At 37.3% G+C, this 121,896-nt stretch overlaps 16 protein-coding genes across 23 annotated transcripts; 7 read left to right on the top strand and 9 right to left on the bottom strand.

Annotated features, from left to right (window-relative positions):
* Positions 1 to 2,409: 2,409 nt before the first annotated feature.
* LOC117782337 (vacuolar protein sorting-associated protein 33A) lies at positions 2,410 to 4,760 on the bottom strand. The gene is made up of 2 exons (XM_034619438.1): positions 3,064 to 4,760; positions 2,410 to 2,988 (listed from the first exon to the last, which is right to left on the bottom strand). Exons 1-2 carry the CDS (start codon positions 4,489 to 4,491, stop codon positions 2,575 to 2,577), a joined length of 1,842 nt encoding a protein of 613 aa, XP_034475329.1. The 5' UTR covers positions 4,492 to 4,760; the 3' UTR covers positions 2,410 to 2,574.
* A 1,135-nt stretch (positions 4,761 to 5,895) lies between these two features.
* Positions 5,896 to 11,064, top strand: LOC117782363 (DNA-binding protein K10). The gene is made up of 2 exons (XM_034619467.1): positions 5,896 to 7,185; positions 9,531 to 11,064. The coding sequence occupies exons 1-2, from the start codon at positions 6,001 to 6,003 to the stop codon at positions 9,726 to 9,728; spliced, it is 1,383 nt and encodes a 460-aa protein (XP_034475358.1). The 5' UTR covers positions 5,896 to 6,000; the 3' UTR covers positions 9,729 to 11,064.
* Positions 11,065 to 12,783: 1,719 nt separating this feature from the next.
* LOC117786678 (odorant receptor 2a) lies at positions 12,784 to 14,542 on the top strand. The gene is made up of 3 exons (XM_034625029.1): positions 12,784 to 12,802; positions 13,143 to 14,293; positions 14,452 to 14,542. Exons 1-3 carry the CDS (start codon positions 12,784 to 12,786, stop codon positions 14,500 to 14,502), a joined length of 1,221 nt encoding a protein of 406 aa, XP_034480920.1. The 3' UTR covers positions 14,503 to 14,542.
* Positions 14,543 to 15,456: 914 nt separating this feature from the next.
* On the bottom strand, positions 15,457 to 17,901 carry LOC117782328 (protein crooked neck). Its single transcript, XM_034619425.1, has 2 exons — positions 17,759 to 17,901; positions 15,457 to 17,683 (listed from the first exon to the last, which is right to left on the bottom strand). Exons 1-2 carry the CDS (start codon positions 17,792 to 17,794, stop codon positions 15,608 to 15,610), a joined length of 2,112 nt encoding a protein of 703 aa, XP_034475316.1. The 5' UTR covers positions 17,795 to 17,901; the 3' UTR covers positions 15,457 to 15,607.
* Positions 17,902 to 18,747: 846 nt separating this feature from the next.
* Positions 18,748 to 21,080, bottom strand: LOC117793689 (alpha-tocopherol transfer protein-like). Its single transcript, XM_034634073.1, has 6 exons — positions 20,870 to 21,080; positions 20,203 to 20,362; positions 19,664 to 19,745; positions 19,307 to 19,609; positions 19,109 to 19,245; positions 18,748 to 19,044 (listed from the first exon to the last, which is right to left on the bottom strand). The coding sequence occupies exons 1-6, from the start codon at positions 20,970 to 20,972 to the stop codon at positions 18,963 to 18,965; spliced, it is 867 nt and encodes a 288-aa protein (XP_034489964.1). The 5' UTR covers positions 20,973 to 21,080; the 3' UTR covers positions 18,748 to 18,962.
* A 1,607-nt stretch (positions 21,081 to 22,687) lies between these two features.
* On the bottom strand, positions 22,688 to 25,011 carry LOC117793688 (alpha-tocopherol transfer protein-like). Its single transcript, XM_034634071.1, has 6 exons — positions 24,854 to 25,011; positions 24,138 to 24,297; positions 23,991 to 24,072; positions 23,123 to 23,458; positions 22,922 to 23,058; positions 22,688 to 22,853 (listed from the first exon to the last, which is right to left on the bottom strand). Exons 1-6 carry the CDS (start codon positions 24,942 to 24,944, stop codon positions 22,784 to 22,786), a joined length of 876 nt encoding a protein of 291 aa, XP_034489962.1. The 5' UTR covers positions 24,945 to 25,011; the 3' UTR covers positions 22,688 to 22,783.
* Positions 25,012 to 26,779: 1,768 nt separating this feature from the next.
* LOC117794087 (UNC93-like protein) lies at positions 26,780 to 37,067 on the bottom strand. The gene is made up of 5 exons (XM_034634564.1): positions 36,717 to 37,067; positions 34,445 to 35,149; positions 31,848 to 32,324; positions 28,658 to 30,008; positions 26,780 to 27,554 (listed from the first exon to the last, which is right to left on the bottom strand). The coding sequence occupies exons 2-5, from the start codon at positions 34,589 to 34,591 to the stop codon at positions 27,187 to 27,189; spliced, it is 2,343 nt and encodes a 780-aa protein (XP_034490455.1). The 5' UTR covers positions 34,592 to 35,149; positions 36,717 to 37,067; the 3' UTR covers positions 26,780 to 27,186.
* A 952-nt stretch (positions 37,068 to 38,019) lies between these two features.
* On the bottom strand, positions 38,020 to 41,405 carry LOC117794089 (protein prenyltransferase alpha subunit repeat-containing protein 1). The gene is made up of 3 exons (XM_034634566.1): positions 40,695 to 41,405; positions 40,245 to 40,633; positions 38,020 to 39,426 (listed from the first exon to the last, which is right to left on the bottom strand). Exons 1-3 carry the CDS (start codon positions 40,793 to 40,795, stop codon positions 38,663 to 38,665), a joined length of 1,254 nt encoding a protein of 417 aa, XP_034490457.1. The 5' UTR covers positions 40,796 to 41,405; the 3' UTR covers positions 38,020 to 38,662.
* A 508-nt stretch (positions 41,406 to 41,913) lies between these two features.
* LOC117794088 (U3 small nucleolar RNA-associated protein 15 homolog) lies at positions 41,914 to 43,842 on the top strand. The gene is made up of 2 exons (XM_034634565.1): positions 41,914 to 42,088; positions 42,160 to 43,842. Exons 1-2 carry the CDS (start codon positions 41,999 to 42,001, stop codon positions 43,675 to 43,677), a joined length of 1,608 nt encoding a protein of 535 aa, XP_034490456.1. The 5' UTR covers positions 41,914 to 41,998; the 3' UTR covers positions 43,678 to 43,842.
* Positions 43,843 to 44,930: 1,088 nt separating this feature from the next.
* LOC117794090 (ubiquitin-conjugating enzyme E2 Q2) lies at positions 44,931 to 53,225 on the bottom strand. 4 transcript variants are annotated; one of them, XM_034634568.1, is made up of 9 exons: positions 52,844 to 53,225; positions 49,726 to 50,782; positions 48,653 to 48,769; positions 47,657 to 47,941; positions 47,507 to 47,581; positions 46,217 to 46,508; positions 45,975 to 46,123; positions 45,809 to 45,890; positions 44,931 to 45,454 (listed from the first exon to the last, which is right to left on the bottom strand). In XM_034634568.1, exons 2-9 carry the CDS (start codon positions 49,885 to 49,887, stop codon positions 45,423 to 45,425), a joined length of 1,194 nt encoding a protein of 397 aa, XP_034490459.1. In that variant the 5' UTR covers positions 49,888 to 50,782; positions 52,844 to 53,225; the 3' UTR covers positions 44,931 to 45,422. The 4 variants fall into 4 exon arrangements, with proteins under 4 accessions (XP_034490459.1, XP_034490460.1, XP_034490458.1 ...); XM_034634569.1 differs by having other exon boundaries at positions 52,978 to 53,225; XM_034634567.1 differs by lacking the exon at positions 52,844 to 53,225 and adding an exon at positions 52,089 to 52,210.
* A 2,703-nt stretch (positions 53,226 to 55,928) lies between these two features.
* LOC117793950 (hypoxia up-regulated protein 1) lies at positions 55,929 to 60,392 on the bottom strand. Of its 2 annotated transcripts, XM_034634425.1 has the most exons (4): positions 60,220 to 60,392; positions 59,618 to 59,967; positions 57,733 to 58,936; positions 55,929 to 56,478 (listed from the first exon to the last, which is right to left on the bottom strand). In XM_034634425.1, the coding sequence occupies exons 2-4, from the start codon at positions 59,953 to 59,955 to the stop codon at positions 56,407 to 56,409; spliced, it is 1,614 nt and encodes a 537-aa protein (XP_034490316.1). In that variant the 5' UTR covers positions 59,956 to 59,967; positions 60,220 to 60,392; the 3' UTR covers positions 55,929 to 56,406. The 2 variants fall into 2 exon arrangements, with proteins under 2 accessions (XP_034490316.1, XP_034490308.1); XM_034634417.1 differs by having other exon boundaries at positions 55,929 to 58,936; positions 60,220 to 60,385.
* Positions 60,393 to 61,666: 1,274 nt separating this feature from the next.
* On the top strand, positions 61,667 to 63,475 carry LOC117784569 (DNA-directed RNA polymerase II subunit RPB1). 2 transcript variants are annotated; one of them, XM_034622332.1, is made up of 2 exons: positions 61,667 to 62,168; positions 62,398 to 63,475. In XM_034622332.1, the coding sequence occupies exons 1-2, from the start codon at positions 61,683 to 61,685 to the stop codon at positions 63,424 to 63,426; spliced, it is 1,515 nt and encodes a 504-aa protein (XP_034478223.1). In that variant the 5' UTR covers positions 61,667 to 61,682; the 3' UTR covers positions 63,427 to 63,475. The 2 variants fall into 2 exon arrangements, with proteins under 2 accessions (XP_034478223.1, XP_034478232.1); XM_034622341.1 differs by having other exon boundaries at positions 61,667 to 62,356; positions 62,394 to 63,475.
* Positions 63,476 to 63,737: 262 nt separating this feature from the next.
* On the bottom strand, positions 63,738 to 67,531 carry LOC117793842. The gene is made up of 2 exons (XM_034634265.1): positions 67,260 to 67,531; positions 63,738 to 66,475 (listed from the first exon to the last, which is right to left on the bottom strand). The coding sequence occupies exons 1-2, from the start codon at positions 67,308 to 67,310 to the stop codon at positions 63,959 to 63,961; spliced, it is 2,568 nt and encodes an 855-aa protein (XP_034490156.1). The 5' UTR covers positions 67,311 to 67,531; the 3' UTR covers positions 63,738 to 63,958.
* Positions 67,532 to 67,916: 385 nt separating this feature from the next.
* On the top strand, positions 67,917 to 69,361 carry LOC117790218 (dihydroorotate dehydrogenase (quinone), mitochondrial-like). The gene is made up of 2 exons (XM_034629567.1): positions 67,917 to 68,080; positions 68,151 to 69,361. The coding sequence occupies exons 1-2, from the start codon at positions 68,057 to 68,059 to the stop codon at positions 69,321 to 69,323; spliced, it is 1,197 nt and encodes a 398-aa protein (XP_034485458.1). The 5' UTR covers positions 67,917 to 68,056; the 3' UTR covers positions 69,324 to 69,361.
* Positions 69,362 to 70,104: 743 nt separating this feature from the next.
* LOC117793628 (transcription factor SPT20 homolog) lies at positions 70,105 to 72,542 on the top strand. Of its 3 annotated transcripts, none has more exons than XM_034633994.1 (5): positions 70,105 to 70,324; positions 70,414 to 70,536; positions 70,603 to 71,027; positions 71,120 to 71,415; positions 72,015 to 72,542. In XM_034633994.1, exons 2-5 carry the CDS (start codon positions 70,462 to 70,464, stop codon positions 72,152 to 72,154), a joined length of 936 nt encoding a protein of 311 aa, XP_034489885.1. In that variant the 5' UTR covers positions 70,105 to 70,324; positions 70,414 to 70,461; the 3' UTR covers positions 72,155 to 72,542. The 3 variants fall into 3 exon arrangements, with proteins under 3 accessions (XP_034489885.1, XP_034489884.1, XP_034489883.1); XM_034633993.1 differs by having other exon boundaries at positions 70,591 to 71,027; XM_034633992.1 differs by having other exon boundaries at positions 70,414 to 71,027.
* Positions 72,543 to 86,795: 14,253 nt separating this feature from the next.
* Positions 86,796 to 100,433, top strand: LOC117792114 (homeobox protein B-H2). The gene is made up of 4 exons (XM_034632108.1): positions 86,796 to 87,345; positions 89,235 to 89,618; positions 95,769 to 96,018; positions 99,184 to 100,433. The coding sequence occupies exons 1-4, from the start codon at positions 86,796 to 86,798 to the stop codon at positions 99,812 to 99,814; spliced, it is 1,815 nt and encodes a 604-aa protein (XP_034487999.1). The 3' UTR covers positions 99,815 to 100,433.
* Positions 100,434 to 121,896: the final 21,463 nt, after the last annotated feature.

Below are 121,896 nucleotides of genomic sequence, written 5' to 3'. Positions count from 1 at the left end.
AGCCTATTATAGACTTAATTAATGCAAATTGCAAAATGCTTAGTCAAAAACAATAAAAATTGTATAGAAAATTAAATACATATGAATGTTTAATTAATTACAATTTATTTTTATGTGAGAAGTTCTTTTTTTTGTTGTCGCTTACATTATAATAATAAATATATATATATACACACACACATTTACACCTACACATACACACAATCCCCCGGATCTTAAGATATAAAATATAACATTTGTAGCAATAAAATTTTTAGTAAACAAAATGATAAAATGCAAAAACAACAAGAAAACAAAACAAAACATAAAAAAAAACCAGAAACAAAACATTTTTTCCGTTAGCAATTAATTAATAATTTTATCAATCGATAAAAACATGAGAGAATGGTTTAGATATGTATGAACAAAAAAACAAAGCAAACAAAAATCATAAACAAATTAAACTGACGCTGGGGTGGCACTAATATGATATAATATATGAGAATATTATAATGATTTCGAATGTGTATTAGTATTATTCTAGTTACTTTTACATGGATTTATCAACAAAAAGAAAACTTTAAAATCAAGAGAAGAAAACAATCACTGAAATTAACAAAGAAAATAACCTTCTTATAATGCGGGTTGAACAGAGACAGAAACAGTAACAGTTCGTGATGAGAGTGAGAGAGAACGAGCGAGTGCGAGTGCGAGGCGAATGCGATGGATAGATAACATCCATGAGGAGGAGGGGAACAGAACACAGAACATACATATGTAATATTTTTTATGTTTATAAAATTGTTTTTTTTTTTTATATAATTATTATTATTATTATTAATAAATTGTATTTTTGAAGTGGAAAAACAAATAACAATTTAATTGATACACGTCAATAAAATAAAACATAAAATAAAAATACAAAAAACAAAAAACAACAACAATATGTACATATATATGCATTTTTAATATACATATGTACTATATACAACATGTTGTGCATGGAAAATGTGTTGAGAGTAAGTTCATTAAATTTCTATAAATGGATCTTATACAGGGGTGCCACAAAAATCGAAATCATCCGAAAATCTTCAAAATTTCCATAAATTTTTGGGAGATTTTTCAAAAAGATTTTCGGATGGTTTCGATTTTTGTGGAATATATATAAATATAATCTCTATAGATAAAATATCTACAAAATAGTATAATACCAATCCAAAAGATGTTGGAAATAGTTTTTATAAAATTGGATGTAGGGTATACCTAAAGAAATGTATGGAAACTAGAGTCTGAGTTGTCTCCAGGTGAATTGGGTGAATACTTTACAGATTCTAGGCTAAAAATACATGTATAAGGTTGAATACGGGGAACCCGAAAAGTAATGTACGAAAACTAAAGAGCGTTACTCATTTCTAGACAAAAAAAAAAAAAATAGCTGCTTTATAAGGGATTGTATAGAATATCAAGATACTTCTGTAATTGAGGGATATTTTCCACCAGGAGGCGATAAAATTCATATAGTATCTAGGCTGAAAATACTTTTATAATGTGATATTACTGGAGTGCCAGGTAAATTAGCTTTTATTTTCCGGAAAAAAAACTGATGACGAAATTGAATTCATTCACAGATCTGAAAAAAAAGATAACTAGAAATGTGATTGTGAATTTGATTTTGATATTTGCATTTTATTAAACTCAATAAAGTTATACATACATATACGTATGTACGCGGATTTAACAATATAGTTCTTCGAAAACTATAGACACATATTTATATTATATGCATATGTGCTTATGTATTTGATTTGTAGTTGTATGCGATAGGCTGACCGACCGCGGAATGTACTCCGAGCAAATCCCAAAGGAATATTCTCTCTCTCGACCCCAGCAAAAATTTTGGTATTGACTGGGGAGAACTATAAACTTTACAATGTATGCATACATACTATATAAATATACATATATGTAACTGAATGATTATATTTAAATGGATATCCCATTTTTGATAACATCAATAAAGGTTATGGTTTTGTGTTTTATCTACATATGTATGCATACATCGTTTTCCATGTACATGATGAGTGTACTTACATACATTTGTACATCATCATCATCATCATATAAAGAATCTCAAAAGCCTTTGCACTTACAAACTGTACACATATGTAAAAATATAGTATATATAGGGTTCAATATGGGTATATATAAATAGTTAGTTGACGATTATTTTATGCCGGCATAATACAATAATTTACTTAATAATGTTTCGCATTATCATTGTGTTTGTGTATGTGTGTGGGTGTGTGTGTGTGTAGAAAAATAACATTTATACACTCTGAATATAGAAATATATTTGTAGATATATGTATGTAATTGTATCTAAACTGGTTTCGGTTGCTTCTTCTTCTTTACTGTCGCATCCGCTTTCTGTTCCGTTTCCGTATTCGTCTCCGGTTTGTATCCTACGCTGCGCTGCTGCTTCTTTGGCTGGCACATTTTTGGTCATGGCTTCAATGGAATCGAGGCATTGCGTCCACGCGACAAGCCGCAGCTGATGGACAGACGATGTGCCTCCAAGCGGCTCAAGTGATGCCTTCACGAGCCCATCACACTCTCGAGGAATGTGTGCTTATTGATGATCTTCGTGGTGGCAATCAGAAAGTGCACATTGTTATCCTCCTGGGCGGCAAGGAAACGCAACGCGGCAATCTCCGCAAATGTACAGCCGCCAACAAAGAGAACAAGGACAACACGTCGGGCATGCAGCAAGGATGCCTCGCTTGGTGTCGCTCCACCGCCGTGCCGTCCACCGATCCCAATCAATTGCACCTGGAAATCCTCAAACGTTGGCCCCGGCAAATTGTTAATCTGACTCTTGAGCGTCTGCCAGCCCAGTGGCTTCAACGAGTGCTCGACGAGGCGGGCGGTCAACGGTGCATAGAAGCTATGCACATAGCTAATGTCCCTCGGTTCCACCTCAATGCTGTCATCGACGGTCAGATGAAGAGTCTGTAAGAATGCCAGCAACAAGAAACGTAAAGGTGAAGATGAATATGAATGAAACATTCGATAATCCTTCCTTACCTTGCGCAACACGGCATAAGCACGCGATTCGGTCTGCGTGTGGAGCAGGCCAGCCTTCTCCAGATTACTGACCCGGAGCAGCACCTCGAGGCCATAGACTTGAGCTAGCTCGCGCTTGTAATAGTTGAGCACACGTTCCTTGAATCCCGAGGCGGCGGCACACTGCAAACAGATGAGACGCAACACATTCCGGAGCTCAGTGCGCCGTGCAATCAGATCCTCAATGTAGGCGCTGGGCCTGTCAATGTCCGCACAGATCATGAACTCCTGTTCGGCGGCGAGGTCATCGCGGAACGCATACATGTTGACCTTGTCAGCGATGAGCTCAGCGATGGCCGTGTGCTCCGATGTCGCCTTTTTCAGGCTCATCAGCTTGGGCAGCACATCGACATAGGTCTTGAGATCCGGCATGGATAGTTCCTGATGATTGACATTCACTTGCAACTGAATCTCCTTCACCTTACGGCCCAGGAGCATGCGCACCTCGTTGAAGTTCTTGTTGCGCAACTCGTCATACAACGGTTCCCCGGAATTGAGCAGGATGGTCTTGCGTGCGGTATCGCCCAGCAAACGTTCCGGATCCTCGCCGGTTGGTCCCCCAGTTGCCGATACACTGCATCCGGTGGCACCCGCAAAATGCTCGGCCGGCAACGTCAGCTGATTCTGTCGGATGCCATAGAACTCATCGATGAGACCCTCGTAGGTGAGCTGGGTCGCCAGCGGAGTGAGCAGATCAATGCCCCGATCCAGCAATATGAGCTGATCAATGGAGCCCTTGTCGCCATTGTAGAGCGACTTCTCGTCGATGGCCAGCTGCTTGGCATGATCCCAGACCAACTGTGCCTGCACCCCCTTGCCATAGATCTTGGGTATGCGTCCATAGAGACGCTGCAGTTGCACCAATCCAATGGCCGCCTGATACAGGGATGTTGTGTCGCCATCGATGGCCACATCGCGATATGCATTCGGCATTTCCATGCTCACCACATCCGAGTCCAGGGGGAAAAAGTTCCAGGGTAATTCCTCCAAGCGTCCAAATGCACCCATGACATCCTTATCCTCCAGCTGCTTAATGCACAGACAGGAGCGACGGGGCACAAACAGGATGTGGAACTGACGACCGTGCTGACTATTCGATTTCACGTGCTGCACCAGCTGATCCATCAGTGACACCTGTGGCCGCACTATGTAAATTATGTTGTTCGGCTCCTTGGGGAAACGCATTTCCGGCTTCAGTGCCAACAGCTTAATGCCACGATCTGTGAATAGGCTCGGCTTGGCAATCAGTCCCAGCGGTCGGATCATTGCCTCGTCCAGCACAACGGCCTTGGAGCCCTCAATGCATTCCAGTTGGTGCAACAATTCGCGGATTGCCGCCTCCTGCAACAATTCCACATTGACGCGTTGACTTTTCAGGTGTGGAAACATGGTTTGATCTTCTACTGCTTCCTCTTCTTCTTGTTGCTGTTGCTGTTGATTCACAATTTCTTCTATTCTTTTTCACCAATTAACGAGCGACTTTGCAGTCGTCGTTTTTAAGTTTGCGATGCGAGCAATTTCTTTGGTATTTTAAATAGCTGCAGGTGTAGGTGTAACTGAAGTTGTAGTTGTAGTTGTAGCTATTGCTGTCGCCTGCAACGCCCACTGACCGACCGACCGTTTGCTCGCTCAGCAGCGACAACAAAACAGCTGTTTTGGGCCTGCGCAGAAAACAATGTGTACACACCTACAAAACAATTTACGTGCAATTTCTAACCACTGCTGCCAACTTAACGATTTTATAGCTAGTTCTTTGGTATCGATGGTTAACTTATTTTGTCGCCCATCACTGATAAAAATTCAAAATTTAAAAACGCAAAAAGCTCAACAAAAAATTAATAAATTTAATGAAAATTTAAAATTCGAAGTTAGACAAAATTAAGGTAAACATTTTATTGGAGGTTTGAAGCTCATCAGGCCCGGGAAGATAGAAGTTCGAAAATTTAATTCTAAAAAAAAAACATTAATTTTAAAAAAAATTTAAAAATTCTAGCTAAAAAAATATCGAATTTAATAAAAAATTAAACTATTAAAAATACCTTTTTCGGATATGTACACTTATCTTTTTAAGTAAAAAAATCAAACTAGATCTGAATTTTTAACTGCATGGGCAGCCAGGAAAACAACTGCACTTTTCGATCACTGAACTAGTCGGCGCCATGTCGCTGGGTGTAGCGATAGGTTAAAATTTAGGTATTGCAAATATCAAATATTAAGAAAATATAAAATTCGAAAATTAGATAAAATTAAGGAAAACATTTTAATGAAGGTTTGAAGCTCGTCACCCAAAGGGGAGAGAAGTTACAAATTTAATTCTAAAAATAAATACCAAAAAATCGACAAAATTCTAACAAAAATTATGCAAAATTCTATCTACAATATTAGGAAAAATTAAAAAATAGGTGAATTTTCTTGGGTGCAACCAAATTTCCAATTGGATTAAAATGGTACAAGCTGCCAGATCGAGAAATTTTGCAGGCTGGCAGCCTTTGGTCCGGGTGGCAGCCTTCCACACCAGTGCTGTCAAGTTTTTAGGGGCAACAATAGCTGTTTCTGTCTGAAAATCATCTAGAATTGTTATTGTGGGCACTTTTGCACAGTTTTATCAAAAATATTAATTGCGAAACTTAGATGAATATATATTTAAAATAGCCAGATTTTCAGCTAATAGAAATTTCGACATTTTTCTAGCACACGAACTCTGAAAATAGCCAGATCTGGCTATAAAATAGCTAAGTTGGCAACAGTGGATCTAAGTCCGAACGATTCGATACAAATTCTATAGCTAGCAAACACATTTAAGCGTGTGATTGAATTGTGTGTTTTTTTTTTCACATCTGGCTGTCCGTCAGAGCGAAGTGTTTAAAATTGAAATAATTGTCGTAATTGTCGTCTTAAATGGTATCGAAGAACAATAATTTCCAATCGAACCGGACCATGCAGCAGCCGCAGCAGCAGCAACAGCGTCAGAATGTACGTGCTGCAATTGCACCGTATCGCAAACCGTTCCGGCCTCAGGTGCAGTCGCAGTCGCAAAACCAATTGATGTACACATCCTGCCAGATGCCCAGTGATCCTCTCTATGTGGACTTTAATAGACCAGCGCCAGCACCGCCAGCACCATCGACTAAATCCACAGTGCCAGCGGTGTCCACAACCAACTCCGCAAATGGATCTGGATCAGATGGTGGCGGTAAAAAGAAGTTGACGAAAGGTAAACAGCTGAAAGGCAACAAGCAGCAGCAGCAGCAATATGTTCCACAGATGCAGATGCAGCAGATGCAGATGGCGATGCCAATGCATGGCGCTGGAGGCGACAATGGTTGGCAGCCGCATCCGCAGCAGCGTTTCCATGCGCCGAATGCCAATCGCTTCAATGGACCGCAACGCAATGGCTTTAATCGCGGCGGAGGAGGACCCGCGAATCGGGGCAGCGGCGGAGGACGTCATATGATGGGACCCATGGGTCCAGGACCAGGTCCAATGGGTGCACGCCGTTGTCCGGGTCCGGGTCAAGGACCGGGACCAGTTGGCGGACCACCATTTCCTCCGATGCCATTTCAAGCACCCATACCGCCCATGCGCTGCCCAATGCCACCAATGGGCGGACCACCGCCTCCTCCACCATTCATGCGACGCAATGGACGCGGAGTTCCACCGCTGCCGCCGCCGCTGATGGGTCCGCACATGCTGGGACCACGGATGCGTCCACGCGGCATGCCACCTGGCCACGGACCCGTTCCCGTTCCCTTCAATATGGCCCACATGAATGGCAATCTCAATCTCAATGGTCGCAAGATCAAGAAACCCAACGCCAAACTGATCAAACAGGCGGTCAAGGGGAAGAGCACCATCAAGACGCTGAAAAATCTGGTGAATCAGTATCCCATTGATAAGCCCTGGGTGAACGATGAGATCCGTGCCGTCCATGTCGAGAAGCTGGACATTGAGAATCGTTTGAAGGGCAACAAGGACGATCAGCTTTTTGCCCAGTTCAAAGTGCAGCGCGATAAATTTGTATCGATGTATGAAACGGCTCGTGAGGATTATCTAAAACAGGAGGCCGCTTCGGTTATGGCTAAGGTAACGTTGAAATTCTTCAATTCTTCTCTTCTCTTCTATTTATTCTTTTCTTGCCAATTCCATATTCCTTCACTCTGTTCATTTATCATCATCATCATCATCTTATCAACAATTTTATTTCCATCTCAGATTCATTTTCAATTAATTAAAAGTTTTTCTCTCATCCTGTGATTCTCCAAGGATAAACACACATATCGATAACACATACACACACACACATACATATATCGTTAACGCACACAAGCAATAGCTAGCTCACATAGGTTTCATTCCATTTGCAAGGGCGTAGGCAGCTTTGAGCGAAGGGGGGGCCAAAAAAATGTTTATAATATCACCACAAACCTCTAGAGATTTTAAAAAGAAATAATTCTGAAACAACTGTTTGAAAAAATTATTTTAGGTTTGTTTTATATAATTAATAAATTAATTCAAAATAGATTACATTCAATTTTAAAAAATACCTTAATACCTTAATCTCTCCAAAATTCTTGAATTTGAAAGCATTGCTTGCATCTTTCAGAAACACCACCCTTTGGGTTGCTTTTAGAGATTTTTAGAACATTCCTATGAGCAATATAACTTCGTAGTTTAAGTATTCTTCTTAGTCATTTTAAACTTAATATAAGTTAAAATTATATCGAAAACTAGCTTTTCTTGCGGAAAGATTATAAAATAGAGTGGGTCATTTTTTTTTTTGCGACAAATCGACGAATTCTTAAAAGGTTTACCTATCGGTCTAAAATCAAAATAGAGCCTATAAAATAAAATAAATTTTTTTTACTCCATACAAATTGACCGACTCTATTATACAGGACTGTTTTACAAATTTGTACAACCCAAAAGCACAAAAAAGACGTTGTCGAGGCAATAGAAATGATCAATGGTTGCTGTTAAATGTAAAAGTTATCAAATTTTTCAAAAGGGCATGAAATATATTTTAAATTAATTTGTTTGTACCAAATACATCAATAATCAAGATAACTCATCTTTGTGTACCCGCAAATAGGTGTGAAAAATTATAACTCGACACTTCTGTATCTTTTATATAATTTCATGAATAGTACCACTGTTGGAATTCATACTTCACAACTTTCAATCAATGAAAGATCCAGAGTTTCAATATTATTTTGTTATTTTATGTGCTGTGATGCCAATCTGAATGAATTTTGGAAGCTAAACTTTGTTATCCAGAGTGTAAGGGGGGAGTGCCCCCTCTGCACCCCTCCCCCTGCCTACGCCCTTGTCCATTTGAGTTCCTTTTGCGCTTTTGTTTTGTCGAATCCTTTTTTGATTCATTTGAGAATCGAGAGACATTATCTTAAACTACATACCTTTTGAATTTGAATTTCCAAAGATCAAGATCGAATTTAAATGATCACTAATCTAAACTGTTGATCGTTACTTAAAGATGCTTATTAGTTGATTGTTGTGCGTTGATCGCTTTGCTTCGTTCATTTGCCGATAACCGTAAATCGCATATCGCTGTTTGTTAATCGATGACCTTTAATGTTAATTTTTTAATGTTTATTGATTGTTAGTCATTGATCGATGTCGCCTTCCTTAATCGGTAATCGATGTTGTTAAATTTTAATTAATTATTCTTAATCGTTGATATTTGAATCTGAATTGTTACGAGCTAAATGTCAATCGATAGCCCCTAATTGATTATTATTTATTTTCGGGGGTTAATCAACGATAGCTAGTATATCGAAGTATTTATTTATTGTTGGTAATCGATAAATTGTTAATACTTTATTAAGTATTCTTAATCTTTCATGTTTTTGTCGATTATTTTTTAATACCTCTGAATCATTGATTGTTAATCGATGGCCTTAATTATTATTTTGCTTTTTTGAAGGTTAATGATGTCATTTTCATTTATCGGTAATCGATAAAATAAATATAATTATTGTTGATCGTTAATCTTAATTATTTTTTGCCATTCAATTATTTTTGAGGATTATTCGAAGATGATAATTAATATATTGATTTAATTTTCCTTGAGCGGTAATCGATAAATTAACTGTCCTTTATTAATTATTTTTTAAACGTGGATCTTCAAACATTTTGATGACTTTGAAACCTTGATAACCGCTAGCTAATCGATAAACAATTTTATTATTATTGTTTTTAAAGGTTAATTAATTACTATTAGTGAAAAATTACCGATAGCTCTAATTATCGATAGCCCTGAATTGATTATTTAAAATTGTTGAGTATCAGTTTAGGTTAGGATCGCTCATCGATTACAAGTTAATCGATTAGATGAAAATTAATTAATTGAATGATTGTTTTGTTTTATACCGTTGGCATACATACAACATACATACATTATTCTATTGCAGGATGCCAAAGACAAAGACAAAGACAATGACAAAAATGCAAATTCAAATCAGAACGCTGTCGCTAAGGTCGGAAATGCAAAAAATGAAACAAGTCCAATAAAAGACCAAAATCAAACCGAATCAAATGAAAATGTGCAACAGCAGCAGCAACAACAACAAAAGACACAACAGCAACTGGCTTTAAAAAAGATTAAATAATTAAATTCAGCAAATTCAACAAATGCGAAATTGCAAAACAGCAAGAGAAACTAAAGAAGCAAACAAAATGTGAAAATAATAATTTTATAACATAATTATTAACTGCAAATGGCAAGCAAACCAACAAACTAATTTAACAAATTACAAATAAAAAAAAGGCAAACAAGAAATTGAATTAATGTAACAAGCAACAATAATCATAAGAAAGTCAGCCAAACCAACATTTGAGTCGTATTCTTGTTTTAGCGACTGAGAACTGAGCTTAATTACAAATTACAAAAAGAAAATAAAAAATAATTATATTAAATTTAAATCATAATAAATATGTAATAAAAGAAATAGCTGTAAATTGCAACAGAAAAAAGCAAACTAAGTAACAATGCCTCCATTAAATATAATAATATTATTAATTACATCATTATTTATTTTAACTTATATGCTTCGATTCAATTCAAATAATTGTTGATCGCAACTCTAACGATTCGTCATTGAACTTTAACGTTAGAGTTAGCATCACGTAACGTAACGTAACGTAACGTCTCGCATTGTAATTATCTGTTACATGTTAAGCAAACTAATGAAAATGAAAAAAGAAACAAAAATGTTTAAACAATGCCAGTTTGTATCCTAGTTAATATTTCACATAACGCTGAAGTACATTTCCTTTTATTTATAGTTACATATATACAGATATATATATATATATACATATATTCATTTAAATGTATGTGTATTGGTGCAAAGGAAATTTACTACAGTTTGCAATTGTTCGAGTCTTGTTATATTCACTACGAAACAACAACAAGTAATTAATTTTTGTTTAATTGTATTTTTAAATTAATTCTTAAAAATTACGAATTAAGATTTGAGTTTAACATAATATTGTTTATTGTGTGCATCGACTCTTTGTTTTTGTGTTTTTCTCTTCTCCTTCTACTTTTCCCACTGCTGTTTCTACTTCTACTTCTTTCTGTTCTTGTTCTTTATTCTTTTTCGCTATTTTTTTTTTTTTTTTGGTCTGTTTATTTATAGATTCATATACCCCTCTCCCCTTTCCACCTTCTCGAATCGCACATTAACAATAGCATTAGATTCACGCAATATCTTCGTAAGATTCATTAATTGCTTATTAGATTAAATCATTTTTGCAATTCTTATGTACATAAATATATATTTACTCGTCAAAGGCATCTTGAGATTATTGTAAATTCTATTAAAAAAAAAAAAAACAAAACAAAAACCAAACACACACATATACAAATAAACACATTTACACTACATATGTATTGAACTATAAAATTATAAAACAAATACATAAACCATTATTAAACATAAACATACATTCAATATTATTACTTATATTTTTTTTGTGTAGTTTTTTAGTTTTTTGTTTATATTATCATGATGGGCTCATAATAATTTAATAATTTTTTTTTTCAAATTCAAGAAAGATTTTTCTTTTTATTGTTCTTGCAATAATTCCGTGCGTTTTGTTGATTGCCCTTTAGGTATTATAAAAATACTAATTACGTATAGCATTATTATATAAATGAAGGTTACGTGTTGTTAATGCCATAAATTGCTATAAATTATTGCATTATTTTGTAGTATTTATCCCCCGTTTATGCAGCTATTACAAAACTTTCTGCACATTTTTGTTCACACACACACACACACACACACATACATATATACACGTACATATATATTATTGTATCATATCATATCATCAGTTGTCTATTACACTTGGTAACATTTCAAAAGTATTCTTAAAATATCTGTTACAAAAATTTAAATCTGGTACTATTTTGGACTTTCTACGTACATATGTATATATAAAAAGGTGTAACGTCATTTTAGATAATAACTCAAGAATATCACCGTATTATAAAGCTTTGCGTATCTTAATTCCCGATTTTTTTGTATTTGTCGGTTTTTCCGAATTATAAAGTCAAATTTTATTAAAAAACATCGCCGAAAACATCAACAATTTTGTAATTTAAAGCTAAATATGTAGATACAAAACCCACGGTTAAAATTTAAAAGAATGTACATTAGGGTGCATCGATTTTTTCGAAAAATATGGCACCCCATATTCGTAATCTACGGTCAATTCTAAGATGTTTTTACAAAGAAACTATAGTTCTAAAATCAATTCCTAGTCCCTGCTTTTTGAGTTAAAAAATTTTTCGTTTTTAGTCCTTACAAGGACGAAAATTATCTTTTGAGGACTATTTGTCTTTGTATTTGAAAGTCAAGGTCCTAACACGAGTTTTGATATCAATGTTGTCAGGATCGGACTAAAAATATTAAAGATATGGTAATAATTCATGATAAAAATATAAAAAAAACACGTTTTTCAACTCAAAAAGCCGGGACTAGAATGGATTTTAGAACTATGGTTTCTGGGTGAAAACATCTTAGAACTGAGTGTGCATTCATAATAGATGTATTCGGAAACGTGATGCTTCTATAGTTAGGTAATGTCATGCTTGAGTTATGATCAAAATTAAAATTGCACTTCCTAAAGAAGACAATTAAAATACCGGATTTCAAAAATTATTAAAAAAAAAATTCACATTATGTATACATCGAAAGTTGTTTTTTCATTAAGACCTATGTATATATGTATATGTATATCCACTCGATACGAAGTGGGCACAAAATGAAAAACATCATATAGTAAATACAATCGAACGAAATTTTGTAGGTGCCTATTTAGTTTCGATTGGATATAGGACTTTAAGAAAAAAGATATTTTCGTTGGATACACATATTAAAAAAGAAAAGTTAGCTTCTGTTGCCTAGTGTCATTAAAGTTAAACGACTCTGAAAACAAATGGACACCAATTGATAAAGTTGGTCATTTGGTTGTTTTGATTCCCGCCAGCATTGATAATGCAAATAGCCCTACGATTAGATCGGGTTAAAAAGGCAACACCATTTCCACACCCCCCCATACACATACACACACCCACACCGAATACAACAAAAAACTTGATCAATTCTGAGAAATAAAATAAAAACAAAATTTATACAAAACAGAAAATACAATATGAAAATTTCACTGGTTGGTTGGAAGGGGGAGGGGAGGGAAGGGAGAGGGGTCCGGGTCCGGGTCCGGGTCCGGGGGTATTGCAAAACTATTTGGATTTGTTTTGGCCAAATTAATGTCATCTAATTGTATAATAGCCAACGCATTCCCAATGAGAATTCGGACACTTGGACACTTAAAAGTCACAGGAGTCGATGTCTGCTATAAAAGACGAAGAAACGCACAAAAAACTTTAAAGTAAACACGGAACATGCAGTGGAAACACAAGAAGTCTGCTGAAACGGATGTGAAAATGAAGGCGGAAGAAGAGATGAAATTGAAGCTAGAGATGGAACGTGAACGTGAACGTGAACTGGGAGTTGACGTGGAGGAGGAACTGGAGGAGTTGAATACGCATAGCGCTGTTAGTTATCACTGGAGAGTCTGGGAGCTGATGGGATTAATCCAGCCGCCGGGCATGTCACGTCAGCAGTTCCTCATTCGCTCCATTCTCATCAATGTGCTGGTCACCTTTCTGTTCCCATTGACGCTTCTCGCCAACCTCTTCTTTACCAACAGTTTGAAGGAGCTCTTCGAGAATCTGACCATCACAATAACGGACATGGTGGCCAATTTGAAGTTCATCAATGTTTTCTTGGTGCGTCGACAGTTGCGGGAGATTCAAGGCATTCTTTGGGTGCTCGACAAACGCGCCAAGACCGTGCACAACGAGCAGGAGTTGCGGGTGCTCCGTCAGTCGGTGAGGATAGCGCAGAGCAGTTTTCGCACCTTTGCTGGAATCTTTGTGTTTGGCACAACGTTGAGCTGCATCCGGGTGGCTATTGCCCGGCATCGGCAGTTGCTTTATCCGGCGTGGTTTGGCGTCGATTGGCAATGCTCCGATGTGGCCTATTGGATCATCAATGTCTATCAATTGTTTGGATTGATTGTTCAGGCCATGCAGGACTGTGCCAATGATTCCTATCCGCCAGCATATCTTTCAATCCTCACCGGACACATGAGAGCGTTGGAGTTGCGTGTCCGTCGCATTGGTTACCCGGAACCGGATCCCATGTCGCATATCCTTTACAACCGGGCAAAGTATCAGCAAAGTGTTTACTTGCAGCTCAGTGAATGTATCGAGGATTACATTAATATACTCCGATTGCATGCGATCATCCAGGAGATTCTATCGGTTGCCTGCATGGCACAATTCGTCTGCTCCGCCGCCGTTCAATGCACGGTCGCGATGCACTTCCTCTATGTCGTCGATTCCAATGATCTCTCCACCATGATTCTCTCCCTGGTCTTCTTCATCGCGGTCACCCTGGAGGTCTTCATCATTTGCTACTTTGGTGATCGCATGCGCACCCAGAGCGAGGCTCTCCTCGATGCCTTCTATGCCTGCAACTGGATGGATCAGATGCCCCAGTTCAAGCGCAATCTCATCATCACCCTGATGCGCACCCAGAGACCTTCCCTTATTTGTGCCGGCGGCTACATATCCGTTACTTTGGAGACCTTTGTTCAGGTATAGTTATAAATCTTGAAACGGTTACTCAAGTAATTTTTTCACAAAATAAAATAAAGCTTTCCAACTAAGACATTTATTTTAATTTTATCAAAACAATTAATAGACTAACTGTATACCTACATATTCTATAGTTAGATCCATCTTCTATTCCCCAGGTTAACAGGCTCACCTATTCCGTCTTCACATTGTTGCTACGCGCCAAGTAAATTTTTCAGATCTACTCCCATAACCCGACTTTTCCCATAAATCGAGCTTGTTTTATTTAGAAAGATATCATACATATCATCAAATCATATCATATCATACCAGAAAAAACACTTGAAGCTTAGTACAGCAGAACCTCGCTTGGAACAATATTTTATATATATAATATCTTAGAAAGATTGAAGTACCAAACTTGCAAAATATATGTTGCAGTAGATCAGGGCTTCTCGGGAAGGGAGAGCAAAAAAGTGTCAATGTATAAGTGTGTTCTACACCTTGAGAATCAAGATTTGAAAGGATTCTTGATAAAATTGATTAAAAATGAAAAGATTAAAATCTAATAGTATTGTGGCTGCACAAACTGATTTTGTCGCAGTTTGGTGAAGTTTTTTCCATTTTAGGGGAAAATATTCATACATTTTTGGTTCTCTAGCTTTTATTGTGAAAGTGTAAGAGTTTTTTTTTTTTTATTGATTTTCGGGGCAATAAGGGGTGTGGCAAAACTTTTTTATAATTGGATTGGCGTGATGTTCATAGAAATCGGTATTAAATTTGGTTGTTCTAGTTTTTATAGTCTCGGAAATCAGACAAACGGAAAGATTTGGAATGTATCGCTTCTCTACTTGAAGACATGTTTGTACTTAAATCTTGTATACTCCTCCTGTGCGAATCAAAAGATTTCTTCTTCAGTTTATTGTAATTTTTGAATTGTTAGTCCTGCAGTAGGTGAGCATATATAGCTTATATGTATGTATGTATATATTTTATTGTATAATTTACTGTAGTTATATTTAATGCTATTAAATACCTCCATATCACCTTTTATAAACTGTAACTTCAGAATCTCGAAAGAGCCGTTAAGCTCTGATTTAATGCATAATATATGTATATGGTACACCTTATCGGATCATTTGAAAGTTTAGTTAAAAATATCATTTAGTATACATATTTTTTAAAGGTTTCCTTACACCACAACTTGCTTAAGTAGAAAAACGAATAAAAAACGCGCAGCGCGCTACGAAATATTATTGAATTATTTATTCTATTGTGGGATATAAAGGGAGTTGGGAACACAAAAGATGGATGGAGCAGGAGGATTGCCATTGCCTAATTATCGTCTGTGTCGAGAGCAGCAGGTGGTGTTGATGTTCCCTCAATTTGTGGCTCAGCTGTGTTGTCCACCTCCACGTCCTTTTGCTTCTTCCACATTTTGGCAGCAGCGAGGAGCTTGAGATTGGGTCTGGCCATTTCATCCTCGGGAAAGATGTAATCGAAGATCTCCTCCCAACCCTCCTCGACGCCATCCTCGGAGACAATCTTCTGTCGCCGCTTAATGCGCCGTGGCATCTTGTCCAGGACCTTTTGCAATGATGTCGCATCGTTGACGTCGCGCTCAAAGTCACGCCACGCCTCGAGGAGCAGGACACGGGACTCCTTGTCGTTCAGCTGACGCATCATCTCATTGGCACGCTCATAGATGCGACGTGCAAGGCGTGCATTCAAATCGTCATCTCCCTGGACATCATCTTGCCCTTGTCCTTGGCCATGACTGATGCTCATCTCGAACTTGGCAAACGACATCCACACCTTGACATGCTGTGTGCGCTCCAGCAAACGTTCGTAGAGCTGACGGGCCAGCTCCGTTTCGCCCAGTGCCACCTCAAAGTCAATGTAGGCCTTCCACAACAGCTCGGGCATGTCGAGACGCGGCTGCTGCACGGCCAGCTCAAAGATTGCCCTGGCCCGCTCCGTATCACCCAAAAGGTTTTCCAGCTCGGCAAACTTCATCCATGTCACACAATTCTCCGGTCCGAATTCGAGAAACTTCTCGTAGAGCAGACGGCAGCGTTCGAACTCACGCAATTGAATCTCCAGATCGATGTAGCCCCGAAAGAGTTTGTCCCGCGGACACATGCCAATGGCCATGCCGAGAGTTTTGCGTGCCACCTGAAGTTGCTTGCAACGCAACTCGAATTGAGCGTAGAGCAGCCACAATTTGCTAAAGGTGAACTGCTTGTGGGGTATGAGCTCCAGGCAGGTCTTGTAGATCTGTCGCGTGCGCTCGAGATCCTCGGCCTCGAGTTCCTCGTATAGCGCATAGTTGATCCACATGTAAATGTAGCGACGCCAATAGTTCTTCTCGTTCGCCGGCGGCACATTTGCAATGGCACGCTCATAGGTCTCCCGAATGAGCTCCTTGTCGCCCTCGGCCTCGATGAGACGCAGATAATCGAACCAGGCATCGTAGTTGGTCGGATTGGCAGCCACTTCCTGTTCGTATTGATGCTTTCGCTTCGATACGATGACATCCTCGATGCCAGCCCGATCGCCGTACTTCTTCTCGTGAATTGTATACGCCTTGAACAGATCGGGTGTGCGATCCTTTGGCAGATGTTCCAGTGCATATTTGTAAATGATACGGGCACGATCGTGCTCCTTCTGTCCCTCCTCGAAGCGGGCAAACGCAATGAACAGACGCTCCTCAATGTAATCATCGCCAAAGAACTCCACGGCCCGCTCAAATACACGCCGTGAGCCATGTATAAAGCCGTGCGTCTCCTCGAACCGTGCAAACTTGATCCAATTCTTCACATCGGGATGTACGTACACGAATCTCTCGTATATTTCGCGTGCTCGATCCGTCTCCTTGTAGCGCAGCTCGAAGTTGACATACGTCTGCCAGGCTTGCTCCTCCGGCTGCCATTCCATCCAACGCTCAAACACTTGACGTGCTCCGGCCACATTCTCCAGCATCTCCTCCATGTAGGTGTACTTATACCAGAATTGATTCACTCGCGGCATTATGGTCACGGCCCGATCCCACAGATTACGGGCGTGATTCACCTGCTTGTTCTTCATCTCCATTTCGGCATATTTCAGCCAAAGCGTCACATTGCGATGCTCATTGTCCAACGCCCGCTCCCATATGGAACGTGCCCGCTGTATCTCCTGCTGCTGCTCCTCCCACTGTGCATACTTGATCCAATTGCTGACCACCATACGGTTCTTTCGCAAATCATCCTCGAATGTTTTGCGCTTCCTCTGCTGGTAATCGGCCAATTCGGCGGGATCGGAAATCTTTTGTTTCGGCGGTGGTGGCAGAATCTCCAAGTCACGCTCCTTCGCCTCGCGCAGCAGCTGCTCTGCCGTAATTTGCACCTCTGCCGGCGCTTTATTCTTGACCTAAAAAACAAATACATTTAAGGAAAACGTTTACCTTCAACTTGCCCTTAAGCTGCATTTACTGCTGCTACTTACCTTTGCCACCTTGGGCATTTTCTGTGGCCGATCCATAATCTGTGCGTGGGTTAATACGGCGTCTCTCAATCAGGCGAATTATTGGCAAATTGCAATGCGTGCTGTTTTTTAGTACTGGCTTCTCAAAATAAACACGGCATTACAGACACTGCTGCCAACTTAGCTATTTTATAGCTAGTTCTGGCTATTTTCAGAATTCGTTTGCTAGAAAAATCTCGAAATTGCTATTAACTGGAAATCTGCCAATTTAAATATATTTTCAGCCAAGTTTTTTTTACTAAGAGTTTTAGTAAAACTGTGCAACAGTTACCCACAAAAACAAACGTAGATGCTTTCCAGCCAGAAACAGCTATTGTTTCCCCCAAAAACTTGGCAGCACTGGTGTGGAAGACTGCCAGCCGGTCCAATGGCTACCACCCGGCAAAATTTCTCGATCTGGCAGCCTGTACCATTTTAATCAAATTGCAATATTGGTTGCACCCAAGAAAATTCACCTATTTTTTTTTAATTTTTCGTAATATGGGCGATAGTATTTTTAAAATTTTTGCAGGGTTTTTGTTAGAATTTGGTCGATTTTTTGATTTTTTTTTAGAATTAAATTTGTAAATTCTTTTCCCTTGGGGTGACGAGCCTCAAATCTTCATAAAAATGTTTTCCTTAATTTTATCTTATTTCGAATTTTAAATTTTCATCAAATTATTAATTAATTGCAATGCAATAGCATTTTGAAATTTGAAATAGCTTAAACAGCACTGATAAGAGATGTGATTAGAATTTTCCATTCACACTGCGACGCCGTCACGTGTTATCGAGCGATAAGTGTGCACTTTTAATATACAGCGTATTCGATAAAATAACAGTCAACCGATTTGTTGTTGGCAGTTTTAAAATTTTGCACCGCTTTCATAAATATTTTGACGTTAAGCTAACTATGCCGCCGGCTGTGCATATATATAAATAAAAACTTCATATATTTTATAATGCAATCTGGGGTATTTTCTTTAATTCTCCATGTTTCGAATTTACAGCTATTTAAAAAAATATAGTATTTTTTTTGGAACAGAATTCCTAGAAACATTCGTTTACATAACTTATACAATATTATACATACATATATTGGTAGATATCAATTAAAAAGCTAAAAATTTAACACAATGCAACAATATCAAGAAAAAAAAAAAAACACATTGCCAGTCGAACTCTTTTAATTAAATAGTTTCCACGATCTTCCGTTACGTTTCTCCGGTTTCTCAACGTGCCAATGATTCGGATTCATCAAATAGTTCCTGAAATTTGCAAATTATTAAATAAGTGAATCTATTTATCGGTAATTGTTGAACTGCTGGCAACCTGTGTTCGGTCAAAACCTTCTGGGTCTGGGCACGTAAAGTGGCCAGTGGTCCGGCAGAGCCGCCGTACTCTTCGGGAAGCATCTCGCGGGGCACAAAGGTGTACAGAGAGTCGATACCGGATGTGTGAAAGCGTATCTAAAATAAGAAAATTATTAATACTTATGTTTGACAGCAGGCTAAGCAATTGGAGACGCACCAATTTGAAGACTTCTTCGCTTATGAAAGGCTTTACAACACTCACTATCCTATCCAGATACGTCGGACAGTTGACCATATGAATGGCCTTAAGGCGTACTGGAAACGCCAATTGCAGGAACTTGACATAAGCCCGCAGTGTGCTTATGGTAAGACGCGAGATATGACGCATCGTTGTGCCCTTCATATCAAAAATCTGCACTTCACCCTCCGACAAAACCTCGGGATCTGCCAGATCATCGGGCGTAATGAAACGACAATCCGTAACCATGAAAAATGCACGCGTATCCTCCGTATGATGCATCTAAATTAAGAATGCAACTTTAGCTTTAATCTCTGCAGCAAAAATTGCGCTTACTTTGGATGGTTCAAAGTCCCGGAAACAATAGAGTGACACCTTATATTTATCCGGCGTAAGGCCAGGTAGTGGCAGAATGTCTCTGTAAGTTAAATATCATTATATACTGTATACGATTTTCTATAAGAATTTCAACAAGTTTTACTTAAAATTAAAAACACAAAATTGTCCCTGATATTAGTGGAAAATAATGGAATAATGGGCAGATATAATTATTTTTAAAAATCAAAATATAATGAAAACTGTAAAAGTAAGAAATCACAGGGACAATTTTCTTTAAAGTAAAGAGTTTTCAAAATTTTGTTACTCTGAATATTTTTTTTTATAGTTTTTGCTTGATTGCTTTCTTAAAAATTTATTCTTAGTTTTTTTTTTGAGATATATAAAAGTTTGTGATATTAACATGAGGAAACCATTGAAAAATATTTACACATTTAAATTCACCATTTAAAAAAACCAAGGAAAGGTAATTTTTAAACAAATAAAATATGTAAATTTTGTATTTTATCTACTTCTTATGATAAATGTAGAAATCTTACGCATAATCAAAAGTGCGACGACTGTCCTCGTCCAGTGGATCTCGTTTGATAAACAGATGCGGATGCTTGTTACGCAACGCGTAATTCACCTCGATGAGTTTCTTGGTGTCCTCGACATGTCCGTACATGCACTGATAGAAGCGACGCAGCAGCAAAGGCTCTGTAAGTGCATGGGCAATAACGTTAGTTGGGATGTCTTTATGACGTAACGGGCGTTCAGCATTTGACCATCAAATGTATCCGACACGCTCCTTTGCCTACAAACGACCTCATTAAATTATTATTGACGTATATTTTTTGTTTGGTAGAGAAGTGTTTACTGTTTTCTGTTGGCAGCATTTCAACAAGTTGCCTTCCCTCTTCAACCCTCCCCATTCACCGATATGGCATTACATCAGCTGAAAAAAGTGAGTACGCTACAGTCGAGTGTGCTCGACTGTTAGAGATCCAGCCTTTCAATTCAACTCGCAACATATTAAATATAAAATATAACAAATAAATAGTATTTTATTACATCTGAATTCGAATTCATGCTAATCGATTCGAAATAGTCCCTAACTAGGCTACCAAGAACACAAAAATTTGTTTTACAAAATAATTGTCATAGACTTAGTAGCCACTTGTATGCTTTCAATACAGGGTCAAATTATATGTTTTTTTTTTTTACCAATTTCCTGCGGCAGATTCTCATTTTGAGCAAACCATTCGAATAGCTCGGCCAAATCACGATCGCGTCTTAACTGATTTTCACTTTCACTATCGCTGCTCATGCTGTCAGATTAATCGTAATCGTAACGATTATCGAACGTTTATCGATTGCCAAATGCGTACGCTGTACCGTTGCGTTTGAAGCTTGCTGCCCAACTGAATTGGACGTCAAAAGTCGAGAACTGAGTGTGCGATTTTTTGATTCATATTGAAATGTGATTTATTGATTGATATTACCAATACGTATGCGTATCTGTATGCGTATGTTAGCCGCATTTAAATACACTTTCTGTCTAGCAATTAAACACGTAATTTTTTAATTGCTTTTCGGCTGCCATTTGCCATACGTTTGTCGCTTAATAGTGCCTAAATTTGTACGATTACAGCTTCTGCACATTCATCTAATCACCAGGTCGTGTCCAGAATTCACGTACCTATTGAAAGTAGCCCCTTTTTTGAACAGTTCAACACAAATTTGATCAACTGAAACCGAAACCGAGATCATTTGCCACAATTATGAAACGAAAAGTGATCAAATGGCATTAGCTTTTTATGGTCAACAATCAATTTTACACTAAATAGTTAGTATTAGGGCTATTATCATGATTAGATACAACAGATTTAATGTCGGACATAAGCATTAAACGATTTTAATTGATTGTCAATGGATTTCTAAGGTCCATTATCGATAAAATCCCTTGGATGCTTGGCTATCGTCCCATTGTCGATGAATTTCTCAGTTGTACAATAGATACATCCTTTAGAATAACGGTCGATGGATTTCTTAGTCCCTTAGTCGATGAACCTCTTATGTCAATTGTCGATGAATGCTGGAGTAGAAGCTTGGAGAGAATTCCGTAGATATATAAGACACGACAAGGTGGATCTTGGAGGAAAATGGACAAAATACGCAAAAGGCTTAAGCAAAGCACAAAGAAACACTGATACACCATAAACATGTTCAGTATGGACAGGGCATAGAGCAGTTTCGATGTGGCCAATAGCACGGACATTAAGCAGCCCAAAACGCCATCAGTTCCCTTCAGCAAACCCATGACAATTAGCAAGGACGTCGTCAATGTTCTCACAATGCTCAAAAAACATTGAACATTCGCAGGATTCGCGATGATGGAGTAACACAAGCAAAGGACAATCATTATGACGATCGACAACAACTTTCGACAAATGCAAGACTTGTGTTCCGGCGAGGCATAATTATATAATATGGCTAGGAATGCCAAGTTAATCATCAGACTCGTACCATTGATGTTCATCATGATTGAATCCTCTCTCAACGTGGCCATACGCATGCCCAGCACAGCAAGGATCAAGGCACCCAACAACGACTTCATGGATAGATTATCGCTACATGTGTGCATCTTCATCAGGAGCACAATCTTGAGGCTCCGCAACAACTTGACACAACTCAGGACGATCACCAGTTGTTGGAGATGTTGACTATAAGGTTGCAATAGAGCTCCAATTGTATCCATCTCCATCCATCCAACCGACGATTAAAATCAAAGACATGTACATTAATTTTGCTTAAATAAAAGTATAAAAGGATTTCTGTATTTTCGAAATTGAGCTATAAATAAAAGAAAATGAAAACATTTCCAAAGAGACAAAAGTAATTTTTAAATACAGTAAAATTTAACTAATTATATTTATAATTTCCAAGAATTGTTTTTGTTTTACAATTATTACTTGATCACATATTAATGGTATTAAAATGACAGAAATTACAACTTTTTGTTTATTATACCAAGTGATCATCATATGGTAAGGCACTTCTACTATATGGAAGATATTATTATTTCCAAACTTAAGTTAATAATCACAATTCGGCAATAGATACTCGTACTATTGAAATTTAAAACAGAGACCAACGACTTTTGCTTTGCGAGGCTATCTTCCAATATTTATCATCGCTGAGATATGCGCTGAAATAATAGAATTGAAAGCGATGCATACTCGTATAATAATATATTTTTAGAAAATTTAATCTTACGTCTTTTCTTTTAAGTGACGTAACCAATGTGTCTTGATTTCGGCTATTGTACCAGCTTTACCCCCATACTCCACGGGTAGCATATCCCTAGGCACCACTTTATAGAGACTATCCATGCCTTCGGTATGATAGTTAATCTACAGTTCAAAAAGAAAATTCGAAATTAGTTTTTGATTAGGAGTAGCATAGTTTATAGGTCACCATTTGGTAGACTTCCTCGCGTATGAAAGGCTTCATCATGGCCATCATGCGATCCAGAAACGACGGACAATTGATGATGTGTATAGCTCGAAGACGAGATGGATATGCCTCCTGCACAAACTTCATATAGACGCGCAGCACAAAGATCGATATGTAGGCCAGATGTCGCATCGTATAACCATCGATATCGACAATCTGTACATCGCCATCCGCAATATACGTATCAGCAAAATCAGGTTTTTCATTCTGATCTTCGGCTCTCGTCTCAATGTCCGGTTCCGTAAAGCGTGCATCGGTCATCATAAAAAAGATTTTAGTTTCCTCTACGCTGTTGCGCTGTACAAAAAAAAAAAAAATACACATTACAAAAAAGAAAAATTAATTTTCGGCACGTGAAAGATTTGATACACTTGCAGATCAGTATAGATTATTTACAATAATTTTTAAAAAAGTAAGATTTCTTACTTTTTTTCTAATAAGAATTTTTTTATTTCAAATTTAAATATTATACATTAATTTACCAAAATTCATAAAAACTCAGATACTAGACGGACACGACTATAAGCTGATCTAGAATATACAGTATGTCATGTAATTGTTTTAACAAAAAAAAAAATCAATAACATATCAACTTTTTTTTATGGAAAAAATATTTAAACGAACTTTATCTCATTATTCTATTCTTTAACTTGCTCTAAGAATTTTAATAAAATATCAAAAGGAATTTTTTTGAAATGAAATTTTCAATGTGTGAATTTCTTTTTGCCAACAATTACTTGACATTTAATGTGGTACACATCTCGGGATAAAATTAATATACCCTCTGCAAGAGTATATAAATTATTTGAAATTGTTGTCTTAAGCTTACCGTGCTCGGATCGAAGTCAGCCATGCGAAATAATAAGACCTTGTGGCGTTCGGGTGTTAAGCCCGGCAGTATGAGGAGATCTCTGTAAAAGAGCGGGAATTATGTAATAAAAAGTTTGCAGAGATGTGCTTTCTCTCTCTCTCTTACGATACTTGAAGACCCTTCGATGTCTGCTCGTCGTCCATGTTGCGATCTATGAATATATGGGGATTCTTATTGCGGAGTCCATAGTTAAGCTCGATGATAGTTTTCGTCTTCTCAACATCATAGTGCATACACTTGAGGAAACGGTGCAGTACAATTGGTTCTGTAATCATTGATTAGAAATTCATAGCATTATCTGTTAAGCTCTGGAAATGCTATTGGAATCTATACCCAACCCATGTGAGGATTTATCTTTACAATACCCAATGTCATATTGATAAGATTTATCAGTGCTCAGTTCCTAGTTCACTGGTGCATAACTATTTACTATACTATATAGTTGAGAGCGCAGTTGGTATACCAGATGCGCAGTTCTACGTAATATGTATATAATATGTATCAACAGTTCGTCAAGTAATTGTTTTGACAAAATGAAAAATTAATAAAGTTGGAATAGCCAAAAACCACAAACTGTAGTATATTTTTCTTAGCAAAAAACCCTATATTTTATTTTTTTTTTATATTTTTCTTATCTTATTATAGTTGCATATGAAAAATTAAAAATTAATGTGCATTTTTTTATTTGTCAAAACAATTTCTTGACTAACTGTTTGTATATCTATAAAATACATTCCCAACCTATCCCATTAAAGCGATTATAAGATAAGATTTATCTTTATTTATGCTTGCGTTTATAAGAGTTTGATCGATAGACTCACCTATCTTTTCGGGTAGATTGGGATTAGTTTCGAACCAATTTTGCATTTCACTAAGCATAGCATCTAGTTCTTGGCCCCTTCTTGTTGTCATTTTCGTCTTTTTCTACGGCTCTATTTCACACCGCAATGCGATCCACGTCGCTTTCCCTGATCAACTGTGTCCAAATTCTCGCCGTTCAATTGATAAAGCCCCCAAAGCTTGTTAACCCATAATGCACACACACATGGACACAGTTTCTCTCACATTCACTCATAGTTAATTCTCTTTGTGCTCTTTTGGTTGCTTTGCTTTGGTTGCCCGTCATTTGAGCGGGGAGGGGCGAGTGTGGATCGTTTAATAAGTTTCGCTTACAATAAGTTCCACTTTTGGAACTTGCGAAGCGAACAAGTGGCGATTTGTTCTCTCACTCTAACCGGTTGAAGAGAGCGCTTCTAGCGCCAGCTTTGACGTCATCAATGGCATGTCGAATGAAAGAAGAGAGCAAGTGAATGCTTGATTGATGACGTCACGCATTGGCGTTGTAATGCAGCGTATTAAAAGCTTTTTATTACTAAAATTGAACAACAACAATCGAGCAACAGTTCAATGTGGATAATCGCTTTATTCAATTTGTACACATATGTATGTATGTATAAATAGGTATTTATTTATTTATAAATTATTCATATGCATGTACATATGTATGTAATTTTGTGTGCGTGGAATGTGCTTAACATTTTTTTTAATTTCAGAAGTAACTATTTATTTATTTGTTCGACATTATTTGATTTTTTTTAAGGTAATTTGGTTAACTTTGTTTTTATTGTTTTTTGTTTTTTCCTCTTGTTTAAGTATTTCAACATTTTGAAAACTTTTTTTTAAATCTTTGTAAGCTGTATGAGTTTAAACATAAATTAAAAAGAATGATTAACATTTAACGAACTGCTTCGATAATATTTATATACATATTTATCCTTGGCTTGTTCGTAATATACAAATAGTTTTTCCGATCCGATAACTCTTGCATGTAAAGTTTCAATTACAAAATGTTTAAAAATTTGTTAATCTTTTTGTTTTTTGGTTTTTTTTTTTTGTTTGTTTCTTACTAGCAGCATAAAATGTTAACATTGTTCTTAAATCGTAGGATTTTTCACCTTTGCTATCCTATTTATTATATAATTTAGCTTTTAAATGTGTGGTGAAAAAATCGAAAATTCTTTTTCTTTGATCAGCATCATTAAGATAGATATTTGTGATACATTATCATTTTTGTTTTTTACGAAACCTAAGGACATTTGATGATACTGATTAACAGTATTCGCACATGCGCATGATATTGTACGTACGTGTATATCATGAAATTGTTAGAACAACGATTTGACATCCAAAATACAAATACCTTTCTAGGAGCTAACAACAAATTTTCGTGTCTCATCATGTTCACAGCTTTTAAAAAAAAAATTTTGTTTTTTTTTGTTTTTGCTGTTGTTCAGTCATGTTCTTAATATCGATAACCGATTAATTTCGTTAAAACACATAAAATTATGAAATTGATTCGGCATCGAGATTCAAAACAAGATATCGTTATTTTTAGGATCTAGGATCTAGAGACATGGATAGGACTAATTGTATATGTACATATAAGTTATTACGATTAGATTTACATCGAGGAATACATTTTGATGGCACAAAGTTGTCGCTTAACAATACATATACATCTACGAGTATAATCCTTTAAGCTAAGGCTAATTTAATGATATCAAGACATCATTTTTCCCATTAGAAACTGGGTGAGTTTTATTGAAGGGCTTTCTTTCTTCTACATGCTCCTCTTTCATTCTCTCTCTCTCTCTCTGTCTTTCAGTGGAGCTTTTTTTTTTTTGTCAAAGTATCGATTTCAAACACAGGCAAAAGTTTTGGAACAACATTGATGGCACTGGTATGTATATGTATGTATTTTTGCTTTTGGTTTTTTATTAGAATTACATTTAGATTTGAATTTAGAATTACAGTTACAAAGTACATGCATACATACATACATACATACATACATACATAAGTGTGTAGACAGTGTATATATGTGCAAAGTAGATTTATGGACTTGGGTCTATCTCTAGGCATGGACAAAAAGCTTTTGCCCGGAAATCTTTGACTTAAAAAAAAAAATACTGTCGTTAAATTCACTTTTACGTTGCCATCTTAAATACTGTGTGGTTTGCCAGACTGAAAACAGAGGATTCCACTTCAGTCAGCCTCATCGGGTTTCACCATGTCGCAACAACCATCTCGCATCTCACATGGTATGGGTGCGTGCCACAGTGCCCCGCCTCCGGGACTAGCTGAAGTAACTGCGTCATAAGCTAATGAGCGTCGCCTTCCGTTGTGCCTCCAATCGCATCTCCAGCATCGCATACGGCGGCACACTGATCACCAGCAGCACCACCAGCACAATAATCTTCATCGACTCACAGAGAAATCCATGGGCGGCAAATGTAATGCCCAATCCAAGGAAGCGTAGCGCTTGCAGTGGTGCCGTCACCTCCGTCACATGATCGTGCTGCACATGATTAAGGGTCACCAGCGAGAGCAACAGCGTCTCCCACATCCCATTGCAGGCGCCCCACGAGGCAGCTATCACATAGAAGAGAGCGCTGTCATCGCTCGATGGCTTCCAGCTGGACAACGCCAGCAACAGACACGAATGAAAAAAGAATCCAGCCACTGCAGAGAAATAGAAGAGACATTAATGTGAACTCTCTGATTCAACATTCTACAGTCTGGCAAAAGCTAAGACTGGAAAAACATTAAAAAATAAGACCTTATTCTATCAGTTTGGTTACGATGTCTCATAAAACAAAAAAGTTTTTCATACTAAGACTTGATTTTTGCCCGATCGGTCCTATGACAGCTATATGATGTAGTGGACCGATTTGAACCAACTTCGGTAAGAATGTATAAGACTAGCTTAAATGCATATTTGGTTACGATGTCTCATAAAAAATAAAAGGTTTTCATATTAAAACTTGAATCTCGCCCGATCGGTCCTATTACAGCTATATGATATAGTGAACCGATTTGAACCAACTTCGGTAAGGATGTATAAGACTAGCTTAAATGCATATTCTTTCAGTTTGGTTACGATGTCTCATAAAAAATAAAAGGTTTTCATATTAAAACTTGAAGTTCGCCCGATCGGTCCTACGACAGCTATATGATATAGTGAACCGATTTGAACCAAATTTAGCAAGGATGTATAAGACTAGCTTAAATACATATTCTATTAGTTTGATTACGATATCTCGTAAAACAAAAAAGTCTTTCATACTAAAACTTGGTTTTCGACTGATTGTTCCTATATGCGCTTCATGATATAATGGTCCGATCCAAAAAAAAAAAACGAGCTTGATCTGCCTGCAATATAGAGAAATCTACATACCAAGTTTGGTATCACTAGCTTTCAAATTGTTCTTATAATTTGGATATGAAATTTTCTATGTCGATTTATGGGCGGTAAAGGGGGCGTGGCGAATTCTAAGACAAGCTTGATCCTCTTGCAATATAGATTAACCTACATAGCAAGTTTGGTGTCCCTAGCATTTATAGTCTCTGAGATCTAGGTGTTTATACAGACGGACAGACAGACAGACGGACAGACAGACGGACAGACAGACAGACGGACATATTCGATTGCTTATGCTGTTCAAGAATATATGAACTTATAGGGTACTACAAAGTTAAAACACTGCAAAAGGAACTCGAAACGGAACCAAAAAAATCTTCTGGTCAGAAGCTTCTGAAGCTTTTGCGGCTGATTGTCTACTCACAGATTACCACAATGCGCTTGGTGTGTCGCAACAGCATGCTAAGCGTGCAGGAGACAATGAGCTGCATCAATCCCATGCCGATGAGGGCGCCGGCGATCATGTTAATGCCCAGGGAGCAGGAAACAAATGCGCGCAGAAAGTCGCCGAGCATGTAGCTCTGTTCGGTGCCGACAAAGTAGGCCAAGGGTCCGGCAAAGAGCAGCGTATCTGTGACATCTTTGGCGGCACGCTCCTGTCTACTGCCCGTGACTAATCCTTGACGTCCCTGGATCAGGGAAAGAAGCAACGACAGCAGAGATAATGCCACATAAAGCCAGAGCAGGGATTGACCGCCGGAACGGGCGCCGCTTTCAATGAATCCCGCGAAAATGGAGGACGTACTGTTGTCCATCGACCAGGAGAGCTGCGACTGCGATTGCTGGAGGGGACACATGTCGGCGCCGCAGATGCGTTCTCCATGCTCATTGCGATTGTAAAAGTCCTCGAACTGTGGCCAGTTGGTCGGAGTTGTGGCATTCACCTGATCATCATCATCACTGGCAGCGGAGCAATTCCAATCGTTGGCATTGCAGGCAAGCAGCAACGATGCCAACAATGCACCCAAGATGAAACCCAGATCCTGTGAGGCACGAAACCAACGAGCCAAACGTCGCACCTTCTGATCCCGATTGCAGAACATCTTGTGCTCCTCGTGCAGCGCATCCGATGCCAGTGGCTGTGGCTGTGTCAAGGTCTGTGCGCATTCATGTTGCGAGCAGCTCAGCCTGCCTCCGTAGTGGACAATCAATGCCGCCTTGCAACTGTTGGCGGCACTCAGCGTGAATCCCAGCAGCAGATATGCCGGCAACAAGGTGTAAATGGAGGCATACAGATGCGACAATAGAAACAAGGTAACAGCTAAGCAATTACCCGCCAGCAATGGCGTATAACCATAGCGTCGGATGAGTCGAGTGCTGGGCAAGCTCATACCGGCTGCAAACAGGAACAATGCACTCAACAGCAATGATCCGATGTTCGGTCCAATCTGCAGCCACTGCTCGCGATGATGCCACACCGAACTCGAGCCTTGCAACGCCATCACGGGCAACAGGACGGCACTCATCAATCCATGGGCCAAACTCAGACACGTAAACTGACGCCACACCTTCTGGCGCACATGGGCGGGCACCTTGTGTCGGCAATTGCGATTGTTCAACGTTATCAATCGCCTGATCGATGTGGCTCCAATCGAACTGTTGATCGACTCGCGACGTCGCGATGCCGCCAATGCCGCCTGCACTTGGTACGAGGACACGGGATTAATTCGATGCGAACGCGTCGATATCGGTGATGGAGAGTACGCTGTCAGGTGCTGCAAGTAGAAATGTTTATCCATAATTACACTATACCACAGTTAGGTTGTCACCTTCACTTGAGCAAGAAACCTTTTTCAAAATTTTACTATAATCGTAGTACCAGTTATTTTTTTTAATTTTAGAAATCTAGCGAAAAACACAAGATTGTTTTAGATATTCCAAAAAACAACACAGTTTTTTATACCTATGCCTATACGCTGTCAGGTGCTGCAAGTAGAAATGTTTATCCTTATTTACACTATACCACAGTTAGGTTGTAACCTTCACTTGAGCAAGAAACCTTTTTCAAATTTTACTATACTCGTAGTACAAGTTATTTTTTTAAATTTTAGAAATCTAGCGAAAAACACAAGATTGTTTTAGATATCCCAAAAAACAACGTTTTTTATACCTATGCCTGATTTTTAACGGCTCTTTTCTATGGCAGCTATATGATTTTCCGATTTAAACTAATTAGGTCAGTATATAAAAATATATAAAAAAAAAAAAGAAAAGTTTTTCATACTTAAAAAAAAAACACTAAATATTGTATAAACTGGTAGTTCAAGTATAACATCTTATTTGCGTAAATTGGTCGTTTCTGTATTAATTTCAATCAGGTTATTAAACCGAAACGAATATCGGTTTCAGTAAGGGTATCGGTTATGTCTGTATTTTGGTTTTCGGATGTCGGTAGCCCAAAATCTTAGCATAACGGTTTCAAACCGGCTACCGGTTTATTTTTATATTTCGGTTTCGCAATACCTTTGGGATTTCGGTTTATGCACATATAAGCAAAAGTTTATTCTTTAATGGTCACAAAAAATTTTGTTACATAACATAATTATTGTACAATAAATACCACTGCAAATCTATAGCATACTTTTTCGGGCGAAGCGGGAACTTAAAATGTATACAAAATAATGAGAATTTTAAAGAGAAATTTAGCTTGATTTATTTCAATTTCTAGATTATTTCAATTCTACACGTTCTATATTTGAATGTTTTTAAAAAACATCTCAAACTTGACAAAAGAGTTATTTGAGAATTGGGAACATATTCAAGCTTTTTTGCTATTAAATAATTGTTAAATTAACTGCGTTCCAATTGAAGAAGATTGTTTTAATATCACACATTTCAGGTTTACTTTTTAAGAGCTACATACTATATATGAGATTCATCTCTACCTGTAAATGAATGGTCAATTAAACTGATTGTATATCAAGACTCTTCCTCGATAGCACTCTAATATTACATTGGATAAGTTTTAGAACCTTGAATGAATAAAATGCATCATAACTCTTAGATGAATTGATATTAATATGCTTAAAGGTGAAGATTGCGCACGTTCTGCAGTTGTTTATCCCCTATTTATGTGCAATGTGTGGGAAATTATGCATAAGTCTTAATTGTATGCTATAATCCGAATACAGAATTCAATGGAACTGCAATTTGCTGTTTGCCTTGACATTCATTCATTTAAATGTCAATGGTGGCGTGTGGGGATTCCCAGACGAATCAGATGACACGTCTTTCTTTAACTTAATTACTTATTGTGCAACTACGGCGTAGATTATGTCGGTTTTTCCACTTTGCCATTTGCGTTTTTCCCCAACCCATGCGCAATTCCGTAGTCCGAGTGGCATTGAGATAATTGAAAACTGAAACGTACTCCAATCGCCGGGAGAAACAGATAGACAATTTTCATTATTTCCGAGAGTGATTCTATAAATAAAGGACGAATCCGTCTCTGGAGATTGGAATATTGCGAGGACTATTGCCATCGCTTGTGCAATGTTGTTTATTATACATTACTTTGATTTGCACCCACCCACATACACCCGCACACCACTCACCTCCATCATCTGCTCATCCCAGATATTTTGTGCTCCTCCCGAGCTGCGAGTCCTTGTTCTCAGCACGCGATGTCGTGTGGTCAGCGAATGTCGATGTTGTTGTTGCTGCTGTTGTTGTTGTTGCTGCTGTTGCTGTTGCTGCTGCTGCTGTTGGTGATGATGATGCGGATGGGAATGATGTAGATACGTATGTGGATGGAATGGATGCGAATATTTTTTGGTCGCCAATCCCAGCATAGCAAAGCCGCTTAACGTTGTCATTGTCGTTGCCGATGCGGTTGTTGCCGTTGTCGTTGTTGCACCTGCCACAGTTGCTGTGGATGTCGATTGATTCTTGGTGGTCGTAACGCTGCTCAACTCACCATTCCCACTGCCATGTCCATTGACTGCCAACGTGTTTGTTCCCGTTGTGGTTAGACTCAATGAACCACCACCGATGCCAAGTCCAGCCATGATGTAAGCATTATACGAAGATTGCTGCAACAGTGCATTAAAAGAAAAGAAACATCAACAACCACATGAATTTATTGCTACGAGAAAGAAAGGTTTTATTTGACTCAACCGAAGATTTGATACCAGGGAATAACACCGGAACCGAAACCGGTTAAAGTTGCTAGGTCAAAGAATTGTCCAACTTCCACCTGTCATAACTTGATCAAAACTGAATAGATTTTCAAACTGAATGTCATTTTGATCATGATTTGGCCTCTAAATTCGTTCTGTATTTAAATTTTATTAAATTCTTAAAAATAAATATTTTTTTCTAGATTCTTCTAGATATTGATTTCGATGCTAAGGGTCCCCCCTTTGAAATTTCGAAAATTCAAAATTTTAAATCTCAAGTTTTCACTTTTAATCAACTCCTTATATCATTATTAGTATAAAACAACTCTTTAAAGTTGATTCTGAGACCTTTCATTTTTTTGTAAAAAATCATGTGAAATTGAACAAAAATTTTGACTTGTAAAGTGGCTAAAATCCGCAGTCTGACCAACTTCAAACTGTCATAACTTGATCAAAACTGAATAGATTTTCAAACTGAATGTCATTTTGATCATGATTTGGCCTCTAAATTCGTTCTGTATTTAAATTTTATTAAATTCTTAAAAAAAAATATTTTTTTCTAGATTCTTCTAGATATTGATTTCGATGCTAAGGGTCCCCCCTTTGAAATTTCGAAAATTCAAAATTTTAAATCTCAAGTTTTCACTTTTAATCAACTCCTTATATCATTATTAGTATAAAACAACACTTTAAACTTGATTCTGAGACCTTTCATTATTTTGTAAAAAATCATGTAAATTTGAACATAAATTTTAATTTGTAAAGTGACTAGCTCCGAAGTCTGACCAACTTCAAACTGTCATAACTTGATCAAAACTGAATAGATTTTCAAACTGAATGTCATTTTGATCATGATTTGGCCTCTAAATTCGTTCTGTATTTAAATTTTATTAAATTCTTAAAAAAAAATATTTTTGCTAGATTCTTCTAGATATTGATTTCGATGCTAAGGGTCCCCCCTTTGAAATTTCGAAAATTCAAAATTTTAAATCTCAAGTTTTCACTTTTAATCAACTCCTTATATCGTAATTAGTATAAAACAACTCTTTAAAGTTGATTCTGAGACCTTTCATTTTTTTGTAAAAAATCATGTGAAATTGAACAAAAATTTTGACTTGTAAAGTGGCTAAGTCCGCAGTCTGACCAACTTCAAACTGTCATAACTTGATCAAAACAGAGCCGATTTTCAAGCGAAATGACTTTTTGATCATGATTTGGCCTCTAAATTCATTCTGCATTTAAATTTTATTAAATTTAAAACAAAAATATTTTTTTCTAGATTCTTCTAGATATTGATTTCGATGCTAAGGGTCCCCCCTATGAAATTTTGAAAATTCAAAATTTTAAATCTTAAGTTTTAACTTTAAATCAACTCCTTAAATCGTAATTAGTATAAAACAACTCTTTGAACTTGATTCTGAGACCTTTCATTATTTTGTAAAAAATTATGTAAAATTGAACATAAATTTGAACTTGTAAAGTGACTAGCTCCGAAGTCTGACCAACTTCAAACTGTCATAATTTGATCAAAACTGGGTTGATTTTCAAGCGAAATGTCATTTTGATCATGATTTGGCCTCTAAATACATTCGGCATTGAAATATTTTTAAATTCGTTCAACAAAATGTTCAGTATAACAAAAAATCAGTATGCACATATGCATCTTGCACTGGAGTCCTTAATTTATCGATAGGCTAACTAATCTTTAGCATACTGAAATTTAGTCATATGGTTTCGATATCGCATCTGTGTATTTGAAAATGAATCTATAATTTATCAATGACATACAAATTGTACTTTTTAATTGATTCCATCAGTTATCGATAAAATTACAATGCACTTGTCATTTATAATTGCATTTGAAATTGACAACATAATTAGGCATTTTCAATTTGGATTCAATCCATTACTTATCGATAACACGTCGATATATTTCATTATTTATCGATAACATAACTTTGCATTGCATTGCAGTTTGCAATTGATTCCTCAACTTAACGATAACATCACGATCATCTATGTATCGCACTCACCTTACGCTGCTGTGCAAACATCGATAAGCGCTCCCGCTCACGACTCGTGTCCCTCGTCCGCTGCTCTAGCAGTAGCTCGTATTCCCTGCGCTTCTCACGCTTCCGTTCGGCCTCCTCCAGTTCGTGTAGATTCGGCAGGCTGCCCATTTTATTCCAATTGAATTCTTCTTAACAATGAATTTAACGTGTGCACGTTAATATATGTATATTTGCAGTTTGGGGCGTATCTACGATGAGCTCAATAGTTTTAGTTGTTGCTGTCGTTTGTCCGGAAACGGAAACCAAAGCGCGGCCATGACTTAAAATTGTGTTGCAGTTTATATGCGTGTCTTGTTGTTGTTGCTGTTAGCGAACTTGATTATCAGTTGTGTCATCAGCTTCGTTGTCATCGTCATTGTTATCGTGGTTATCGAGGCCATTGCTACCGCCGTTGCCATTGCCTGCATTTATTCACAAGCATTCCAAAATTCACACCCTGTCCGTGTCCGTGTTTGTGTGCATGTGTGCATGTGTTAGGCGTCGTTTAGCGAGTTCATTGTCCACTGTCAACTGCAGCAGCAGCGCAGTGTCTGTAAAACTGTTCAACCCGATGACGATAATGATGTTTTTATTTGGCTGTTGAAACGGATATGCACCAGTTGCTGTCTCTAGTTATCGATATGTTGCACTGATTCTAAACTTTAAAGTAGGTGGGTGCGGGATGTGCTGTAAAAGATTTCAGTTAAGTTAAAGAGCGATACACACTTTTAATAATATACAAATTAGAGTGCACCGATTCGTATGGACCCAAAGACATTGAAAAACACAGGGGTGCCACAGAAAACGAAACCAACCGAAAATCTCCCGAATCTCCATACATTTTTGGGAGATTTTCGTTTGGTTTCGGTTTCTGTGGCACCCCTGATGGTAACCCAAATTCGTAATCTACGGTCCATTCTAAGAGATTTTCACCAAGAAACCATAGTTCTTAAATCAATTCCTAGTTTCCGCTTTTTGAATTGAAAAATTGTTATTTTTAGTCCTTGGCTTAAGTTCCTTTGATTCTATGAAATTTTGAAGAATTTTGATACCAACCAGGATCGGACTAAAAACTTTAAAGATATGCTAGCAACATGAAAAAAATTTTAAAAATCAATTTAAAAAAAAAAAAACTAGTTGAGACACCCAAGTAATGTGTAGCCCATAATAAATCACCCTCTAATTCCGATTTTTTTCTAGATGGTCCCCTGCTCACACACTATTACCATATTTCTTAATAATGAATGAGAGAAAAATATGATTTAAAACTTTACCTTTACAACTTTACGAATAAGTGTCGTGCTGTGTTTATGTAAGTAAATACATGTGTAAATATGCAAAAGTGTGCATAAATAGTTAATGGATCAATGCCAATGAGTTAATTGTCCTGTCCTCGCTCTCACTCTATCACACACATCGACAAGGGCGTGCAGAGAAAATCATCAGGTGTATCCATTGCATGTACACACAAACAACAAGACGCACATAGATATTCTTATGGGCAAAAAGATACATATGTATGTACTTTATGTATATGTAGGCATAGTGGTCTAATAACTTTACTTACAGCTAATCAGGAAAGTGTTTTGACGAGATCAAATATTATTTCTATGGATAATTATTTTAATTCCTTTTTTTAAGTTAAAAAAAATAAGAATATTTACCTTTAAACTTAACTATTTTTAAAAGTCTAAGTACAAATACATGCATATGTGCATTATAATTTTGTCAAGACACTTTCTTGACTTACTGTACGTATATACATGTTTAACAGTAAATGCAGGCATCTTAAAAATGCATCTGTTTTAATGTGAGAGAGGGGGAGAGAGAGAGAGAGAGAGATTTGCAAGTGACTTAAATGTGCACGACCTTCGGACACAAGACGGACCCCGCAGGGCTGTGTGAACGACTAACGCGTAGTTAACTGATTGACCGCCCCCCCCATTAACCGGACAGTCGTAACGTACATATGCATGTCCATGTACATAAACACATACAGATAAAAAAAAATAGTAAAAAAAAATGGAAAACGAAAAACTAATATTTTAAAAGCCAGGCACACACACACACACACACATTTACACGCAGCGATAGCACACATGGAACATTTATGCACACGTACATATGCATATGTATGTATATGCGCAGTTAAATACACATACATAAATACACATTTAAGTGGGTGTGTGTAAAAAGCTTGTGTGCAATGTTTATTTAGCTTGCCTTTAGCTATTTTATTTATTCATGCGCTCACCTTATAAATTGTTTATAAAAACTACGATTTACGCTTTGACATCAACACCAACTGCGCTTAAGCTGATGCTCCGTTCCCGTTATATGTCTGACTGTGCTCTGTTTTTGCTGTGCTTTTCCTGTGCCTCTGCCACTGCCTCTGCCTGTGCTACTTGTCTCGTCTCGTTGCCCACTTATTTGTCCTTCTCCTCGTTTTCTTCTGTTTCTGCTTCTTCTTCTTCTTGTTGTTCTACGTATTCGTCTTTGTCGACAACAAGGCTCAGCTCAGCCTCACACAAACTCCTCCAATAGCGCACTGAACCAAAGCCAAAACCCACAGTTACTGCCGCTGCTTTTACTGCTGCTGCTGCGACTTTTACTGCTGCTGCTGCTGCGACTGCTGCTTCAATGTTGCTGCTGCTGCTGCGACGACCACTACTGTTGTTGTTGTTGTTGCTGTTGTCATCTCAGCAGCGTGCGAATGTCCCTTGCCAGCAGCTGACATGCGCAGTGATTGATGTTTATGCCATGCCCATATAAGCATCAGCCAATGTATACCCCTCCCCTCCCCTGCCATCAACCCTTTGCGACCATCTACATAGAACCTGCGTCTTTGTGGTTTTGGCTTAGCTTGAATTTCTCTTCAATGACAAATTTAACTAAACTATGCAATTATCTTTAACTTATAAAACTTAATTTAAAATAGTTTAAAAATCAATCATTTTCGAAGTTTGTCACAGGAAAATCACTTTTTATACCCTAGCTAAATATCCCGGGACACAAATAAAGAACGTTTTAAATTTTTCAGTAAATTGACTCGGAAAAAAAGAAGTCATTTGTTTTCCGACTAAATTCGATGACTACCACAATTTGATAGTGAGATTGGGTTTCAAGGGAAACTTGGTTGGAAGGAATTTCTGTGACACCCCCGAATATGATTTAATTTACTTCAAATAATTTTTCAAGATAATTATATTTTGAAAGTATTTTTGAAACAGTTTTCAGTCAAAATTAAAAAGCTTTTTAAAAAATGTTTTTCAGATATCCCGAAATTACAAAATAAAATTATCTTATCCCAAATAATTCTGAAAGATTTTAATAACGTTTTGAAAACATTTGCATAATAGTTTCCAAGCAAAAACTAATCTGCTTTAACATCTTTTTTGTAATACTTATAAATATGAAATAATCTTAATAGATATAAATCATATTTAAAAAGAAAATTCCGAAATAGTTCTCCATTAACATTGATGTGGAATTCATTTTCATTTTGGAAAGCTGATGATATTTTAAAAACGTGGTTAATCAGATTAAAGACACAAAGATTTACATAAGTTTACTATTGTTGAATTTATTAAAAACTAATTGCAAATTGGCTAACAAACATGCACTACAAATTGTTGAAACTTGTATTAAATTTGAACAGAGCATCGTCATACTAAACACAAGTACAACTACTCACTTATTAGTTATAGCTAACAGAGCATTCTATAATTAAATATCAAGATATTATAACTGAATTTCTATTAAAGTCGATTGAAATGCAGAAGAAAAGTCATTGGGGATGCTCAAAACCCTCAAATGTCAGTTGAAATTATTGATAAGCAATCCAAATCTATATAACACATAATAAATATATATTTATCAAGTTGAAACTTAAGAATTGCAGTTGTTGATTCCGTTATGGAATAGAGAATTCACTAAATGATTTGCTTTGAGCTCATTCTTAACATTTAAACAAGGTTACAGGGCATACAAGATGGTCGGTCCACTATTGTAGTAGATGATACATAACGAGAGCTACATACATATATGTATGTTTATGTACATATATAGTATATATTTATAAATGTATATATAATTTCGATTCTGCTTGAGAACGAACAGCCTCCATGAGTGCGTTACGTTTACGTTTCTCTTTGTAATTCAAAATGGTAATAAAGTGAGCGATTCGAGTGTCAGCTACGTCTAGGATTTGGATAGATCTTGATAGCCGAAATTGAGATGCATGTTGCACCAACGTTTATGCTTCTCGCCCATCTTGTCTTCCACCTGTCGAACTGCCAACAGAAATGGATGCGAATCATAATCGAATTTGCGAAGCTGCGACTGCAACTCATTGGCATCGCTTCCGCTGCTTGGAGGTAGATACAGTCCCAGGCCGCTGGCCAGGCCCGTCAGCAGACGCACACACTGCTCCACAATGAATTTGAGCGAGGCACGCCGATGCAGCTCGAAGCAATCCCGAGCACCATACATTGTCCGTTGTTCCGCACACAGACGCATATCATGGGCAGCCACATTGCAGCAGAAGAGAAAGGATCGCAATCTCTGGGCGCTAATGCTCTTCCGATTGAGATTGGGCAATAACAGTTTTATTAGCGATTCGCCTGCATCCGCATCCGCATCCGTTTCCCCATTCTCTTCAGACTTGAGGTCATACTGAGCTAACAGCTCCCTTAAGCTCACCAGCTGAGGCTGTGACTCGTCTGTCATATAGAAGCCCAACTCATAGGCACGATTCAGCAGCACCTGGCGATAATGATAGCTGCTGTAGTCACTAATATGCTTGCGGATAAACTTCTCCGTCCGCATCAGCTCCGATTGCAGCAGGCAGGGTGCATTCTGGAGCACCCACTGGCGATGGGACCAGGCATGATAATTGCCAGCACAACGATCGGCGGCACGCTCACAAATGCTAATCTCGTGTGGCCAATCAATGGCATCGGCGCCTGAAAAGACACAATTAATACAAGAATTAGTTGGCCTCACTTTTGGTCAGGGATTTAACAAAACTTTTTCATTATAACGATAGCGAAATTCAATTCAAGTCGATATAACCGTTTAGTAACCGATTCATGACCGTCACAGACCGCCTATCCAAATTAACTGTCATTGTCAGTCTTCTAAAAAAAAAAAGATTGCGAGATTTGTTGAAATCTCTGAGGTCTCCTTGAAAGACAAGTTAGCATAGAACGCCTATTAATTAAAAATGATAATGAATCCCTTGAAAAAAAAGTTAAACAAACAAATATTAATTTAAACATGTAATTAAAGTGCAATCATCGTTTTTCAAACAAATTGTGTCCTTGAGTTTGGTTTTGATATCTCAACAAACAAAAAACTTTTTCGTACTAAAACTTCATTTTCTCGTGATTTTATTGGTGAGCTTTATAGTTTATAAAGTTTATACTATGCGAATCAGAGTAGGCAAACTATGAGAATAATTTCTGTGGAATACTTAAATTTTTTTAATTTATTTAAGTGAATTTAAATGTATTGTGGCTTGAAGAGCGGGGATTAGGAATTTATTTAAGAGCTATGGTTTCTTGGTGAAAACATCTTAGAATTGTCCGTAGATTTCGAATTTGTGTTAGCATTTTTTTTTTTTTAACGATGCAGTCTAATGTATATCCCGTTACTCAGGGCAGTGAGAACAGATTTGGAGTCAGAAATACGACAACTTATATAAATGTACCTTGAGATTGCCAGACTTCTACTGACATCAATTTGAATTGCCTTCACTTGATGGAATCTTCTGTGAACTTACTTTGAAAGGAGTAGAGCCAGCGGCGATAGGCGAACGCCTCGTTGGACTTTGGCTTCATGGAGAGCACAAGGGCGGAGAATTGCAGCTCCTTGTTGATACTAAGTCGATTCTTTTGGACCAGCTGACGACGGATGTGCCAGAAGGTTGTCACATCCGGATTGATCAAGAGTGCCACATTCAGGTACTTGGCCAGTGCATCGCTTTGTTGTTGCTGTTGCAGCGTCCTCAGTTGTTGTTGCGTTGTCTGGCGGCGATGCAAGATGAGCGTACGATGGGCATGATCATAGACATGCTGGGCACACCACGACTCCAGGCCCAGATTGTGATCCACATGCACCACCGGCGACTTGTTGCAATTTGTTTCCTTTGGTATTATTTCGAACGAGGATCTGCAAATGATTCAATTAAAATATGATTCGATTCATTTGAAATACGATTCAAGTTACTTACAAATCCGCATCCTTGAGAAATACTGCGTTTATGTCACGTATGATTTTCTCGCATAACACTTTCTTCTCATTGTTAAATTCCACATTGATTTCGTCCTCCATATTGTTGAGAGATCTTCAAAAGCTCCCGTTCCGTGCTTCTCCAGCTGCGAGTGACTATTGATCGTTTGGCGTTCGATTCAATTGTATTAGGCACATCACATTTATTGCTGCCAATTGATATTTAACTTCAATTGTGCCACATCTTTCATTTTTATTATTTCTATTTTTCTCATCAAGCCTGACGCAGGCCCATCTCCGGTTAATTAATAGTTTCACAAGTTTAACGTGATAGGATTGTGCAGACGGGGTGATTAGATGGGTGAGGGGAGGGGGTTGGTAAGGAGGTATTGTCACTGTGACATTTACGGACAGTGCCTGAAATAGCGACACCAGCAGCCACCGACCGATGATAAATTTCAATTAAAATTGAATCTATGTATATAGTAGTTATTGTTGTTATTGTTATTGTCGCCGCCTCTTGTTTTCCTTGTTGTTGTTGTTTATTTAACGCAGCGCATACGACACTTTTAGTCAATCACGCATGGCCGCTGTGCTGTACTGTGCTGCATTTGGCATCAATTCACATTAAGCGCTAACGAAACACGTTAAACAAATTAGTTTGTAAATAAATGTGCCTAACGTTGTTGTTGACGCTGTTACCCTAGTATCGATACTTATCGTCTAGCACCGAGTACATGTGCAAATCGATAGCATGGCTATGTTAGTGAGCTGTAAACTTAACAGCTCTTTTCAACTTGATTTGAAATAAATGCATTGCTCTACAAATTATAAATGTACAATTACAAATTAGAAATACAAATTTGCAGAATTAAACGTTTAAACCGAAAATGCAGAACAACTGCTAAACCAAATTGCAATAAATACCGATCACAATAAATGGGCCTGTTAGCCAGTGCTGTTAACAGAAGAAAACATCTTTGCTTGCACTTTTGCAAAGTCTTAGAAAAAATACTAATAATAAAACATAACTGAACATATATTGAAAATACCCATATATTTGGCTAATAGCAATTTTTCTAGCAAGCAAATTCTGAAAATAGCCCGAGGTAGCAATAAAATCGTTAAGTGGCCAACAGTGCTGTTAACTATGTTCATATTTACCAAAAACAATGTGACCGAATTGCAGACATCGCGACTTATCGATATTAGTCTATCGGCGGTTGGAAGACCAACATATTTGTTGCTTCCCACGTGCGCGCTTTGACGCCGATTGCTAAACATAATAATAATAAGTTAAGAAATATGCATCGTTTTCAGGCAACAAATGTGCGGCGGTTTCAACAAAAGGCCGATGTTGTCACACCCGACACTATCTACTGGGATCGCTTGGCGGTAAGCATGCAATTGATCAAAATAAGGTACTGGCAATATGTACAAATACTTTTATTTACAAACCCAAACAGAAACCAGAATTGCTCAAGGAGCACTCGACAATTGACTATGTGGACTTCAGTCCGAGTGATCCGGACAACTTTGTGCTGACATGCTCGGTACGCGTGCAAATCTACAACCTGGTGACAAAACTCGTGGTGAAGAATTTGTCACGCTTCCAAAAGACCGCCTATGGAGCATCGTTCCGGCAGGATGGTCGACTGTTGGCTGCCGGCGACGAGGAGGGACACGTGAAGCTCTTCGATACGACAAGCCGGAATATTCTACGGCTGTTCAAGGGTCATACGGCACCCGTACATCGGACATTCTTTACCGCCGACAAATTGCAGTTGGCCAGTTTTGCGGATGACAAGTCGGTGCGCCTGTGGGATGTGGCCAACGAGAAGGTGGTGCAGACATATGAGGATGCCCACAGCGATTATATACGTGCCGGTGCAATGCATCCACAGGCGAGTCATATGTTCGTCTCCGGCGGATATGATGGCAAAATCAATTTGTATGATACACGCATCGAGAATGCAATAACAAACACTCTGGACCATGGCAGTCCCGTGGAATCGATGCTGTTCCTGCCAAACGGTTCGATCTTCATCACCGCCGGCGGCACTCAGGTGCGTGTATGGGATCTGATGAGTGGATGCCGCCTGCTCACCACAATGTCACAGCACCACAAGACCGTGACATGTTTACGACTCGGCTCCGATGGCAAACGTTTGTTATCCGGCGGCTTGGATCGTCATGTGAAGATCTATGATGTGAACACGTATAAAACGGTGCACACACTGACCTATCCCAATGCGGTGGTCAGTCTGGGAGTGGCTGCCAAGGATCAGGCTGTTGTTGTCGGCATGGTTGATGGCCTGGTGTCCATCAAGCGCATGATTGTCGACAGCAAACCGAGCCATCTGACAACCATTAAGTCCAATCATCGCCGTAAGCAGCGCAAGAAAATGGCACCAGAGAATACGACCACACATGTGGATCATATGGCTACGACCGGAAGGAAGAAGCTAGGCCTAAAGATATTCGATCATCATCTGAGGAAATACAACTATAAGAAAGCTCTGGATTCGGTATTGAAACCACTGTACATTGAGGAACAGCCGGAGATGATTGTGGCCCTCATCATCGAGCTGTTGCATCGTCATGGCCTGGAACGGGCAATTGCCAATCGTTCCGAGGAGACGCTGATCACATTTATTGATTTCCTCTGCGCTCGCATTGGCGAGGTGCGATTCATGCGTCCGCTGCTGAATGCAGCAAGCACAGTGATGGATGTATTTGATACACAAGTCTTTGCCTACAGCAAACAGATGCTTGCCGCCCTCGAGCGACTGAGCGAAACGATGCAGGCAGAGATTAGGCTAACCAGCGAACTGTTGCAGCTGAAGGGGGCGCTGGAGATGATCATCGGGGCGGCATTGGACAACAGCGAGTCGGCGACAGAAGTTAGCTACATGGAGGCGGCAAAGCCAGCCAGGATGCAACCATCTAAGGCGGCCGAGAACTATGTGGTCGTTGTGGATTAATCGACAACAGATCGATAGATTAATTTACATAGTTTAAACACTTACTCAGTCTGTATCTCTTTCTATCCTTTTATATGTATCATCCATATCATACATAATTCAGTTGAAAGTTGTACAAATTCAAATTACTTTCGCTTTAATTATACATATAAGAAAAGTCAATAATAATCATAATAATTATAATAATAATAAAAGAAAAAAAAATATGCAAATTTTATGCTTATCTTGTTAATATTCTTCATTTTATTTTTGTATTTTCATCAACTTTATACGTTACGTTGTTGCATTTTATTGTATTTTATTTTTTGTTTGTTTATTGTTTATCATTATGGTATGATTATTTGGAAAGACGAATTTACAATTAGAATTTGCTTATGCTCATCTTATTTTTTGTTGTTTTTGTTTTCGTTTCGTTTATGCTTAACGGTTAACTCTTCTAATTGTATATACTACATATGTATATATAGATATATATGTGTATTTATATTTGTATAACTACATCCGCATTCGCATTCCCTTAAGTCTAGAGAGAAAAATAAAGTTACATTCTTTTTTTTTTTTAAACTAAAAAAAATATTAGTATATATATGTATACATATTTATGGGACTTAACTAATTTTACAAATAGGTATGTATATGTGGTTCTGAAGGTATGCGTATGTGTGTATATGGGCTGTGTGTTTATGTGGAATTTTGCTTTAATAGTCAAACGCCAGAGAACAAGAGAGGGAGAGAGCAAAACAAATATAAAAAAATAAAACAGAATTTCAAAAAACTTAACATTTAAATAAAAGTGACACAGAGGCGATAACTCCTGCGATAATCGTAACATTTATATATACATATACAGATCATGAACAGACATACATATACATATATGTATGTATATATATATATTGTTTACATTAAAACGACGCTGCTGCTGTTGTTATCGCCATTGCAATCGTTATAAGAATTGGTAATTGGTAAATATCGTTGCTAACTGTACAATTTTATCGTCTACAAGTATAATTCAATGTTTATATATATATATATATATATGTATGGAATTGAAAGCAATTCATGTATATTGCTGTAAAGAGGAGATGGGCAAACATAATTATTAACAAAATGATCCAAAGACTGGCTTTCTTTTTTGTAGAGACATTCAATAACTTAATGGTAGACACAATAATACAATATAAATACAGATGACCTATACATGTAGCACACACACACACACACGCACACCCAGACAGGGTTTCTTGTTTTTTTTTTCAGTATATATAAAGCATAACGTAACATAAACGATAATTACAATCTTAGTTGCGACTTATTTTCATAATATGCTCGTATTTTGTCGGTATGTATGTGGGTGTGTTTATGTATGTGGGTGTGCATGCGTGTATGTATTTATGAGTGTGTTTGTTATATATAAGCATTATTCCTCATTATATTTATCAATTATACACAAATTACAGAACTTAACGTAAACAATTGCAACGTTAATTATGTAAATTAATTATGAATGGCGGGTTCGATTTGCTGCTGTTGCTTCCTCCTTTCCTACTATTTCCATTTCCGTTGCATCTTCTGCCTCTACTGTTGTTGCTCTCTGATGAATACGTAGCTAGCCAAGTGTCTGGTTTTTTTTTTATTGTTGAAAATGGTTTTTTTTTTGTTTTTTCTGTTTTTTTTTTTTTTTTGATTGGATGAGCGGCGACATTTGGCAAACGTCCATAAAAACAACAAAACCGGAACCAATCTTAGCCATCCTCCTTGGGCGGCGTAAACCAACCTGGGAACAATAATTTCAAAACTAGTTAATATTGAAATTTCGAATACTGATAAAGATTTGATTCAGATTTCGCAATCAGCTGTGTTTGTTTACTGTTTGTTGTGATATCAAGACATGTGTAAAGTTTTCTGCACTTTAAGTTTCAAAACTGTAACCTCTAACCGGTATTAACAGATTGATATTGGTTATTTATGTTTATTAATTATTTATTTTTATGTTCAATTGCCAATTAACTGTTCACAAAATCAAAATCAAATCAGTGTGCAAAAAGCAGATTTGATTCAGCGAAACTAAATCATATCTGAATAAGTTATGGGAATTCCTTTAATATTAATTGATTGGGTTTACTCTCACCATTCTTCTCATGAATCTGCACCAGAGACTTGAAGCTTTGCTGGGCCCGTGCTAAACTGTATTGTCCCTGGGAGAGCGCCTGCTTTAAGAAACGGATACAAGATGAGATAATATATTATACAGTGATCAGGTGATCAAGTGATCAAGTCAACTCAATTGATCGTACCTTGGTAGCACCAAATTGTATGCGCGCCTTGCCCTTGACCAGAGTTGCAGCTATTTGCATGATGACAGCCTCAACTGTGTAGGCGGAACTCCAGCCCTGTTTGGTCAACAGCTCCATGCAAATGGCGCCGCCAATGAGAACATAGCCACCTGGTTGGTGTTGGTCATAATCATAATCACAATTACAATTTGATAACAATTCTTAAAGTTAATCGATTCAATTCAATTCGATTTGATACGCACCTGAGATGATTGGATGAACGACACGCACAAAGGGGGGCTCAAAGGGATACGTCTCCTTGAATAATATATTGAGCAGTATGCTATCCTTGCCCTCCTTCTCTTTGAGCTGCAACAGATCGCTGTGTAACGGACTATCCGGATCCACAGACTTGAGGCGTATATTCCACTCGTAAATGGAATCGTTGACGAGCTCAATCGAGTACATCTTCTTCTTGAACGCATCGGACCGATAAATATCACGTAGTTCTTTCATCAGACGATCTGTTGCCTGCACGGAACCAGAAACTGAACCCTATAAAGAACACAGCACCAATCAAAAAGAGATGCAAGAGAATGTAACTTTGATCATGATTTGGCCTCAAAATTTATTCTGTATTCAATTTTTGTTCATTTAGAAAATGTAATTATTCGATTTTGATGGTAAGGGTCCCCCCTTTGAAATTTTGAAAATTCAAAATTTTGAATCTCAAGTTTTCACTTTTAATTCACTTCTTATATCGTTATTAGTATAAAACAACACTTTAAATTCGATTCTGAGACCTTTCATTTTTTTGTAAAAAATCATGTGAAATTGAACAAAAATTTGGACTTGTAAAGTGCCTAAGTCCGCAGTCTGACCAACTTTAAACTGTCATAACTTGATCAAAACTAAACTGATTTTTAAGCGGAATGTCATTTTAATCATTATTTGGCATTTTAATTCATTCTGCATTTAAATTTTATTAAATTCTTAAAAAAAAAAATTTTTCCTCTAGATTCTACTAGATATTGATTTCAATGCTAAGGGTCCCCCCTTTGAAATTTCAAAAATTCAAAATTTGAAATCTCAAGCTATCACTTTTAATTAACTCCTTATATCGTAATTAGTATAAAACAACTCTTTAAACTTGATTCTGAGACCTTTCATTTTTTTTTTTTAAATCATGTGAAATTGACTAAAAATTTGGACTTGTAAAGTGGCTAAACCCGCAGTCTGACCAACTTCAAACTGTCGTAACTTGATCAGAACTAAACTGATTTTTAAGCGGAATGTCATTTGTATCATGATTTGGCCTCTAAATACATTCTGCATTTAAATATTTTTTAATTCGTTCGAAGAATTTTTTTTGCCCGAGGTCTGTTTATTTCGGTGTCATATTTATTCATCGTTACCTACTGGTACTGATACCGGAACCGAAAGAAAAAAAAAACTGAAATAGAACCTTTTACCGAAATAGTTATTCCGGGACGTACCGGAACCGAAACCGTAACTTTGATTCCCTGATACATATTATATATATTTTTACATACTTTTAAATAGTCTTGTCTTTGACTTTGACGCAGTCTTTCTAAAGTCGCTAAATGTTCCACCTCCATGTCATCTTTCTGTTTGAAAGAGTAAAAATTTGTATTGTTATAATAAATAAATGGATGGAAAAATCGATGGAAATTTAAACGCACTTTGTTTGTACTCCGTACATCGTCCATTTCCAGTGGTAAATCCTCATCGCCTTCACTCTCCTGTTCGCTCTCACCGATGGGATCCTCAATTTCATCCTGATCGGAATCGGTCTCCTCGTTACCATGTGGACCCGGTCCACCGCCTCCGCAGCCGCCGCCTGAACGATCCAAGCGGAGAGGGGATGCGGAGGGTGGCGGTGTTTGCAGCGGCAGCGTTAAATTATCAATATCGGGTGGCAGTGGAACATTGTGTAAACGGCATAGCTCACGTAGCAATATGCCAACCTGTAAATGGATACCAGATATTGTAGGCAATTATAGAAATAGTATGTGAGGTTATTGTTTATATATATATTAGTATATAGTATATATATTTTTTTTATTATTTTATTGGAGTTGCTTATGGGTTTTTTGTAACAGGTTAGAAGATTGAAATAATTGGGCTTGATTATTATAACAAGAAATAGAAGAAGGAATGAAAAACTGAATTTTTTTTTGTATATCTGAGTTGTAATTAAGTTACATTAATTTAGTTAAATCGACGAACAGATTCGATCAATACGACTAAAAGATATAAGTTACTAAGTTCAAGTTCAACTCGACTTGGACTTATAATAAATAACTTTGCGATTTAGACAAAGCCTTTGAGTTATTTTATTAAAAACCTTAGTATACTGCATTCTTTTTTATGACTTTTTTGAGGATTGATCTTTGTGTAAATTAAAATATTAAAAAAAACTTTTTTTGTATTTAACAAAAATATTTGTCTGGATTGAAGAGATTATGTGAAATAATAGATATAAAATGTACTCTGCATTTTTCAGAGAAATGTGTATGAAAACAGGTTAAAATATAATAATACAAAAAATCTGCAGCCTGTATGATCGTCCCTGTAAATTAATTCATGTGTAAATTCTTTAAATAAGGAACTTGTGAGTTATATAGATAAAGATAGATTGAGTGATGGTGAGGGGAGGGGAGGGAGCGTAGACTTACCTGATTAATCACGTGATTATCACGGCCATTTGTGTTGCTAAGGATTTGTACGGCATTTGTAACGCTCGTCTCCTCGCTCTCGGCAAACCAAACTGGTGGCGATGATGGATACGTTTCCTACAATAGCAACAACAAATATCAAAAAGAAGATAAGTTAAAGATATAACAAGAGAATTTGCTTGCTTTAAGAATGTTTATATACTTTGAGGCGAGGGGGAGCAAGTGAGAGAGGGAGAAAGACAAGTATAACAAAGAGTATAACACAAAAGCTGTCTCCGCAGCGTCAATAAAATTACACATATATATATATACATATATGTACGTGTAACCTTTAATTAGATCGTTGAACCAAGTCGCAGAGTCGGAACAGCAGCTAACTTGGCAAGTTGGCAACTTTGCAAACGCACAGGGCAATGAATCATAAATTATTGAAGCACGCTGCCCCCAAATATAAGAATCAACAACAGCAATCGACACTGCGTGTGAGAGAGACCGAGAGAGCTAAAAAAAAAGGTAAAAACGAAAAGTGGGATCAAAAAAAGATGACACAAGTGCGGCAGATGGAGTGGGACAGCGGCTAAGCTAAGAGCGGAAAAAAGCTCTCGCTCTCGATGGAATCAGCAAAGAGAGCTTTTGCCAAAACGAGGATTAATATTTAGTACTGGGCACAGGCAAAAGGCGAATGGAAAATTACAGTGGCTGATGTTTTATTGTTGTTGTTGTCACAGAAAGAACTCAACGCTCGTGAAGTTTTCTGTTTGTTTTTCTTTTTCTATTCTTTTTATTCTCAAGTGGGGAAATCAATTAATAATTTTTCAATTTTGTATACAATATGGTAAAACAGTTTTATATGACATTAGAGTTGCAATTCATTAGAAACAACTTTATAAACATAAACATAACGTAATGGAATTCCACTGTTTCCAACTGCAGCAATTGATAAGCACTATTGGGGCAGGCACAGTTCGCTGGGTATATTTGGGGTATCAGAAGTTACCCCAAAAATACGTATGATAAGGTTATAGATATACATATATATTTATATGGAGTTTTTTTTTTGTGCATTTACTCACCGTTATGTTCGCATGTATGTCATAACGCTTGCCATTCTTATCGATGAACCTGCACAGAAGTTCGTCTACGCTGGAATTGAGTATCTGAAAGCGTTCGTGATTCTTCGGAAAGATTTTCTCCAGTGTTTTGATTTCTTGCTTCAGTGTGTTAAGGCACGCCATATTGTGGCGGGCAAGGCAACGTGACGACAATAGTCAGTCACGGATTCGCCTCCCACCGGAGCAGTTGTCCGTTTGTCTTGTGAGGGATGCGGGTGGTGGCAGGGGGCAGAAGGGGAAGCAGCACCGCAAGCTAAGACACCACTAAGACACCTACACAGAAACAGACACACACATATGCGGCAATGCACAATGTAAGCGTCTCGGCGTCTCGTTGTATTTATTATTGCTTTTGTTGTTGTTATTATTGTATTTGTGTTTATTCTTATTCGCTTTATTTTTGTTGTGGCATGTGGCTTCTTTTCTGTCACTGTCTCACTCTTGTTCCTTTGCACTCTCTTTCGCAATCTTGTTGTGTGTACGTATGCTCGACAATAGGTGGCGTTTTTGTTTTCTTGTTGTTACAGCTATTCTTATGAATTTTGCTTATGTTATTATTGTTGGAGGTAGATTGTCATCAAGAGCGCATTAGCTGGCAGCAACAAAAACTTCATCATTATCAACGCCATCATTAATAGCCCAAGCACACGTTCGTCGTTCGTTCTTTTCTTTATATTTCCGATTGGCTGTTTGCCGTTGTTCTCCTTGCTGATGTTGTTGCTTGTTGTTGTTTTGCTTTTGCTGCACTTCACTTTACTTCACTCCTCAACCAAAGCGCATAGTTTTTGAGCGCCCACCACACACAGCATACGCTCAGCTTTTGCAGTGACAACGACGACGCGTTTGCTCTCTTTGCTTTGCTGCCTTTCGCTTTGTGACGTCGCGTCGCGTCGTTCGGTTTTGTTGTTGTTGCGATTTGCTTATTTGGCTAGTGCTTTGACTTTGAGCAATGTCCTCTTTCTCTCTCTGTCTCGTTCCCTCTCACTCTCTCCTGTTGGGTCCTTTTAATGATTTCACTCTATTTAAAAACGATAACGATAAAAGCACGTGTTTTAGTTTCAATCGATGCAAGCAAAATAAAATCAGATACACGCACACAAACATAGGCACATACATAAATAAATGTATATGAAAATTTGTTTTGGCTCAAATGTGAAACTATTTTAAACAGGTAATAAAAACAAATTACAGCTACCTAATACAACTTTTACGACGCTTGACGATCTGTTTCTATTATTGCTGTGCTGCCTCTTTCTCATTTGCATTGGCAATTTTGTTTGCCAAACCGTTTTTTGGTATATTTGTTTTTGGACTTGCGCATCTTGTATTTGCGCTTGTGCACGTTTCGCTTTGTTTTTGTTTTCTTTTACTTGCCGATTTGCTTTGTCTGTCTCGAGTTTGAATAATGAATCCTCTATGTTTTGGGGACACAAAGAACAAGAAATTTAAACAAAAGTTTTGAATGCTACTGCTGACCACACCAGCTGTGGCAGCGACATCAGCACAGTAGAATCAAAGTTATTTGTAGTAAACCAAATGTTAGTATGGATTTAACTTCTGCATGAGATAACAATCCAATTCCTTTTTTTGGCGCCTCTGGCGCCTCTGGCGCCACTGTGCACTGTTTGAAGGTTGACTCAGGTTGACAGCGGGCAGCTGTGAGAGCCGAGAGAGAGAGAGAGAGAGAGAGAGGCCTCGAGTCCAAGCTTTGACAGCTGCTGGACTGACAGGCTGAAGGCAGGCAAATACAATGTAAAATCTTCGTGCACGCACGCACATAAACACACACACGTATACATTTAAATCTTTTTGCATGGACATTTACGGAGTGTCAAAGCAATGGTAATGGCTTTAATAATTTTTAATGTTTATCTATGGGCACACACACAATTTCTAATGCATTCAATTGTCTTTTTACTGGTACTTTTAGTGGCTCGGCTTGAGTCGCCGCCATGCTGCACTTTGTTTTGTTCAATTTACCTTGTCCTGCACTTTACACATTCAAAACAGAAAGAGATGAGAGATGAGAACGCAAATATCTCCTTTGTTTGCGTATACCCCACACGTACATCAAATTCACACAGACGGAACTAAATACATACATACACTTTAACGCAATAAGTTCTAAATGTCCAGACCTACATATGTACGTGTATGTATGTAGCCGAAAAATAATATTAAAAAACAAAAACAAGCAAGGCTAATGCAAAGAAAACTGTAAAGACAACAATAAGCACACGCACACCACACCAACACACACACACGACAAACACACGCACGCATTAATAAAAAGAAACGGAGTCAGTTGCACGCTCGCTTGGCACCTTTACGACATCGTCAATTTGGCTCCACCGGACCGATCGACCTGCACTACACTTCACTCCGTCCGTCCGTCGACATGAAGCTGCGAAGTTTTACTGAAAAATCACTTTCGCCAGACAGGCGCCGTCGCCGTGCGAAAGACTCACATATACAAACGTACGTACATACACATCTGTATGTATGTACGTACAACAAATACATATGTAGAGTATGTACGTGCCGAAAGCAGCCGCAACAGATTTAGTCAGCGGAGCAGCAATGACAATCGAAAGAAGTTATCGGTGCGCTTGCGTTGCTATCGAAAGGAAATTCGCACTCTGCACTATTCCACATGCATATGTATGAATAACCATACATACATACATTTACATGCAGATGTACATATGTACGTATGTATGTACATATGGCAGGGAACGTAAACGTTGGATCAACCTAATGAATCGGTTTCCCGTAACTGCAGAAGGCAGATTCCCATCATTGGACTATCGAAATGGCTGCTGTGCCTACACATATATATATTTTATTTTTTTCTTTCATTTCATCTGAGTGCGAGCAAAATCAATTGCTTGCCATATACACTACAAACAGATGTATGAGCTTATGTACATACATACATACACATGTTTTCGTTACCCAAACATTACAATAGATCACAAACATCTACTTGTACGGTATGTACTTTAATATGCATGTGTACACATGTACATATGTATGGTATGCAGACGAATGCATACATTTACACTATGCAGGCATTTACCTGTGCACAATATATTTTATTATGTTTGCATGTTTGTATGTATGTATATATGAAAGTTTGCAAGATTGCACTAATTCGCCTTCGCCATATTTTTTGTGGCAATGGCTTTTGTGTGTCGTTGTTTTTTGTTGTACTTGTATTTGTGCAGACGCGAATTGCCTTTTTTGTTGTTATTGTTCTTGTTGTTTATAGCTCCATGCTTTTATTGGGAGCTCTGAGTTTTATAAAAGTTATCGCAAATGCGCACATAATAAATTTAAATGATTTTAACTAAAATATGCTCCCGAATCTTTTGCAATCACGTAGGCGTGTAAAAGTCTCCGGAATAGTGTACACAGCGTTGCCACATGGCCTAAATGCTGCCACCCGACCGAACGGCTGCCACCCTGTTAAATTCACCGATCTGGCAATGTGCACCATTTTGGGTCAAATGTGAAAATTGGTAACTTTAAAACTTTCCACCCTTATTTTTTTTTTAAATTTCTTAATTTTAAGCTCGAATTTTTTTTAGTAGTAATTTTCTGCATTTTTAAATATTTTCTTCAGTATTAAATTTGTAACATTTCTCTCCCTGTAATGAAAAACCTTAAACCTTAATTAAAATGTTTTTTTAATTTAAGTTAGTCATGAATTTTAAATTTTCTTAAAATTATTAATTCATTGCAAAGTTATAGCAATGTAAGATTTCATCCAAAGGTGGTCCAGATCTTCCATAAGGATCTTTGGGGAGTATTAGAATATCATCGCACCACGAATAGCCAATAACACGATTCTCAATTATCTTCTTAAATGCCGGATTCTCATGTATCGTCCATCAAATTGTTTGGCTTGCGATCTTCTACATTTTTCATAGGACTACTAGATATTTCGAAGCTATCTTCTATTATAATGCACATACTATCATTTGAATTGGAATCGTTTTTTCTTATGGGAGAAAAGCCATTGTTTATGGACCTCGATAATCCATATTCGCCAATCCGGTCCAAAACAAACCTACTAGTTGATGGAATAATTTCATTAAGGTCCGTATTTGACTGCCTTGATGCCGTTTCAGTGTCACTAGAGTCCTCTCCAACATTTACTTGTTCCACAACTGGATCCAGCACAATGCAGTCATCTTCGTCACTGCTCTCAATCTTCTCAATTATTTTATCATCCTCAATTGTTTCGTTCATTCGCTTTTTAGACGCTCCAGCCTGCTGCAATTTTACGAGATAAAAGTTGACTAGAGTTGACTATATTATTATATAGCGTTTATAAAGTTCAATTTCCGTTTGGTGCCGCAAGTTGAAAAATGCCTTTTTCTTTTTAAAATTATAAGTTCTCAATATATTTTTTTGATTCAAATTATTATTAAACAAATTTTTGCGAATACTGGAGCATTAAAGAAAATTGCCGATATTTATGTATAGCATACCTTAACATTATGAACATAATTCTTCTGTAAGGATTGATGTTGCGGCGCCATCCTAGAACTGTCCTCGGTGTTAGTTTTAAGCTAATCACAGATAACAAAATATTTGTTCTTGACTGTGATATATGTTTGCATAAAAAAATTCGAAAATTTTCTATATTTTCATATTGAGTTTCATAATGGTTGCTTTTGAGTACAACACACTTGTTGTTGTTGGTTATATGTATATACAATACACATCGATTTTATTAATATTGATTTGCAGTGTTGACAGGCCAGTTGCTTACGTATACATCAATATATTATATATTTTATATAGAAGCTGATGTAATTTTGAATTCATTAATGTTTTACCTAAACTGTATCTATGACTAAACATTTATTTGAATAAAAACCGCAATTAACTAAACTATCGATGGTGTTTGAATGATTGTAATTTCGGCTAGCTAATGTCCTCAATCCTTCTCAATCATCACTCTTTACATTGCCAAATCCATCCATCTATTTATTAATTCAATTAAATGGAATTTCTCAAGACATATCATGCATATCTTTCTGTGTTATGTATATAAAAATGTTGGATTAATAGCCAATTATATGGTGCTGAATCCTTTACTGCTTAAGCTCCCTGAATATTGTATGCCATTGCAAATTGCCATTTTTAATTTAAAAATAAACACAGAAAAATAACTCGAATTTTGTCATTTATTTAGGAAGCGTTAGGGCTAGTTTTAAAACAGATAGCAGTATCTCATGTTGGGTCCTTTGATTCTCTCTCTGCTCGGACTTCAGGTCATGCAATTGATGGTACTGGTGCTGCACTCAATCATGTATTTCACACATTCCTTATTAAGCGCTGTCCCTGTCAACCAACAGATTCTCCAATTCTGCTGACCATGTGATCCTGCTAGCAGTTCCTTTTTTGAGCGCTTTAATACATTATTAGATACATTATGTTAACATATTCATAGCGAATGTCAGACTTCTAGTGTTGATTTCGATAGCTATCGGCTGCACATTTGCCAACTTAGCTAGTTTATAGCTATTTTCAAAGCTCGATTGCTTCGATAGAAAAATTAAAAATTGCCGAAAATCTGAATAATTTAAGAAACTATTTAGCTACGTTTTGCTATTAAAATGTTCTCTAAAATTATGAACGGGTGCATTAAATTTAGATGCTTTCCAGTCAGAAACAGCTATTTTTCTTTTAAAAGTTGGCATCACTGATCAGCTGTTACCCCTTCCTGGACATTTGTAGGAAGGTTTTTTTCTTGTTTTTAAAGCCATCTTGTATGATCTTTACCAAGAATGCATTTTAAAAAATCAGGTACATAGCTTGTATTATATTTACACATTATATATAGACAGTGTAGATAAGTTGTTTTTGACGATTTTATTTTTGAGCTTTTCTATCCCAGTATTTTGGTTTTTCTTTTCTTCATTAATGATACATTATTATTATTTTTGTTTGTATTGTTTTACATGCTTTGCTAAAGGATTTGGGGAGCATATAAATATTGTTAAATGTACTATGTATATGTTTTATGTATGTATAAAGAAGTGAGGGGGAGTTGAGTACTTCAAGTCTTTGATTTAATTTATTTAAATTTAGATTTAGATAATATATCCAGGCATATCGTATGAAGAACTTAAAGCACGACGGAATGAAACTTGATTTTATATCATGTATGTATTTTCATAAAAATTTCATTAGTTTAAGATTAAAGTAGCATAATTTAACCCCGCCATTAGCTAGTATGAACAAAATAATAATTTAAAAAAATACATTGAACGCAATTTTTATATTTTCTTCTGGTTGTTTGTTTGTTTGTTGACATGCACGGAATGCAATGGGCGTGTCAGATCAGACTTCCCCCAACCCCCAGCTTCCCTTAACAGTTCTTCAATCCCTCATTTATAGATTGTTGATTTTCGATGACATTGCCCCGCCCCCTTGCCCCTTTTGGTAGTACAAAAAAAACAGCAACTGATCCGCATTGCTCAATGCATTCCGAACACTAACATTCTAACCCCGCCCCTCTACTCAAAACGATTCTCCTGCGTTCCCTGTCTCTTTCTTTTTTCTTCTCCTTTGCCTTCTCTTTCGCTGTCTCTTTTACTGGTGATATTCTAGTGATGTTGTCATGATTTAGAGCTCGTTGTGTGGCGTATTGGCATCAGCTGTGGGCGTAGGAGTCACCGTCTCCTGTTGATCCTCTTCCTGCCTCTTCTCGTTCTCGTTCTGAGTTTGAGGTGATTTCGGATCCTGCTCGGTGTTAGGTGCTTCTGCTTGCTCGGCATTGTCACCACTTCCGCTGTTGCTGTCCTGGGACGCAGCTGCCTCATCGCTTTCAGTCTCCTTGGGCTTCTTCTCCTTGTCAGGCTTCACTTTGGGTTTCCAGATCTTAATCTTGTTGACCAGATACTTGACCTCGCGATCCAGCAAACCCATCTTATCGGTAATATCCTTGACGGTCAATCGTACATCCGCATTGCGGCTGAGTTTCTTCTGGGCGGCGGTCTCAGTCTTCAGCCATGCGTTTGTCTCATCGATCACCTTGGACAGGGTATCGATCTCCACCTGGGTGTAGACATCCTTCTCGGGATTGGTGTCTTTGGTGAGATTACGTGCCGTGACCATGAATTTCTCAGCACCATCGATCATGCCCTTGAGCGCCTTAATCGCATCCGGACGTTCCTCGTGCTCCCAATGACGTGCGAGGAATACATTTGATAGCTTTTGCAATTTCTCCAGTTTATCTTCGTATAGTTCCGCCTTGGGATTCTCCACATCCTCGTAGAGCCACTCGGCCAGCTTGCTGCATTCGGAAAGCAGTTTCTCCTTCTCTTCGGCTGTGGCACAGTCGGCATAGGGCTTCTCCTCCAGCTTCTGTTGCACCTCAATGATGTGCGATTCGAGGGCATTGAAGGCGGACTCCAAACGAACACGCTGCTCCTCAACCTTGTTGATCGCCTGCAGTTTTGCCATGGAACTGTCGTAGCCGGTACCGCTTAGCGGAGCCGTAAACTGCAGCTGCGTCTTGTGCACCACGGGAGATTTGACGGTGACCAGCTTGAGAGTTTCATTCTTGACTTGATCCGCTTTGGCATCGGCTTCATCGGTTTTGCTTGATGTTTGCTCGCTGTCGTTGGCGTTATCGTTGGATTTCTTGGTATCCTTGGCGTCCTTGGATTTGGCTGACTCCTCGCTAGATTCCTCTTCAGGAGCTGCTTGCTCACCGCCCTCGTTGGTGGATGATGCCTTTTCGGCTTCTTTGGTGAACAGCTTGCTAATGGTGCTGCCCAGTTTGGCCAGTGTGCTATCCTCATCCAGTTCCTCATCCAACTTTTGCTTGTCGAACACATACTCAACGCCCGTGCAACGGAAGATGCCAGAATCATCGAGATAGAAGTACGCCTTGATGCCCTTGTTGTCAACCATATCCTTCTTGGACTTCTCCAGCAGTTCCTTGACCTGTTGCAGCTGGACACGTGTTATATTTAAGCTACCAATGGCAGCAATCTCCTCGGCACTGTAACGCTCCAAATCACCATAGTTGACAAAGAATTCAAAGTCATCCGTGTGCTTGTTAAAGGTGATGACCTTCTTCTGTGGATACGGATTCATCAGGGCGAACAGAGCGCGCTTCACATGCTTGACAGCGGCACCATCTCCAGGATCACGCTCAAAGGCCACCTGCAATGGATACAGCACAGCATCCTTGACGATAAACTTTTTCACCTTAAAGCCGGTGGACAAATCGGCTGCCTTGTAAACCGCTCCCATTGTGGCCGATTCATCGGCATTTAGATTCTTGCCCAGCTCCTGTTTGATCAGCTCCTTGATTGTCTCCTGTACGCGGGGCACACGTGTGCCACCGCCAAACAGTATCACCTGAGTGATCACATCCAGCGATAGATTTGATGTGGCCAATGCGTCCTCCAATGGCTTTGTCGTTCTTGGCCATAAATCGGCGCAGAGTTCTTCCAATTTCTCGCGTGTCACCTGCAGCTTAAAGTCGTGATCCTCCAGCAGATTCTCAATCTGTGCATAATGATCATTGTTGGCCGATAGGACGTTCTTCAAACGACCCGCCTCCTTGAACAGTTTGGCCAACGCTCTTGGACTGGTCGTCACATCCGTTTTGGTCTTTTTCAGCGCATTGAACTCACTGGCCAAATAGTCGCGCAATCGCAGCTGAATCTCCAAGCCACCCAAGGTACGATCATAGCCAACACCAAGCACTTGGACCACAGGATTCGTTTCCTTTGTCTGCTTATCCTTAACCAGCTGATAGCTGACAACAGCTGCCGATGTCTTATAGGCGCCCATATCATAGAATAAGAAATACTGTGCCGTCTCATTAATCTCGGCACGATGGAACACACCATAGTTGAGGGCAACGGCCGCATAATCGTTGATCAGCTGCAACACCTTCAGATTGGCCAATTGGGCCGCAACCAGGAGAGCCTCACGCTCCGCCTGGCCAAAATAGCCGGGCACTGTGAGCACACACTCGGCAATTGGCTGCTGTGTCGATTCCTGGGCAAATTCCTTGGCCTTGACCAGCATTTGGGCAATCAGCTCCTCCACGCTGAACTCCTCCGTGTCGCTCTTCTTGAACACGATCGTATTGCGCTCCTTGTCGCCCACCAGCGTGTAATACGGAAAGCGTTTTCTAATTAAGTATAGATGAACACATATATAATAAGTATTTTAATTGATTGTTTTCGATTTATCGTTAAACTAACAAATGTTAATAGTTTACTCATTGTTTAGATTCTATTTATTTGTTGTTAAATGTCATTAACTATACAAAATTCAAATATTCATTAAGTTGTCAAGCTAAAAAATTTATTCAAATACAAATATGAATAGTATACTCATTGTTTAAATTTATTTGTTGATAGAATTTAAATATAATTACAAATTCATTTCGTTTAAATCATAGATTCAAGTCATGTTGACCGTTAATTTACCTCTTGTTAATGGCGTAACGTAACGTAAGAGACTTTTGCATTGAAAAATTTACTGATTTCAAATTACCGATAATTGTTATGTTGACCGTTAGTCTACGTCCCGTTATAAGCCTATGCTCCGCTTAGCGGTGACAAAACTTTTTACTAACTTGCAAAAGTTCACAAATAAAAGAAGAAAATTTTCAACAATATTAAAATCCAAATTGTGTTATTCGTTTCACGGCATTTAAATTTGAAGCTAATTTGAAGCGGTGCCAACGTACATAAGTCGTTAACGTAACGTAACCCATATTCGTTAAACTTTCGCATACCAATTTAACATGACGTGGCCCAGTCACACAAACACACACGGACACGCACACGCACACATTTACACTCACCTGTAGAGATCCACAACGGGATTATCGATGGTCTTGCCAAGCAGATCAAGGAGATAACCATAAGCCGCCGATGGTTCACGTATGCCAATCGTTTGAGCATCCTCACCAAAGGTGCGTACGCCGTCGCGAAAAGCGAGAATTGCCGGCGTTTTGCGCTTCGATTCACGATTCAAGGCGATTTCCATGGGAACACCGGGAGACACGACGCCCACTTTCATCCATTCGGTGCCCAGATCGACGGACATGACGGCGGCCGATTGAACGCTGTGCGTATTAAATGCAATGATGCACAGCATCAGCATGGACAGCCAATAGCCGGTCACGCTCTTCTTCACCATTTTGCCAAGTCACTAGATTGCAACAAAAATAAAATTAAAAAAAAAAAGAGTTAAAATGCATGCACAAAAATCGTTAAGTTTTTGTAAAAGCGAGAGAGAGAGCAATAACCTTATTCCTCAACATCTAGTTCGCTTCCTTGTTCTTATTCTCTCTCCTCAGCACATTTCGTTTCGTTTTCTGCCAACGCAAGCAGCTGGTAAGGCAAATTTGCCGCAACCCTCACTTTGCCCCTCTACCAAATTAACTTGAACACTTGAACTTACGTGTCGTATTTAATGTATTCCTTAAATGGTAGGCACTGCCTGCAGCACTAACTATTCCAAGTTAAGCTCTGTTGTTGAGGTTTTATTTCAATAAAATGTTTGTTAATCACATTAATAAACTGGCTAAGTTAGCCGCCGCTCTTCAGATGTTGGCGTAAAACGAAGAAGAAGAAGAAAGCGTTGACGTGTTGATTTGGAACCACTGTTGCCAACTTAGCTTGTTATAGCTAGTTCTGGCTATTTTCAAAGTTCGTTTGCTAGATAAATTTGAAAATTGATAACAGCCGGAAATCTAGCTATTTTAAATATATTTTCAGTTATTTTCACCATTCATATATTTTGTAAATTTGTGTAAAAGTGCCTGCAAAAACAAATTGAGATACTTTCCAGCCAGAAACAGATATTTTCCCCTCTAAAAATTGGCAACACTGGTGTGGAAACACTGTTTTGGCCCAAAAGGCTGCCACCAAGCAAAATTTTCCGATCTGGCAAGTACCATTTTGGAAAAAATACCTTTTTGAATTTTTCTTAGTTTGTAGCTAGAATTTCAAAATTTTATAATCTTATCGTTGTTGTTATCGTTTTCGGTTGCGATTTATCGCAGCGCCATCTTGTGTCAGATTCGCGACCAAGTTACTCCTCATTAGAAATTTGCTCCACACTTCACAGTATCACAATCTGTAAACGCGCGCAATTTGAATTTTTTTTAAAGCTTTATTTAAGCAATAATTTGGCACTACAGCAACAGATTGCGATATGGCTAACAGTGCGTTCGAATGTAAGCTAACAGCGAAAAAGCCTATCAAAATGTAACGTTTTATTTGAAAATATTCTCAATTTGACCGTATTAATTAAATGTCAGATATATTAAATGTATGTATGCCCAATTTGTTTGTTTTGCATAGCGTGGCATTGTTTGACCCTACAAAAGTCAATAGCGAATTTTCTTTGACACAAATACCACACATATTGTTAATTCAGCATTATAAACGATATTTAACATGCATGAACTCTGCTTACCGAAAGAAAGCTTGTCTGAAACTTTAGTGCTGACATATGTCAAAATATATTATGACCATACTCTAACATAGAAATTACCTTCTACTTTGCTAACGATTTGGAAAACTCAAAAAACTTAACCGTCCATGAGAAGTTCGAATTTCGAGCATGAATTCCACAACTGCTTGACCTGGAGAAGTACTTTGTGATTAGAGTATCTGACAGTCAGTCATAAACTGAGATGTAAATTATTCTTGGTATTTTCAGAACTAGAACACTCGCGATTTCAACGTTCAAGCGAAAATTACCCAAAGAACTACACAAATTACATTTACTTTGAATTGCGCAATTTTGCAACGTTGAGAATTTCATTTTTTGCTGATCAGAGGGTACGGAAATCTCATAAAAGATTTAGCTAGCCGAATGCAGACACATAGTTTTTACTAACCGATCGACAGCTGAGCATGTACGGAGCGCGTCTTTTAACCTTTTTGGCCATCAACTGGCTTGTGGTACTTGCTGCCACCAGTGAGCAGTTCGAGGACTTGACCATCCCGGAGCCGAACGTGGATGATCGATTCTCACGATCACTCCAGGGTATTCCGTCGCAAGCTTACGGACCTCCAGTTCTCTACAACTCGCAGTCAAGCTACTCGGCTCCAGCAGATTCGAGCTATTCAGCGTCTAAAGCTTCCGCATATGCAGCCCCAGCTCCGAGCTATTCAGCACCAGCTGCACTGAGCTATTCAGCACCAAGCTATTCAGCGCCTAAGACTACCTCTTACTCAGCACCAGCTGCACAGAGTTATTCAGCACCAGCTGCCCCCAGCTATTCAGCACCAGCAGCTCCAAGCTACTCGGCACCGCAAGCTCCCGCATATTCAGCACCAGCGGCACCAAGCTATTCAGCACCAGCTGCACCTAGCTACTCAGCTCCCGCTGCTCCAAGCTATTCGGCACCAGCTGCACCAAGTTATTCAGCACCAAGCTATTCAGCGCCTAAGGCTACCTCTTACTCAGCACCAGCTGCACCGAGCTATTCAGCACCAGCAGCTCCAAGCTACTCGGCACAGCAAGCTCCCGCATATTCAGCACCTGCCGCTCCGAGCTATTCAGCACCAGCTGCTACTAGCACTCAGCCCTGCCGCTGCTATTCAGCACCAGCTGCTATTCAGCGCATATTCCGCACCAGCTGCACCCAGCTATTCAGCGCCTAAGGCTACCTCTTACTCAGCACCAGCTGCACCGAGCTATTCAGCACCTGCCGCTCCAAGCTATTCCGCACCAGCTGCACCAAGTTACTCAGCACCCGCTGCTCCAAGCTATTCAGTACCAGCTGCACCCAGCTATTCAGCACCAGCAGCTCCAAGCTATTCGGCACCGCAAGCTCCCGCATATTCAGCACCAGCGGCACCAAGTTACTCAGCACCTGCCGCTCCAAGCTATTCGGCCCCAGCAGCTCCAAGTTATTCAGCACCAGCTGCACCCAGCTATTCAGCGCCTAAGGCTACCTCTTACTCAGCAGCAGCTGCACCGAGCTATTCAGCACCTGCCGCTCCAAGCTATTCCGCACCAGCTGCACCAAGTTACTCAGCTCCCGCTGCACCCAGCTATTCAGCACCAGCAGCTCCAAGCTATTCGACACCGCAAGCTCCCGCATATTCAGCACCAGCGGCACCAAGCTACTCAGCTCCTGCTGCTTCAAGCTATTCGGCACCAGCAGCTCCAAGTTATTCAGCACCAGCTGCACCAAGCTATTCAGCGCCTAAGGCTACCTCTTACTCAGCACCAGCTGCACCAAGTTACTCAGCACCCGCTGCTCCAAGCTACTCGGCACCCAAAGCTCCTGTATATTCAGCACCAGCTGCTCCAAGTTATTCAGCACCAGCAGCACCAAGCTATGCAGCACCTAAAGCTACTGCATACTCAGCACCAGCTGCTCCAAGCTATTCAGCACCCAAAGCTCCCGTATATTCAGCGCCAAGCTATTCAGCTCCCGCTGCTTCTGCATATTCAGCATCCAAATCTTCTGGATACTCACGTATGTTTAGCGCAATGTTGGGATCACCGCAGGTCGCAAGCTATGGTCAGGCATCAGGTGGTTACGGTGGATCTTCAGTTCCGGCTCCAGCTTGTCCCACTAATTATCTGTTTAGTTGCAATAGCGTTTTCCAACCAGCTCCGTGTAGCCAAGGATCCGCATATTAAAAGGGAAAATTATAACAGCGAAATAAACTTACTGACAACTTGAATCGTACATTGTTTCATTATTCAATACATTCTTATTGTTTAAGTAGTTCAATTTAAGAGCGGATTTCTTAAAATCTGCCTAACAAAGTTTTCGTGCTTTCTCTCTCTTATTCGCACCAATTCTATCGCCACCCCTTTCGAAAGTATGTGTATCAATGCTCAGCTGAATAATTCAAAATTACCATAGTCTATATTCATCTATAAAAATCCGACAAGGAATAAGAGTCATGTATGTATTATAAAAATGCATTGAAAACTCGTTTTTAACATGAAAATTCCGATAAATGTATAACTTTATTGAAGTCACGACTCAACTCGAACATAATTATATATTCAATATGTTTGTGGTAAGGTTACTTAACAATTTGGTAGGCCGAAAGCAAAGGTCAGAAAATGTTTTGAAAAGGGGATTCATATTGGTTGCGTCTATTCCTGGCCGTATATCCTATGTAGAGGATCGGGGCAAGGAATAGGAATAGGATAACTCTTTTTAGTTGAAGTGGTCGCCCATCTTTTTGTCCAAAATGGCGCCCAACGAGCGTACAAGTGGATCTAGAACTTCGCGAACCTGCGACTTGGTCACATGCTCCATGGCCTCCAGAAGCTGTTGATGAAGCTCCCGCTTCTCCTGACGCGGCTCCTGCAACAGGGCCAATATGTTGGTCAACTGATCCTTCTGTTCCGAGCTCGGCTCGTAGTATTCGCTGCTCGGCTCACAGTGATAATCGCCACACTGGACGCACTCAATGTGGGTGGGAACCTCCAGGACGGGATCTATTTTCATTTTTTCCGCTGCAGGCTCGATGGCAACCCTAGTCTGGGATGGGGCATTGTTGGTTGGTTTTTCCAGCTTGGGTCGACGAATCCAGCCACGTTGACGTCGCTTCTCGGGTCGCTCCTTGGGCACCAAACGCGGCTCATAGAGCTTCAGATCGTTGAGGAACATCTTGAGATCGTAACGCTCACGCGTTCCCGATCTTCCAGTGCCATGTGCATGATGGATACGCTTCTGCAGGCGTCGATAGTTTTCACGGGCCAATTGAAAGCGCTCCTGCTGCATGTCCTCGATGAAGGTGAGGAAACTGGTACAACGTTGCTGCAAGCTCTCAACCACCGGATCCTGACGGTCGAGTACACCCTTTTCCAAGCAAATATTCGTCAACGTGTACATCATCTCGATGAGGGCACTTAGCTTTTGTGGCACCTTATCGAGCAGGAAAAAGCGCAATTGCCGCTTATAGTTGCCAATGGAATGAAACATCAATGAATAGACGCATACGACCCGTTGGCTGGCCTCATTCGAGGTGGCACTGTTGAAGCTTGCCACAGGCGTTGCACGCACATCCTCGATCAGTCCACGCAGTGGAAAGAGAAAGTTGCGAGAGAACTTCACACAGAATTTAAAAGCATTTCTCTCTCGTCGCTGCTTTTCCTGATTGCTGCACGTTGGCATCTGAAGCTGCAAGAGTTTCCCTTGCAGGCGATCCAGGGCCGTAATGATGCGTTCTTGGGTTAACGAGATCTTATTGTATATAGCCATCTTTTCGTACTTGAGATTCTCCAGGGATCTGGTGCAGATCACGTTGCGTCCGTTGCTCTTGCGTCGCCGTTGCATGTTCAGACTACCAGTGGCATTGGCAACCGTGCTCGTCGGAGTCGTTGGAGTCAAGTTTGACAACAGAGCGATCTGCATTTGATTTTCCCTTTCGCCGGGTTGTCGCACCACTTGCTGTCCGCCTTTTGGGCGACTTTTCTTCGGATGAGGCGGCTGTTGATTCACCGGCTTTGTTTTCGGCCGCTTGAAGGCTTGTCCTGTCTTCTCTGCCTGTTCCTGTGTATCGCATAAGGTCAGTGTATCCGTATCCGATCTCTGGGATGTATAATGCATGGGTTTCAGACTACGCTGTAATCGTATCCAATGTGGATGCGGTTCGAGTTCCTCAAAGCAGGCATTCTGTGAGCTGGGCGTGTCCAAAGCATCGCTCGGATTATAGGGTAACCTTTCGATATAGCGCATATAGCCGGGACGATCAGCAATTTCCTGCTCTAGATCGCTGTCCTCCACAAAGGGTGGCTCTGCCTCCATGCCGCAGGGTAGGCCATGTTGTTGCATAAACAGACAGGCCATCGAGGGTGTTGTATTCAATGCCCGACACAGATCCGCATTCATCATCTGTGGCATCAACGGCGTTGGAATAATGTCCTGCCACTGAGCTTGGGACTCACGGTAATCTTGGTAGGACATTTGCTTGGCATCCTGTTGCATTTGCTCACTGACGCTCAGCACCTGCTTCAGCCGTTCCATTATCTTGTCCTGCTCCAATTGCTGCGGCACAATCTTCTCTGGTTTAGGGTTGGCATTGCCATTGGAATTGACTTTGGTTTTGGGTTTGTTTTTAAGAGGTTGCTGAATTTTCTTCTTCTTTTGGTTGTGGCATGCCTTCGACTTGGAGCGCTGTGTGAAGCTGCCCTGCAGCTCGGCAGGAGCAATGTCCTGCAACTCGGCGCAGACCTCACGATGCAGTCCCTCAATGTGCGCCGCATAGGCATCATCCATATTCACTTTGGGAGTTGCCACCTTGTTTTGCTTGGTTGCTCCACGCTTTTGTTTACGGCTGCGCAGCGTCTTCGCTCGGGGCTTGCCGCGAGGCTTCACTGTATCCGCGCCGCCCGCCAAACGCTCCATAATTGGCGCCTCGATCTCATGGTAGCTGGTACTGCCACTACAACTTTGACTGCTGGCGGTTCTGCTGACGGTTCTGCTGCTTTTTCTGCTGCTGACACTGCTCGTGGTGGTGTCCTTGGTAGCCAGGGACATTTGTGTCTCCACATCGAGATCCCGGGACGTGACCATGCCAAGCACATCGTTGCCACTATTGCGCATCTTACAGAATCGCAATTTGTTCATCTTGTGCGTTTCCTTGTCCCGGTTGTACTCATCTCTTTCTGCGGCTCTTTGCAAGTTATAACGTTTAACAGCATTTTTTATGGAGTCCGGATTCGTAAACTAATCAAACAGCAATTAAACAAACGACCCAGGTCATGGTGATATTATTAAAAAGGTGACATATTCAGTCTATCCATGGTGAAATAAATAACATGGTAATGTATTCGCTTCAAGATGATAATATGTATAATAGAGTGCATCGATTTGTATGGGTCAAAAAAATTTAAGAAATTCTTAATCTACGCTCAATTCTAAGATATTTTCCCTAAAAAACCATAGTTTTAAAATCATTTCGATTTTTTTCGAAATTGCTTTCATGCTATTATTATCAAATCTTTAGTGTTTTTAGTCCGATCCTGACAATATTGGTATCAAAACTTTTGTCAGGACCAGGACTTTCGAAATTATATAGAATTATTATAAAATCAAAGGACAAATTGTTTTTAAAGCATAATTTTAGACCAAAAACATAAAATTTTTCAACTTGAAAAGCGGGGACTAGAAATTGATTTAAGAACTATGGTTTCTTGGTAGAAATATTTTAAAATTGACCATAGACTACAAATATGGGTTACCTTTTTTTTTTTTTTGAAAAAATCGAAGCACCCTAATGTATAACCAGGAGTAAAAAGTATGGAGCTTTAGATCTTACTCTATTTCTTTCACTGTGGTGCAAAAGAATAGCTTCCGAGGTGAAGCGAATACGTCAATGAGAGTAAGATGCATAGGATTCATAAAGATACATAAGGATTCAGCAAAGAGACTGAGTATGTCGCCTTACTAACAATTTCACCATGTTCCACTAAAGGTGGGTAGATTAATGCTATGTAAGTTGTAGACTTACCTGAAACTCGTGGGCAAAAGATTGTCCATACAGATCGTGGACTTTCAACATTTTGGTTTATTTTCTTTCTTCTGTATTAGATTGTAACTGACTGTGGAGTCAGTTGAATTATTAATAGCTTGATCTGGTGTGTTGTAAAGAATTTGCAATGGGACCTTGGGGGCTGTAGGTTTGACCAGTTTAAATTTTGTTTTATAAAAACTTCCAAAAATAAATTAAAATTAATGTTAATATGTTTATATTCTGTTCGACTTGTTCGCTTTATCAAAGCTATCTGCCCGTCGCTTTGACACAACTCTGACGACGAACTTGTTTCTTAAAAAATAGAAACAACAATTTTGCTGTCTTTCAAAATTGTACCAGACTTTTTTACTTAATAAATAGCCAAAAATTAAAAAATAATGACAGTTTGGCTTAGCTCATTATAAATCGCTCTCTATTTGGGTATTTTTTTGTTTTTTTTTAGTGGTAGGTCGCCGGTAACAGTATATTACCAAAGTTTAAAATACGAATAGCTTCTTTTTAAAAATAACAAATTCGTCGTAGATAGAAAAAAGTTCACCCACCCCAAAGGTGGCTTAATTGGTTTAATTCTTAAACTATTTGCATGAATTTTCAATTGTGGCACTGCTATAAAAAAAAAAATATGACCCAAGCATAAAAGTTCAAAATATTTGCTTATCCAAATATATAGTTTTAAAAATGTTAATAAAAACAGAGGATAAAACTCGCGACAGCTAAGAATAGAAAAGCATAAGAGTAGCATAATCAACCACCAGATTAATTAGGACAAACAGATGGCGCAGCAGCCGAAAAGATTTGTAAGTTGCAGTATTACAAAAAAACAATGAGAAAAAATGGAGTGTATTTATTTATGGAATTTGATTTTAGTCGCGCCTGCGAAAGCTGGGCTTGTTGATGAGCGGCATAGCGGCGGTATACATGGGTCTGACCGCATACGAGAACCAGGATAGTCTATTCCGTACATTCGTGATGCCGGCAATGCGTCTACTTCCAGCCGAGACGACACATAACTTGGCCGTGATGGCGTGCAAGTATCGCATTTATCCGGCCTCCAATTACATGGATGATTACAATCTGCATACCTCGTTTTTCGGTCGACTCATAAGTAATCCAATTGGCATTGCCGCCGGTTTTGATAAGAATGCTGTGGCATTGAATGGCTTAAAGGATTTGGGTTTCGGCTTCATAGAAATTGGCAGCGTAACGCCAATGGCCCAAAAGGGTAGTCCCAAGCCAAGAATCTTTCGTCTCAGCGAAGATCGAGCGATTATTAGTCGCCATGCTTTGGATAGCGATGGACATCAGGTGGTGATGCAACGTCTCCGGAGAGTGCTTGCCCGGAATGACTTCAAGGCTGTCGTGGGCGTTAATCTGGGCTCAAATCGCAGTTCCACAACTCCAATTCGAGATTATGTTTCGGGTGTTAAGATCTTTGGTCCCTTGGCCGATTACCTTGTGGTCAATGCCACAAATCTACCATCGAGAGGTCATCACAGTGTTGAGAATAAGAAGCGACTAATTGAACTGCTGACGGCGGTGAATCGAGCAAAGGCGGACCTCAATCAGAGAAGAAAAGTGCCCATATTGTTGAAGCTATCGCCAGACATGACGCTGGACGAGATGAAGGAGATTGTCGCGGTGATTGCATTGAAAAAATGCCATGTCGATGGTTTGGTCGTATCCAATACGACATCAACCCGTGAGAATCTCAGCGATTCCAGGTTGGCCAGTGAAAATGGAGGACTCAGTGGTCCTCCACTTCGGGAACGCTCCACAAGACTGATTGCCCAAATGTACGATCTCACAAAGGGCACTATACCCATCATTGGTGTGGGCGGCATCTCGTCTGGCCGGGATGCCTTTGAGAAAATTCAAGCGGGTGCCTCCTTTATCCAAATCTACACGGCCTTCGTTTACGAAGGTCCCGATCTCGTGGATCGCATTAAGGAGGATCTCTCGTTGCGAATCAGCGAGGCGGGCTTTGCCAACATTCAAGAGGCTGTCGGTTCCAATTACAAAGAATATCTGCCCAGCAAATAACCTCCAATAAATTACATATGTATATATTTTCAATAAAATTCTTTCATTTAACAATGCAGTTAGCGTCACCTGCTTCTGCCCTGCCTGTGGCACAACAAACTTCCAGCATTCAAAAACTAAAAGAATTGAAATTGCGCGCGTTACAGATTGTGATTCTGTTAAGTGAGGAGCAAATTGCTCATGAGGAGTAACGTGCTTGCGAATGTGACACAAGATGAAATCTTTGTTTTTTTTTTTTTTTTATATTTTAACTTTAAAATTATATACCTTTTTAGACAGTTTCCTTATTTTGAAGATGGAATTATTTTAATTTTTGCAGTACTTTAGTTCGAATTTTGTCGATTTTTTAATGGTATTCACTTCAAACTTTTATTTAAAATATTATCCTTAATTTTATCTAGTGTCAAATTTTACATTTTCATTAAATTATTAAATTATTGCAAAGTTATTGCATTTATAAAAAAATTTACTTTTACAATACAATTCAGTATTTATTAACTACCAGATTTTATGGTACATTTTAGGTATACAATTTAACACGTTACTCCTCATGAGCAGTTTACTTCTGACTTAACATCTGCAAACGCGCGCAGTTTAATTTATTTCTCAAAAAAGTTGGTAGCCATAAATGCTGTTATCTTAGCATGCCAAGAATATGTTAGCATGACTTCTGATTTCCAATGTACCCAAACAAACAGTTTGTGCGCAGCTATCAAACAATACTAAACTGATTTTCATATTTTTATATCTACCGTCTGTTAACATAACTCACAGTATATTTAGTATTTAAAATTGAGATTTTGGTAAATTTGCAAAAGCGATACACGGTAACACTACGTATTTTGTTGCATTGCTTTATTAATGTTTTAGTCTATTTTTATATAAAGCAAAAAGTACATAAACGCTAAGCGCATAAATGTGCACACAGCAGCTAAACAAATAATTGAGTCGAGTGCTTCTATTGCAACAGCGGACTGGATCACAAAGAGAGTGGAAAGAAGGTTCGTAAATATCATGTCCCATTGTCTTGTGAATGCAATGACAGAAACAACAACAACAACAATGCTTACAACGCATTTTCCATTTGCAGATTAACAATTTAACTTGTACGCGATAACACAAATCCATAAACGCCGCCATGGATGTGGAGGAGAACTACGAATCACAAAGCGCCACAGAGACTCCGTCACAACAGCAGGGACAGCAGCAGCAGGGGCAGCAGGAACAACAACAGCAACAGCGACAGCAGGGGCAGCAGGAACAACAACAGCAACAGCGACAGCAGCAGCAGCTGCAGCAGCAGGAACAACAGCAACAACTGCAGCAGCAGTTGCAACAATTGCAAGATATGCAATGTGAACCACTGTTTGGCATTACCACAAATACGACAACAACCACAAATCCAATGATGGACACAAGCAACATTGCGATACCATTGCCAGCGCCGCCTGGGACAGGCCTTGTTGTTTCAACAGCAACAACACCTCTACCGCTACCAACACCCGCACAAGCAGCGCAAATCAAAGGTCTCGGCGTACCGGTGACTTTGCCAACAAATGACTATGATATTGACTCGCTGCTGCTGCAGCAATTCAGTTGCATGGGCACCACAGACCATGAGGATCTCATAAGTCAGTTCCAGAGCCTCATGAATAATCAAATGAATCGCGAGTCCGCTCGTTTCTATCTAGAAATGAGCAACTGGTAAGACAAGTGACAACCTTTTGCAACTCTGATTCATTTGCTGTGATTTTTGTTGTTGATCTGTTTATGTATATGTATATGTTCATTTTTAGGAACTTGCAAACTGCCGTCGGTTGCTATTTGGACTTTTGTAGCCTGCAATCATTGCCTTCTATGAAAATTGTGCAGGGCCAGCATGTAAATGCACAACAACAGGCATTTCAGCTGCAAAACGATGGCAACGAGCGCTGGCCCAATGGCTGTTATTTAACATCGCCCATACAGACGCAACGCATCAATGTGCCGTCCCTGCGTCCCGGCGAAACTTGTGATATATTGGCTGATCTAATACCCACACAGCCGGCCATTATGTGGCGCCTCTGCACGCCCAACGGTTGGTACTTTGGCGGTGAGTGGGAGCTCTATATATATACAATAGGATACATCAATTTGTATGGGCCCAAGGACGTAATCCTCAGTCAATTTTAAGATGTTTTTACCAGGAAACTATAGTTCTAAAGCAGTGGTGTCCAAAGTAGGCTATAAAATACCTTCTCCTGTCACATGCACTACGAAAAACTATTTTATAGCCTTATTAATCCTACTTTTGGGCATCACTGTTCTGAAATCAATTCCTAGTTCCTGCTTTTTGAGTTAAAAATGTATGTTTTTAAAATTTTTAATATAACATTTTTAGCATATCTTTAGTGTTTTTAGTCCAATCCTGACAAGATTGGTAACAAAACTCTTGTTAGAGCCAGGACTATCAAAATTTTATAGAATCAATGAACCAATTGTTCTTTAAATCTCATTTTTGTCCATGCAAGGACTAAAAACAAACATTTTTTTAACTCATAAAGAATGAACTATGGTTTCCTGGTTAAAACATCTTAAAATTGATCGTAGATTTACAAATTTGAGTTACCATGTTCAGTGAAAAAAGAAAAACGATGCACTCTAATATACATATCTCATTAAAGTCACAAAATGATAATTTGTTCTTTTCAGATGCCATTTGGATGATACCGCCCGGCACTCAGGCTAGCCAGGATGAGCTACAGCAACGTATGGTGCAGCTGATCACCTCGGAAGCGAAGCCAGAGGTTTATCCACAGATCAAAATAGTGATAACCGCGCATACACAATGAGACAGCGCTCACGTTTTATTTTAAAACAAATTTCAATGTTCACATTTAGCTGCAAAATTTGCACATCTTTCACATATTTTTTAAAATTCTTTACAAATTGTGCATATTTCCACTTTCAATTCGAATTCGAGGTAAAAACAAATCGGAATATTTTTCTCTATATTATTTTTTTTTAAATTTTTTATCGAAGCATTTCAATTCGATTAGCAATGAACTCATACAAATTCTCATTTGTAATTCTAGTAACTTAAAAAATTATGTGCGCGATATGGTTCTATGTATAAGCGAAATGGTTTTCTTTTTCCTTTTTGTCAAAACCAATCCTGTAACAAATGTAGTTTTAAGTGTTTTATTGAGCGAAAGAAAGAGGAAAGAAGAAATTTGGTTCTTTTGATTGCTTTTCATTTTAAAATTCTTCTATTTTAGAGCTGTGATCCTTTCCGACTATTTAAAGGAATGGAAATTCTGGAAGAAACTATCAATTCTTAACTATTATGGAATCTTGGCTGCCAAAGAATATGTCGTTTCGTCTCTCCTAATTAGTATTTTTTCAATCATTTTGCAGAGTATGTTTGAGAAAGTATTTACAATGTACATTTTACATACATAACATACATGTTTGCCTGGGAAGAATCGTAGAACAAAAACTGTATCGACTTCAAATTATACTGTATTTATGGCATCTCTGTTGTGTCTAAATTTTAATTCATAGATAATAAATAAGCGTAGTTCCAAATTAACAATCAATGCTTATTTCAAAATCAAAAAAAAAAAAGGTAGATCGGCCCGTTTTCCCTATTATGTGTTCTGTTTTGAGCAGTAACACAAAAGTATTTGAACTGAAACAACTTTGAAAAACACTATACAAACTCTCATAAAATTCATTTCTTTTTTTTTCTCAAATTTTAAATTAAAATTCAAAATTAATAGATTTTTTAAAAATTCAAAGAACAAATATAGTTTTTATTTTTCTTTTAGCTTGCGATCTTCTTATTTTTGACATGAGGTTTAATATTAATAAAACTAAATCACACGAAGGGTACGAAAGGCGCCGAGCTTTATATATAGGAAGAATGTTAACATGTTACCACAACGAAATTTCACTATATACGCTATGGATTTAACCAAATGGAGGCATGTCTTAATTTTTAAAGCTCTTGTGAATTTAAGACATTTTCTCCTTTTTTTTTAAATTGATGTCCATAATATTTCAAATTTTGAAAGTATTTCAAATATCTTAAACATCTTTTTATTCAATTTGAAAGTGGCGATAAGAAGGTTGATTTTCGCCAACTCCTCAAGGTCTTATTATGGACAGACTTTGTTTTTTTTTATATTTTAAGTAGGATGCCCTGTCCCAGGTACTCTGTACCTGCAATTGATTTCCGACCGATTATTTTAAATGACAGCTTTATGATATAGTGAAACGATTTGATATAAGGCCAACTTAAATGCAATACCTTTGAGATAGGTTGAGATATTTTAGCAAAAAATAAAATTTTTTATACTTATACTTAATTTTCAACCGAGCGTTCGTATGGCAGCTATATGATATAGTAGACTGATTGTATCCAAAATTGGTCAGGATGTATAAGGCAAGTCCAGAAACACACTGTCTTATATTGGTAAGAATATCTCATAATACAAAAAAGTTTTTCATACTAAAACTTGATTTTCGACCTATCGTTTCTATGGCAGATATATGATATAGCGTTCCGATTTAAAATATAAACAAACAGAAGCTTTCATACCAAATTTAAAGTCTCCAGCCCTTATGGTCTCTGAGATCGACGCGTTCAAGCAGACGGACAGACAGACGGATGGACGGACAGACAGACAGACAGACACACATGGCTAAATCGATTCGGCTGTTGATACTGATCAAGATCTATATACTTTATGGGGTCTATCACGCCTACTTCTGTTACATACATTCTGCCAAACATATTATACTGTTTTTTGGCCATTTGTATTGGTCACAGGGTATTAATATGTTGAGTTTGGATAGACAAATCGATAAGCTTTGATAGCACCGCATTTTACTGGATAGTGAAAATAAGTCATATGTGCTTCTATAAACAAAAGTTCAAACTATTTAATCTACCCAAAATTGGACTGATTCCGAGTGCCAAATTTTTTTTTAGACCAATTTTAGCAAAGAAGAACTTTAGTGCGTCTAACCAGTAAAATATATCCTTCTAGTCTACAAGAGTTGGGTATAATGAGCGGAGATAGATGTAAATATGAGTGTGAGTGTGAGTGTGAGTGTGAGTATACTCATAGCAATTTGAATACTTGTATGCATTTTAATTTGATCACGTTATGCAATCAGATTACAAGTGCCGTTACTTATGTTGATTCCCCCCAATCTCTGACTTTCCCCCACCTTGCACTTTGGCATGAAAAATTATAATTGAGTCAAAAATGCAAAACACACCTACACACACACACACATAAGTAAATGCCCTTGAGTGTGTGTGTGTGTGTGTGAACTCGTGCGTCGGGCACGGAAATGAAATGCATTGAAACGGAAAAGAAATTATAATCCGTAGAGTCTTTCACAACAACAACAAGAACAACAACAGCAAGTACAACAAGGACAAAAACAACGTTGTTGCTTTTCGACTTGAATTACAAATGGCGCACATGCCACAGGCAGTGGCAGTGGCAGTGGCAGGAGCAGGGCAAAGGGGCGTGTGCGGGAGCGGGGCGGGGCAGAAGGGGCGTGCCACTCGATGTCATAGACAATCAAATCAAAAGGCGTCAAAGCGTAATCCCTATATCACATAATGCATGCCATCTCATTTTCACCCACCTCTTCCCTTACCAGTAACAACAACAACAACAACAGCAACAACAAAAACAACAATAGCAACTGTCACGACGCCATTTCCATTTCCGTTTCCGGCTCCAGCTGCCGCCTCACTTCACGTTGCTCCAATGCGGAGAACAAGGCTGTCAAACGTTTCATGTAATAACATTGTAAAATTGCATTTGCCTATTCAAAGAGCAACAACAACAACAACAACAACAGTCACAAATAACAACGACAACATGTTGTTGTTTTGACTTGGTTTAAAATTTAGATTATGATTTGATTTCCCAACAGCAGCAACAACAACAACAACAACTGTCAAGCGCATCTTTGCTGCTGCTTCCCTTTTCCCTTATCCCTTATCCCGCTTCCTCGTCCTACTCCTCAGCTTCTCCACCCTCCCCTCACCCGTGACCTCCCACGAGCTTGTTAGTTTGTTTGGGGGCCATGTGCTGTCTACATGGCACCAGCCTATTTGTTATTCATAGATTGGGAATTACAAGCAGCAATTGTCAATTGTCAACATCTTTTACACACACACACACACACACACACACACACATACACATCAATCAGGCACGTGTTGATGGCAACTTGTTACATGGCCAATAACTGTTGATTTGTTTGTTTGCATCGCCACGTCCTTATTACCATGAGATGAGAGCCAAAAAGTTGGAAGGAGCAGGGCACAACAGAATCAGAAGAAGAAGGATAACTGGACGGAGACATCAACGGGGAAAGCAAAAGCAGCAACAGCTTTTATCTTACTTTAATCTTATTATACTATAACTAGAAGTCAAGGCTGCAAACCGCATCTGAACCGAACCTCTCAGAACCAGCTCGGTTTTAAGTTTCTTTCGAAAAAATTCAACTCATTTATGTTAAATGTATATAATTAAAGATTAATAAAATAAACATGGTAAATCAGACAAAAAGTTTGATTTGTATAGTTGCTGAGTCAAAGATTTGACTAACTTCAAACTTTCATAACTTTGTAATAACTTAACCGATTTTGAAGCGGAATGTCATTTTGATCATGGTTTGGCCTCTTTATTAATTCTGCATTTAAATTTAATTCATTTTGTAAAAAAAAAAATTTCACTCTAGATAAGGGTTTAGATTTTAATACCATAGGGTCCCCCCTTTGAAATTTTGAAAAATGAAAATTTTTAATCTCAAGTTTTCACTTTTAATCAACTCCTTATACCGTAATTAGTATAAAACCACACTTTAAATTTAATTCTGAGACGTTTCATTTTTTTGTAAAAGATCATGGCAAATCGGACAAAAATTTTGACTTGTAAAGTTGCTAAGTCAATGATTTGACTAACTTCAAACGTTTATAACTATGTATAAACTAAACCGATTTTGAAGCGGAATGTCATTTTGATCATGGTTTGGCCTCTTAATTTAATCTGCATTTAAAGTAAATTATTTTCGTAAAAAAAAAAATTCCCTCTAGATATGGGTTTAGATTTTAATACCAGCAGGGTCAGCACTTTGAAATTTTGAAAAATGAAAATTTTAAATCTCAACATTTCTTTTTTAAGTCAAAAGTAATCATAAGTAAAATAATAAAGCTCATAGAATACTGGTTATTCCTAGAGTTTTATAATAAAACTTATTATGATTACAGTCCCTGATTTAAATTGATTTTATAAAGTTGAGAAAACAATTTTTATCAGGTGTGTTCCAGAAATCTCTAGATATTTTAAAGAGAAATGCTTTCGAAAACAACCGTTCGAAATGTTGGTGTTCCTAAAATGTAAGAGATTTGATATGTTTAACCATATTTTTCTTGTATTTTTATTAAATTTAAAGATATTTTAATTGAATTTAAAATTATTATAAATTTTGTCAAATCTCTCAAAAATTTTTAGAAAAAGAAGAAATTTCAAGAAACAATGGTTTCTTGTAATAATATTTACTTTTAAGCTTTTGCCTTAGTAAGTACAGGATCTCCGACAGTCGAGTATGCTCGACTGTAGCACCGCAAGCGAAGCCCCGTAGATTTTTTTTTAAAGTTTAAAATTAAATGTCAAATTGTTAGAAAATTTATATCTTATTTTTATTTATATCTCGTATTCTGCGCGTGCTTTTTTGTACCCAAAGTTAAACAAAAGGATAAATGACCGTATAGGAGATGTTTGACATAACTATCTGGAAAAAAGCTATATCGTCACTAGATCTGTACAATTAGCGACAATCGATTAAGGTATACGATATTCGATTACGATATGGAATATTTTCATAGATTGCGATATAAGCTTGCTCAGCCTCCGCAGCGTTGCATGCGTGTGTGTTCCCATGTGAGTGTGTGTGTGTGTGTGTGTGTGTGTGTGTGTGTGGCATGGATGTGATCTTTTGACATGGTCCTAGACTGTCAGCGATTTCGGTTGGGGGCTCAACTGAAGTTGGGGCACATTAAATGCATGAAACAATGGCAGACAGTTTGACGCTGTTGGGCAACTTTGGCAAGTTGCAAGCTGAATGTGGCATGAGGCATGAGGCATGCGGCAGTTGTACTGTTTGTTGTTGTTTTGCTGTCTGTCCATGTTCCATGTCCAGTTCGGTGGTCGATTTTTATGAGCGCCGTCGTTGACAGCTTAAAAGTCTCTTAGCATGGAAAATATTGTCCAGTTGAGACTTTTGTTGTTGTTGTTGTTGCTGTTAATGTTATTGTAGTTGTTGTTGGCTGTTGTTGTTGCTGTTGTTGCTGTTTGACTTTTGATGTGTTCTGGCGATAAGATTTTGAGCGAGTGCTGCGATTTATGCCCCTGCCTCTGCGTCTGCACCATGTTGCAAGTCGCACTTTTAACTTATCTGTTGCATGTGACAATCAACTCATTTTAGTGGGTGGGGTGTATGCACATGTGTTTGTGTGTGTGTCTTTTGGTCATAATTAGCGCTGCTTGACGCGTTTTATGCCCATTTTAAGTGCAATTCGCGACTCACGACTCGACTTCAAGTTGTAAATTAATTTCACAAATTGTGCAGCGAATGCGCCGATTGCGGCTATTTAATGCGCCGATAAATATAAACTCGATTCTTTAGACCCTGTATTTAAAAAGTGAATGGAGTATGTTGTTTTAAACACCAATACTTGGTATAATTAGATTCCTGTACATTCTAAGCAGATCAAGTTTTTGTTAGAATTTCGTTGCGCCGCCTTCTGACCTGTAAATCATAAAATTTAAAAGAGAATCAAGAAATTATTTGTTTTAATCGAATGTCACTTCAGAAATCTGAGATATTGTAAGACTTAGGAGCACAAAATTCAGTACGTAGACTCCTCTTTTTTAATTTATTTTTTTTTAAATTTAAATTCAACTTTTTCTTCTCCATGAAAAAGGAAAAAAACTAATTACAAGAGCAACTTAAGAGCACTTTTTATGGATTTAAGTTTAAGCACACATGATAACTATATATATCACGCTGTAAGTTTGTAAGATTTGACTGACTAAGCGACCCGAAATAAATTATTAAATTATATTTAATTTTAATAACAAAAAATGTTCTTCAAGATGATAATTATTTTTTTTAAATGGAAACTAAATAAAAAATTTTAAAGTCATTATGAAAAAAAAATTTTTTTTTGTTTTTATTAACATATTTAATGAGAAGAAAAATATTTCTATACATTACTTCAGTCTGAATCTATATTGAAAAATGTTTGCATTTTCTTAAAAATAACGATACTTGATAGGGTATTTAAGGGACGAAGCCAGGATATTTTCTAGTCGAGCACTCTCCATTAGAGTTTTCCTTTCTGTTTTCATTTTGACTTTACATTCTAAATTACTGCAGGGTTTCCCACAGTCGAGTTTTCCTGACTGGAGCCTTTCCTACTAGTTTTCAATTTGATTCGCTTTAAGACGTACGCCTATCTCACTATCTAAGTGTGTTAGGGCGAGAGAGAGAGAAAGAGAGAGAGAGAGATTGACTGTAGATTAGCAGAATTCTGTTGTGCGTTAAGTCTCCATTTGCATTTAGTTGTTGTTGTCGCCTTTTAGTCTTAACATGATTTTGTACTTTTATTTTATGCCATATTTAAATTGATTTAATTTGATTTCTATTTCGATTCACTTTTTATCTTGTATTTGTATATATAATAAATATACATACATACACACATAGAGGTGAAAATTAGCATACAGCTTGCTACATTTATCGCCTTTTGTTGTTGTTTTTTTGTTGCTGTCATTGGTCACAGCCCATTTGGTTAATAGAGGTGAGAGGAGGAGAGACGATAACGAACAAAGAGGCCAAAAGAGATGAACAACTTTGTGTGTGCTTTGCTTTTGTTATTGTTGTTAAGGTTTGTACAATTTTGTCTTCGCCTTTGTTTTGTCATCATGATATATAACTAGCGATAACACACAATCGAATCGCCCCCAACGCACGCATATTTAATTTGCTTTAAACAAACTTAAAAAGAAAGGAAAACATTATCATTGATTTTTAACGCCAGAGTGTAGTCAGAGTTGCATTTGTTCTTCATTTAACATGCGCTTTATAGAAGCCATTTAGTAACTATAATTCAATAAACTTAACTTTCCTTTACTTGTAAAAAAATACCATTTATTTGTCTTTTTTTTTAGCATCTTTTCGACATCCATTTAATATGAATATAAGTCAAGAGCATGTTTAATTAAAGTTTAATAATCTTGAAAAATGTAATGAAAACTATTTAAATTGACAGCCCTAAAATAGAAACCACTCTATTGGGTTATTAGTTTCCAATACTCCTTTTATCGAACCGATCTTTGGTATTGCAGTTAGTTTTTGACAAAAAAAAAATTTTGACTTGTAAAGTTTCTAGGTCAGAGGCTTGAGCAACTTTGAGCTGTCATAGCTTTGGCAAAACTGTACCGATTTTCAAGTGGAATGTCAGTTTGAACATGGTTTGGCCTCTATTTTCATTCTGTATTCAAGCTTTGTTAATTTAGAAAATTGTATTATTTTTCGACTATTGAAGCCAATTTTTTCTGAAATAGTGGTTTAATCGCAATAGAAGTAAGCTCTTTTATTTTTTTATTTCATTACTGAACATAAACTTAAGTTAATTGAGGTTGTAGACGAAGAGATTTTTTGAGTAATATAGAAATTAATATTATAAAGTGTTTTCAATTTTTTATGTGATAAGGTTTTATTAGAAGTTCAATTGCATTAAATCTTCGAATCTTAGTTCTTCATTGAAAAGGGCATACCAAGCTTATGCTTCAATTGCATTTTCAACCTTTTTTTAAATCTATATGTAAAATTTTTGATTAATAATTTAATAGAAACAAGCTTTTAAATGTTATACGAGTGTACTACAAAATATGAAGGTATTGATCTAAATTATTTATAGCATTTTTGTTAGTCGCGTTCTTATTTCAATTGATTGTTATTTTCTATAAATCTTACTGAAATTAATAGAGATTAAACTTTAGTTTTATAAATTCTAGTTATACGTACATATCCAAATAATAAACAAGAGCGAATAAGAAAGCAATGAAATCCAATAAAGGAAACTATCAGAAATCGTTAAAAAATTCATAAATATCATTTGATGCGTATTTGTTTCTAACGAGGGTCAATAATGGGCAAACGTCAATATTATTTAATATAAATACAATAAGAGGCACAGCAGCAATAATAACAGGAACAACAACAACAACAACAACAAGAAATATAACAAAAACATTAATAATAAGAATAACAACAACGAAATTGATGAAAAGAGCCGAAAACGCGGACGCGACATTGCGTGATGAACATTTCTCAATGGGTATCAGGAATTGTGGCATGATCGAGGTGGCTAAGAGGAAGGAGGGGGTTAAGGGGAAGGAGGGGAAGGAGGAGGTGTCTGAGAGCCTGGCCGAAAATGAAATGACATGACGTGTTGTTATTAAGCCGGAATCCAGAATCAAAACAAATCCAGTCTTCGACTATAAGATATCCATTACTCAATTTCAATATGTTTCAATGATATTTATAAATTTTGAACTGAAACTGTATAAAATGTACTGCATACGTTAAGGCGCTCGCATTGCTTAACAACTTAAAACAGGCCTAACTATAGGTATATATCTCCGATCTGGATGCGATTAAGTGACATAAGTCATAACTATTATTGTTAATTATTATAATTAAATACAGAAACTTTGGGTGTGCTGGTTTCTAAGGTCAAAAAAGGCTTGAATATATAATAAGGCATAATTTGTACTAAAAGAACGCTTGTGTTTGTGACTACAATTGCGTTTTCGAATAAAAAATAAATTTTTTTTGGGAAAACTCGATATTTATACCCGTTACTTAAAAAATAAGTAAAAGGGTATATTGTGTTCGTTGGAATGTATGTAACAGGATAACAGGGTGTAAAGTATAGCCGAGTCGATATAGCCATGGCCGTCTGTCCGTCTGTCTGTCCGTCCGTCCGTATAAACGGATCTCAGAGACTATAAGAGATAGAGTAACCAATTTTGACACACAGATTTCTATACGCCTCACGCAGATCAAGTTTGTTTTAAATTTAAACCACGCCTCCCTCCGCCCCCGCAAATCGCGAAAAGCCACCACACCCACAGTTATTAAGATAATACGTTTTTTGTGAAAATTAATGTTGTCTATTAGTATTATCTATTATCTTACTGAATTACATCAACATCGGACAAGTAGAACGGCAGCAATGGCGATTTAATGTTTTCAAAGTGATAGAAGTAATTTCCGTAAGGTACTTTTGTATATATTGAAATAAGTAACGGGTATCCTATGGTCGGGATCTCGACTATAACCTTTCCGACTAGTTTTAACATGATCGACTATTTAACGATATGTCGACAACTCGATACTTCTATTTCGATATAAAACTTGATCTTAAATTTGGATTTACATGACTTCAATATACCCTTAAGGTTCGAGTAAAGGGTATAAACACAGACAAAAACGGAAAGAGAGAGCGCGATTTTTATGAATGAAATCATATAGAGGGCGGGTTTAGGGTTAAGATAGGGGCAGGGCAAGGGGCATTTAGAGCTGTAGCTAAGCTGAGACGGATTGGGGGACAGAGACGGAGACTGAGACGGAGACGAAGACTGCCACACCCCGTCGTCGTCGGCGTCGTCGTCGTCGTCGTCGTCGGCGGCTTCAAGGCGATTAGCGAAAAGCGGTAAATGTTGTGTTAAACCTCAATTAAGAAGCTCGAATCAACAGAACTCAAGTCGACTCGAGATGCGAGATGACCAAACAGAGAGAGCCGCCAACAGGATGTTAACTTGGGCAATTTGAATTCGGTTTGACTGACGCCACACGCCACGGCCAAAAGTCTCGATCTCGGAAATTTACGAGCTCAATGTTGTGGCTCCACAGATATTTGCCAAAGTTCCACAGCTCGCGGCGTTGACAGAGATCTTAAATGATCTTTTGAGCGAGGCATGAACTCAACGGGGAGCGACGGCGCCTCGCAGGAGCAGGAGGTGTTGTTAATCCTCGCTCTCATCTCTCATCTCATCTCATCTCTCATCGCATCTCGTCTCATCAGCTCATCTGTTAAGTGCTTTTTAATTTGTTTGTGTTGAATCATTCCCTCCCTTCACTTCTCCATCCTGCCTTCTTTTCTGCTCCTCCTTTTCCTCTGCCACCATCTATTTCCTTCACCTTTTAGCCAGCTCTACACTGATAAAAAAAAATGTTCTTAAATCAACAATGCGTCGAGAACATAAAATTCTTAGATGAAGAAAACACATCTTGGTTTTGAGAACATTTCAAATAAGACCAAGTTCTTGTTTTAAGAATAAATGTTCTTAAAATTAAAAAAAAAAATTATTTCTTAAATTTATAACTTTTTACTTTTTAATTTTGACTTTTACACCTTTTATTCTGTGTTGGTAATTTTATAAATGTTACTTGTTTCTTGTGAAATAGTACATAAAGTATTTAAACTTTCTGAAAAATTTAAGATTTTTATTCTTTTTTTAACTTTGATTTTTTAGATTAATATTCTTAGTATTAGTAATATGTTCTTCAAACGTTCTTATTTGAAGAACAAAATATTTAAGATAAATGTTCTTGATCTTAGAATTTGGTCTTTTTTTTCAGTGTACTCTCCTTTTATCGAGCATCTGACGAGTTGAGTGCAATTACGACACCTTCAAAGCCATTGCCAGTACCCTTATCCCCCACCCCCCTTCTTCCCCGTTCTCAACAGCTTGCTAAAGCCACTTAAGCGCATCCCGAGGGGGTTGCCCCGCACCCCCCTGTTAACTGTGGGGGTGGCAAATTGAGCTGTAATGCTTTCGTCCATGGCTTTTGAGTAAGTGGCAAGTGCCTAATTAAAATAACTTGGCCAACAGTGTGAAATTTACACACAACTAACCAAGCATCCCTTTCCCCTTCCCCTTTCCTTTCCCCCTCTCCCACTAACCCAACCCCAACTGCTTACCTTTCTCTCTCTCTCCCTTCCATTCTACTCGCATTTTATAGCTGTTACTAATGAGTTCAAGCAATCACTGACCACACACACACAAATACACACACACACAAATACACACACACACACAACCACAACTTGTCGTATGTCACTTTTAATGTCTTTTTAAATAATTTGTGTACATTTCTCTTGCATTTCTTTTGCATTTCTCGTTCATTTTTTAATGAGCTTTCTTTTCTTTATTCGCCTCATGTGGAGTAGAGCGTAAGTGCCGTTAGATGCTAACTCAGGCTCAGAGAGACAGCCACAAAATGGCGGCTCGTTAACGGCAAAAATCGCGCCCAAAATACATATTTTTAGTTTCTTGCTTTATTATTATGTTTATTATTTGATCATAGTCGGTGCTTCTGGTTCATTAAACTATTTTTAAATTTTGTTTAGCTGAGGTTTTTTTTTTAACATTCTCATAAAAATAAGATTATGTATACAAAATTACCTGATTAACCGTACATGTATTAAATAATATTTTAATTGTAATTCCAATTAAAATGATCTGTTTTAATTATGTCATGTTGTAACATTGTCATTCGATATATCAATATGTTACAAATAATTTAACATTCCATTAGCCTTTAAGTTATGAAAAACTGAGAAATGGGGATCGCCTAAGCTTATTCTGTCTAAAGGAGGTTCTTTTTAAGTTCCATATAAAATGATGAACAATCCAACGAAAATTCATGATATTCATCTTTTAATTAATTTGAAAAGCGTTAACAATTGGGGATTTTAAGATTAATCACCAACAAAAAAATATCTTTATAATTTCGAAAGCGAATTTATAATAGTTTGGGTTTCATTAAGCTCAAAGTTATTCACGCATTTTTGAAAAGGTTGCACTTAAAGTTTTATTATTGCAAGAGTTTAGCTTATTGAATCTTATTCTTCTTTTGTAATCTATTAATACGAGACAGCAATAATTTAAAATCAATATATTAAATAAGTCGAATTATTGTTTCATGATTTTTATATGAAGTCTGAAATAGCTATTTATTTATCGAACTGAACCAATTATTTAATAAAGTGGTTTGGCTTAGGTTCGCAATCCGGAACGCAAGATGTGTCACTCAGATGCAAACAACATCATTTTATTTTATTTTAAAATAAAAAGTAGAGCATTTTCTTATCCCAAACATTTTCGAAAATACATAAATACATACATACTACTGTAAAAAATTCAGTATCATAAAATATTTCCCAGTTTTAGAAAAATTAAACTTGTATAAAACTTTTTCAATATATATGTATATCCATTTTATTTACTATTTTATGAGACTTCGCTTTAAAAAAAAATCATTAAATAATAATATTAAGTCAGATTATTTTCAAAATTATTATTGGTTGCTTCTCCACACTCATTAATTCCATAAAATGTTGCTTGGACAACTAAAATGACAAAGTTGTAGACAACCATTGCTAAATACAAATACAAACATACATATGTTCATATGCACATACAAACGAGTTCACAGATACAAACAAACAAACATACATACAAATGTATGCACAACTAAGTACAAGAAAGAACAACAAAAAAGTTAATTGCTGTCATTTGTAATGAAGCCATTTTTAAAAGTATGTATGTATCTACATACAAATGTACATAAGTGTATGTATTTATATGTAAGTATGTGTGTGTATGCATGTGACGAAGACACAACAACAAAGCAGCTGCAGCAGCCTGAAGCCAACTCCATCATCAACACGAACAACAACAGCAACAACAATGAAAACAAGGGCAGCAGCATCCGCCCCAAGCGTCTGCCAAGACACAGCCCCAATAAAGGCCGCCTTCCATCCCCGCACCCGCACCTGGATGGCAGCCCAGGTTTATAAACACTAGCCCGCCCTCTTACCCGTTAACCGATCCCCACCCGTTTCAGTTGCTAGAGTCATTCACTTGCACATTAGGCAGCAAATTGACATCGATACTAAACAACAACTACACGCAAATAACTACATACAAATATACAACTACAAATACAAACACAAATACATAAACGAGAGAGCAAAAAGGCAAGAGAGTCATTGCGACAGTAAAGCGAGAGCAAGCGAGCGAGCGCTATAGCGAGAGGGCATCATTTAACTGCTGCCAATTTACTGTTTAAATGCCAAACAAAAAGTGTTAACAAGCGCAAAAATAACAAAAGACACCAACACCAGCACTCAGACGAACACACACACACACACACACACACTCATATATATAAAAGAGAGCCTGTGCTGCCTTCTGCTTAAGCATAATAAGCACTGCTTGCGTTAGAGCGAAAGCGCTAGAGTGCGTAAGTTGTCTCTCTGTGAGTGAATGTGTGTGCATGTGTGTGTCTGCATATGTAACCAGTTTAAGGGGGCGGAGCTTACAGATGCTGAGACTGTTGTCGTTGCTATTATTGTTGTTGCTGTTGTTGCTGCAGGGTTGCAGCATCCACTGAACAAGAGCAGCGACGGCAGCAGCGACAATTTGCTATACAAATTGTGATGTTTGTTGTGTGTGCAGCCATAAAATGTTTATAGGAAACGCCACTCACCGTTATGTTCTCACAGTAGCGGCCATTGCCAAGAGACGCATTTAAACTCACCACACTTGCATCACACACAGCGCGCTGGAGAGAATGAGAGAGAGAGAGAGAGTGTGTGAGAGCGAGAGAGTGAGAGTGGGAGCGCTGATTGAAACCTAATGAATGTCAATTGCTGCCAATTACGACCAATAAATGCAGGCAATAGTTGACAACAACAGCAACAACAACAACAAAGAGAAGGAGAAGCGCACACTTGACGAAAACTCACCACAGCTGAGAGCGCTGAGCAGACGCGGGTGTGTGTGAGCGAGATGACGACAGGTGCGTGCATTGGCACTCGACTGCTTATAGCTATAATTGTTGTTGCTGTTGCTGTTGCTGTCTGTTCTCCCCACTTTACCAGCTAGCAGAAGAGGAAGAAGAAGAGGAAAAAGAAGCGGCAGCAACAGCAGCGGCTGTTGCGTTCGCTTTTGGCCGCTGTTCGTCTCAGTTTCGGTTGAAAGCCAAAGGCGAGCGGTTGTCTCACGGCTTTTGTTTGAGCGCGGCTCAACGAACAAACAAACAACAAACAACAATTACGAAGCGCGTGTTCAAAATAAAGCACAAATCTAACAAGAAGAAGCATACATAACATATACATATAAAACATAACGTTAAACGTGCAACAAATTTGCGCAAAACAAAATATTTTTGCGAATTCTTCAAAACTGTTTTTTTTTTCGGTTTTTGATTTTTTGATTTTGTGCCGTCGGCAAAAGCTCAAAACCGAGTGTGAGTGAGTGACCTAGAGAGTAAGACAGGGAGTGAGAGAGAGAGAGAGAGAGAGAGTGAAGACACATGACCACAATGCCACCGGAAATGTCCACAACTACGGCTGCCGTTGGGGACACTCCGGGCAGCCTGACGCCATCGCCAACAACAACATCGACGCAGGCGCCGCGTTCCCGTTTCATGATCACCGACATTTTGGCCGGCAGCGCTGCCGCCGCCGCCGCCGCTGCTGCCGCTGCTGCTGCAATGGCAGCCGCTGCCGCTGGTCGCAGTTCGGCCAGTCCGTCCGACGATTGCTATGCGTCGCCAATGGGCCGTGATCCGCAGCAGGCACAGCAGCAACACCATCAACAGCAACACCAACAACAGCAGCAGCAGCAACATCACCAGCAACAACAGCAGCAACAACAACAACAACAGTCGCAACAACAGGCTGCCTTGCAACATTATCTCGCCCAGCAGCAACAACTCCTGCGCTTCGAGCGTGAGCGAGAGAGAGAGAGGGAGCGGGAACGGGAGCGTGAACAATATCATCATATGACGCCACTGTTGGCACACTTTCCGCCCAGCCATTACGCCGTGCTGCAACAACAGCAACAACAACAACAGCAACATTCACACGCGCATCTTCATCGATTTGCACGGCAAACGAATCGCGACGGATCGCCACCTTTATCAAAGGATTGTCATGCAACATCTGCCTGGACAACAGTAAGTTCTATTTTCTGATAATGATTAAGCAACTAAGTATTTAAAACCTCACAAAACCTTTCAAAAGCTTCGCTTCGAAATCCAAAATACTATTCGGCACTTCTGTATATATTGTATATTATATATTGTGGCCAAATTTCAATGTCGCACGTCAAACCGTTAGGGCTGCACAATGCTCAGTCAGTCAGTCAGTTAAACAAAGAGATTTATAAACAAATATATATAAATATATATAGATTTTACTATCACAATTTTAGATCTTTAAAGAGTTAGAAATGTTTTTTGTCAAGTAATTTTATTAGCTAAAATAATGAAGGAAAACGAATAAACAATTTTTTGACATACAACCGAACCAAAAACATTGAATTTTGAAGCATTATGAACCAAATCTTCATTCAAACTTTGGTGGGTTTCAGTTTTTGGTGAGAACTGTTCTTGGGTTTAGTCATAAGATCATATTTTTCGTCTTCTACTTCATTTTCTTCATTTTGTCCAATTTTTTTTTATCAACTTTTCTTCTTTATTCATAAAGTTGTGGTAGTTTAAATGACCGATATATATGTAGGTGTAAAGTGTGTACATAAAATAAACTTAGGAATATTTAAATGGTTGCTATTTTAAGATCTTTTACACGATATGACAACCCTATAAAGAGGAATGATTAAACTTAAACAAATAAGGCTTGACAATACGTTATGCACATAAATTAAAAATAGGTTAGACACGTATATTTATAATATTAGTTCTGTTTAACCGTTAACACATTCAATTACATTAACATTGTTACCAAAATAAAAATGGTTAAATACAATTGAAAATCGTTAACTGGAATTTTCTTAAGTAAGTTTTGTTCATTGGTTGAACTCTTAGGTTCTTTCAAATTATTAAACATGTTAGGATGTTTAATAATTGTAAATGAAAAGTCTCTTTCAGTAAAACGGAAGTATTTTCAATTGTCAATTTCATTTGAAATTTGGGAAACGATATGATTAGTTATTTAAAATAAATATATATATACATATATATACATATATATATATATGTATATTTTTTTTAATTTAGACTATCTGGAGCTATTTTAGTTATTCCAAGATTATACAGTGTTATATTGGATTATATCAGGCCTTAACCCATTTGTTTTTGGGTGTATTTTGGTTAACCCAATATTTTTTTAATTAAATCAGAGTACTGCATTTTTAACAAAAGGTGCGTAATTATATATATCCTTTAGGAGTAAATTATAATTTAGAGAATATTTGGGTTAATTTAAAGCATATTTTACTTATGCCAGAATGTTCTATACATAGTTTACTTTTAAAGCCATTGTCTTTGATTATAGTTCAGTTTGTTTAAGGATTTCAGGGTATATTTCAGTTATTCATATTACCATTCATATAAATAACTGAAATATACCCTGTAATACTTAAATAGTTTGGCTTTCACTAAATTGTCATAATGAAAAGTTTTGTTATTTTCCAATAATTCATCTCAATCATCACATGTTTCAGTGTTTCATTCAGTTAACTCAATTTTACAGGATATTTTACAGAGTACAGCTGCTTATATTTTTACTTAAGCTTAGTCAACTCATAATATTTTTGTCTTTATTTCAATTTGTTTATTACAATCTTCACACAACTACACTTATTACAGGGTATTGTCCTAGTAGTATTATTAAATTTAACTAATTGCTTTTCTTAATTTCTCTCTCGTTGCAGCAACAACAACAGCAACAACAACAACCATTGAATCCGCATACACATCCGCAACATCCGCTTGCCCAACATTCGCTTCCGCATTCGCATCCGCATCATCATCAGCTGCAGTTGGAACGGGAACGAGAACGAGAACGGGAACGTATTGAGGCACTGCATCGACATGGCGCCAACGTGCCTCTCGTCGCTGCCGCCGCCGCTGCCGCTGCTGCAGCTGGGGGGCATGTGGAGGGGGGGCATGATGAACGATCGCGTTCGCCATTGGTGCTACACTCGCTGGCAGCTGGCAACAACAATAACCATACTAATAATAACAACAACAACAACAACATTAGTGGGAGTAGCAACAACAACAACAGCAACAACAATGGGAATGCAGGTGGCATGTTGCTTGGTGGCACGGGCAGCAGCATCAGCGGGGATCAGGCGAGCACCATCGACGACAGCGACAGCGACGATTGCGGTGAGTTTGCTCAATTAATCTCTAGAGAGTTCCTCGCCTCCTCTCTGTCCCTCTCCCACTCCCTCTCGCTCTCCCACTGCCGCTTAAACTTAAAGCCGTGAAAGAGCTTTTCGTAAAGCTTTTCAGTTGACTAAAAGTCGCATTGACAACTTTTCCGAGCTGATCACACTGATCAAAAAATTGTTTTAAAATCAAGATTTTGGTCTCAAAACTAAAAATTTTGGTCTAAAGAATGAGTCGAGAACATAAAATAAATAAATTGAGAAAACACATCTTGGTTTTTGTTCTTATTTTAAGAATAAATGTTCTTAAAATTAAAATAAACAAATAAAAAAATTAAAAATTATTTTTTAAATTACAATTTTTTTTTTTCAATTTTGATTTTTATACAAACTACAAACTAAACTAAAACATTATACAACATTATAATACCCTTAAAGAAGGTATTTTAACTTGAATAGCTTCCATATAAACCTTTAGTATAAACAAAACGTTTTTGGTTCCAAAATCTTTTTTACCTAACCTTGACTTTTTTATATATTGTTTTTTACGTTGTAATCAAATTTCATTAAAAATCGAACTACTATATCACTTCTTAGGAACATAAACTTTCTTTCTTGTTTCCCTTAATTTATTCCAATGTAAGAATAACTAAATTTCTTAAAAACATATTATTTCTCTCATTCTCTTCCTCTCTTTTCAACTTAATTTCCTATTTTCGTCTTTCTCTAACTCGATATGCTTAGCTTTAAGTTTTAAGTGATCTTTTATGAAAGATTTAAGAGTGAATTTAAACAAATTTTTCCGGGGAGCTTTTGGTGTAGCTTTTTCTTCCGTCTGTCTAATTTGGTCCACAGCTTTTTGGGCAATAAAACTTTACTTCAAAGCTTTTGCTCACACTAAAATTTCCCGTTGCACATTTGCTGCTTAATGTTGCACGCTTAACTGTTAACACACGCAGTTGTTGCAGTGTAATAAAATCTAATATATTACAATAATAACAACAACAACATCAACTGTGCTGGCATGTGGTTGCAACAACAACAACAACAACAACAAATGCAACAAAATGAAAATTAACTAGGAAAAATGGACATGTGAATGTTGCCACTGCCACTGTGGCAGTTGCCGCTGCGCTTAGCTGAGCAGCAGCAGCAACAACAACAACAACAACAGCTACAAAATTTTGCAAATTCAGAAATTATTTATAATAATTTAAATTATTTATTTAAGCACAAATTAACCGTAGATGGAGACGTTGTCCAGTTGCTTAGAGACTTGGAGACTTAGAGACTTGGAGACTTGCTACCCTTGACAGCACGCCCAAGTGTCAAGAGAAACCCCCACCCCTCCTCCTTATCTCTGTCTGCATCCCCCCTTCCCCCCTCCAGCCTTTCCTCTCTTTGACTACTTCAACTTGACAGCTTTTTGCATGCAACAATTTAATTGATTTTAATGTTTTTTTATTTGCTTTTATTGTTATTATTGCTGATATTGTTGTTTTTGTTGGCTAGTTGTGTTGGCAGCTGATATTTGTTGTTGTTGTTGTTTTTTTATGATTATTATTATTTATTTGCTAAGCGCTTTTAAACGTTATGCAAATTATGACAAATTACTATTAAATAGTCGTAAATGTGCGTTGGAAATTGAATTCGAGCTGAGAGAGCTGTGTTTAAATAAAGATAGATAGATTGAGAGTGAGAATAGTGAAAAGAGAAGATAGACAGAGAAAGAGAGAGAGGGAGAGAGGGAGTGGGAGAAGGGAGGAGGACGTCTGTCTAGATTCTGTCTAGATAAGCAAATCTATATTTAACAACTTAAGCAATTAAACTGCACGATGATAATATACCCTGTAAGCAACTATGACATTTAAACGAAAATCTCTTTCTCTTAGTTAGTGCAAGTAACATTTTTAAATGTCTTTAAAATTAAACTTAAGCTTCAAAGTGTTTAATACTCTGTAGATTTATAAAAACATCAGTTACATCAACATAAAATTATGTGGTTTATTCAATTACAGGGTATCTACCATTCTCAACTAATTGCCAAACAGACTTACAAATATTCAAATACAAAAAAATCAGCTGATTTCCATTATAGAAAATAATCCTATATATTATACAGCTTTAAACACATATTAATTAATATTAATCAGTTAGCTCAATAGATTAGCACAAAATTTTTATTTGCTTCTAAGAGTGCTGTAAATAGAACGCTCTCAAATAAGATTATATAGAGTCTAGATTATGTATAGAAAGTTTCAACTTCAGCAATAAATCAAAACTTTCGGTCTGATTAATTCTCGATAAAATGTAAGCACAAGTTATTATCGATTCGTTGCGATTAATTTGAGCATTTCTCAATAAATTGTTATAAAACAAATTTTGTTTTATTTTTACCTTAGCAATTTCATGCGCATTTTTAATTTCGTTAGCGACTTGTGCCAAAGACAATTAAAATTAATCAACGAAATAGGAGAGAGAGATAGAGAGAGATGGAGAGAGGTAGAGAGAGAGAGGAAATAGACGCCCCGCGTTGCTGTCAATTCGAGAAATTTTTGTTTTGATTTGAGACACAAGCCAAATGTTGAAAATTTATAAAACCATAAATGTTGTTTGGGCCACAGCCCACACATACACACACACAGACACACGCACACACACACAGATACACTTGCTTAGACCTTAATCAGTCGGGTGTCGATTCTCTTGCACAGTTTGGGTCAAGTTTTTAGCCCACGCTGTGCGCTTCCATTTCGTGTTCCCCCCTTCAAAGCAACAACAACAACAACAACAGCAATTTATTTTAGCTTTATTTTTATTGTTTTTTAATACATTTTTTGTGTGCCGCAAAACGTTGCTTTTAACGGCTTAATCGAAGCCCAACAACAAGAACATCGAGAACAACCTGAATGAGAAAAAGGAATGCGATGTTGTTGTTGTCATAATTTTAAAATTTCGGTTGACACTCGCGTGTCATTTGAGACGCGTGCGAGCGACAGTTGTTGTCCTCTCTCTGTCTCTCTCTCTGTCTCTCAGTTTCTCTTTGCCACTCGTCTGCTCCTTCTGCTTCTTTTTCTTTTCGCAAAAGGATCATTTCAATGTTTTTTGCCGTTGCCGTCGCTTTTGAAATTGATCCAAAAAGTCTTGAGATTCGAGCCGCTACTCAGCTAATTCTACACCAAGTTAATTTCAACAGTCTCCACTCTACACTCTACACTCTACACACTTCAGTCTACAGCTCCAATTCCAACTTGCAGCTTAGCCTGTCTGTCAAATGAACTGTGCGCTGATCCGCCACGACAAGCAGACATTCGCATCACACTTCTCTCTCTCTCTCTCTCTCTCTCTCTCTTTCCCTGTTGTTGTCGTACGCTTTGAACAGTTTTCGTCACTAATTGAAATTGATATTTTGTTGCGTTGCGTTTCACGTTCTTTCAACTTCAACTTGAACTTTTCGTTGGCTTCCAAAAGCGAAGCGTGTGGCCCCAAACAACAACAACAACAACAACAACTGCACACAGCAAGTGCAGTCGAACACACACACACATGTGTGTGTATATACAAAATATATATCTATATATATAATATATTTGCTTTGCTTTTGCTTCACAGTCACAGTCAGCAGCAAGTTCGTTGCCTAAGTCTTTTGTTTTTCGCGTTTATTTTATTGTTTTTTTTTTTTTTTGGACAAATTAAAAAAAGAAAATCCCAGACAATGCATATATGTATATGTATTTGATAAAGCAAACGCACACACAAACATGTTACCGTTATGCAAGCATTATTGTTGCATTTACAATATGTTGTTGTTGTTGTTGTTGTTGCCGCTGGCTGCATTTAAGCGTGCACATTATCAAAACGCTGATAAACGTTTAGCAACAACAACAACAAATGCCTAACTCACAAATATTGTTGTTGTTAATATTGTATATGTGTTGTTATTGTTGTAGTTGTTGCTTTAATTAAAATGCAAAAAGGCCAATTGCAAATGTGTTGCTGCCATGCGCAATTAAATGCAGACGAAGACAAGCAGCAACAACAACAACAACAACAACAATAAAATTAACAACAACTTGGCCAACACTCAGACAGGTAGAAGGAAGTTGTTGCTGTTGCTGTTGTTGTTGTTGTTGTCTGCACACTTAAGCATGTTTAATACAGTTTAGCCACAAGCACTTAATTACTAATGCAAAAGCTAACTGAGTAACGCAGCGAGGGGATTTGGGTGAGCGAGGGGCGCTTGAGGAGTTATGCGAGAGGGTTACACATATTGCGGAAATGTTTTGCTAGCTGACTTTTTGACTAGGCAACAGCGGCAGCTGCCAGCTGACTGGTTTTTTGTTGCGCTCCGAAAACAGTTAACACGGATGAGCATCTAGAGAAGAAAGATGTGGGGGGGAGGAGAAGAAGGGAAATGCAGTGCAACCAGCGCATTAAGTAGCAAAAGCAAATAAGAAAAGACGACAAAGACGAAGCGGAGTGAGAAAGGCAAGAAGGAAGGAACAATAAGATAATAAAAATAGAGATAGTGGTAGAGAAAGAGGAAGAGAAAGGGGGAGTGAATGAGCAAAGAATGGAAGAATGAAATGGGGCTTAAGTAGGCAAGGTAGATATTGAGGGAGAGAAGATTTTTCACATACTTTATTCAAAATGGTATGCTCTCGAAGAAAATTTCAATTAATTCAAACCAATGATTGAAACAATCAGAAAATCAAAGTAGAAAATGATAAACAAAACTATTGCAGCAATAAATAAATAAATAAAGTAAATAAATAATTAAATGTCTAAAAGCTTCATTTATTTTTATAAACTTTATTTTTAAATTTAAATATATTCCTTAAGCTTTAATAAGCGAATTAAACTTGAATTTTATATTTTTTTTTTTTCGCTGTACTTAGATATATTGCTATAGTTTTTTGTCATCAAATTGACACTTCTTGTATTATAATTTTGGTACTAATTGAATTTTTCAATTAAATTTGGTACCTAAGTAGGCATTACAATAATGGGCAAATAACTACATTCAAATTGATTCATCTTTCATTCACAGTTTATTTATTATAACTGATTGATCAAGAATGCAACTGCAATGCTTTATGCCATCAATGAGGCCAATGTCAAATGGACTTGTAGCTAACAAGTTTAACACTGACGAATCAATCAATGAATGCATTTAAATAGGCATCGAATAGAATCAAGAAGTTCACCACAAAAAGAGAATTGTTAAGCATCGTTTCACACAGAAAAGCTGAGAAGTTATTGCAGTTGCAGTTATTGTTGTTTTACTGATTTACTAATTGTGCTCATAAAGTGTTTAATTGCAAATTAGCAATGGCATGCAACAAAGTTGCAGGCAAAAGCTTTGTTCTCGTGTTGCATGTGTTGCACCTATAAAATGAAACAGCGCGCAAATGTGATCAACAAAGGAAACAAATGAGAAGAGATAGCATAGGAGCGGGAGGAAGAGAAACAGAGAAAGAGAAGGAAACATTTACAAAAAAGATAAATTAAAAGCAACAAAAAAAATGTTAAGTTTACTTTTTTGTAATTGAATCATTAACAAAATTTGAATTAAAATCAGACACCGCAAATAATAATTATGAGTTTGAAAAAAATTAAACACCAAAAAGACTCCAAAAACGGTGGGATAAAGTTCACATAATATATTTTTGTGCGCCAAATTCGAAAACTTGATACAATTTTATTTTCAGTTTCTATTTTTAAAATCATTTTTAATTACTAAAATTAATTTATATAAAAAAAAACAATAAATTTATATCAATTTTTTTATAAAGTTAAACAATAATTTTTAGTTTTAATTTTTATTATATTATTTTTATTATATTTCTATTTTATTATTTTTATTATATTATAAAAATACATTTTTTTGATTTTTATAATAAAAATTGATAATAAGAAATATGTTTTGATTTTTAAATAAAAATTTTAACATAATCAAATTCGATTTTTATTATATAAATTAATTTTAATAATTAAAAATGATTTTATAATTAATGTAAATTCAGAAATAAATAAGTGAATAAATACACGAAAATATAAATTCATAAATAAATAGAATTACTATGTTAAAGTGTTTGAAAATATAATATTGATTAATCTGAACATTTGCCATTTCTTCTTGTTGTAGGTGGCAAGGACGACGATGGCGAGGATAGCTTGAAGAACGGCAACAGCGGCGCCAATGGCGACTCCCATTTGGGCCTGAGTCTGAGTAAAAAGCAACGAAAAGCACGCACCGCATTCACGGATCATCAGCTGCAGACACTGGAGAAATCCTTTGAGAGACAAAAGTATCTCAGCGTTCAGGATCGCATGGAGTTGGCCAACAAATTGGAGTTGAGCGATTGCCAGGTGAAAACTTGGTATCAGAATCGCAGGTTAGTTAACACACGCTCAGTCGGTTGCTTTGAAATCGATTTAATTACCAATGAGGCGCAGACGAAAGAGGCTGAAAAAAGGGGAGAAGTGTGTGTTCGGGTGTGTGTGTGTGTTTGCTAATCAGCGCCTTTTATGGAACCGCCCATTTCTTCGCGCACTTTTCCAATAAAAATCACTTTAATGGCTCTCCCCATTTGCCGCTCTCACCCGTCCCCGCACCCACCCTTTACTTCTGGTCAGCACCCTGCCCCTCTTTGGCTACCGCATAGAGACTGTCTATAACCGGTTAAGAATCAAGTCGGCGCTGTTTATGCGTTTTGTTTTTATGCTGATTGCTTAATTTGCTGCATTTTGCGCAAGAGTCGTAAAAATGCCTTTTGCTGTTTATTAAATGAGTTGTTTACTTTTTGTTGTGTTCGCCACATCAAGCGGCAAGTTTGTTGCCTAAGTCATTCGTTTTCAATAATCTTCCACCTCTCGCAAAGATCAATTCTGTTTCTGTTTCTGTTTCTGTTACTTGTCGACAGCAGCCGCTTTTCAATTCGATTTCTAATAACATTTGCTGCTGCCTCCGCTGCCTCTGTCACTGCCTCTGCCTCTGCCTCTGCCTCTGCTGGCGTCGCTGTCGCTGTTTAAAAATAGCTGCCAAAGCCGCTGCCTTATTACGTTTAATAGCATTTTATTTTCTTTTTTAATTATTGCCCAATGACTTGTCACATTTCGTCGGGCATTAACAGCGCCAGCGCCAGTTCAGAAAAAAAAAGACACATAGGGAGAGGGAGAAAGAGAGAGAGAGAGAGAGAGAGAGAGGGGGAGAGAGAGAGAGAGAGGTCGGCATCTTCATTCCAGGCCACTCGCAGTGCCAGAGCCAAAAACTCAACCGGATATTGACAAAGTTTTATGCAATTCCATTTGCAACGAATAGAAAATACACTACAATTGGAAATGTAACAGATCACGTATTTAATTTAAATGTACAGACAAAACATAATATAAAAATCTTTTTAATTTTTTATATATGTTCATAAGGATCTAATTTATCTTGACAAAGAGTGTAAAAGATAGACCTATAGGTAGAATAGAGATAAAACAAGAGATTTAAAAAAAATGAGAGCCAATTAAAAGTTTTAGAAACTTAATTCTACTCCATTCTAAACATTCATAAGCTTAACTTCCTCTCAAAAATCACGTTTAAAGTTACAAGCAATTGCTGTTATGTATAACTTTTTAATAAAATTGTTAATACATTAATGTATAAGCACACTCTACTTAAACTCACTTAATTATAGTTTTTTTACAGTCAAATGTGATTATAACAAAGCTCTATTAAATTATGAATCTATGTTTCTAATAACCTAACTTTTTTATATATCCTATGCCAACCTAACAATTTAGCTGAATTTCTTTAATTGCATTTATTACAGCGCACTGTACTTTTAAAAATAGTTATCTAAAACTCTCAATAAGCTGCCAAATGTTTGTTTTTAAATTGCGCTAGAAATTGCTTTTCTTGTTGAAATTATTTTCGTTCTCGTCAACTGAATGACTAAGTCAACATGATCCCTAGCTGCATAAGGGCATTTGAGTTGTAATTTTTGTTTAAACATTTTCACAGCTGCGCGCGATGAATGCGCAAAAATGAAATTAAAGTGCAGCGTCTCGTTTTCCATTTAGGGATCGATCGCATTGTGGCTGGCGCCTAGAAGCGATTAAAGGATTTGCCAAAAGATCGGAAAGGCGCTCAATATAATTCTCTCTCTCTCTCTCTCTCTCTCTTCTGTCTTCTGCCTACCTTTTTTGCTTCAATGTCTTTTGAAATTTCAGGCGTGCCGTTGCCAATTAGTCCTCATTCTAAGCTGCCGCCTTCGTCTGCCTTGTCTTCTCACTCTCCTGTTCTCTTTGCCTCTCGCTCTCGCTCTTGCTCTCTCTACCCCCTCTCCTCCGCTGCTGTTAGACGTGGGCGTGCGTTTTGGAGTGCAAGATAAATGACAAAACAATTAAGTGCGAAATATAAACAGCAATAATAGCTCGTCCTCATCTCTCAGCCTCCACCTAATCCTCAACCTCCTCATCCTCCTGGTCGGCCTGGCTGTGCAACTCAGCAGGCGTCCAGGACACGCGCAGTCAGCGGCATGATGCGGCACTCTGTGGCATGATTAATGTGGTTGCCACACTGTTGTGCGCCTGCCCCTTTGCATAGTTTTTCCTTTTTCTTTCTTTTTTTTTCATTTTACATTATCCATTTTCCCTATTATTTTTTTTTTAGCATTCGTTGCGCTTTTACACAGCAAACTAATGAACTGTTATACAAATTCAGAATGCTGTAAAATACATTAACATAACATTCTAACTAATCATCTTTAAATAACTAAATTTGTAACTAGAACAATGACAAAATAAAGAACTAAGTATCAAATTTAAATAAAGCAAACATTTCAATAAAATTAAAGTAAATATATAAAGTTGAAAAATTCATTTTTAAGTTCATTGTGCAAGTTTCTTTCCATAGTAACGTACATAATTTTTGTTATCCTAATATGCAGAGTTATAAAATTCAGCCAAATGACTTTTCTTATACTTTCGATACAAAGCGACAACATTTTGTGGTTTTTTTTTTGCTAAATTCTTTATTTAATTTTCTGCATTTCCGAATTTTGAAATAAAAAGAATATATTTTCTTATTAAATCAAGCGATATTTTTTATGCATTCTAAATTTTTCTTTTCCAATTTATTTTCCTTTAGTTTTAATTTGCTAATTAAATTTCTCCTTGTTATTCTTATTTAATTCTAATTACGAATCTCCTCGTTTTGTCTTGCTAATTTTTTATTCCCATCTAAGTATTCTATGTATTAATTGTCGAAAGCCTTATTGGGAATCCTCTTAATATATATGTATATACTAAATATGTTCTGCTTTTTTGTACAAATTTTTTCCATTATTTAAAAATATGCAAATGCACATTCAATAAAAAATAAATCTGTCTTTAGCCTAGTGTTAAAATAACTTAAATTTCTATAGGCCAATAAAAATATTTAAATAAACAAAAAATAAGTTTGTAGCCATATTAATAATATTATTATTATTATTATTAATATATAATAAATTTAAATAAATTAATTAATATATTTTTCGCTCTCTCTTTGTGTCTCTTTCTCTCTGCAGAACGAAATGGAAGCGCCAAACTGCCGTTGGACTTGAGCTGCTCGCGGAGGCCGGCAACTATGCGGCCTTTCAACGTCTATATGGCGGTGCCACGCCGTATTTGAGCGCCTGGCCGTATGCGGCAGCTGCAGCCGCACAATCGCCGCATGGGGCGCCACCGTCGGCAATTGATATCTATTATCGACAGGCGGCGGCAGCTGCCGCATTGCAGAAGCCATCACTGCCTGCCACCTACATGTATCCAAGTCGCATGCCACCGGGCATGGGGCTGCCAGGCATGCCCCCACCGCCCGGTGCCACGCCCATGCTCAGTGGCTATTATGCCCCGCCGTTGGCGCCACGCGAACGTTCCCCTGCCACCAGCCAGAGCGCCAACAGCGAAGCGGACTACGAGCGCAGCAGCAGCAGTCGACAGCGATTGCAGACACCCAGTCCGCCCTTGAATCCCGGCAGTCCGCCGCCGAGGAGAGAGCACGTCACCGAGGAGGCGCCTCTAGCCGCCAAAGCGCCGTCGTCGCCAGCGACGGAGCCGTTGACGGTGACGCTGACAGAGCGGGGTGAGTTGGCAGCGCTGCCTGCTGTGGAGGTGGATGAGGATGAGGACGACGAGGAGCTGGCACTGGATGTGTAAAAAGAGGTCGTAGGTGATGGCCAAGCATTGAGCTGGATCTCAGATGGGCGAAACCAACAGGGAAGGGGCAGGGACAGGCACTGGAAATGACTGGAAGTGGAAAGTAACTACAACAGCTGGAAATGCAGACTGTATGACTCTTTAGCAAGAATTTCATCGATATTCCAAAGAAAATCTTCGACTGGAATTAAGCTGGAAGTGCAATACGAACAGTACTGGAAGTGGAACATTCCAGCTTTTCCAGTTTAAATTCAATGTGGAACGAAAGCAGCATTGGAAGTGGAAGAATCCATATTCACAGTAGCAATTCAGTTTCAGTTTTAATTGCACCAAATCAATAGCAAACAAAATTCACGACTGGAAAGAATCAGGAAGAAAGTTGTCAATTTTTTCAAATCTGTATTCCAGCTACACAATTGGAAATGGAACTAGATATTCAACTGCTTAATGTTCAAATTGTTTGTTAGCAGTCACAGCGAAATTCCAGTTCTTTCAGTAATTATTCAGCCAAATTTATGACTGGAAAAATATCTGGAATGGGAATTAAAGGAAAAGTGCAGCAAATTTCCAACAACATTCCATTTCTTCCAGTGGCAACTCATCCAAATCCACGTAAATGACACGCATCAAACAAATATAAATAAATATATTAATATTTAATATTTAATAACTAATAATAATATAACTATTTTTTTTTGTCTAAATAATAATATATGAAATTAAACTATTTAAAAACGTAGCTTAAAGAAATTTTTTGTACATTTTTGTAAATGTTTTGTACATATGAAAAAAAGGAACACAATTTTTTTTTTTTTTTTTTTATAACTTTTTTTGTGCTTAGTCTTAAGACGTCTATTGTGTGTAGAAATAAATAAAAGAAGAAATACAAAAACAAAAGAACAAGAAAAAGAGCAATTGAGAAAACGACGAGTGGTGCTGGTGGTGCCTCCAAGTGGTGCTCACTCAGTTGTGGCTTAAGCTTGAGCTTAATGCAAGCTGACACACACGAGTCCTGCCGCCGTCCTGCCGGACTCGATGGGACACTTGAATGTGGGACACTTGAAAAACTGTTGCATTTTTGCGGGCCTGGGAAGCGAGCAACGTGCCCCTAAACGGCATCACTTACACAAATTGTTAACATTCTCAGCACTCGACTTGCAACTCTCCACTCTTGACTCTCGACTCAGGACTCTCAATTCATAATTCTCAATTCTCAACTCTCAGCTCTCGACTTTCGATTCTTGCGCTTCTCAAGTTGAAAGACGCAGTTGCCTTTTTTTTTTATATTATATTTTTTTTCCTGGTGTCGAGTGGCTACGAAACGCTTCTAATTGAGTTGCAACCCTCAAAGGACAAGGAGGGAGTGGCGGAGGGGGGGGGGGATTTACCCCTTGGCCTGTTTGTTTTGCCTCTTGCCATTTTCGCTACTTTTTTTTTTTATGACAATCTCCCTTTCCTTCGCTCTCTCTCTCTTAATTTATGGGGTTGCGCCTAAGCGAATGCAATTTGCGCTGCCTCTCAACTTCCTTCCTCGTGTCCTCCCTGCCTCTCTCTCACTCACTCTCTGTCTCTCTCTCTCTCTCTCTTTGGCTCTTCGGGGAATCAATTCCCAATCAACTCAATCGACTGCGTGAAGTGCCTAACGCAACGTCGTCCAAGCTCGCATTCAAATTCAAACACAAATACAAATACAAATCCAAATCCAAGTCGAAGTCAAAGTCCAGAGTCCTTGTCAAGTGTGAAGGGTTCAATTTTGTGCGTAGACCGTGGGTTAGCTTCGATTTTTTTATATTTTTTTTTTGCGTTTGGTTTTGGGTTCGGGCACATAACGCCTCTGTAACAAATTGATTATTTGTTGCGGTTTTTCTTGCCAGCGATTTGCATTTTTATGAGTGCCACTTATAAATTTATGAGTGCTTCACGACCGTGCGAAACTTTTGCGATTTTTTTGCGATTACCATTACAAATCGTTTGTCCTACGATGGAATACGAATGGGCATCTAAATACGAATTTGAATAGTCAAGGCCTAGCTAATCTTTTCATTTAGTTGCTTAGTTTAGCTGCTCTATTTTTGTACAAATTTGTTTTCATAAATAAATCCTGGTAAATTCTATTTATTTATACATATATTTAAAGTCGCAATGAACAGTCAAAACACAGCGTGAACTCTCAACTCTTCAATCCTGTTAGGTATCATTTTTTCGTGTCCTTTTTACCTGTGTAACTAATTTAAAGTATGTATTTATTTTTTTTGAATACCCTATACTTAATGTTTTAGTTTTTAAAATACCTTATTGTCATCCTAGCATCTGTAAATGATTCTTCATTTACTTGAACGTTTAAGCAGCTATACAGGGCATTTTTTTTTTGTGTATAATATTCATCAGATATTTTTAGAAATTTTTTTGTTAATAGACTTACCAAATTTTTTTCGTTAAAAGACTTACCAAATTTTTTTCGGGGTACAAATACTCAGTAATCTTGAATCTTTGTATTTTATATATCAATTATGCCTATATGTACGTCATTATGTCATATTAAAAGTATTTTAAAAAGTTTCTATTAATCGATGTACTATCGTTTAGAAACTGATCTAACGAGTTCAATTTAATCGTTTATAGGTTTACAAATAGTTAATCATACATAGTTTTATATAGTTATTTTTATGCGACCATGATGATTATTAATATTTTGCAAAATTCTTTGAAATAAACATCACTGCGGACGGCAGCTTACGCTAGTGACGAAAGTACCACAAAAGGGTGCGAAAGGCTACTAGAAATATATATACCTAAAATGGAAAATTTGATACAGCTTTCCGATCAGACCGAGATATATACCGATCGAAAGGTATAATTTAAACTTATTAAACGATATTAAATTTAGTATATAAATAATATTAAAAAAATGTGGGTCATTCGGCACATTGCGCAAAAAGGTCCCTATTATTTATAACATGTTTTTTTTTTATTATTTATTTACTCAACTTAATATCGTTCGTCACAAAATTGAATATCAGAAGTTTTGGGGCATGGAAAGGCTTTCGTCAATAGACTTTTACCTCGTTAAGAGGTTTTTTTTTTTTTTGGCAGTTTTCGTTATACTCCTAAGAACTCCAAACTACCCTATAATAAAACAACTCTCTGTATAATCAGGCAGTCGTCTCACAGCTCATTAGACAGCTTGAACAGGATGCATTAAATATAGGCATTATCATAAGAAGGGAAACTCTATTCGATAGTTCTATATGCCGAAATTATGGAAATGTAGCAACTTAAACTTGACCAACTCTTTGTTCAGCTTATGCAATATTCGGACAACTGTCTGCATAATTTTGCAGTCCATATAATCTACCGGATCTTGACATTACCATAATGAGGGAATCTCTTTTGGAGGAAATCTTGGACTTGGCCCAGTTTTTTTTACTAGAATGCTTCGTTTTTTTTCCTTCTTCTATTCTATTGAATTTCTGGTCGCTTCCTTTGAGCCATTGTGGGCAATGGTGGCTTCTTTGTCCGTTTAAGCTGACAAAATGCTTTCACACCGGAAGCAACTGCAATGCGTTCAACGTCGTCTCAGCTTTTTCCCTAGCTAATTGACAACTTTCGTTGTTGTCGTTTTTTATGTCGCTTTTGTGAGTTAAATTTGTCACAGGACACGAGGACACTACTGCGCATATAGAGCACCCATTTTTTGGGGGGTTGGAGTAGGGTTGATGGGGTAGAGAAGATGCTAGCATTACACAGGCAATTTGTTGCACACAATGCCGCAAAATGTCGCAAGCAGCCGTTGAACGTTGACATTGGACGCTGCTCATTTCCGTTATCAATAAATTTGTGTGCTTAAATGCGTGTTTATCAAATTAGATGCCAACCGGCAGGAGATACACACGGCCTCAACCTTTCTCCGTTAACATCGCTCCGTCAATGGCCGGAAGATGGAAACTCCTCATCATTCTGCCCCCTCTTCATCATTCAGTAACTGCAGTCTGAAATCTGGGAAATTTAGCTGTCTTCTTGATGCTAGATTTTAATTTTATCATGATTATTTTAGATCAAGTTTTCCTTATCTAGTCTTAAATTCAAAAAAATATAGCTTTGTGTTATCTCAAAGTATTATTGAATTTGTTGAAAATTCTTACTCCTATTTCAGTTTTTGATATCTATCATAAGATTTAAATTTATCAGCTCTACAGACCTTGAAATTAGCTTGCCAATCTTGATATAAGCCTTGCAAAAAATTATTGACTGTATCCAGATTCGACTGTAATATAAAAAAACTTCAATAGAATTAAATGAACATTACATAAATCCAGAAACATTTTTTTAATGTGGAAATTTCATATAATTTGCCTGCATTTATTATGGAATTAGTGCTGAAAACTATTTTAAATCTCTTTCATAACTAATTTGTGTACATAATATAAAATAACTTCAATTAAAATAAATAACTAATAAAAAAAAAAAAAAAAAAAAATAAATAAATAAATAAATAAATAAATAAAAAAATTAATAAATAATTAAATAAATAAATATATAAAAAAATAAATATATAAATAAATAAATATATAAATAAATAAATATATATATATATAAAGAAATAAATATATAAATAAATAAATAAGTAAATTAATAAATAATTTGGAATTGGTTCTGAAAACTATTTTAAATCAAATTATTATTTAAATCTTATACATGTTAAAACTGTAATTTGTATATAATTGTAAGTAAGCACTTAAACATTTTATTGTTCATGAAAATGTATATTATTTAATTGCTCGTTGGACTTTTGTTTGAAGTGCAGTTGTAGTTCAAGGGTTACATTGACTGTGGCAGCTTAAGGTTGCTACAAGGTTAAAGCTAAATCAATATTGAGTCACAGTTATCCTCGCAGTATTATCTCCCCCCTCCAGCTTTGGCAGCTCCTGGCTGAGGTTCGGGTTGAACTTGTGCTGCTTGGCGGCTGCCTTTAAATTATTGTAAATGGCTTTGTGGCGCCACAAGTTGCAGAAATCGATTTGTCGGTGGCCCTCGTCGCCAGTTAAACGCTGCAAATTACTCAGACGTTGACTGCGGCTGCAACAACAACAGCAACAACAGCAACAACAACAGCAGCAACAGCAACAACAATTGCAACGGCGGCTACTGGTTTTAAACCTGCGGCCCAATTTGCATGCGTTTGTTCGCTCAGCTGCAGATATTGTATCTGGCAGATACAGATACATTTTGCGATATTTTCAAGCATCATCTTGGAGCTTCGATTTGCAATTCGCTGCGCAATTGCATTTGCGGTTTACCAATTTTCAATCAATTCTAACTGTGCTATGGCCAATCATCATTGCAGCCAAATGTTGCATGCAACATGTGGCATGCAGCATGCGGCATGCGGAGGATTCGTTGCCCAGGCACACGCCAATGTCAAAAGGTTCTCACAGTGCGGCGATATCTCTTTCTTTGATACCCGTTACTTCAAAAATGAGTAAAAGGGTATATTGTGTTCGTTGAAATGTATGTAACAGGAAGAAGGAGGCATCTACGACCCAATAAAGTATATATATTCTTGATCAGCATCAACAGCCGAGTCGATATAGCCATGTCCGTCTGTCCGTCTGTCCCTCTGTCCGTCTGTCCGTCTGTACATCTGTATGAACAAAAGGATCTCAGAGATTATAAGAGCTAGAGCAATCAAATTTGGCAGACAGACTTATATTGACCTTACGCAGATGAAGTTTGTTTTAAATGTTTGACACGCCTCTTTTTGCCTCCGCAAATCGTGAAAAACCAACATACCCACCGCTTATTTTTTTGGTAATTAACGTTATCAATTATTATCATATATTATCCTATTTAATCGCATCAAGATCAATTAAACAGAACGGAAGAAATAGCTGTTTTAATTTTAACAATATTTTCAATAGAAACTCCTTTAAGTATGTAACGGGTATTTCTATAGCTGGGGACTCCGACTAGTCATTTTTTTGGATATTAGGGTAAGGATTATAAAGGGGGGGTGAGGGGTGGGGTGGTGAGGTGGCGCCACTGCCCAAGTGCCGTTAGTCAAGTAGTCGAAATTTGTTGCAAGTCAAGCCTTTTGTTTATGCGGCACGTGGCAAGCACAACGACACAACGACAGGCGACAAAAGGCCACTGAAGTGTGACTAATGTTGCCGTAGGCGCAACAGAGTTGTCCTTTCAGGGTTGCCCCCGCCACCCGAATTGTGTTGCACAAATCTGTGAGGACCACAAGCTGTGCGAGGAGCCGGCGGCACATTAAACTTATGCCCGAAAAATCCAAACAAAGGCCCAAAGTCAGAATGCAAACAGTTGCACATGGTATCCAATTACGACTCAATGTTGCAACTATAAAACTGCCCCGAGTCGACTCCCGTTTGCCACTCACTCCGACTCCGACTGCGACTCTGAGTTGAGCCAATTTTCAATTGTGCCACGGCCAAAAAGGCAACAGCAGGCGATGCGATGCGTTGCGTTGCGTTGCGTTGGCAGCAACTCAACTGGCACGCAGTCTCTTTGACACGCCATGTCCTTGCCACACACCACACTGCCATGCGGATTGCCGAGGGTTGCTACAACAATTAACTCATTACATTTGCCATGTATGCATGCAGAGGTTAGGCATTGTTTATCAACTATATAGTAACAAGATTTTAATCCGATTTACTTTTGAAGCATTTTTGACTTTTTGGATCGTTTTTAAAAAATCCTTTTCTTTTTTTTTATATGTTTATTATTATTATGAGCAAGCTACATGATACTTAAAGCATATTCAGTGCAATTTCAAGAAATAACAGAACAGGTTAGTTACTGATTTTTAAAAAAGGCAGGGTTCGAACCCAGTTATTTTTCAAACTGTAGTTCTACAATAGTAATGTGAGAGGTCGGCGAAAATAATCCAATTAAAAACTATTTCACACTAACATTACATTTAAATTTCATTACTATTGTCAGTTTCCACTACATTTCTACAACAGCAATATAGTAATAAAGCAATAAATAACTCTTAGTACTACGAGTTTGAACTAAGCTTAGTCCAGTCTACTTACACATTTTCATTAACTTTGAAAATGTAATAATGTCGTTAGTTAAACCATGTTTCCATGTGTTAATAAGAAAAATATTATGAAATCCCGAAAAAAGCAAAAAAAAAAGAACATGCATTTCAAAAAGGAACATAAAAACAGGACCAATCTCTAAATTCAAGCTTGCTCATAGTTTTTATGTGCACAAACAGTATTAATTTATCAAAAATACAAAGTTATGTATTACAAAGACATCACTGCGGTCATCAGTCCGCGCTGGTGACGAAAGCAGCACGAAGGGTGCGAAGGACGACTAGCAATACTATATATATACTATATATACAGTAGTATACGACTGTTTACTATTTAATAATAATTATATTAAATTAAAATCGGACCTATTAACCTATGATAAATGATGTTATGGCAGCACAGCACAATTCAACCATTTTTGTACCACTAGACTTAGAAACCTAAGTAGAGAAATTATTGAGGTTTTTCGATTTACAAGTTTTACACTAAAATTTAATCAAACAGTCCGTGAATTTAATGCGAAATATTGGTTTATGGTTTTTTTTTATTTTTTATTTTACTTGTAGTTATATCCTAGTGCTGCTAGTTAAAGCTTATTAATTATGGCACTAGTCACTATTAGTTTTATTATGTTTAACAAATAATTTCATTAAAAATACAATTACATTTTGTAGCATTAAAACGAATTTATTTTCAAATTCTTGAGAATTATGTAATATAGCCTATACAGCATTAGCTGCTCCATGCTTCTTTATGATTTCTGACCTTACTGCCGCTACAAACAGTTGTGGCAGCCCTCGCTCTGGTCACAACAACAACATGCTCGCAATTTGAATAAAGGCAGCGTCAGTTTCGTTGCTTCGTCCTTGGCTCGTGCTGCTGTTGCTGTTTTGTCCATTCTCTCTCTCTCTCTCTCTCTCTGTCTCTCTCTCTCTCTCTCTTTCTGTTGCACTCCCGCTCCCTTCAGCGTTGTTGTTGTAGTTGCTGAGTATGTTAAATGTAATTCCTTTGGCCTTAATTCCTTTTGTGTTTGCCAGTTCGTTTGCTCCTTTTTGGTCCTTTCGCTAATTTGACAGTTGTCAGCCACAGCCAGAGAGTACACACTGTGACGTCAGTTGGCCAATGCCCAATCTATTTCCATTTTCCTTTTCATTTCCATTTCCATTTCCATTTCGATTTCAATTTTCATTTTCATTTCCATTCATTAAAATTGGCTTTGGGTGCGAGTGTCCTGCCTCGGCTCATAATAATTTGTCATCAATTAGCTGAGGGTGTTGATGTGCGCGGTAAACCAAGTGGAAGGAGCAGCAGCAGCACTCCAGCAGTGGGAGCAGCGACTGGGGCAGGGGCAGGGGCAGGGGCAGGGGCACCCCGTTGTCGTGTAGCATACGCTATGTGACCAGATCAACCCGCCCCTGGATGTGGATATGGATGGACTCTCGTCTAATGCCCATTTTTAGCTTCAAGTGCCGTCTGTCATTGTTGTTGTTGCTGTTGTTGCTGTTGTCGTTGCAAATTACTTTTGATTATTATTTTGATGTATGTACATTTCATTTGCCATGTGGAATACCCACTGTGCGAGCGGGTGACGATTTGGGTGCTGGGCTTGTGGTGCAAAGTGGTGCGGTATGTGGTGCGTTTACTTGGCTTGGCTTCCCCCTGCCACCCCTCCCCCTACCGCCACCCGCTGAGAAGTGCTGGAACTTTGTAAGCGTCTCAAATTACCAACTGAAATTGCGGCAATTGTTGCATGCACTTGAATCCTTATACAGATTTGATTACATGTCCTTGATAAAAATCGATTTTTAAGTGTTTTTCTTTTTTAAGTATTTCAACGTAAAAAATTAAGAACAAGCAGTGGGAGAGAGAGAGAGACGACAGAAGAAACAGATTGAAATAATTGAATGAGCTGCACTGATATAAAAAAAAATGTTCTTAATTTTTTTTTTATTAATATAAAAGTTAAAGAGACTTTTTTAGGCATTCACAGGCTCGTCTTGGCTCACTGAGTAAGACTTAATAAAAATGTTGTTAATGAAAACTCAAAATTACAACTGGAGCTTTATTTTGAAGCAAGAATATTTATTCTTAATATAATAAATAATATTTTGCTAAATAATAACGATTACAGGCTGAGTCTTAAAGTATACGCTAAAAGAATAATTATTCTTAATATAATAATTAATATTTTGCTTAATAATAACTATTATAGGCCGAGTTTTAAAGTATAAGATCAAGTTAAACATTAATTTGTGATTTGTAAATAATGGAGAAAATACACGTATGAATATTGATATATTTTTTCGCTCTTTCACAGTTACTTAAAGTGAATGATTTTTTTAACTTAAAAAAATAAATTATTAGAAAATAATCAATATTTACCGTCCCTATTTTTCTATTTTTAACTACTTTGAAATCTTGACGAATTTTTTTAGACGAAACGTCTTAAGATTTACATTTTTGTCTCAAATCTAAGAGTTTATGAACAACATTCTGCTTTTTATCAGATAACAAGCGCTTTAATACCCAATACATTGCTCTGATTTTCTCTTTTTTGCCTTCTTTTTTTGTTCTCCACTTTATCTTCTGCTTCCTCTTTCTTGTGCGCTCAGTTAAAACGGAGCATAGTAAAAATATCAAACAAATCAATAATCATAATGCGATTGGCAAATAAGAGAATAACAACAATAAGAACAAAAGGCGGACAAAGCAAGCATTGAGATCACAATATAAATTAGATAAAAACCAGCACAAAAGATAATCGACAAGAAATATGTTTTAGTGGTCACATTAACAAATTCCATAAAAATGCATATAAAAATAATAAAAAAAATCCACATAATGAAACAAAATTGTTTAAACGAGCGTTAAACAAACTGTAGATAAAAGATGAGAGAAGACTTTAAGTCCTCATCATATATTTAAAAAAATGACATTCCTAATACTATACATTTTTTTTCACAATATTTTATGTAGTGTATATATTTATATTTAATCAAATCGGCCCTTTTTTATATAAATTATCTGTATATTATTTTGTCGAGAGTGCTTGACATATATGTATATCTTTAATAAAATCGGCCCTCTCTATAAAAATTATCTGTTCGCTGATCTACTTAAAATAAACACAGTAAGGGTAACAAAAAGCGAAATGTCATTATAAAAACAATGGAGGAACCGATTTTATACGAGAACATTTATTTATTTAATATATAATATATACAATACAAAGTCGTATGTTGAAATTGAAATTGAAATTGGTAAATAAATAATTTAGCACTTATCTTTAAGCAAAATGTTAACTTAATTAGATAATTACTTAAATGTCATTTTAAACAAAACAACAAATGCGCTCATTGACAAAGTCTGTCGACAAATTTGTTTGTTGGCTTGAATACGAAAACGAATAAGTATGTGTGAGTGTTTTAGTGAATGAAATGTGAATGACTGTAAGCCAAAGAATATATATGTATACACAGTTATACATATATGCACGATATATCTGCGTCTATCTGTAAACTGAAATCGAACTCGATTCGATTCGATGTGGAGTTGAAAACAAAACGTGGAGGGCATCAAAATTTAATGAATGCACAATCTTTTACACACACACACACACACACTCTGTGACAATGTGAGTATGCTGTGAATTGACTTAAATTATTTATTAGCGAATAAAATTAAAAACTTAACGCTATAAAAGTGTTAAAACCACTTAGCAAGTCATTTGCCAGACTCACCTACAGTCACAGCTAAAACTATACAGACACACAGACACATGGCTGAACATGGCTTTATATTAATCTATATCTATCTATACGGCTGTAGGTATGTACATTTATTTATATTTTCATAAATTAAAATTATAATTAATTAAAATTCACCTGCTCTTTTTGGCGATTTGCCTTTTGGCCACATTTCAACAGCAACATTTTTCGAACGTTTGTCGTGCGCTTCGATTTTGTCATTTATTTTGCTCTCGCCACTTAAATACCCTACCCGAAAGTACTTAAAATTTTTAAGCAAATATGCTACGCATAGTGTGTCAGTTTCCAGAAAGTATATATTCAAATCAGTTCAGTAAACTGAGTCATTAGAGTCGTGTTCTTTTGTCTGTGTGTATCTCTTTAATTTTAGTATAATTCCTTTTTTTATTGTATGTAGATAATTTAAGTCAGCTAAAGCCGGATTAAAGATTTTAAAGGATTGCTTTAATCATGAGTTGTTTTTCGATTTATTTTTCATTCTATGTTGCTTGAGTTTTTTTCATTAAAGATTTAAGAAACTCAAATACTAGCTAAATATTTGTATATACCTGATATAGGAACAAACTGTTAGAGAATTCAAAATTGGGCTTGTTGGAGATACCTAATTCTTTCTTGTCGTTTTTTCTCTAATTTTTTTCTATGACTAAACATATGCGACGATTAACATAAAAAAGCAGTTAACAATTTGTACAACATTTATCTAGTTTTTCATTTGAGACCCCTTTCCTCCATCTATCTATTTTTATCTCGCTCTCTCTTCCTCCGTCTCTCTCCCTCTGTCTTTGCCGTTATCCCCCTAGTCGACCTCTGTTTCTGTCTCTGATTTAATAAGTGTGCCTACAATATGGCATTCGTATTGCCATCGGTTTTAAGTGGTCTTTTGTATGGCAACCAAATCGAGACTGACATAAGTTTAGATAAACGGATAAATAGATAAACTGACTGACGGACAAGCATAGTGTTGTAAAGTAGTATTTGAATAAGTATTGCGATATTTGCAACATGTCCATATGACAAAAAACAGGGACGGTTAATAATGATTATATTGTTTGTTTTTCAATTGAAAAAAAAAATTCACTTCTAGTAGCTTTAAAAGATCGCGAAATATACCAAAATTTTCTTTCAGGGTAATCTATGCAATTTCACCATGATCTTTCCATAAATACTGGTTATTTTTGAAAAACAAACTGAAGAAAAAATCATTATTTTTAAGCAAGAAAAAATAAAACTCATAAAATAATAATTAATTTCTTCAGTTTTATTTTATTTGATAATTTTGTTGATTATTTTTGACCAACAAAACAAAAATCAAGTCGCTATTTTGATTATATATATATATATATTATAATTTTGTCCATATTCCTTTTAAAAAATCAAAATTACAACTTGAGTTTTATTTTTTTGCTCAAAAATAATGATTATATCTTGAGTATTATTTTCTGTTCAAACGTAATCATAAGAAATATAATAAAAATCAAAGAAAATGATAATTTCTTGAATTTTATAATAAATCTTATAATGATGCAATAAATATACATATATTCAAAAACAAAATAAATTTTAATTTGGAACAAAGGTTATAATTTGCTATGGATGACAGAAGAAGTTAAAAAGTATCGTTGAATTTCTTGTTAAGATACAATTGAATTAAGAGCTAATTAGAAGAAAATCATAAATGTAGTTTACCACACAATTTCCAACAAAGGCTTCGAAAACTATTTGAAAAAGTTAACTTGAAACTGAATTTTAACTATTTCTTTTTAGAACATAAATCTCGTGAATGAGTTTGAATAGTTCGAACTAGATTTGAATATTCGAATATATATAATACATTCAACTATTGTCAGTTGCGAGTGTGTTCTATGCTTGTGTTAATGTGGCAAGTTTCCGGCTTTTTGGGTTTTGTTGCATTCTCGCAGTTTGATTTGGAGCGCTTTTAACAGCACATAAATCAAATAGTTGCCCCACAGATTGATGCATTAGCCACAGCCAAGAAATGTGCTCTATCTGACGGTGTGTGCGTGTGTGCGTGTGTGTGTGTGTGTGTGGTTGGAGGAACGTTGACAACGTGCAACTTTATGACGCCCCAACTTTGGGGCACGATAAGCCCACGCGCCGTGCGTCCGTGCAACGTGCAACGTGCGTCAAGCTCTGTCCATGAGATGGCACATCAATTAGCACACCTACCTAAAGACTGTGGCAGCCAAAAGACAGGGAGAGAGAGAGAGAGAGAGAGAGAGAGAGAGAGAGAGAGAGCTTGATAAGGGAAGGGGAATTGAAGACTTGGACTGAGGTTGAGATTCCTCCGTGGAACTGGTCATTCATTAAAGCGCCTGCAACTATCAGCTGCGATGCTGTGATGAATATATTTTAGCGGAGACAACAACCAGCGCAGAGAGAGGGAGAGAGACAGAGAAACAGAGTGAGAGGGGGGTGGGGTGGGGCGGGCTTTGCAACAAGAGCAAAGCTTATCGCACAAGATGTATTCAAAGTGCATAATGTAAAAGTTGTACGCGAGTGCTCCAGATATTCCAGATACTCCACAAGATGCCAACAACAACAACAACAACAGCAACAGCAACAACACTCGCTTCGATTGTCTTGTGTTGTTGTTGTTGTTGCTTGCCAGTTGTGGTGTTATCTCAAGTGCTGCGATGCTTATCGTCAAGTTGTAAACGTGAGCTAAAAATAAAATCTTCTCTCTCTCTCTCTCTCTTACTCTCTCCTACTCTCTCCCTCTTTCTCTGCGTCTCTTTCGAACACTTTTCTTGGCCCTGCCATAAAAGTTGCATCAATTAGCCAGGCTCAAACAACAGGCCAACAACAGACTCCAACTCTTGTTTTATTTGTTTTTATACTCTTGCAAAGGGTATTTTTATTTTATATCGAAATTTGTTTGATTTTATAAATTAAATATATATATACAAATAGTCTAGTCTATCAATTTTAATTTGTCATAACTTAAAATTTAATTTCACCTTGCTTCAAAATATTTTTTTTTGGCTCTCTTGTGAAAATTGTACAAGATACAAATATACAAATTATATTTCTGCATCATTAACTCAAACATCATGTTTTTTGAATTATGATAGTCTTGAAGTAAATAAACCATATATCAAAACGAGCCGAATCGGATCTCTATATTATATATCTGCCATAGTAACAAACGGAGAAAAGTAAGCCTTAAGTATAAAAAGCTGTTTTAATATTTTGTCAAACATACTGATCAAATTTGATATAAATTTAACTAATTTTTCATAAGGCTGACATAGGAATGATCAGTTAAAAATTCAGTACAGGACTCTCTAACTTCAAGGGTATCAAATCTTCGGCTCGCTGAAGATGACCTTTTTTTTTTAATTTTACTTTTTGAGCCGCTTTTGTTGTTGTTGTTGTTGTTGTTGTTGTTGCTGCCACTAAACTATAACGATAACGAGAAACAATGTTAAACTTAAACATCAACACCTTTTAAGAGCTGTGCCCAGACTGAATGTCGACTTCGAGCCACAAAATCCCAAACTCAAACTCAAACTCAAACTGAAACTCAAACTCAAACTAAATCCCATTCCCAATTGCCTGGAATGGCCCATTCGCTCATGTGATATATTAAAATGGATCCAGGTTCCAGGTTCCTCCAGTTTTCAGATTCCTGGTTCAGTTTAGGGTTCGGTTTTTATTTTTATTTTTATTTTCGTTTTTTTTTTGTTTTTTCAGTCATCGTCTTTGGTCTTCGTTCTACGGGACTCGTTTGCGTTCTCGTTTTTTATGGCACAGTTTAGGAGATAACAAATTTTTGTTACAAGCAAATTAAAAGGTTTTTCTTGACGTTTAATGCAATGGCTTTTAAACTGGCAACGAGCCCTCATCTCTTTTCTCTGTCAGCCTCGCTGTCGCTCTGTCTCTTTCTCTCTCTCTCTCTTTGGTTCTCGCTGTTGTGGCTAAAAGAATTCACTTTTATCGATTGTTTTTGCTTGCATCGTTTAGTCGATAATTTTGGTAATAAATTTTAAAATAAACATCGCACGGGTTTTGGGCTCGTTTCTGTTTCTGTTTCGGTTTCGGTTTCAGTTTTTGGCTTTGGTTCTGAAAACCCTTTGGAGATCTGTTGAGACCGCAGTCTGTCGCTGCGCGTGGCATTTAATGTGGCAAATGCGGCATTGACTTTGCCTTTGCCTTTGCCTTTGGCATTGCCTTTAGTTCTGGCTCTCGATTCGATTCGATTCAATTCGATTTGAATCGTTGATTCGATTCGTTGGCGGTGGAGAGACGCCGCCTCGAAAATTCCATGGCCGCACATAAATTCAGAACATCAGATTAAGAAAGTGTTAATGTCGCAGCAATTTCCTTTTATCTCAACATAATTGAGCGATAGAGTTTGAATTTAGCTAAAAGCCAAACATAAATTTAACACCCATAACACAAAACACACTCCAACAAAGACAACGCCGATGCCGATGTCCCAAAGTTCAACTTGAACTCGAACCTCACAGTTGTTGTAGTTTCAACTTAAGTTATAGTCCAAGTTGAAGTTGAAGTTGAAGTTGAAGCTGTTGCCGCTGCGTCTCCTCCAGCTGAGGACTAGCCTCCATTCTCTGCCCCTGCCCCTGCCCCGCCCTTGCTAAGTGACCATTTGTGCGGGTTTTTCAATAGACCCGTCTGGTCCCCCATCCTCAAGAAAGATTTCATTGTCACAACACTGACCAAGTGATTTTTGGGATCGCCGTCTCATAAATTTGTCACATTACCTGTGTGGAGTTTTTTTTTTTTTTTTTTTTTGACTGCGGTTTGCTTTGAGCTGCGCCTGCGCACATTTTAAATTAAAATTATTAGAATTCCCTTTGCGTTAGTGGCTTGCGCCATGTGGCATGCGACTTGGAACACTCGGAACAACGGAAGGGGTTTCTTATGTACAGGGTATCTTGCAGCTGAGCAAAGTCGATAAAAGTGTAATTAACTTTTTCACTTTTTTTTACTACATTTCGATTTATTATTTTATTTATTTTTAATAATTCTTTAGAATTCATTTAAATTTCTTTAAATTATCACATTTCATTGATTTGATTTTTTCTAAATTTTTATAGTTGATCCAATAAATATTCATAGGTATTTCAGTGAACTGTTCAGCATTTGTTACTTGTCTTTAATTCTTTTTATTTTGTTATTTTTTGCATCAAGTGCTCTAGTGCAATTTTCCGTTATCTTGTTAATATATCATTATTATTTCTATTAAAATATGAGTTTCAATTGCTTTTATTTTATTCTTTGAACACTTTCGCTAATATTATATTCCTTTTTTATTTTACTTTTTAATTTAATAAGTATTTTTCGGTGACTCTAGTTTGATTTGCTCTATTTGACTATATTTTACCAACATCTAATTTTATTTTACCTTCACAGTTCATAATTTGTATTTAATATTAATTTTATTTTTAATTCTCAACGTAATTTGTATACTTAGTAATAAATAAAAAAATAGCTGATATATTTATTAAATTATTTGAAATTTCATTGATTTGATCAGCTTCGATGTCTTAATATTGTATTTAATTTTTCTTGATAATCTAAAAAATGTTCTTTTAACATTTTCCATTAATTGTTCATTAATATATCATTAGAACATTCGAGCTACTTGCTAGTTATATTAAATTAATGTTATATTGCTAACATATTTTAGGTTTCAATAATTATCTAAAAAAATTTAAATTTTTTTTTAAATAAAAAAAACTAAATAAATCTTCAGAGCTGTCAGTGATTTTAATGCGTAAGCTAAGCCTTTGTCATGAAGCGTATTTAAGGTTCGGTGAATTAACTTGGCCTATTCCATATTTCTTGATGGCATAAATAATGTTCATTGTTTAGGAAGATGATATATGGCAATGTTTAGTTTACGATCTGCCTGCGTGTAATTTGAGCATCTCAGCTGCTTTTTTAAATATGTGTTAGAGAGTGTGTGATTGTGTGTGCTTATCAAGTGAAAGTCAGTATGAATGTAGTATATAGAGTATTTGATATCCATAAGCTGCGTCATCTCGAGTAACCCCTTTGCAAGTCGAGAGCGGAAGTGTCTAACACGCACACGACGAGATGAGACGCCTCTCAGAGTGCCCAATTTTCAGTAATACTCCAACTACTCAACTCTTTTCAGCTCTCATCTATGGAGCGACGCCTAATGATTAATGAATGGAATCAATTAAGTTTCATTAATGAACAATTTTCGGTAGCTTGGTCACGAAAATGAGTTGAAGACAGGCAGCTGAGTGTGCTCTCGCTCTAGCTCTTTCTCTCTCTCTCTATGACTGTATAAATATATATACCCTATAGTATTTACTGCCCTGCCCTTAGGCTGTGACTTTACCCAACGTTCGTCTCACCTCAAGTGTCAATAATTTGGATTTGAATTTGCTTTTCTTTTTCATTATTATTATTTTTTTTTTTTCCATTTGTTTCTTCATTTTTGGCTACTGTGCTGCAGCTTCGACCCCGTCGTTTTCGTTGACGACCCTCGACTGCCCCGGAGGCATCATTGAGTAGTTGAACAGTTGAATGAACTTCACGGCTGCCTCTCGCTAGTTAACCCATTCCCGTCCCCCCCCTCTCTTTGCCCTCTTTGGGCCTACGGCTAATATGCAAAATCATCGCGTTTTTCAAGCGAAAGCCAAACAACAAAAGGCCGCTAAATAATATTTATAACAAAATCAAAATATATATTAAAATACTTTCATGCCACTAGTGTGGTCCACTTCAGCAGCCAGATTGATCAGATACCCTGTAACGTATGTGTTAAAAAGGGAGCTCTGAAGTAACGAGTAATATACGATTTGGTATATTTATGATAGGATGTTAGATCGTTAATGATTGCAGATATTATAATATATTGACAATTTAAAAATATTTTTCACAGTGAATTAAAACATATTTATATTTTATTTCAAATTGGAAGGTTTATAAACAAAAGAACGTTAACAAAACTAAATTAAAAATAATTAAAATTAATAATTATTTATGAAAACAATGCAACATGTTAGAATTTAAAGTTTCATTGCTTAAATTTCTTTTTAGGATATATATTAGAAATTTTATCTTAATTCAAATATAAAATACATACAAAAAAAAATATTTTTTTTTTTGCTTGAGCATTAATATATTAATTTATATCATTAGTTTTTTTTTAAAATTTATATCTGCTTCCCATTAAAAGATAAATTAGTTTATGGAATTTTTGGAATTGTAATGAATCAAATTAAATGACCTACTTAAAGGGTAGCTATCAGTTGAGCATTTCAAAGTATTCTCACAATTCGCAATTTTTGTGCAATTCACATTCAATCGCATTCACATTCATATTCACATTCACACTCATACTCAGACTCACACACTCATACACGGTTCATGTGAACGCACTTGGCTCTCGTCTTTGGTCTTTGGTCTTTGGTAATTTAATAACAATTAAAGGCATTCGGTGCATGGCTTTTGAAGCCAATCTCCGTGTTACGCATTAATGAGCACTTAACTTGGTCAAAAAGGCTTTGCTTGCCCCGTTCCACTTACAGAGTACAACCCCCGTCGGTGGGGCATGCCCCCCTTCCATCGGCTTGGGGGATACAGTTACATACGCATCTCTTCGCATTGATTACATTTTGAACGTTTGCCAATTTGCATTTAATACGAGTACTCAAAGCACTCACTTCACACTCACACTCATACTCATTCACTTGGCCAGTTGGCCACTTGGTTAGCTGATAACTTGGCTTAAATTGCTTAAAACTATTCAATCGTTAAGCGTGCGAAAGTCATTGATAGCCCCCCCTCCCCTCTCCAAACTGCCACAAAGAGGCGGTGTGTGAAGAGGCGTGGCACTCGATAGGACACTCGAAACTCAATTCGAAATAACTGAAACATAAAACAACAACCACGGACGATGGAACACGACCACGACCTCGATCTCGACCCACGCATTGTGATTGATGATCATTTGTCACACCGACGGCCATCAATTTGGTTAAAGGATGCGGCGATTGCTTCAGGGGTGGGAGCGGGGAGGGGAGGGGCAGGGGGAACTCAGAAGAATGGAGAGAGGAGGAAGTTGAGTGTATATGTGAAGCTATTGGAAAAAAAGTGTATAAAAACACATATTTATTATATGTATAAGTATGAGTATGTTTAGGTATCGGTAAGAACTAAATTTATATGCACAGTGGAGCCAACAGCAATTAAAAGTAAACATAATATGTATAGAACAAAATTAAGAGAAACTTAAAAAAAGTTCCAATTCATATGTAATAATTGTATCAAAAAAAAAAAAAAATAAATATTTATATATATATTTTTTTTTTCAAATAAATGGTTTATATATTGAATTAAAATTTTTAAATTTTATAACAATATAGTAGTCTATTGAAGGTTTCGCAAAAGTCTGATAATCAAAAATATATAAGATTTTAAATAAATGTGTGTGCCATACTAATTGAACAACTATGGAGTCTGCATAATTAAGTAAATAAAATAATATAATTTAATAAATTGCATGATGATAAAGAATGCGCTTTCATAAGATTATTATTTGGATATTTGTTTCACTTTTTAGTTTTCGAACTTGGACAAAAAATGAGCAGTATTTTTAAGTAGAATTTTAGTGAAATTAAATACTTAGAAAAAGAATAAATACTTTAGGAGTTAAGCTCGGATTTATATTAAAACCATAATAAAATTATGAATTATTTTGTTAGGTCTAGTTATTTGCTATAAAACTTGTGTAGACCCTCTGTGGCTCTGACATTATATAAAAGTCTTTACAAATGTTACAGATCCTGGAGAGAAGGAAGAAGAGTTAAATCGGAATAACCATATCTCTTATGAGATTAGTTCTAAGGCCTTTATGTCATAGTAAAATTGACTGAAATTTCAATTTAGGCTTAGTATTTATAAAAGTGACTGATTGCTTTGTGATACGACCCACTGTGCAAGTTGGCTAGTTGATTAGTCGAACGGACACGGACACGGACACGTACACGGACACAGTCCGGTCAAGTGTGCATGATTGATGAATTATTTTGTTTTGCGGTGAATCAAAACGACACCATTTTTTTCGTTCTTCATCATCTCGTTCACATTTTGATGACATATTTGTGGTGCCAAGCCCCCGGTTCCCCCTCCTCCAACTCCATCAGAAAGTGTACCTCCGCCCCCGCAACGTCTTGTTACCATCTCCATTACCAACGTCACATTGAGAGTAAATTGATACGCGGCAAATGCAATGTTGACGATGAGGATGACGATGGCGATGATGATGACGATGACGATGTGGCTAACAGTATGTCAATCGTTTCAATTCGGGCCTGAAGGCTTCTCTAATTGTTGAGACGCTTGAAAAAGGTTTGGTCAGCATTTGGTATCATTAAAAAGGATATCTATAGGGCGATAACACGGCCGCAACGACAGCAACAACAATTTGTGAGTGAGTCGCCGTTGATTGAATTGTTTTGTCGCCGTCTTTGGCTTTGTTTTTATACCCTGTAACTATAAAAACTACTCTTAAGGGTTTAACAATTTGTTGGCAATTTGTAGCAATGTCAATTGATTTAACAGAGCATTTACAGGCGAGTTGACCCGACAATTTTCTGCTTAATAATCTCAAAGCAAGTCCTCATGCGCCTAGCTTAAGGTTTGGTCCTATTATAAATTACTATAATTGTGTTGTTATGTTACTATTTTTTGTATTGTATGGATTCAACGCTTAATAATATTAAAAAAAATAAAATAAAATAAAATAAAAAATAATCATAAAGCTCAGGAAGTACTAGACATATATAGAAGAAGCCGTGATTCGTTTTAGATTTGCATTGAAAACCAAAAATATAAAAGCTGAAGCTACATTTTTTCTATAGAGCAGTTTAATAAAAATATGAATAATTAATGAAATAAGCAACTTCCGGGAAAGTGCATAGAATTATCTATTTTAAACTATTTAATACTCGGATATAATTTTAGAAAACGGTTTTTCTTTTTTTGCTAACAGATGTACATAAGTGTATGTTCATATTAGACACATTTATATGGTTAAAGACGTCAAACTTGACATACTTTTAGTTCAGCTTGTCATTTTCACATTTCAAAAGTTTGAGAACAATTCTTAAATAAAACAGGGTAATGTCCGGTCGATCAATTACGTGTGCAGTGTCGCTAGTCGTTTTCCAGCTGTCCGACGAACCAAATTGAATTGTACAACAGCGCAGTAAGTAGAAGGAGTAGGCATATGGGGCAAGGTAGTGATTGAGGTAGGGGAATGAGAAGGGGAAGGGGAAGGGGTAGTGGCAGTGGCAAAAGAAGTTACATGGGGCAAGGGAAGGACACAGCAACAGCCACTCAATAGAGAAAAAGTAATTAAGATAAATAAGCGACGATAAAAATAAATAAATATAATTGATTTTTTTTTTTTGCTCTCATTCAGCCTACCTTTCCCTTTCTCCCTCCCTCCCTCGCTCTCGCTCTCTCTCTCTCTCTCTCTCGTTCTCGGGTTAAGCAGTTGACAATCGATTGGCCTGGGCCTGGCTAATGGTATGTGATTAATGAAGTGATGGAACTGTCGTGGGAGCGACTGGATGTGGATATATATTAAAAGGGGTATACAGGTGTCACTTTGGCTAAGATTCAATGCCGTTTCCCATGTAATTCGCAACTAGTTAAAACGCAATTTGCCCTAATAGTGCCCCCAAAAATAATAACATAAACTGGCCACATCATTTGCTACCATTAACAGCTTCACAATTGCTCTCGGCCATAACAATGCCATACTTTATGACCACTTAAAATGCTCCCACAATGAACTATGGTCAATGGCATTTACGTGATTAGTCGTAATTGCAGCTAGATGCATTTTTAATGCCCCAAACTATACCAAAAACGAGCCGAAAATATTACAGAAACAACTACTCAGTACTTATTATGATGTATACACATTGCTAATGATGCCAGTTTGACTTGTGACTCCGTTAACATTAAGATACGTTGAATAATCTCACAAAAGGGAGATTTATGCAGTTAGTAATTTTAGTTAATTGGGCTTTAAACTAGTATTGAGTTCCTAAAATCCTGAATTCAATTAGTAAATTCCTGTTAACTTAAAACCGTTTTCCAAACAGATTTAGTAGTGCTCGTATTATTAGCATGAGATACATTTTAATATTAACTATAAGATGATTTCAAATATCTTAATAACATCATTATAAAATCAATTTGAAAATCAATT

Source organism: Drosophila innubila, chromosome X (genome assembly GCF_004354385.1).
Source record: "Drosophila innubila isolate TH190305 chromosome X, UK_Dinn_1.0, whole genome shotgun sequence".
In the NCBI taxonomy this organism is placed as follows: Eukaryota; Metazoa; Arthropoda; class Insecta; order Diptera; family Drosophilidae; genus Drosophila; species Drosophila innubila.
This window is presented reverse-complemented; position numbering and strand designations above follow the sequence as displayed.

Coding starts and splice junctions, on each gene's coding strand:
- LOC117782337 (XM_034619438.1), bottom strand. CDS start 4,491: ATGTTTCCACACCTGAAAAGTCAACGCGTCAATGTGGAATTGTTGCAG. Junction 2,989..3,063: donor CTTATGCCGTGTTGCGCAAG/GTAAGGAAGGAT, acceptor GCATTCTTACAG/ACTCTTCATCTGACCGTCGA.
- LOC117782363 (XM_034619467.1), top strand. CDS start 6,001: ATGGTATCGAAGAACAATAATTTCCAATCGAACCGGACCATGCAGCAG. Junction 7,186..9,530: donor CCGCTTCGGTTATGGCTAAG/GTAACGTTGAAA, acceptor ATTCTATTGCAG/GATGCCAAAGACAAAGACAA.
- LOC117786678 (XM_034625029.1), top strand. Junction 14,294..14,451: donor CTTTGGAGACCTTTGTTCAG/GTATAGTTATAA, acceptor TCTATTCCCCAG/GTTAACAGGCTCACCTATTC.
- LOC117782328 (XM_034619425.1), bottom strand. CDS start 17,794: ATGGATCGGCCACAGAAAATGCCCAAGGTGGCAAAG. Junction 17,684..17,758: donor AAATGCCCAAGGTGGCAAAG/GTAAGTAGCAGC, acceptor TTTGTTTTTTAG/GTCAAGAATAAAGCGCCGGC.
- LOC117793689 (XM_034634073.1), bottom strand. CDS start 20,972: ATGAGCAGCGATAGTGAAAGTGAAAATCAGTTAAGACGCGATCGTGAT. Junction 19,746..20,202: donor CGTCGCACTTTTGATTATGC/GTAAGATTTCTA, acceptor TTTAACTTACAG/AGACATTCTGCCACTACCTG. Junction 19,246..19,306: donor GCGAAGAAGTCTTCAAATTG/GTGCGTCTCCAA, acceptor TTCTTATTTTAG/ATACGCTTTCACACATCCGG.
- LOC117793688 (XM_034634071.1), bottom strand. CDS start 24,944: ATGACAACAAGAAGGGGCCAAGAACTAGATGCTATGCTTAGTGAAATG. Junction 23,459..23,990: donor CTGACTTCGATCCGAGCACG/GTAAGCTTAAGA, acceptor TTTTTTGTACAG/CGCAACAGCGTAGAGGAAAC. Junction 23,059..23,122: donor GCGAGGAAGTCTACCAAATG/GTGACCTATAAA, acceptor TTTGAACTGTAG/ATTAACTATCATACCGAAGG.
- LOC117794087 (XM_034634564.1), bottom strand. CDS start 34,591: ATGGGCAGCCTGCCGAATCTACACGAACTGGAGGAGGCCGAACGGAAG. Junction 30,009..31,847: donor GGGATGAGCAGATGATGGAG/GTGAGTGGTGTG, acceptor TTCTACTTGCAG/CACCTGACAGCGTACTCTCC. Junction 27,555..28,657: donor CAAGCGCATTGTGGTAATCT/GTGAGTAGACAA, acceptor ATTTCTCTGCAG/TGGCTGGATTCTTTTTTCAT.
- LOC117794089 (XM_034634566.1), bottom strand. CDS start 40,795: ATGGAGGACGAAATCAATGTGGAATTTAACAATGAGAAGAAAGTGTTA. Junction 40,634..40,694: donor TTTCTCAAGGATGCGGATTT/GTAAGTAACTTG, acceptor AATCATTTGCAG/ATCCTCGTTCGAAATAATAC. Junction 39,427..40,244: donor CTGGCTCTACTCCTTTCAAA/GTAAGTTCACAG, acceptor GTGTCTTTTCAG/GCGCCGATGCCATTGATTGG.
- LOC117794088 (XM_034634565.1), top strand. CDS start 41,999: ATGCATCGTTTTCAGGCAACAAATGTGCGGCGGTTTCAACAAAAGGCC. Junction 42,089..42,159: donor TCTACTGGGATCGCTTGGCG/GTAAGCATGCAA, acceptor AAACCCAAACAG/AAACCAGAATTGCTCAAGGA.
- LOC117794090 (XM_034634568.1), bottom strand. CDS start 49,887: ATGGCGTGCCTTAACACACTGAAGCAAGAAATCAAAACACTGGAGAAA. Junction 46,124..46,216: donor CGTTCATCCAATCATCTCAG/GTGCGTATCAAA, acceptor AACACCAACCAG/GTGGCTATGTTCTCATTGGC. Junction 45,455..45,808: donor GCAGATTCATGAGAAGAATG/GTGAGAGTAAAC, acceptor TATTGTTCCCAG/GTTGGTTTACGCCGCCCAAG.
- LOC117793950 (XM_034634417.1), bottom strand. CDS start 59,955: ATGGTGAAGAAGAGCGTGACCGGCTATTGGCTGTCCATGCTGATGCTG. Junction 58,937..59,617: donor CCCGTTGTGGATCTCTACAG/GTGAGTGTAAAT, acceptor ATACTTAATTAG/AAAACGCTTTCCGTATTACA.
- LOC117784569 (XM_034622341.1), top strand. CDS start 61,683: ATGTACGGAGCGCGTCTTTTAACCTTTTTGGCCATCAACTGGCTTGTG. Junction 62,357..62,393: donor CCAGCTGCTACTAGCACTCA/GCCCTGCCGCTG, acceptor GCTGCTATTCAG/CGCATATTCCGCACCAGCTG.
- LOC117793842 (XM_034634265.1), bottom strand. CDS start 67,310: ATGTTGAAAGTCCACGATCTGTATGGACAATCTTTTGCCCACGAGTTT. Junction 66,476..67,259: donor CTTTTGCCCACGAGTTTCAG/GTAAGTCTACAA, acceptor CTGTTTGATTAG/TTTACGAATCCGGACTCCAT.
- LOC117790218 (XM_034629567.1), top strand. CDS start 68,057: ATGGCGCAGCAGCCGAAAAGATTT. Junction 68,081..68,150: donor CGCAGCAGCCGAAAAGATTT/GTAAGTTGCAGT, acceptor ATTTGATTTTAG/TCGCGCCTGCGAAAGCTGGG.
- LOC117793628 (XM_034633992.1), top strand. CDS start 70,462: ATGGATGTGGAGGAGAACTACGAATCACAAAGCGCCACAGAGACTCCG. Junction 71,028..71,119: donor TATCTAGAAATGAGCAACTG/GTAAGACAAGTG, acceptor GTTCATTTTTAG/GAACTTGCAAACTGCCGTCG. Junction 71,416..72,014: donor CAACGGTTGGTACTTTGGCG/GTGAGTGGGAGC, acceptor TGTTCTTTTCAG/ATGCCATTTGGATGATACCG.
- LOC117792114 (XM_034632108.1), top strand. CDS start 86,796: ATGACCACAATGCCACCGGAAATGTCCACAACTACGGCTGCCGTTGGG. Junction 87,346..89,234: donor ACAACAACAACAGCAACATT/CACACGCGCATC, acceptor AACATTCGCTTC/CGCATTCGCATCCGCATCAT. Junction 96,019..99,183: donor ACTTGGTATCAGAATCGCAG/GTTAGTTAACAC, acceptor TTCTCTCTGCAG/AACGAAATGGAAGCGCCAAA.